This window comes from Xyrauchen texanus, chromosome 7, assembly GCF_025860055.1.
Source record: "Xyrauchen texanus isolate HMW12.3.18 chromosome 7, RBS_HiC_50CHRs, whole genome shotgun sequence".
NCBI lineage: Eukaryota > Metazoa > Chordata > Actinopteri > Cypriniformes > Catostomidae > Xyrauchen > Xyrauchen texanus.
The window spans coordinates 31,810,449-31,916,811 of NC_068282.1; the positions used below are offsets into that span (position 1 = coordinate 31,810,449).

Here is a 106,363-nt window from a genome sequence, read left to right on the forward strand (position 1 = left end):
AGCCCTGCAGAGGATAGTGAGGACAGCTGAGAAGATCACTGGGGTCTCTCTTCCCTCCATCAAAGACATTTACAAAAACACTGTATCCATAAAGCAACCAGCATTGTGGACGACCCCACACACCCCTCACACAAACTCTTTACCCTCCTCCCGTCTGGCAAGAGGTACCGAAGCATTCGGGCCCTCACGGCCAGACTGTGTAACAGCTTCTTCCCCAAGCCATCAGACTCCTCAATACTCAGAGACTGGTTTGACACACGTGTCCTGAGTTGCACTTTAATTACTGTCACTTTATAACTGTCTGCTACCTCAATAACTGCTATGTGCATAGAACATTATCTCATAGTATGTTATGTTTACATTTTTAGAAACTGTCATCTTTTTGCACTACTGAGTACTGGTCGGCACTGCACTGTCTATTGTCCTGTTCATTGTCAGTAATTTGTTGTACTGTCCTGTACTTTTTGCACATGTTTGCACGTGCACTTTATATAGGTATATATAGGTAGTTTATATAGGTATTTTATTTCGTTGTGTAGTGTCATGTGGTCCTATGTTGGTCCTTTGTTGTTTTTATGTAGCACCATGGTCCTGGAGGAACGTTGTCTCGTTTTGCTGTGTACTGTACTAACTGTATATGGTTGAAACGACAATAAAAACCACTTAACTTGACTTGACATGAATGATTGTTGGTGCCTGATAGGCTGCTTTGAGTATTTCTGTAACTGCTGATCTCCTGGGATTTTCACGCACAACGGCACTTTAGAATTTACTCCGAATGGTGCCAAAAACAAAAAAATATCCAGTGAGGGGAAGTTCTGTGAACGGAAATGCCTTGTTGATGAGAGAGGTCAACAGAGAATGGGCAGACTGGTTTGAACTGACTAAGTCTACGGTAAATAATATAACTGCTCTGTACAATTGTGTTGAGAAGAATATAATCTCAGAATGCTATTCTGAGATGCGGGTTGGTGCTGTTTTGGTGTCATGATGGGGACCTACACAATATTAGGCAGGTGGTTTTAATGTTGTGGCTGATCGGTGTATATTCCATCTTTTCACGGTGCTTGAAATAATCAGCACTTGTACTGAAAAGACAAAGAATGAAGGATTCTTACCTTGCTTTTTCATTTGTATTTTGATGTTTTATATGCAACTTTTATATAAAACTGTTTTTTTTATTTTTGTGTGTTCCTGTGTGTGTGTGTGTGTGTATATATATATATATATATATATATATATATATATATATATATATATATATATACACACACACACACACACACATATATATATATGTGTGTGTGTGTGTGTGTGTGTATATATATATATAATGTATGTATGTGTGTGTGTGTATATATATATATATATATATATATATACATACAGTACAAAAACAAAATCCATTAATAATCTATCTAGTAACAGTGTATGTAGGGATAGTTATATGTACAGTTCAAATTATCTTTGAATTATTGAATTAATAAGGGTACATGTTCTGCTGTTAAGATGACTACACAGGTTTGTGTGACTATGTCTACAATTATAATAAACTGATTTTTATATAATTTCTGAAATTAAAAAGACCTTGGTATTCGCTTAAATTTTGTTTTAGACTTTTTCAAAAGTTCCATCCTTAGTTTGAAGTGCATCTGTTCACTAACATTAATCTACCACTGTTTATTGTGTTTTCTGTCTGTTGTTTGTTTATTTGATGCAATTTATAGGATTATGAATTATTCATACAAATTTAAAATGTATCTTGGTTGCCAATTTAAAGGTGAGAGTATTTATTTGTGGGCTGAATGACAGACAGGCTTCAGTCACTGCCTGCTCTTTTACACTTTGAAATGACTTTGAAAGTTTTGATTTCCCAAAGGACACTTCACAGTGCATGCAAAGAGCAGCTAGACCTCTCCCTTATCACTATGCACTACAGAATAACATTAGTGCTTCTAATATCAGTCTGAAATTTTTCAGATTTGTATCATTGTTTAAGTATCTATAGCTGTGACAATTCTGGTGAAGTATTTATTCACAACAGCTTGATTTACATCATTTTAATGCAAATCAGAATCTCATTATGCACTTTAGCACATTATAATTCCTTCATAAAAATGATAATACGAAGCAGAAATACAATCTCACTATACTTGCAGTAAAAGCACTGTACAGTTTGTCTACCCACCGGAGAGCACAGATGTTCTGTAATTATCTCAGAGACTTTGGGAGCTCGAAAAACAGTTTGGTGAAAGACACAAAGTCGCACAGCGATGCAAACATGTAAACACAAATTTTGCTAAAAAAAATACTGATTTCCTGTTGTCTGTGCTTAAAACTGTTGATGTGAATTATGCATTTTTTTAACAGATGAAAAGTGCATTTCCTTTGGCATTATACATTTGGATGTCAGAAATTTTAAAGGCTACATTTGTCAGGGATTTTGAAAAACAGACTCAAGCACAGGACAGCCAGAAAAACAAAATAAGTTTATTAAGAAACAAACTAACAGACACTGCAACAGAAATCTAACAATATGGTTAGAAAAGCAGTGAATGTCAACAAACCAATTGGGAACAGAATAATGATGAACAAATGAACGATTTAAAAAAACACACAATTTACATAGGGAATATTAGGAGGAAGAAATCAAGAAGCTAACGAGGGAGAAGATGCTAGGAATAAGGAGCAGAAGACAGGGCAAATGAGGGGGCGGGGCAAATGCTCCAGACAGAGGAGCACATGGTGATGAGACACAAACAGAAGCCATGTTTTCAAAAAAAACAAACCAAAGACCAGTGGCGTAGCCAAGGGTGGGCCTGGGCCGACCCAATTTATACCCAGGCCCACCCAGAATATTAGAGAATTTTTTTTTTTACTTCAAATAAATATTTATAAAACAGTTAAAAAATGCATACATTTAGCCCATTCGTTTTTATTGAGGCCCAACCAAAAGTAATTTACTGGCTACACCTTTGCCAAAGACAAGCAAAACAAATCCAAAAGCAAACTGAGATGACAGGATCCTGACACTAAAATGTAAACCAGAAACCAAACTGAGGTGGCAGGATCCTGACACATATTTGCAAAATTTGTATATAGTATATGGTGTCTGATTACAGCTTCCATATCACATAACATTCTGCTTACCATGTATTTGTCATGAATATCAAATTATAAATGAAATCACTGGCAGAAATTTGAGTAACCATCGGAGTATTAGGTGGGCATCACCTAAGTGTGCTAAGAATGGTGGCGGTGTGCATACCTTCATTGAAAGCAATTGTTCCCTTTACAAAAAGCTTCACTACGATGCTGCGCTATATATTTCTAAAAAAGAAAGAAAAAAAAAAATGACTAAAAGCCGCAAACGGTGCATGTTCCCCTCTTCTCGCTCTATAGCTGAAGACGACACACATCAGTTTTTGCTCTGTTTGTTTGGGGGTAAGAGCACGCTGCTCTCGCATTGCAGCAGGGTGGGTGCGAGCACTGCGATTTGCTTTAACAGGCAGAGTGCGTCGTGCTTGCCTCGCTTGCTTCCGGGAGTCAGCACTCACGGAAAAAAAAAAAAAGATCGTTCGTGGGGCTCTTGCATGGATTTGGCTGAGGAGCAAGAGACGGGTTGATCCCTTTCTCTCACTCTCTCCCCAAACCCAGCTGGTCCTTCACATGATCTCGAAGCGCATTCCGACGCTTCTTCGGATCATGAGGTGGATCGTGATTCTCTTCCCGCCTCCGAGCTTTCCGTCCACGATAAAAAATCTACGGAGGAATTGCTCGATGTTATTACTCGTGCGGTTGCCAGATTGGACTGGCCACGTGAAAAAGAGACCCCTAAATGCTCCAAATTAGGGGATAGATTTTATCTTCCAGTCTAAGAAAGGGAACGCCTCATGGGTCCCTTCCCTTCTTTGATAACCTCCATGAAGAGCTTTTTCGCTCATGGAGAACCCCTAAAAAAAAAAAAATAAATAATAATAAAATTAAAAAAAAAAAATATATATATATATATATATATATATATATATATATATATATATATATATATATTTTTTTTTTTTTTTTTTTCTTCCCGTGTTCACATACCCTCGGCGTCATTATATTCGACTATACGTGGGTGCTGAGGCACAGGGGTATTCAGTGATGCCGCCCGGTCGAAGAGACGCTTGCAGGCTATCTTTCGCCGGGCTCGGCATCGTCACTTAAAGCCCTCTCTCCCTCAAAGCCTTGTAGGACAACCTCCACTTTAGTGGGAAGGGCTTATCAAGCAGCAGGTCAGGCTGGTGCTGCTCTGCACACTATGCTGTTGTACAGGCATACCAGGCTGACCTCCTGGACGACCTGAGTGTGGGTTCTGCGCTTGGCGAGCAAGCCTCAGACCCGCCTCGGTCCTGACTGAAGGGAGGCTCAAAAGCAAAGCGTGGCGAGTCGTGCTCCTCCTCCCAGGGATTGGGGACCGTCTGCCGCCCTCGCCAACTCCGAGCAAGACCTCAGGACTATAAATTCTAGTAAGAGAAAACCCTGGCGGTCTTGCGCCTAGATTAGGGGTAGCTCCCTCGGGACGGGCGCGTGCTTCACTTCACCCCTCCCGGTACCCCCTCGAAGCCCCTCCATTCCCGCCACCTCTTGGTGTTTCGTGTTGCAGAGGCTTCCGTCAAAATTGGGTGTTTTCGCTGTTCCTGCATTTTATTAAGGACCCGAAACACTCGACAACCTCTCAACAGGAAGTGTTAAAATATAATACCCATCTCAGAGATCCTGGCAGCGTGGAAACTTCTGCCAGATATATTCCTTTCTGTGGGTCTCATAAGGGCGTCAGGATTAAATTCACTCGCCGCTTTTCCGTGTTTCAACGGCGTGTTCTCACTACCGTGAACCGGATTTCTTTTTATGTAAAAACAAAAAAAACTCAATCTCCTGGTTAAAGGGGTCATGGTATGTGTTCCCCTTCCAGAGAGCGAGTTAGGTTATTACACTAAATACTTCCCGTTTCCCATGGAGAGTGAGGGGTGGCGTCTGGCTTAGATCTTAAAGCTTGAACTACCCGTGGGTGTTCAAGTCCAAGATGATGCCTGTCAAGACGGTCGTGTCTCAAGCCCTACAGCTCGTTTGGCTGGTCACCATCGATCTTATGACGCACTTCTATACTTCATTTAGAAGTTCTGCCACAACATGGAAAGTTCCTGAGGTTCACTTCCGGGGGCGAAGTCTTCCAGGGTCAGGTTCTTTCACTCAGCCTAGCCCTTTTTACCCGCACATTCACAATGCATGATGTAGCGCTGGCTCCTTGCGACTCCTGAGCATTCTGAATTATGTAGACGACTGGATGATCCTAGCGCAGTTCCAGGAACTGGCAGTTCAGCACAGGGACATCGTCTTAGCTCATCTGTTTCTCTGGGGTTGAGGCTCAACGCCAAGAAAAGCGTCCTCTCTCCCACTCAGAACACTGTCTATCGGGGCATCGTATGGAGTTCAATCACAATGCGGGCACAACTGTCTCCCGCTAGGATTGAGTCCATTCAGATCACCCTGAGCAAAGTCAGGCTAGGTCAAGGTTGCACTGTTATCAGTATCAATGATTTCCAGGTTTCAGGGTGACCGCATCCACGGTGATCCCTCTGGACCTTCTGCTCATGAGACCGTTTTTGTTGTGGCCAAAAGCCAGGGGATTTCTTCCAAGGGCCAAAACCCCTAGGCTAAAAAGGGTTCACGCGCCTCAGGCTTCGTTCCCTTTCTATGTGGTTCAGACCCGGTTTTCTGCCTTGGGTCCCACTCTAGGTGCGTCTTGTTGTCGCAGACTGCTAACGACAGACGCCTCCCTGGCGGGCGGGGTAGCGGCCTTAAGTGGTCGTCCAGCTTAAGGGGATAGGAGGGTCGTCAGCTCGGTTGTCACAGTCACTGTCTCGGGTTGATGGCTGTATTTCTGGCCCTGCAATACCTCCTCCTGAGGCTGCCATGTCTTGGTGCGGGTGGACAATACAGCGGTAGCCTCTTACATAAATCATCAAGGAGACCCACGTTCTTGTCAGCTGTATTTCTGACACGTCGGATTCTCCTTAGGGCCCAGGGTAAGCTCCTGTCACTCAGGTCAGTTATATCCCTGGATGCCCGTATACAGGGGCAGATTTCGGTCCACACAGAAAATACCAACGGGGGAGTTAATAACTCCACCCTAAGGTAGTAGTTGCCCAGAGTTCGCCAGCAAGGGTTTTTGCCTCTTACTGATAGCACCGCGCTGGCTGAACAGGGCTTGGTTCTCGGAGCTAATCTCTTCCCTCGACAGCTCGCCTTGGGCGATTCTGAACAGGAAGGATCTTCTATCTCAGGCACAAGGCAATATTTCATCCCTGCCCCGAATTGTGGAATCTTTCATGTTTGGCCCCTAAGGGTACCAACTGAGGGACACAGGGCTTTCTCCTGAGGTTATCGAGACCTTTCTAAATGCCGGGCTTTTTCCACTTGGAACAAGTTTGGGTGAGATCTTAGGGCAGAATAGGACCTCTTTGCCTCTATGAATAGCGCAATGTCTCCTCTACTTCTCCCTGAAATCACCCAGCCCCCTTGGGTCTGGACGTTAAGACACATACATGACCCAGAATGCGTCTGTATGCATTTCTTTCCCCGGTTTCTCTGCTCCCGGGAGTCTTGGTGATGTTCACCAGCAAGGGTCTTGCCTCCTATTAATGGCGCTGCGCTGGCCGAACAGGATATGTTTCTCGGAGCTAAATCCTCTCCTCGACGGCTCACCTTGGGCGATTCCGAACAGGGAGGACCTTCTCATCCTTGGCCCGAATTGTGAAACCTTTCATGTCTGGCCCCTAAGGGTACCAAATGAGGTTCACAGGGTTTTCTCTTGAGATTATCAAGACCATTTCAAGTGCTAGGGCTCCCTCCACTTGGAACTGATCTGGGTAGATTTTAAAAAGAAAAAAAAACAGGGCAGAAGAGGACCTCTTCGCCTCTGTTGATAGCGCAATCTCTCCTGTACTTCTCCCCGAGTCGCCCAGTTCCCCCCCCCCCCCCTGATCGTAGTAACGCATACATAGCACAAATGCACCGGCATGCGTTTCCCTCATTATTGCCCGGGCCTACGAGGCACGCGGTCAAGCTTCGCCAGTAGGTTTTAGGGCGCACTCTACCAGAGGGCTCTCCTCCTCTAAAACCTTGGCTAGAGGTCTCCCTCTGCAGCAAGTTTGTGATGCGGCAGGTTGTCCTCTCCGCACACATTCATTAGATTTTTATAGTTTGGATGTTTTGCCACTCCGGGCTGTTATGCCCTTGAGTCATAAGGCTCATGTCTGGACAAGTTTGTGATGCGGCAGGCTGGTTCTCTCTGCTCACATTCATCAGTTTTTATGACAAGTTTGTGTTGCGATAGGGTTCTCTTCGCACACATTCATCGAACTTTCTGGGTTAGATGCTTTGCTACTTTTACCCATGCTTTTACCCATGCCTAAACAAGTTTGTGATGTGGCAGGCTGGTCCTCTCCGCACACATTCATCAAAATTGAATGGTTTAGATGTTTATGCTACTCAGGGCTCTTATGCCCTTGAGTCGACATCTCAAGCTCATGTCTGAGACCTCTCGCGTTTTTGTGAGTACACTGCACAACCGTAGGGGTCCGGACAGCCCCAAGTGCGGTGCCGTGGGTATTGCGTTCCCCGTAGTGCTTAGCAGTGCAGCATCGTAGTGAAGCTTTTTGTAAAGGGAACGTCTGGGGTTACATGTGTAACCCTTGTTCCCTGAAAAAAGCGGAACGAAATGCTGCGCTGCTTTGCCGCACTGGGACGTCCCAGGACTGCTCTTCAAAAATGCTCTTCAAAGTATCTGACGACACATGGTTACGTATCCATTTATAGCCTGGTCGCAGGTGCATCTAATGATTACATCAGCCGAGGCTATAAATTCCAGTCAATGTTCATTGACGTGTTGCACAAATTATTCAGCTCGGTTCACAGCTAGGGTTGTTCCCCGTAGCGCTTAGCAGCGCAGCATCTCGTTCCGCTTTTTTCAGGGAACAAGGGTTACACATGTAACCCCAGACGTTTTGAATATTAGAATGTGTCATACCATTCACCAGATGCGCACTGTGTGCGACCCCCTTAAGACTTGATATAAAAAGGTTGGTTAAAAAAACACTACTGAGATTGCGTTTTAATTATGCGTCTTAAGTGTTAGACAGAATTGAAAGGTCATCTAACACTTCATTTTTTTTTAATTGCTTTGACATGGCAAAAGAAGTTAGACTGTGCTTATTTTTTGTCCTGTGAGCTCTGATATAATTTCCAGCCTGAAAGCATGTTAAAGGAATAGTCGTCTCTTCTGCGGAACACTAAATGAAATAATTTGATGAATGGTTGGAGGAATTCAATATAATAGCTCAAAGCATACATTCGCCATGTATCAGAGGTGGGGACAAGTCACACATGTCAAGTCCAAGCAAGTCTCAAGTCTTAACCATCAAGTCTCAAGTCAAGTCTCAAGTCGCAGTTCAGATAAATCAAGCAAGTCAAGTCAAGTCAAGGGTTCACCCTAAGCAAGTCAAGTCCTGATAAGTTTCAAGTAAAGTCAAGTCACACTACTAAAATAAATAGAGGTATATTTTTTCGATACATATTTATTTTTGCACAGAATAGATGAACTTGTATACATATATTATGTATCTTATTTATTATACATTTGCTACATATTAATCATATGCATATCTGTGCTACATTAATATCTGAAAATAAAATAAAATTGTGTTGTTTACAGAAAACGTTCAGACATTAACATTACCTGTAAACATTAAAACAAATTTATTTTCGTATGCACAAACATTCTTTACATTTTTAAAAATAATGTAATTTAAGGAAAATCAATTTGCAAAACCACATTTATCAATCAAATCAAATCAAATCACTTTAATGTCACACTACCATGTACACAAGTGCAACAGTAGGTGAAATTCTTGTGTGCAGTTCCGAGAAACATAGCAGTCATGACAGTGACGAGACATATACCAATTACAATAAACAACATACTTACACAAAACAATTTACAAATCAAATGTACACATACTTACACAACACAATAATTATATACAATGTACAGTAAACAATACACACAATATACAATACACAATATACAATAAGTGGGAGTATATGAAATATATATATATATATATATATATATATATATATATATATATATATATATATATATATATGAAGTAGTATATTGAGGAGAATATGTTGACAGTCCAGTGTGAAATTATAGATGAATAAAGTGCAGTGCTAATTATTGATCGTGATAGATCAAGTGTTCAACAGTCTGACTGCTTGGGGAAAGAAGCTGTCATGTAGTCGGCTGGTGCGGGTCCTTTATGTGACCAAGTGTAAATGGAATCATTTTGATAAATCAGAATCAGCTATCCGATCTGAGAAAAAGCATGAAGTGGCCAGGTGTAACGTTAAACATAGGGTTGCCAACCACAACAGTTTTCTGTAGCCTTGTGCGAACTTATTCAATAGAATTAGACTTCTAGAATGTTCTTTCAAGTGCAAAAAATATATTTTTTTTTAATTTAGTAGTTTTTCTTATCATAGCCAACAAATGTCTTCGGAAACTCCTTTTCCTCGATTTACTGAAGCCTATATGTAAAACGCATTTGCAGCTGCACAGCCGTGTATATATCTATGCTGCATATATCTATGCCGTAATTGGGAAAAGATTTGGTCCTTACCACAAAAATATTTTTTAACGAATAAAGTAAAAGAAGTATCCTTCAAAATAATAAATAAATTTTACCCTGCTAAATATTTTATGATTAAATATAAAAGTAATATTGACACAAGATGCTCATTTTGCCAAGTTCACACTGAAACTGTTTATCATTTATTTTGGTCCTGTTTCTATACTAAACGACTATGGGAGAATATTGAAACTTTTATTAAAGACAATACTCAGCAAGATATATCAGTAACTTTTAAATACATTATTTTTGGATACTTTGATTCTGATCCCATTAAAAAAAACCTGCTTTGTAACTAATTTAATTTTTTTTATTGTCAAATTTTATATCCATAAATGTAAATTCACCAACAACAAACCAATCTTTATTGTTTTTTTGAAAGAGTTTGAAATGTACCTTAACACCATCTCGTCCTCAGTAAATAAGAAGGCGTTAAAAACATTTTTAATTTGTAATGACCTTAATTTATTTAGGCCTGCTATAAGTGATGTATAACATATCTCACCCTCTTGACTTTTTTTTTTTTTTTTTTTTTTTTGTTTGTTGTTTTTGTATCTTCTGTTTTTCATTTATTGTTATTTTCTTCTTTGTTTTAGATGACACTGTACATATTGTTGTTATATTTGTACAGTTTTAATTACAATTTTGTTACAGAAGTGTATATTATGATTGTTATCTTTGTATTGTTTGTATGCATAAATAAAAAAAAATATATATATATATAAAATTCAGGCTACGCCACTGTTATAATCAAATTCCCCAATAAGTTACATCTATTTAGACGTAACAGTATAATGATAATGCCATGGTCACATTTCCAATAAGAAAAAAACATAATATGCCATCAAGGCCAAATTATGACAAACAGAAAAGATTAATTCATAGTAATCGTTATAACGTAGATCTTAGTGAAACTGACTATAAAGAGATTACTTTCTTACCTTTCGTTGTGGTTCTTCTTGATATGTCGAACGAAATTTGACGTTGTGGTTGTCGTGTCGGATATTCGTGCCTTGCATATTTTGCAACTGGCAAATCTTTTTTTATAGGCACGGTCCAGTTCAAAGTCTGTATAGCCAAACGAGACAATTTGTGGAGCTCGACTGTCTGCCATGTTTGGCGCGGTTTGAATTGAGCAGCGTTAAAGGCACAGATGCCGATAGTGATGCTGACATCACAATATATATTTTTTTTAATTAATTGTATTGCTGTTTGTTTATTATAAGTTCAAGTCATTGTCGAGTCTTCCACTTCAAGTCAAGTCAAGTCTCAAGTAAATTGTTCTCAAGTCAAAGTCAAGTCAAGTCATTTTCGTACTTTAATCAAGCAAGTCACAAGTCCTGAAAATTATGACTCGAGTCAGACTCGAGTCAAGTCATGTGACTCGAGTCCCCCACCTCTGCTATGTATGATGAACAGACCATAATTTAGTTGTTATTCACACTCAAATCATAACTTGATAACTTAAAATAATTGGTTTATGCGTGTCACGACCAAACATCATGGCTTTATGATGCAACATCATTGGTTCTTGCAACATGATGTATACGATGAGATGCATGGACTACTTTTATCACACATTTGGGTGCATTATTAAGCATTAAAGTGAGACAAGTTACTGCCATATTATTTAATTCAGTCAAAGGGACATTCAATAAATTATTTATTTTGTTATACCACAGAAGTCATTCTGTAAATGATTACAGAATTATCCTTTTTGGGTAAACTTGTCATTTAAATTGAGAATAGATGGTGCCCCTTAAACACTTTTAAGTAGAAAGCCAGTTATGAAGAAAAGCTTCAGCTTTGAAGACATGTCCATGCATGTACTGTAGATCACAGATCTTTAAAAAGAGACTAAATGTGATGATGTATCTGCTTCTTAACAACATCAGGCAACAATATGTGACCTCTAATTTCAGATAAATGTCTCAATGATTCATGCCACTTTTTTTTTTAACCTCAAGATTGTATTAAATGGACAATGTCTACCTCTGATATTTTCCATAGACCTTAAGGTTTATGTCCAAGTCATATGTAGTGAACGACACACAGAGGCTTCTGAGGAAAAAGCAAAACTCCTGGTGGGACATATACATTACTGAGCATGAGCAAATTTAAATACAAAACACCAGTAGGATGAAACATAACTTGGTTAAAGGTATGTTTATGATGCAAATGTGGAACAGCAGATAAAGGGTTGAAGTATTTTTGTGTTTTCAATGCTCTATATTAGCTGAATCTAATAACTGTGTTAGTGTTATTATTGACTAAAACACATTTGCTGTTTGTAGATGCTTTTTGGTGCATTCCCAGAGCTCATGCTTTACCTTAAAATGCACCACATTATGTGTTACATGATACAATGTGAGCAGAAGTGGCTTCACTTGTGGATACCACAGGAAGTGAAAAGGCCACACATAATAGTAAACAAGGTGAATTAAGGTGACCACAGCAACTGGAGACTAAAAACTTGTTATCTTGAGTCTGCATGGTCTCCTTGAGAATTCTCAGTTTACGGAATGAAGATTACATGGGTGTGTCATGTATCTTAGCCCTCTTTAACCCTTAAATGCATGGGTGTTTCACCAAATATTATTACATACACAGGTCTTTAGAGAACAGGCATGTAAAGTATATCCATCACAAATAGATCTACAAAATGCCCAGATAGAGTCAAATTGTTAAAACATTTTCAAGACAATTAGAAATGAATAGATGTTTATAGGTTGGCATTATATTTTCCATATATCAAAGAGCTGATGCAACAAATATAGAACAGGATTCATTACTTCCACACTGAAATTTCATGAAAAAAAACACATATTGAGCTAACAAATAATGTACACATAAACTACACATATGTATTTTCTCAGGCACTTTTTGAGTCTTAAATAGACGCACAACTTACACAATTTCAGTAGTACACCCAAATGACAATGGTCAAATCAAACTGTTCATGTGTTACACTTGCTATAGTTTATTTCCACATTGCTTCTTAGTCACATATCAATGTCAAATGTAAATCAAGTCAATCACAAAAACAACAGCACCACATTGAGTAAGAAATAGCATGTATAAAATATACGTGTACTCGCATGTGGAATACCTTGTAATTCACCACTGTCACACAGAAAACCAACATGATATAGTTGTCAGTTGTATGAAAATAGTACTCATTTGTCTTGTAATAAACAAAGAAATCTATATCATGTGATAGTAAACATATATATATATATTGTAGATATGAAATAATCAGAAAAAGATATGTAATAATCAGAAATATTTTATTTATGGTTGCGCAAAACAAACAAAAAATGACATTATTACATATCTAGGGTCTTTAAAGGCCCTATATACACTTTTGGTCATATAACATTTTACACTATTCAGAAGATAAAGGTTGAGAAATACTAAAGAGGTGTGGGCATAACTCCAAAAAATGGATGAGGTACAACAGGGGGTGGACTGAAGTCCCGGGTCACTACAGACCCAAAGTATGCATTAAAGGGTTAAATCTACTTTAGCCATCCAACAAAACACACAAGTAAATAGATCAATAGGAGTGAAGGATGGTTTTCTAAAAGGTTCTTGATAAATGGTGTTTCTGTGTCTGGATGTGTGTGCATATAATCTACAGTGAATTTACCATATTTGTGTGCAAATATAATCTACAGTGAATATACCAAATTGGTGGGGTGGATTGAATGTGATTATAAAAAAGAATGCATTTGCTTTCAAGAAAGTCAAGCCACTCGAAAGACACATGAATGTCTGAGGAACGGGTTTGCGGAGCAATTGAGATTTCAGAGTTGTTGGAGTGCCTACAGCCATTTAGTGGCATCTAGAAGTGAATAGCTGGTAATAAAAAACTATCCTATCACATACACATTGCAAACAAAGACAATGTTGACAATGCATGTACATTGTCATCTTACAAACCTTCAAACCTTTTCAATATATCACTGAAGTTAAATAACACATACACATTTTTGTGAATATTCTGTTGATTTACCAGTATGGTTAACCAAACATAGTACGATTGATTAAATAAAGGATTTTTGGAGTTAAGATTAAGTTTATGGACATCTTAAATATAAGAGGATAATATGATTGATAAAATAAAGGATTTTAGGAGTTATGACTAAGTTTATGGACATGGAGTAGGGACTAATATGAACCTCTGTGACCATATGGCAAAATGTTACTTAATAAGCAATCATACAGTATTTCACATATGGAGAAAGCTCTACACCATATTTTGCCTTTTTTATGACTCAAGGACCCCTAGTACTTTACTAGATGAGCAACATAGTCAACACATTTTTAGCAGCTATACAAAATTTATTGTATTGAGGTTAAAGTTGAAGTATTTCATTCTTGCCCTAGTAGTGGCACCAAACAAAAGAAAAGAGCGCAATGATGTCTACTTTTTAATCAGCCTTCACTTCGGACATATTTTTCCCATAAATGTTTTCCATTTTGTAAAACGTTCTTCAAAACAGCGTTCTAAGCACTGAACCAAACCAATCATCTTGGAGATGAATCAAGTCATTTGACTTGAAGCAAAAAATATAAAAAATTAAAAGGGAAAAAACTACAGTATGTACTAAAGGCAAGACATGTACTAATGTCTTTATGAGCCAATTAACTCAACCATTAAAGCACTGCAAATTAAGTAACTGAATCAGAAACAAAGAAACAGTAAAAAGTATCAAATTATAATCAATGATTATTAAGAATAAAATGCCATACATTTGCATAAGTTTATTGAAAATTATTTAAACACTTTTATAAACAAACATACAAGAGACCAACCAAACAACTCAGTTTCAAATCGATATAAATACCCGGAAAATCCCGTCCCCCCCCCCCCCCCACGGCTACTTCATTGGTTCCGCGGGCATGTGCGCCGCTCACAGCCGCCCCCCCCTCGGTTCCTTTCTTCCCGGACATGCATGACGAGTTGTGTAAGCCGTAAAAGGGCACTTTTTACTGCCCGGAACCGGCTTCCTCGCTCCTCCGCTCTCACTACCCTCGACGGTGGAGCGGTCCAAGACCGTTCCACCCTGCATGCCACGGCCCCTTCTGCAACCAACACCAGGCCAAGGGACTTCAAAATTGCACTTGGGTAGTCCTGTTCTTGATGTGCTGCAGGAACTACGCTCACTGACCGATCACGCCCCCGGTGCGCCGGCACTCGAATGGGGGATGGTCACCCCTGTGGTCCAGAAACGCAATCTATGGACTGGACCTGGTCGAAATACGAGAGGTAGACAAAGCACGCTTTCTCGAACGCCTCCCCATCTCCCAGCTCCGTCCATTCGGCGGCACCGTTGACGACTCCGCCCAGCAGTCCTCAGCGGTGAAGAAGCAGACCGAGGCCATTTCACACATCCTGGCCCCCTGTAAACCTGCCGCCATGGGCCATGCCCCGTCTGCTCGCCGAGGGCGTCCTCCTGCGGCTTAAAAAAAAAAATTAAATGTGCTGCTCTGCCTCAACCAAGAGTGGGCCAGCTCTCAGCCCCAGCATCGAGCACCCCGCAGGAAGTGCACACCCCCCATCTCACGGACCACTTCGAGGACCCGGAAGGCTCCCAAGCGCTCCAGAGACGGACGACCCAGAGATCGAGATGTTTGCTCCGGAGTTGGTAAACAGACCACTCCATCCCCCGGTGAAGGGATGGGAAGAGAACCTTCAGTTAAAGGTATTTTTTGAAAGTTTTTCACTAATAGAGCAATTTCCTCTTCCTGGGTCACATGGCCCGCAAATGCCGTTCTCACGGCACTCTGCCGCCACACCTCAACAGTCCCAGCACGCTGAACACAGACCCTCCGCCCTCGGCCCGCCGGTTCTGACGAGTCCAGAGGACGCCGCTACAGGACCTCCTCCTCAGTCACTAACCCGGCCCCTCAATTCTGCCTCAACACCGACCCTTCCTACGGTTCGCGTTCGATGGCCAGGCGTATCAGTACGAAGTCCTCCCCTTTGGCATGTCTCTGTCCCCTCGCATCTTCACGAAAGTCGCAGATGCAGCCCTTGCCCCGCTCCGAGAAGCCGGCATTCGCATACTCAATTGGCTCATTCTGGCCCACTCCTGAGAGTTACTATGCGCTCACAGAGACCAGGTGCTCAGACACCTCAGCCGTTTGGGGCTTCAGGTCAACTGGGAAAAGAGCAAGCTTGCCCCGGTTCAGAGCATTTCTTTTTTCGGCAAGGAGTTAGACTCAGTCTCAATGTCAGCCTGCCTCACCAACGAGCGAACGCAATCAGTGCTAAAATGCCTCGCCGCTTTCAGGCCGGGCACGACGGTCCCTTTAAAACCTTTCCAGAAGCGCCTGTGGCATATGACATCCTCCGCACCGTGTGATCACCACCCCCGCCTGCCGCCAAACTTCAAAACTCTGGACAGACCTCTGCTTTCTGCGGACAGGAGTCCCCTTGCAGCAGGTAACCCAACGCGTCCTGGTCACGACCGACGCCTCCAAATTGGGTCCGGGCGCCGTGTGCAATGGGCACGCAGCCGCGGGTCATTGGAAAGGGGCCCCGCTGCACTGGCACATCAATTGCCTAGAGTTGTTGACGGTTTTCTTTTCCCTGCGGAAGTTTCTCCTGTTAGTTTGAAACAAACATGTCCTAATCAGGTCAGACAGCACCACCGCTGTAGCGTACATAAATCGTCACGGCAGCGTACGCTCCCGCCACATGTCGCGACTCGCCCGTCGTCTCCTCCTTTGGAGCCTCAGGTCGCTGCGTGCCACTCACATCCCCGGCAACCTCAATGTGATAGCGGACGCGCTGTCACAACAATGCTTGCCCAGCAGAAAGTGGAGGCTTCACCCCCAGTCGGTCCAGCTGATTTGGGAATGGTTCGGCAAGGTCCAGGTAGACCCGTTTGCCTCCCGAGAGACCTCCCACTGCCCGCTCTGGTATGCCCGAACAGAGGCTCGGGGCAGACGCACTGACACACAGCTGGTCTGCGGGACTGCGCAAGTACGCAAGTACAGGTGCTGTGCAAGGTCAGGGAGGATGAGGAACAAGTCACACTAGTGGCTCCCTATTGGCCCACTCGGGCTTGGTTCTCGGACCTTTGTACTCCTCGCGACAGCCCCTCCCTGGTGAATTCCCCTGAGGAAAGACCTTCTTTCTCAGGGACAGGGCACGCTCTGGCATCCGCACCCAGACCTTTGGAACCTCCACATCTGGCCCCTGGACGAGACATGGAAGATCTAACTGGTCTACCACCTACCGTCGTAGACACGATCAACCAAGCCAGAGCCCCTTCTACCAGGCATCTTTAGGCCCTGAAGTGGCGCTTGTTCGCAAATTGGTGTTCTTCCCGGGCCGAAGACCCACAGAGGTGCACAGTTAGGTCAAGGCTCTTATTTCTGCAAGAGAGGCTGGAGGGGAGGCTGTTCCCTTCCACCCTAAAGGTGTATGTCGCTGCCAACGCGGCCCACCATGACGCAGTAGACGGCAAGTCTTTGGTTAAGCACGACTTAATCATCAGGTTCCTAAGAGGCGCCCGAAGGTTAATTCCCTCCAGGCCAAGCATGTTCACATCCTGGGATCTCTCAGTGGTCCTCTCAGGCCTTCAGAGACCCCACTTCGAGCCGCTAGAATCAGTTTGACTCAGGGCCCTCTCTCTAAAAGACTGCCCTGCTGATCGCGCTCGCCTCCATCAAGAGGGTTGGGGACCTGCAAGCGTTCTCTGTTAGCGACACTTGCCTGGAGTTCGGTCCGGCAGACACACGTGATCCTAAGACCACGACCGGGCTACATGCCCAAGGATCCTACCATATCCGTCAGAGACCAGGTAGTGAACCTGTAAGCGCTGCCCCGGGAGGAGGCAGACCCAGCCCCTTCGTTGCTGTGTCCGGTACGTGCTTTGCATACCTACTTGGACTGCACGCAGAGCTTTAGATGTTCTGAGCAGCTCTTTGTCTGCTTTGGCGGAGAGCAGAAAGTGAACGCTGTCTCCAAACAAAGGCTTTCCCACTGGGTCATGGATGCCATTTCATTGGCCTATAACACCAGGACACGTCCGCTAACGATCTCTCTCTCCCGCACGATCCTCTGCAGTCGACCTTTAAACTTCACACAATACGGGACCGGGTGTGTATGATCACGACCCGGCCCTCTGCCCTGCCACAGGGTTAAACTTCATTGTTCGTTGGTTCATTTACTTTCTCTATGGGAGTAAAAGTCATACATTTTTTGTACGTTACAACTGTGCAGTTAACTTGTTAATTACTTGACGAGATACCGGGTTGGGCAGTAACTGCTGAGCTCTTGTGTTTCAATCGCCATTTCCATGTCAACAATGACTTCTCTGATTGGTGGCCCACTCTTAAGTATTATGGGTTGTCAACACACTCTCATGACAAAATCGTCAGGGATTTTTTAGTATGGTATCGTGCGACTGCATTCACTACAGCTAATGATATTCACTACAGCCAATGATGTCGCTGGGCATCATTTCCATCTAATTCATGACAATTACTTGCTTCTGTCACACACAACAGCTTCCTATCATGTTTACACATTCTACTGATTGGTTAAGTTTAAATAAGGGGTAAGGGCATAATATTAATAAGCATGTCCTAAACATCTTGTGCGTGAAACACACACACAATTAGACATACAGGAAGTAGCACGTGATTAAGTCGTACGAGTTTATGCGAACAACATTGTACAAGACCATACGAAATAGCCAACATGTAAATTATGACTTTTCATGACATCGGACATGTTGTGTAGTTCTTCACTGGAATTCAACAATTAAATCATTGCAATAATAATAATAATTGCAAAAATAATTACTCGACGTTGTGTCGATTGAAGTGACACAAGGGGTCTTCCTTGGGAGCCTCGCGTACCTCTGAACTTGAGAAAAGGCCAATGAGAAATGCATGTCCCGCCCCCGGACATATGGGAATAAAGGGAAGCGGACGTGCGTCTGTCATTCAGATTTTTTTCTTCGGAGCCGAGCGGTTTTGCAACAGCAAGCTGAAGTTCACCACTGTTACACTCATCTCTGTTGGCAAAAAGCACTGCTGTTGGATCTTTCGGCGTGTTTCCAGCTGGCGTTCTCTCTCTCTGCACGCTGAAAGAGCAATACACTGACGCATTTCAGGATGCATCTTTTTGAAGATGCCCTTCTGCCTCTGTTTAGTTCTTGGATGCGGTCGATATCTCTCCAAGACCGACGGCCACAGACGCTGCCTCATGTGCCTGGGCAGCGACCACACTGAGGCAGCATTTGTGGATGGTTCATGCACTCACTGCGAGAACATGACCATGGCAGCGGTGTGATCGCAGCTCTCCTTCCAGAAGGTGAATGCCACTTTAGCCGCCCCCAGCGTCACTCCTTCCCACGGGATTTAGGACGACCCAGCTGAAGATGAGGGCGATTTCTGAATGACGACGGGCTCGGTTTTGCTGGGTAAATCCCCACGAACCACCCGCCCCCCGGCACGCTCGCTTGTTTCCGTCCGAGCTCGGGATGAGTGCGATTCGCCTTGCGGCCAGCCGGCATTCTCCCTTGAGCCCACGGAATTGGATGATGACATCGCCACTGCATCGGAGAGCGTCCAGGTGTCTGATGCAGAGGACTCGAATGGGCTGCCGCCTTCGGGCCAGCCCGGCCAGTCTGAGACTGATGTGCAGATGGCCAACATGCTTGCCCGGGCTGCCGTGAGCGTGGGCTTGGACTGGAACCCTCTGTCCTCCCCACAGCCTTCACGGCTCGAAGACTGGTACCTCGGCTCAGGGCACCGCTCCCAGACAGAGTGGTTGCGATCCACCTGTGTCCAGAGAACGGGACCACCCGGTACTCCCCACCAGAGCCTGTAGGATGATGTAATCACTGGCCTTGAAAGCCTACAGTGGCACCAGACAGGCCGCCTACACCCTGCATGCCATGGCTGTCCTGCAGTTCCACCAAGCCAAGGCACTTAAAGATCTGCATCTGGGTAGTCACGACTCAGATGTGCTGCAGAAACTGGGCTCTGCCACCGACCTCGCTCTCAGAGCCACGAAGGTCACAGCGCAGGCACTCGGGCGGGCGATGGCCACCCTCGTGGTCTTGGAGCGCCACCTCTGGCTGAACATGGTCGAGATGCGCAACATTGACAAGGCACGCTTTCTCAACGCCCCATCTCCCAGCTTGTCCTCTTTGGCGGCACCGTTGACGATTTCGCCCAGCAGTTTTTGGTAGTGAAAAGGCAGACGGGGACGATTTCTCACATCATGCCGTCTCGTCGCCAAACCTGCGCACCCTGCACCCCACCTGCCCGCCAAGGGTGTCCCCCTGAGGTCAAACAAAAGGCAGCTCTGCCTCAACCCGGGCCCAGCTCTCAGCCCCAGCGTTGAGCACATCACATGTCTCGCATGCCCCCTATCTCCAGAACCCCTTCCAGGACCAGGAAAGCTCCTAAGCGCTCCTGAGACGGACGACCCAGGCAGTCAGACGTTCGCTCCGGAGATGGTACCAAGACCACTCCGTCCCCCGGTGGAGGGTCGGGAAGAGAATCCTTGTTGCCTTATTTTCCTTTTGCCGCACCGCCTTCAGGCTGCGGTACCCACATTCTCAATAAAAGAGCAATTTTCCCGGATGCAGTCACCTCGTCTCCAGACCCACGACTGCTCATCCCCGGCAGGCCAGCGCTGATGAGTTCCAAAGACGCCTTTCCAGGACCTCTTCCTCAGTCTCTAACGCACCCCCTGCCGGGTAAGTGCTTTGAGTCTTTTCTCAGCACCCAAGCCTCAGGACACTCTTCTGCCTCCTGAGGCACTATTACTTGCTCCCCCCCCCGCCGCAAAGCCCCACCCGGTATGTCAAAAGCGATTGTCCCTCTAGTGCCACTCTCGGCCAGTCACACAATGTAATTGACATCGTTCACAGTAATCCGTGGAAGATCTTGCAAACAGCGAGTGTAAAAAGTCATGTTGACAGCAATCATTGAAACGGTAGACAAAGATCGCTTCTGGTGCTGCACCGGAAGTTGCAGTGGCCACTGAGGCTAAAAGCGGTAGACTGTCCATAGAGTCTATTGACCTTGTTGTACCTTTGACAACACATCCCATATACATTTGTAAAGAAGAAATTGAAAAAAAGCTTTGGTCCAAGTTTTGGTCTCAGTACTGTTATTGTTAGGGTTAGTTTTAGGGTTCGGTTATGAGTATATAAATATATTAAGTACTAAAATGTTTCCAAAAATCAGATGCACTGTGCATTTCTCATCACATCCATTTAAAGAAGTGAAGGAAAATATGACGTGCTATGCCTTTAATATAACATCCGTTCAAAGTGCAGCACTCGAAGTGAGCTGATAAGCACTGGTATCCTGTCCTGCCAATAATGTGAAAAACTTCACAGTATGTAGTTTTGCATACCGGCAATGTCCTTTTTTGGAAAGGTTTAAATTTGGGGAAATTAACTTACAAGTGGCTTACTTATATTTGTCTCTGCAAATTAAACTGGGATATGAAAAATTATTTTAACATCGAAAAAAATCACTTAAATCCAAATCATAATTGTGTGAAAAATAAAAATTTCTAACAATGTAAAGCAGAAGTTCCATAATAACTGACACAATAAAAAAAAATTGGGCACAGTGACAATACTCAATGCTTACTGTTCAAAAGACACAATATATATACACTGCTTCAAATTTCAGTGGACCACATAAATTAAATGAGGTTACAACTAAACATAATTACATCTGTTATATGTCAAGTAGAATACTCATTATTTAGAGAAGATAAATACATAATGTAAACACACACACACACACACACACACACACACAGACAATATGTTAATCTGATGTTTTGTCACTGTTTTTTAATTCATCTCTCTACTCACTATTGTCTCTTTAATCTCTTTAAAATCATAGGTACAGTAATAAAGTACAACATTGTGTTAATGACAGTTAGCTGATGTGTTTGGGCATTGTTATCAGTAAGCATGCACAATATTTACTGAGCTGCTTAAAAAATCTTGACTTGCCTCTGAACTGTTCAGCCGGACTGTCAGTCACTCTTTTGTGCTCTGTATTCCTTCTTAGTATCTTCTTAGTATCTTCCAACTTGCCCAAGAAAAAAAATAATCCTGGCACTCGAGCCTTCACTGATTTAGACATGCACTACTATGAGCCATCACTATGACAATGTCTTTGGCACTCTGCAGTGAGTCGGAGGGACACACTTGCCTCTGTGGTGCTTGGGTGGACCCGAAAATGGTTTTGCATAGGCTGGATAGCTATGATAAATTGATGCTGAAAGGTCTTGCTCAGAATAATATAGAGGAAAGGGTTGATGCAGCTGTTAGCATAGCCCATGCTAATGGCAATGTGATAGACATAATAAAACGAGGCAGTGGGTTTCTGTATTCCCAGATGGACAAGCTGGAGGATGTAGTATGGAGCCCAACAGATGAAGAAGGCCAAACAGATGGCCACAGCCATGCGGGTCACGCTCTTATTGCGTACCTGTTGGTTCCTCGGGGGTAGAGGAGCCACCGTGGTGGACATGTGCTTTAAGATTTTGAAAAACACTACACAGATAACCATGAGTGGAAGTGCAAACGCTAACACAAACTGATAGATTGTGAACCAGCATATACTGGTGGATGGATTTGGTAGCAGGAGAGCACATCCTACCCTACCGTTGTGAAGAGGCATGAGGCCAGTGTACATTAGGACAGGGGTGATGGAGAGAAGAGAGAGAATCCACACCATCCCCACCATAGTGCCAGCAACACATGGTGTGCGGACATGGTTGAAGCGGAAGGGATGGACGGTGGCCACATAACGGTCCAGTGTCATAGCTGTAAGGATGTAGGTGCTCACTGTCTGGCTGTTTGAATCTAAAGCAGAGATGACTTTGCACACGGTAGCCCCAAAACACCATGATCCATTGCCCAGGAGCTGATGGATGAGAAAAGGCATGCCCAGGAGGAAGAGCAAATCCACAATAGAGAGATTAAATATAAAAATGTCAGGTACTGTCTTTTTAGCCTGGCATTTGGTCTTTTTAATGATAGTGTAGATGACAACAGAGTTTCCAGTGATGCCCAAGACGCATATGGTCCCAAAAACACTGAGCAAGATGGCATTTCCATACTGATCCCTCATGGTCACTAAGCACACAATGAAAGCTCATAAAAATAAGATCTGATATATGTATATTTACATCAAGGTATATTTATTAAGGTCAATATATACATAGAAAAATTATTATCTAATATGTTTCACAACTAATAAAAATACTAACAATTATTACAAACATTATAATAATATTAATATGATATTTATGTATAGTAATAATACTAATAATAATAATTAGTATGATCATTGTTGTTGTTGTTGTTACAAAAATAAAACAATTATAAAAAAAATGGTCTTGTTTTGTTGTTATTATTATTAGTAGCAGTAGTAGTAGTAGTAGTAGTATTAGTAATAGTAGTAGTAGTAGTAGTAGTAGAAAAAAAGCATAAAATATCAGTCCTGTTTCGTAGCTGTAACGCTGAGAAACACAGTGAATTTGCTATCCATCGAATTGTATTTGATTCTTGGCTATATCTGCCTACCTTGTATATGTTCCGACGAGTTAAACAAAGGCACAGATGAGTATTTGGAGTCTTCCGAAATATCCATGAAGAAAATTGTGACAGAAACAGCTCTGTAGATTACAGTAGATCGAACAAAACAGTTATAAACTGTTAGTCTGGCACTGAAATTCACACATAAATCAGCGTCTCACACTTCTTATCTAGTGCTACTCATCCAGTAAACATGACATAGCTATGCGTAATGAGCAAATGCAAAACGGAAAAGGGCTTTACAAATGTACTTCAAGACGAAAACACGGAAAACTTGTTTGAATCGCTTGAGACTACTTGAGGCGAAGAGCAGGCAGCATCCACAGCAAAGTGTCTGGAGTATCTACAGAGATGAACACAAACTAACTGTCCTTGGACAACAGATGACACCTCCTGTTATAAATGGATTCTGCGCCTCTTTCCACCAGTGCATCACTATGGCGTGTGCCATTTGCAGTGTTCATATTTAGTTAAATGTTTGCAGTTGTTCAAAAAGTGCTGCAAGGTTTGTACGTCTTTGTGTGTCCTAACCACTGCAGCAAACTAACAATTGAAACTGTACTGCATTTAAGCTTTGTTGTTTGTGATCATTTGTCTGTTTCCGCAGTAGCTATAGCTCACTTTGAGAACTGCCACGAGACAGACTAGCAATAGTGCAAACTCTAATTTTAATAGAAATAACTTATTTACATATAGGCCGAGATTAAATATATTGCTTTATATTTAAAATGTAGGTTTACATTTAGATTTAATTGGTTGCTTATTAAAAAAATATATAATATTATCCCTAAACGTATTGAAAAATTCTGACCAAGACAATATTCATAATATTTTTTTAGCAGGTCTTTGTATTTTAATGTTTTATTATTTAAATATAACTACCTTTTAATTATTTTAAGTACTCTTGAGGCTCCAAACGTATGCTAAGGGTCCCGGTGTCTTGGTAGAGAACCACTACATTATTCCAATGTTCCTGCGATAGCTCTGAAAATGTATAATCAATCAGCATTACTCTTGTATACATTTGTATTCTCCTTCTTTTTTAACGTTGTTTATTTTTATTTATATATTTTACTTCTGTAAATGTTAATAATTGTCCTAAAAATGTTTGTGCATAAATAAAAAAGGCTGAGAGTGCAGCCAGTCAAGTATTATGCAGTATTTTCTGCCTTTAGCCACTAGATGTCGCTCCGCTCATGTGTGCGTACTGCTGAATTGTACTGACGGAGAGTGGAACGACCACATCTCTCCTGTTTCATTCCAATCTCTATTACAGTTTTCAACGTGAGATGAGAAGGTTTAGATGACAAGAAACGCATCGTAGAATAGCATCTCTGAGTCCTCTGTCGATTTGTGTAGTTGCACTTTATCTGTTCTCTGTACGAAGTTTTCGTTTGGACCTTTCCCATTTTTGCGGAGGAAGCGGAAATTAACAGTCCTCCCAGAGCTGCTTCGAAGTCGGAAAAATGAATTGAAACAGGGCAAAAGAGAGACAGGCGTGTAACATTTTACAGTTGTAAAAATGCCAAATTTGGAAATCATTTAATAATAAGCATTTATTTTATTTTTTGCTGTGTAAAGAGGATTGGAGACAGGTTATCTGTGGGTAAGTGTTTGCATTATCTAATCAGCAGATGGAAAGATACATGTAAGAAGAAGAAAAATAACTGCTTGACTCGTTTTAGTTGGACTATCGAGCGGGTTGTTGGATATAAAATAATTTAGCTGTCGAGAAAAAGGAGATAAATCTGTGGCGAAAGGAGAACATTTCTGTTCTGGGTTTGTTGGTGAGTGATCCTTTAGGCTTAAAAGTTTAGAAAACAAAGGATCCGACCATCACAACATATTCTTCATCAAATGAATCCGTTCCTTTAACGCTAAATATTTAGGCTATAGTTAGTATTACATCAATACCCCATCTACACTGCAAACGAGTGAAGTATCAAACTACAACGGTCCTTTTCTACTACAATAGAGATTGCTAAGACATGTGACCAAATGGGCGGCAACGTCATCAGAACGCAAAGGATTATGGGTATGTTTGGCCCGTTTACATGGGCTGGCATCGCATAGCAGGCTGTTCTGGCATGAAAATAATAAAAAATTAGCATGAAAAACAGAATATAATCCTACAAAATGCAGCGGTCTAAAGAAAACATTGTCGGACCATACCGCCTAAAACTAAATCCTAATGCAAAGACGAGGTATGACGAGAAAATAAAGGGAATCAAAGGACTGGATCCTTACGAGCATAGTGACTGGTCAGGGGACATCAACCTGTTGCCCAACTTCCAGCACCCATATATATATACCCACAGACATGTGCATGTATGCACTAACACTTAATATCATGTAGTCGTGTATATATACACACGACTACATGATATAAAGTGTTAGTGCATACATGCACATGTCTGTGACTTATCACCCACAACCTACCTGATACAATTCCAGTTATCTTTTCTATGGTCTGTTTATAATGTAAATGTATTCATCTAAATTTATTTACATGTTACGTAAAGAAACTGAAATTAAGTTGGTTGTTACTACTATTTAAGTTATGTAATTGTGTTTGCAACCAAATAACACTGATTTTGCACAATTTTTCCTTAATACAGACAAAGGAGGCAGAATTTCATTCAGTCTTTGTGTATTTTATTTACAGAGATGAATAAAAATCATTACATGTGAGAAGTGACATTACAAAATCTTTTGAAAAAAAAAAACATATTTACATATTAGATGTGAGCATGGTGTATAATTCTAACACGACGGCTTCACAACAATACTTGGACACATATTGGTCAAAGCACAGCACTCCCAAACCAAAATTATATCCAGCTAAGTCTTATCCTCCACCTCTCAAGGCACCCCAAATCCCAGACGTATTGTGTCATTTAATATGTTAAACTTAGAGCGCGTACACCCGATCACTCGCTCCACGTGGATCCTGACATGAGCTAACTTCCTGGTCTGTGGCCCCTGGTGAAGGCAGGTATTTTCAGTGTAGCACCCACAAGGGCAACACTTTCATTAATATCAGTGCCCGGCGATGGGGGTGGATTCACGGGACCTTCCATCTCAGTTGCAGGTGTAGTGTTGTCTGACAGTAACAATAAAAATAAATTGTGTCATATCACAACCTTTAATCCAAAGTAATCCAGATTAGATATACACAGGGGGCAACATATATTGTATTATTTTACTATTTACCTGGGTATAAAGGTGCTGCATTATCCAACTCAGCCTCAGGACCAGTGTGGTCAGTGCCTGGCGATGGGGGTTGATTCATGTGAGCTTCCAACTCAGCCTCAGGACCAGTGTGGTCAGTGCCTGGCGATGGGGGTTGATTCATGTGAGCTTCCAACTCAGCCTCAGGACCAGTGTGGTCAGTGCCTGGCGATGGGGGTTGATTCATGTGAGCTTCCAACTCAGCCTCAGGACCAGTGTAGTCAGTGCCTGGCGATGCTGTTGTTGTGACCTCGTCGCTCTTCTCCTAAACCGCTTGAACCGGTCTGTGTTCGTAGCTTTGACCTCAGTATGGCCGAGGTACAGAGAAGGGGCCCAGTCAGGATCACACTCCAACATTTCATAGGCAGGTTTGCCTGCAAACAGTCACCAAATAAATTGCTATGTAGCCTAGATGTACAACATTTTCTAGCGATTTCATGCTAGTTAACAGTTAACATTGGCCTAACGTCAAATCTAATGGTCTGGTTAAATCAAACAAAACACGCTGGTTATTTGCCCACAACATAACATTTACAGAGAGTAATTGTAACTTACCTTTGTGAAAATGCTTTGAACACGTGTGTGTTCATGTGTGGTGGAGTGTTATCGAAGGTAATCTTGGGCCTCCTTACTGCTATCCATGCCATTTGTCGCCTTTTTGTCACCTCTGAAACATGGCTTGTACTATTATTTTTCCACGCTGGAAAACGATAAAAGGATTTTCCGTTCTTAAGCTTTATGCCACTTCTATCGTGAGAACGAATATTGCAGTTTATAACACAGCAGGTAGACGGCATCTTGAACACTGCGTTCTTCCCTCCATGCAATCAAGTCTGGCACCTACTGTTTGTGCCGCGGATTCCCAAAATGCTTTGCGTTCACCACTGCTAAAACGTCACGATGGCGTCACATTAGCAATCTCTATACGCTACAAGCAAGCTACATGACCAACCACCCACTGCACATTTGAGTCCGCAGTTCACTTTGAGTTGTATTGCAGACTTCTGAACTACCATGCCTGCAGTGTTGACAGCATACTTGAGTATAATATCCTACTAGCGTTCTAGTGTATCGTGTCGCCTAGCGGTTTTGTGCCGTTCTCACTGATAGTGCAGTAGAGCGGTCTTACGCATACTCCGTTTGACCACCTATTTTTCTAAGGATTTTCCATATGCTTAACTAAAATGAATGAATATACGGATCAAATGCCGCCAGAACAACGAGCTGGCATTTAACCCGTAACTTTTCAAAATACTGAGTGTATAAGGCCATTTAGTGTATTTTTTTGTAGATTCTCCCTTCAAGCATTGGTGGACTTGGGAACCCGCTGACGTTAAAGGTGCTATATGTAAAATGTTTAATGTACTAAATCATAAAATTACCATAATATATCATTTGAAAATTCAGAAACATGCTAAGTTGAAACATGGCTTCTCCGAAAAACAATGCTATAGCCAGTATATTTTACTTTGAAAATTTCCATTCCGGGGTCGGAATTTATGTTTATGTTTTGGCCTGTGTGATCCCGCCCACTGCCCAATCACCAATAGTATTTCGACACCGCGGGGTTGCCAGATTTGAACAAGTTTTCAGGCAAACAACACTGCATGCAGCAGCCGTGGAAGCCAGCAAACGAACTGGATCAGAGATAACAGATTCCACCCCACCTAAAAAGTCTCACCATCCATCTAAATACCTCCATGACCAGAGGCATAGTAAAACAAGTTTATTGGAGATGACTTTGGAATATGGAGACAGCTTAAAGCCAAGAAATCCTTTAAAACGGATGCTGAGTTGGCTAATTTGTGTGTCACCATTCTGGCAACACACATGAGCTTTGAGTCTGTGGAGGGGCAGACAACTCTCTAATATTTTGAATTTGGATTGCAGTACTTATTTCAAGCGCTTGTTGTCTTATATATAGTACCACAGAACTGCTGCTCACTGGATGCTTTTTATTTTTGGCACATTTCTGAGTAAATTCTAGAGACTGTTGTGTATGAAAACCCCAGGAAATCAGGAGTTACAGAAATACTCAGGCACCAACAATCATCCATGTGATTATCTAATCAGCCAATCGTGTGGCAGTAGTGCAGTGCATAAAATCACGCAGATACGGGTCAGGAGCTTCAGTTAAGGCATGGGCACACTACTGACTCTGCTGATAATCAAATCAGAACATTTGTTTCAGCTGCCGGGATGGGATATTTTCCAACCAATCATGTTTTCTGTTTCAGAAAGGAGTCAAACATATATTGCTCTTAAACTCTCTAACATGTTTAATTTATAAATGTAAACCGTAATTAAACTGGTAAAAAATATTGACTGCCCCAGTGCTAGATTTTGATGCTCTTCGCTGATGGTGAAGTTAACCGAGTTGTCCTGTAATTTTTACAGTGCCGTTTCTCTTATCAGAAAAATTCAATGTACTTTTATAATTCTTAGTGGGGGAAAAAAATTCACAATGAAACAGAGAACAAATCACATTGTGGTACACAAATAAAACTTGTAAATGTACATTGGCGACCAAAAGTTTGAAATAATGTACATATTGTTTCTAGAGGACATTGGTACTTTAATTCACCAAAGTGGCATTAAACTGATCACAAATTATAGTCAGGACATTACTGATGTAAAAAAAAACGGCACCATCACAATTTGAAAAATGTTATTTTTGATCAAATCTAGACAGGCCCCATTTCCAGCAGCCATCACTCCCAAAACCTTATCCTTGAGTAATCATGCTAAATTGCTAATTTGGAACTAGAAAATCACTTGCCATTATATAACACTGCCGAAAGCTATTTGGTTAAATTAAGCTTAATATTGTCTTCTTGTTTGTTTTTGAGTTGCCACAGTATGCAATAGACTGTCATGTCTTAAAATATTAGGTCAAAAATGGCAAAAAAAGATTTCATACAAAGGTGTAAACTGCAGTCTTCAAAGACAAAGGACAACTTGCTCTAACTGGATGTGGAAGGCCCAGATGTACAACTAAACAAGAGGATAAGTACATCAGAGTATCTAGTTTGCGAAATAGATGCCTCACATATCCTCCGCTGTACACCAGTTTCATGTACAACAGTAAAGTGCATGCCTCATGGGAAGAATCTAAGAAAAAGACACTTTTGAAACAGAAAAACAAAAAGAAAAGGACCTTGGACAACAGATAATTGTAAAAGAGTGTAATGGATCTTAACCCCATTGAGCTTTTGTGGGATCAGCTAGTCTGAAAGGTGCAAAAGAAGTTACCCGACAGCCACATCTATGGCAAGTGTTTACAGGAAGCATGGGGTGAAATGTCACCTGAGTATCTGGACAAACTGACAGTTAGAATGCCAAGGATCTGCAAAGCTGCCATTGCTGCACGTGGAGGATTTTTGATGAGATCTCTTTGAAGTAGTTTAAGAAGTTTTGAATATTTGTTTCAAATTGTAATACAATTTTTTTATGTTAGTAATGTCCTGACTATACATTGAAAAGAACATACCATAACATCAACTTAAATTTACATTAGTTTTAACATTGCAATCGAGTTGCGATTTTGTGAAAAGTTCAAATCCACCGACAGCAATCAAAAATAAATTAGGTCTGTAAGTGTTGTTGCATTAATACTTGTGTTTTTATGATGCACAGTTCATAATTGCCTTTATAATTTCATGTAAACAAATAGAAATTCATTTAATGTAAAGATAAATATATTACATGCTTAAGAACTAAAGGGTAAAATAAGCTGCTAAATAAGACGTGGTTAACAGTGTATTTATATCATTCTGTGTATTTACGTTTGTCCCAGAACTAATGTTTTCTGTCTGTGTTACCGCTACAACGGTTTAAGTCGACACACTGCTTTGGATTCTAGCGGAGCAGATGGCTTCGAGGTTTTGTTAAACTGCATCAAAGTTGCAAATGTGTTGTTTGAAGTTAATGCAGACGGTCAAATGGACTTTCAAGAGACTGCAAAGAATTTAGTAACCTCTTTTCACGACAAGCGGCCAACGAGGTACTATTATATTGTCCTTATTAATCTGGATGCTGTTTGTATTTTCTCTGCTAAGCTATAATGTATAATGTATTGATTTATTTGTATTGTTCATTTACAATGTAGTTCTCACGGCGTACAGAACTGTTGAACAAAGTTTGGATGTACCAAAGAGACCAGATGTGCCCACAGCAATAAACGCCCGTTGCAAAGAACGACCTGTGTCAGTGTTGTCGCGAAGAGAGCTATAGTGAGAACTCGCCTGCTCGGCACGTGTAGGAGAGACGACAAGGCCACGGCGGGTAACGACGTGACGAAGATCCAGCATATATCAGATAAGCAAGGCCCAGGACACACTGTCGACATGGCTACCGCGAGCAGCGGTTATTAGACTCTGTTAAAGGTGCAATTTCCGTGTAAAAGCCAGAAAGAGCTCTACCAAAACCCCCCTCAAGTTAAAGTGGTGTGAGAAGTGGTTTAACTTGGAAATTGCAATTAAGGACTCAAGTCTATTAACCCCTTGCATACTGTTTTAGCCTGTGTTTAAGGATATATCTAATGTGCTGGTATTCATGATTGTTACATGCAACAAATCTAAAAGGAAGAAAGTTCAAACCCCCCCTTAAGTAAATTAACACGTTTCAGTAAAGTTAAGGAAAGTACATTTTAATTTATTTTCTTTATTTATACTTTGAAAGGTCTTAGAAGTTAAAGTACAACTTAAGATAAGTTTAAAGGGTAATTTTCATTGATGTGAAATGTTTCATGTGTAAAGTACAAATTATTTAATACATTTTTGAGCATATTTAATTCACAACTAAGGTTTATATTTTATGTTTGTGCCAAACTAATTCCTAGTTTAAGCTAACTTGAAGTTTAAAGAAGTTTAAATACTGACAGTTTTATGGTACAACATTTAAGTGTTTAGAGTTAGACTTAGCTCACAGTCCTCACACATCTGTTAAGATTCACATAATTACTAACAAACTTCTTAGTTACTCACACTTAGCCTACTGTAGCTTACACATACACATAGCCCAAAATGTCAAACTCGAGCACTGAGACCTGTCATGAGAATGCTAAATCACCTGCTCAAGCCAAAGCTATAGACGATGGAGCTACAGAAGATGTAGAAAGGCTACAAAGAAGCGAAAGAACTCGAACCCTAACAGAAAAAGGAAAAGAATTTGAAGAAGAAAAGCTAAAGAGCATACAACGTCGGTATAGAATACTCTATGAGAAGTGGGGGTATCACGCAAGAACAAGCAAAGAAATACTGAATGATGAGGCCTCCGAAGACGAATTGTACGAGCTAATTGAGAACATGAAAGCTACGTGTTCTGACGTAAAGACAGTTTACGAAGAGTTACGTCGAGTCCAAGCTCCTGAAGCAGAACTGCGACGTAGAGTAGACACGTGCATATCGCTGTCAGGATTTATCATTCAAAGGGCAGAAAGGCATCTTGAAGGCATCACAACAGAAGAAGATCCCTGGCCTGATGTTGGATCGATCCTAAACTCTACATGTTCTCCATCAAGATCACTGTCACATCGATCGAAATGTGGTTCTGTCAACTCTAGCTTTCACTCACTTAAAAAACATGAGGCTGCTGCCGAAGCTGCTGCATCACAAGAGGTTTTAGCGGTGTTGGATGAACAAGAGAAGGAAATGACAGAACTTCAAAGGTTAGAGGTTGAAGATAAGCAACGACTGGCACAGTTTGAGTCTGAGAACCTAGCTAGACAGCAAGCAATGCAAGAGCAGCGTAGAAAACTTCGAACGTCTTGAAGAAGTGAAGAAATTGAACGCTGCAAGAGCTCGAGTAAAGGTTTACAACCAAATCGAAGAAAATGTTGAAGCGATTGACTTGCTACATACTGTTGGATCAGCTGGAGAACCTCAAACTCTTCGTGCCTCAAGCACCCCATTCATTCCTCCATCTCTACCAGTCGCATCACAAACTCTTCGGTGCCTCAAGCACCCCATTCATTCCTCAATCTTTTCCAGCTACAATGCAAGCCCTTCATAGTCCACAAAGCCTGCAACTGGTATCTCAAGCCCCATCAACTTTAGTGCCTCAAGTGCAGAACAGCTCTGATTTGGTCAACGTGCTAGCAGAAGCTATAAGTGCTAATCGTCTTCCAACTCCAGAGCCCTCGTTATTCACTGGAGATCCTTTGAAATTCAAAGACTGGCAACACTCTTTTGAAGCATTAATTAACAGGAAAAACATCCCAAAGAATGAAAAATTGTACTACCTTAGAAAGTACCTAGGTGGCGCCGCAAAGAAAGCTGTCGAAGGATTTGTCCTGCTAGGAACTGAAGCAGCATATGACTCAGCCTGGCAGCTGCTGGAAAAACGTTTCGGAGACCCTTTCATTATTGGGAAGTCCTTCAGAGACAAGCTGCACGCATGGCCAAAAATAAGTTCTAAGGATGGTTGTGAACTAAGAGAATTTGCAGACTTTCTTAAGAGCTGTGAGGCAGCAATGCCCTACATTAAAACATTGGAAATTCTCAACGACTGCAATGAGAGTCAAAAAATCCTGCTGAAATTGCCAGACTGGTTGGTGTCCAGTTGGAATCGTAAAGCAATGGAAGTCAGACAAACAAGAGCTGAGTACCCACCGTTCAAAGAGTTTGTAGACTTTCTGTCGAAGGAAGCAGATCTCGCTTGTGATCCCATATCCTCAGTACAGGCGCTCAAGAATGTGGAAAGTGAGAAACCAAGGTATCCACGAAGCCAACCCATACAAGCCAAAACACTATCTACAAACACAACAGAGAGCAGCATTCCATCATGTGGTTTCTGCAAAGGAACAGGACATGTCCTCGCCAAGTGTAGAAGGTTCCTTGAAAAGACAGTTCAAGAGCGCGTCAAGTTCGTGCAGGTGGAGAAGCTTTGCTTTGGATGTCTGAAAGCTGGTCATCATTCGAGAAGATGTGATAACAAGAACACATGTGAAAGGTGCCAGAGGAGACATCCAACATGTTTGCATGATGACAAGTTTAATGAACGTCAAAGGTCATCACCTCTAAAGGGAGAAGAACACTTAAAGTACAAGGCAAACATCAAAGAGATAACTGCAACTGCAACCACAAACAGAGTCGTACAAGACGGCGTAAGCACACAAACATCTCCAATTGTTCCGGTCTGGATCTCATCCACAAAACGACCAGATCAAGAAGTTCTTGTCTACGCGCTCCTAGACACACAGAGCGACACAACCTTTATTCTAGATGAAGTGGCCCAGGATCTGAACATAAACAAGGAAAATGTCAGTTTGCGACTATCCACAATGTCTACAAGGTCTACAGTCATACCTTGTCAAAGGCTAACAAATCTGCAAGTGAGAGGATACAACTTAGAGAAAAGGATTCCATTACCATCACTTTTCACACGAGAGTTTATCCCAGCCGACAGGTCGCACATTCCAACTTCTGAAACAGCCCTAAAATGGCCTCATCTGGAACAATTAGCAGACAAGATTCCACCACCATTGGACTGCGAAGTAGGCCTACTGATTGGTTATAACTGTCAGCAAGCTCTTCTACCAAGGGAGATCCTGGCTGGCAAAGAGAACCATCCATACGCACAGAGAACTGATCTTGGCTGGAGCATAGTCGGCTGCTCAAATCCAGAAAGTGATTGCAGTGATGCAATAGGAACCAGTCATAGAATCATAGTGCGACAGGTGACGCCTGCAGTGCACCAATCAGTTGAGTTAAAGAGGGAAGTACACTTTGCTTGCAGAACTCAGGTCAAAGAGATTAGTCCAACAGACATCATCAAGGTTCTCGAATTCGATTTCGCAGATCACACTACAGATGACAACCTAGTTTCTCAGGAAGACCTTCTCTTCTTGTCAAAGGTAAAGAAGGGTATAAAGCACAAGGAAGATGGCCACTACGAACTACCACTTCCTTTCAAGACCGACAAACCTAATCTCCCAGATAATAGGCAATGTGCTGTTCGAAGGCTCACCTCTTTAGAGCGAAGGTTGAGAAAAAATGAGCAGTATAACAAGGATTATGTCTGTTTCATGAATGGCATCATAACCCTAGGAGATGCTGAGAAGGTCCCGTGGAATGAACTCGATAGTCAATCAGTGTGGTACATTCCGCACCATGGAGTCTATCACCCCCACAAACCTGGGAAGATCCGTGTAGTTTTCGACTGTTCAGCACGTTTCCAAGAAACCTCTCTAAATGATCATCTTCTGACCGGGCCAGATCTGACCAACACATTAGTCGGAGTACTATGTAGATTTAGAAAGGGTCCAATAGCCATTATGTGCGACATTGAAAGAATGTTTCATCAATTTCATGTCGCAAAGGAACACCAAGACTACTTAAGGTTCCTCTGGTGGGACAAAGGCGATCTGGACTCAAAACCCTCAGTGTACAGAATGAAGGTGCACTTGTTTGGGGCAGCCTCGTCCCCTGGCTGCTCCAACTTTGGACTCAAACATCTGGCATCTCAGGGTCATGGAAAGTTCAGCGAGGAATCCATCAAGTTCATCCAAAGAAACTTCTATGTTGACGATGGCTTAATAAGCGTAAAAACAATCGATGAAGCCGTTCATCTCGTGGAAGAGTCTAGAGCCTTGTGCAGAACAGGAAATCTTCGGCTACACAAGTTTGTGTCCAACGTAAAGGAAGTGACCGCCGCAATACCACCAGAAGAATGTGCTCAGACCAAAGATCAAGATATGGCCCTAGGAGACTTTCACATCGAGCGAGCACTTGGAGTTCAGTGGTGCGTCGAGACTGATGAATTCAAATTCAGAGTCGTGGTTAAAGAGAGCCCACTGACAAGAAGAGGAGTTCTCTCCACAGTCGCCTCCGTCTACGATCCATTAGGGTTTGTAGCCCCCTTCATATTAGTCGGCAAACAGATCCTCCAAGAGCTATGTAGAGAAAAGGTAGGCTGGGATGAAGATCTCCCCGAACACATTCTGCCAAGATGGGAGTTATGGCTTAAGGATTTGCCACACCTGGCAGCACTGAACATTCCAAGAAGTTACCTTCCATCACATTTTGACTCAGTCATGCGTTATGAGCTACACAACTTTTCAGATGCAAGTCTCAATGGATACGGTGCATGTTCTTATCTCCGAGCAATAAGTGAAACAGGACAGATCAGTTGTGCACTCGTCATGGGGAAAGCAAGAGTAGCCCCTACGAAGCTAACGACCATCCCAAGACTTGAATTGTCGTCAGCTGTGACTTCAGTCCGCAACGGCGATGTTGTCAATAGGGAGCTCGAGATTGAGAATTTAGAACAGTATTATTGGACTGATTCGAAGGTGGTTCTTGGCTATGTGAACAATGATGCCAAGAGGTTCCACACATTCGTAGCCAATCGGATCCAACGTATAAGATCTAGCACGAATCCTGAACAATTGCGACATGTCAGCTCTGGAAATAATCCAGCCGACCACGCCTCAAGAGGACTGACCTCTGTTCAGTTGAAGGAGTCTAACTGGCTGAAAGGACCGGACTTTCTCTGGCAGCAGAATCTTCCATGTAAAGAGGAAATGGTGGGAGAAGCTGAAATGACGGATCCTGAGCTTCGCAAAGCCCATGTTCATGCAGTCAAGATGAAAGTGGTGAATTCAATGGTGAACCGCTTCACAAAGTAGTTACCTTACTTGAATCTAACTAAGTCACATACACAAGATTACATTCATTCAGTCTTACAACACTTAATTGCCTTTTCGTGTATATAAATCCTACATTTCAAGTTAATTAGGGATTTGGTGGGAGTGTAAGTGTTGTTGCATTAATACTTGTGTTTTTATGATGCACAGTTCATAATTGCCTTTATAATTTCATGTAAACAAATAGAAATTCATTTAATGTAAAGATAAATATATTACATGCTTAAGAACTAAAGGGTAAAATAAGCTGCTAAATAAGACGTGGTTAACAGTGTATTTATATCATTCTGTGTATTTACGTTTGTCCCGGAACTAATGTTTTCTGTCTGTGTTACCGCTACAACGGTTTAAGTCGACACACTGCTTTGGATTCTAGCGGAGCAGATGGCTTCGAGGTTTTGTTAAACTGCATCAAAGTTGCAAATGTGTTGTTTGAAGTTAATGCAGACGGTCAAATGGACTTTCAAGAGACTGCAAAGAATTTAGTAACCTCTTTTCACGACAAGCGGCCAACGAGGTACTATTATATTGTCCTTATTAATCTGGATGCTGTTTGTATTTTCTCTGCTAAGCTATAATGTATAATGTATTGATTTATTTGTATTGTTCATTTACAATGTAGGTCTCACGGCGTACAGAACTGTTGAACAAAGTTTGGATGTACCAAAGAGACCAGATGTGCCCACAGCAATAAACGCCCGTTGCAAAGAACGACCTGTGTCAGTGTTGTCGCAAAGAGAGCTATAAGGTCTAATCTAGCAGACACGAAAACAATGATGCTGATCCCTGATATATCATGATTTATGTCAAATCTTAAGTTTTTCCTGATCGAGTGATCCTCATGGAAGGTCAAATCTCCATAATCTTCAGGAATGGGGTGTTTAAACCCCACTAAAAATTTTTGGGGAATTTTAAGCTTAATTTGTGCAAAGCGCTCATTGAACGCAGCACTTTTTGGGGCTGCAAAAGACTGTATATCCTGTGTCAATAATGACTCAACGCATTCAGGAATAAATAATTGGTGCTTGTAATTTTTTTATGTTTAAAGGCCCTTTGTATGTAATTGTTAAAAATGTATCAGATCTACTTGACTGGAGATCCCACCAGCATCACCAACACATCACTCATTACATCTCATTGCGTTTATTGGCTTATGGTCGGTTGCTGGAAAAAGTCAGCTTGATCCAGTTATTTTGGTCCCTTTGTATTTACGGATAGCATTTAATGTAGGCTATCTATTGCAAAACTGCTTCACACCAGATCTGAAAAGCCATAAATGTTCTTTTGCATTGTTCATAGATAACTACATGTGGCTCAAATCTTTATGTCCATCTGCAGGTTGACAGCACCTAGTTAAGGAAGATCTCTCTTAAAAGAAGTACATGGCCAGCAGGAACAAGGACAAAAATTAGCAGATTGATCTGATTGGTCAGATCTGATAGAAAGAAATCCTGTTTTTGAGAGACACTATCTTCTGGATCTGGATATCTGTTTCATATTCACACAGTTTGTGTCATGGAGGCAATAGCCAAGTACGACTTTAAGGCAACTGCAGATGATGAATTAAGTTTCAAACGAGGAGAGTTTCTAAAGGTAAGTCAGTGTAATAAATTACTTCTATCTTTCATTTTGTCCTTCTGTATGATTAATCTATGAGGACTATGATATTTACACAAGCCTCTAATCCAGCTGATCTGTTTATTTTGTTTTACCACTGGTAATACAGAAACATTAACTTTAATCAGTGTCAGTATTTCATGTGACCAAGACAATAAATACCAGAGTTTGTCACCTTAATCTCAATGACATTGTGATCAGTTCTTGACCTTCACACACTGGCTGCTTATTAAGTACTGCAGGGCATTCCAGTGTCAGTGAATTCCTAGTGATTTCCAACCATTCTAAATGGAACATAAATATTTGTCTAAATATTAGATCAAATATGTGGTCTGTATCATAATGAAACAGCACATATAGGCTTGTTCAAGCTGTTGCCCGCTTCTAAACCAAGTTCCGTCACCCTGACAACCCACACCCAACCCCCCGCCCCTCCAAGAATTCAGCTCCATTCATAAGGCTTTGGACTGGATTCAGGAGTGCTTGCCATCCTGCTATAATTTAATTTAGGCCATGGATCTGCTATTCCAGCCCCTGAACCTTTCATCTAGCACAACACAAGGCTTCAAAGCTCCACATCATTCTCTCTCAAAGTTCCTGACATCTTTTAATCAGCAGTGTAGGTAAATGCTCCCTTCTTTTGACTGCTGCCAACTTGAGGATGATCACACGTTGCCTTTTTGACCTTCATTTTACATTTCTGCAATATAAGGTCTGGTCTATTTTGGCACACACATGAAGGGATAAAGATGTTGTGCCAAGTTTAACAGTAGCAGAGGGTCAGTATCGGTCCATCTATCAAGGGCTTTGGTCCATACAGGTTTGAAAATAATATTTTTATCTTCTAAAGAAGTGATTCCAGAACTGGGGATACGCATACCCGAGGGGGTAACAAGCAGGTTCTAGGGAGTACGTGAAAAGAATTGGATTTTGCTATGTCTCTAGAGTTTCTCAGAATAGTGCCAGAAACAAAAACATCCAGTGAGCAGCAGTTCCACGGACAGAAATGCCTTGTTGATGAGAGAGGTCAACAGATAAAGCCAGACTAGTTCGAGCTGACAGAAAGGCTACAATAACTCAGATATCTACTCTGTACATGTACAATTGTAGTTAGCAGAATAGCATCTTTGAATGTACAACACATCGAACCTTGAAGCGGATGGGCTACAACAGCAGAAGACCATGTTGGGCACTTTATTAGGACCATAGTGTTCCTAATGTGCTCAGTGAGTGTGTATATACAGAGTATGTATATGTATATGTGTGTGTGTGTGTGTGTGTGTGTGTGTGTATATATATATATATATATATATATATATATATATATATATATAATCAACAGTTAGCTCTGGTCTTCGAATCTGATTGGACAAGAGACGTTCCATGAGTGCTGATGGTCTCACGCCATCATCACTCGAACACTACACTGTGTGTATCTCTTTACATTTAATTTTGTGACATTACATATTTTAACCAACAGGTGGAGGCAAAAGACCATTTTTGTGTGTAATATGAGCCTGTTGGTGATGTGAAGTGAGTCATCGTCACTCAGTGTTTATATTCAACAGCACTTCTGTGTTTGCTCGTATTACTACTACACTACTAAAGCTAGGAAATAGCTAACAACTAACAACTTCAGTATTAAGGCTCATCACAGCTGAGAGACACAACAGACTGATTAATTACACAAACTCAAGGCACTTACCTCATACCGGACTTTCCACATTGGAGAGGAAAAAAGGGCGGAGGAGATTGCGGTTTCTATAGTGAAAGACTCTTGCGCACCAGTTAACGTGAAATGGAGAGGAACACTAACTATTTTTCGACTGAGAACATAGTATGCATTTCACCAAAATGACATTGTCTTCAGAAAGCTGACTAACTACAGCATCATCAACAGGTGATTGCGCATGCTCCATCTCTCTCTCTCTCTCTCTCTCTCTCTCTCTCTCTCTCACATACACACACGCATCTTTGTTTCTCCAATAACATGCTAGAAACAGCCCAAGCTGTGATACTAGTAGTTCTGAAGTTATGTTTTTAAGAGGCTTGTGTGCATTAGTTGGTTTTAACCAGCAATGGCAGATTATGATCCGGCATGTAAAAAAGTAGTTCCATGAACAACTGTTTTTTGTGACCGTGCTCAGTTTTTTCAAAATTTTTAAAGTGTGCTTGTTCATTGTACTTATGTGATATTGCTTATATATATAAATTATATTTATCCTTTGGCTTTGCCTTTGGCTTTGTGTCAATGAAGGGGTACTTGCCTCAAAAAAGGTTGGGAAGCAAGGATCTCAAAGTAGAGCTTTGTTAGTAGAACATTAAACACATTAAAATAGTGATACTGTACATCCATTCTTGTGTCCTGCTAAAAATTACCCTTTGACAATATACATTAAATGTGATATAAATGTTTTTGCATGACTGTTGGTTGTCTTTTTGACAAAGGTAGAGAAATCATGTTAAAATAATTTTGGGATGTTTCAGTATGGTTTTTCAAAGCAAACACTTTTTTATTTTGGTTGATTGTTGTGTTTAATTTTGAGGTGCAATATAAGAATGCATACTTTTTTCAATCTTAAAGTTTTTTTTATCATCCTTGTTTACTGTGAATAGAAAACCTTTAGTAAGCCATGTGTGGTAGAAAGCAATTATGAGTCTCAAGATTTTAGCCAATGCTTTCAGAGCAATCAGTTGCCCCAGCAGTATAACAGTGGTAAAACAGTACTTGATTGAGTGTTTGAGGTGAAGACTTAAGTGGATTATATTAAAAGGGATGTTTCTGATTTTGCTATTCTGGCTGATCGCAGACTCTGTATGTGTTGCATGAAAGAGAGCATCTCTCTAATTTAAAAGGAAAAAATAGCTTGTATCCCGTGGGAAATACAATTTGCTTGTAATGTGTAGTGGATATCCCCAAGCCCCACGAGTCTGGTACAATGGAATGGTTGGCCTAGAAATCTAAGCTAATTACTGTATCTGCATCATGACTGTGGGATAGGATTTGATCTTCCTCACTTGGCTTCTGTTTGGGACATTTAACTCCCAAGGCACTTAGATTAATCTTAAATCTTTTTAGATGTTGGGGCTTTTTTTTCTCCCAAAGGCAGCATATAAATTTGTTTTTGTTTGATGTTTTTCTCAATGTTTGCCCTACTTTCCCAATTTCATGAGAGTTGATGTTGGGAGTTGTATCAAAGGATATAAGAACCTGGTAAATGAGTGGAATCCTCTCTCACACAACTCTTCTGTTTATTCAAAAATCTCTGTTTGAGCTAGGTATTGGTCAGGATCATACCTGTAAACAACTGTCTTTCCCGGGAGTTTCCCGTATTTCACACCCATCTCCCGCCCCCCTCCCGTTTTGTTATTTTTCCCAGGAAACTCCCTTAATTTGTATGGCCTAAACCTTGTTATATGAATAACCACATAAATATATTATTCCAAGGTTGTCCAGTTGCCAGATCTTGTATAAAATGCATCCTACTCAATCGACACTTCATACAAATTTAAACCCATTTGTGACCTCAATCTGGCAACCTACAACCCAGTTGTGCTGTTGATATCAGCACGGGTAGTAGACGTGGGAAGTTGAATCAAGCATCACTGGTAGATGTGAGGAGAATACAAAAAAAAGAATATATATATATATATATATATATATATATATATATATATATATATATATATATATTCACTAATATAACAACAACTGGACAGAAGAATTTAATTTCATATCTCTCGAACCTATATCGACAATGGCCACGCCGTTTGCAAAGTGTGTCGCACTGATTTTAATATCGAACATGGTGGGAAAAATTACGTTACTCAGCACATAAAATTACAATGGCACAATTTGTATGTATTTAGCCTGCCTCTGCCATCCAGCAGCTCAGAGGTCTCCCGGATTTTGTTAACCCAAATATTGACAGGTATGGTCAGGATGGTCAACTAGTTGTTCATCAACTGACTAGTCCAGAGGTCTACAAAAGGGGGTCTGCCAAATTATTATTATTAATTATGTATTAAAATATATGGTAAACAAATATACAATATTAAGTTAAGTTTAACATATGTTTCAGAATCAAAATTCAACAAAATGTTTCATTGTCCCTGCCACATTAAAATTAAATCAAATTTAAATGTAATCTACAAGTATGTGACTGTGTACACCAATACTGTAATGATTATGGCCTTTCAATGTAACAGGGTTCCCACGTGTCCTGGAAAACCTGGAATTTTGCAATGCAGTTTTCCTGTCGTGGAAATGTCATGGAAGATTAGAAATAATGCCCTGGAAAATATTTATTTTTCCTGGAAAATATTTGAGTATAATGTAACCGTGTCACTAACAAGGTTTGTGCTACATGTATGAAAACATATCTGTTGGGACTCGGGATAGGTGTCAATTACACATTCGGATAGTCTTGTCACAGCTGGCGGCTGTGCAGTCAAACAACATCAACAGTTAACTGTCATGAGAAGCCCTGTCACGTAGATTCAATGATGACAGTCACACCCAGAGGTAGTAGCATGGTAATGTGACTTTTACACCGTGGGATGTGAATTTATTTATAATAATTTAATGATCGGAGTCCGCTCATATTGCAACATTTAGGGCCCTATGATTTCTGCAATGCGGATTACTAATTACTAAATTAGTAAATTAGATTACTAAACCTAGTCATGAAAATGACTATACAATTTAATGTCAAGGAATTTTAAGTATTTGGGATGAAAATTAATGTTTGAATGCACAATTAATCCAATTTAAATCAAGAAATGACCTAGTGTGATTATTAAACTGCAATATGCTGCGATTTAATAAATATATAATCTGCATGTGCTGCGCTCTTAAAAAGGAATGTATGATATACATCACGATCTCTCTTGTGATTTTGTGACCAATTGTGAAAATTGTGGCTTGAAATGAGTAGGAACCACATGTAAGCATCATTACAAATTGCACTAGCATTGTGAAGGGCTGAAATTAACACCTGCCAAGTGCCAACTGCGTGTACATTTTCAATTTGGTTGGTGAATTTTGCAGTGTGCATTTTCCGTTCTATTAATGTCTGTGTAAGCTTCTAAAGTAATGTTCCAGTTTTGTCCTCAAGGGGGCTCTGTTGCCCTACATTTAGCAAGTTTGCAGGTGGTTGAACAAAATGGTCCTTAGCTAGTTCCCCGCTGCTCATCGTTAGCCTCAGATAAGCCCCGTTCACACCGCCAGCTACACCAAGCGATAAAGTGACATGATCTCATTTATTTTCAATGAGAGTAGAGCGACCTTCGGTGGCTCCTGATGCCACAAAACATAAACACATAGTTCAATAGGGAGCCAGGGGGTGGTGGCCTTGGAACGTAGAGTGCCTGGATATTGGAATGGAGGTGGGCCTGGACCATGGAGAAAAGGCTTGCTTGTGACATGGCATGAAGCAGTCTGGGGCTTGGCTGAGACATGGCATGGAGCAGACTAAGGTTCGGCTGTGTCATGGCGTGAAGCAGACTGAGGCGTTATTTTGGCAGGCTTAGGCATTTCTGTGACATAGCATGGAGCCAGGCTGAAGCATTGCTGTGAAATGACCTGGAGCAGACTCAGGCATGGCTGTGACATGACAGGGAGGAGACTCAGGCATGGCTGTAACATGACATGGAGCAGACTCTGGTGTGGCTGTGACATGGCATGGAGCTTACTCTGGCATGGCTGTGACATGGTATGGAGCAGGCCGTGGCGTGGCTGTGACATGAACTGAAGCAGACACAGGCGTGGCTGTGACATGGCATGGAGCAGACTGAGGCATGGCCGTGACATGTCATGGAATAGATACTGATGCGATGGTTACATGGTATGGATCAGGCCGAGGCGGGGTTGTGACCTGGCATGGATCAGGTCGAGGCATGGCTGTGAAATGACATGGTGCAGACTCAGGCCGAAGACGGGTATAAAGGCGAGGAAATACTATGATTTCAATTAAGGATTTTTCTGAGGAGCCGGAAATGGTCTGGCTACTACGTGGCCGGGAGGACACAATGTCTCGTTCCCTCCATCAGGGAACGGAGGTTACATCCGTAACCTAGACGTTCCCCGTCTGTCGCACTCTTCGACGTTTTTTCGGAGAAGCGACACTAGGGGTTCAATTTAAATCACGCCATGCGTTGAGCTGTGTACGTGTTCTGCTGACACAGGAGCGGGCAGGTGTTTTACTTGCCAAGACCACCAGCTGTGTCAGACTGCACGTACCCTTCCCCAATGCCCCAAAACAAACAAAAAACAATTGGCCTGCAAGAAATCTGACTGGCTGGTCATTTTTTCATCTACCGGCCTCCTTGGATAAAAAGCACTGATCTGAAGCATCCTAATTATACAGAGCTTCTTTAACTCCATTGAATAGTCATTCAGACATCTAGTCAGTTATAACAAATATATAGTTTTGCAGTGCTCTGTAGTGCCTTGACATAGGCTTAGCAATTATGTATTTTCAGTATTTTTAGCATATCTTTCACTGGATTAGAACACTTATTCCTATGTGCCCCTGGCACTAGGTAGAATGCCACTAAAAAGGATTTGCTGCCACCAAGGTTGAAGATTTGATGATTTGTTAAATACGTGTCTAGAAATATTATATTCTGTAAAAACATAATCCTTTTATCTTATAGTTGCAGACAAACACCTGGCTGTTAGGATAAAATGGGAGACTAATATTAAGATGTTAAAAGCAAGATGTTCTATAGATTTGTTTTGATTGCAAATACCTCATCAGTACTAGAAAAAATACTAGAAAATTGCAGAGCATGCACAGACAGACAGTTGAAGTCAGAAGTTTACATATACATCAGCCAAATACATTTAAACTCTGTTGTTCACATTCCTGACATTTAATCTTAGGAAATATTCCCTGTCTTAGGTCAGTTAGGATCAATACTTTATTTTAATAATAGTATACTATAGAATAGAGATCATTATTTATTTCAGCTTTTTTATTTCTTTTATCACATTCGCAGTGGGTCAGAATTTTACATACACTTTTTTAGTATTTGGTAGCATTGTCTTTACATTGCTTAACTTGGGTCAAACGTTTTGGGTAGCCTTTCGCAAGCTTCTCACAATAAGTTGCTGGAATTTTGGCCCATTCCTCCAGACAGAACTGGTGTAACTTGAGTCAGGTTTGCTTCAGATCAACTAAGTGTATGTACATTTCTGACTTCAAATGTATGCATACTCAATGCAGATTGCCGCAGCAGTGACACATATCTCCATTACAGTCTTTGAACTGTAGAGTAATGCAGATGCATGTTAACTTAAATCAGTGTCGAAAATGTCCAGCATTGGTTATCATGAGGTCTGGATGTGACCCGAGACAATTAGTAGTAGGCCACTCTATGTCACTCTTTTGATCTTCTATGAAGAGTTCAATAACATTTGTGATCATCTCTTGGCTCTCATGTAATCTTGATTATCTGCTTTGAGCTGCTACAAGGCAAGCTACATTTTCGAAATTGCTTTTCCAACACTGCATCAAATAATACATCAAATATGTGTGAAAGAAAGTGTTCCGATTCTCAAATAATAATAAGTCTCAGCTGCTGAAGGCCGATTAAGTTCTTTCCAAACACCAGCAGCTTTCAGTTGCCTGTGGAAACAACAGACAGCCAATTGGTAGTCACAGAGGGCCATCCTACGGACATCAACTTATTGTAGATATAGGGCTTAAACTATTGGACTGAAAATGGTACAAGCCAGTAGACCTGAGGTAAGAATTATTGAATTTAGAGAATATTATCCCAAAGTGATTTGCCTGTATTGTTTAGTTCAACTGAATAATTGAAGATCTTGCTTAATTTCACCCATTGTCAGAGTGCTTTATTGCCCATTTTTGTCTCATGAGCAATTATGTTTCCTGTCTCTTTCATAAATTATTTAGGCAGGGGGGCCTGGGTAGCTCAGCGAGTAAAGACGCTAAGCTACCATGGTCGCAAGTTCAAATCTAGGGTGTGCTGAGTGACCAGCCAGGTCTCCTAAGCAACCAAATTGGCCTGGTTGCTAGGGAGGGTAGAGTCACGTGGGGTAACCTCCTCATGGTCGATATAATGTGGTTCTCGCTCTTGGAAAAAATAATTAAATAAATAAATGTTTTAGGCACACTGGTCCAGATTTCCTACATTAGCCAAATTTTCAACATATGAAGAGCTGTTTTTCAACAATGATCAAAATCTTTTGTGATTTTATATCACCGTAATGGTATAGATAACAATATAGTAATTATTTCCTGGAAATTTAATAAAAATGTAATATATGCATGCTTGACTAACTTCAAAGGCAGATTTATACTTATGTGTCGAAGCTACGATGTAGGCTACACATAGTTACGGCATAGCCTACCCCGTAAACCCTGTAACAACGTGTCACGTTAACATAGATTACAACAGTAGTGTTTAGTCCGCTTTGCAACCAGAGACCGCCCACAGGATGACAAAATGATATCTAAAGTAGCAGCACATTTTCTCCCATATATATTAAGATCTATGCATCATAACAACTGATCAGTGATCGTGTCACTTTGTATTTGGAATTTTTCGGGAGGATATGCTCTTTTTATATTCTGTTTATGTTTCATGAAATTACAAGTTAAAAATAGACAAAAAGTCATTTGTTTACAACTTATGAACAGAACATTTCTAATTTGTAAGCAAATTCATTATTACAAATTAATTATTCAAATTACAAAGCACATGATAAATGAAAAAAAAAATAAATGGTTAAAATCAATTTTAGGTTCTATGTTTTGTCACTGTATAAAAAGGCCCTTCCATTAGTGTTCCATTCTTCTCCTTGGTTCAGTTTGTCTTGAGTCATACGCACAGGCTTTGTTTTGTTGTGTGTTAAGTGTCACAAATTGTACTGGGTTTCTAGAGACCAAGCTTGTTAGTGTTCAGAGCTGACAAGTTGACAGATGTGGTTAGAGGCTTTGTAACCCTGCACACTTCCTGCTTGTGTTTGAAGTCCTGTCAACTCCTACAGGCTTACACACAAATACTTATGGCGCTTTTCCATTACCAGTTCCAGCTCGCCTCGGCTTGCCTCGCCTCGGCTTGCTTCGACTCGGCTCGCTTTTCGCTCCGTTTTCCATTGCAGACAGTACCGCCACAAATAGTACCCGGTCGTCATAGCGACGCCGCAGGAAACTGCCGTGACGTAATCTTATACGCGAGACACATCCGCTACCCACACACACAGGACAATGGAGGAAATGAGTGTATGCTGTTTTTGATCCTCGGGATGTGGCTGTTTCTCACAGCAAGAAGACAAACGTTGTTTCATGAGAGGCTGAGGGCAGCAAAACGAAACACTGCTGAAAAAAACAGGAGAGTTTGGGAATTACTACAGAGTTCAGAATACGAGGCGAATCCGGTTGTTCAAAGCCGGCGCAAGAGGGTAAGTTATGCTAACATAGCTAACGTTTGCATATGTGTAAATACTATACTATATGCAAAGTATTTAATCAACTTTATAGCTACCAGTATTACGTACTAAAATGTGCATGGTTTATGTGTTTTAGATCTGTTTAGCTTTGCAAAGTCGCTGCGGCAGACCGTCTGTTTGGGCTTTCAACCGAGCTACCGAGTGGTGGGATGTTATTGTTCCTGGTTTCACAAATGCGCAGTGGGTTCAGAACTTCAGAATGTAGGAAGAAACATTCATATATTTGTACAACAAACTGCGTCCAGTGATGGAGAGACAAGACACAAGCTTCCGCAAGTGTGTTCCTCTAAAGAAGAGAGTGGCCATCGCACTATGGAAGCTTGCGACCGGTTCAGAGTACAGAACTATCGGCCATCTTTTCGGAGTAAGCATAACAACTGTTTGCCGGTGTGTTCAAGAGTTCACTGCTGCTGCAGAAGCGTTGTTGGTTCCCGAACAAATCCGTTACCCAGACCAGGAGAAGTTTGAAGAAATGGCTGCCTACATTGAGAACAGATGGGGGCTCCGCGGTGTGTTGGTGCTATTGATGGATCACACATACCCATTTTGGCACCACAGGAGTACCACTGTGACTATTTCAACCGTAAAGGCTGGCACTCCATCGTCCTTCAAGGTGTTGTAGATGGAAAAGGACTGTTCTGGAACATGTTTGCAGGACTGCCTGGCAGCTTGCATGATGCTCGTGTTTTAAGACTGTCCACATTGTGGGAGTTGGCCAGCCGTGGCAACCACTTTCCAACTTACACCAGGAATATTGGTGGGGTGAATGTTGCCTGCTACATCCTGGGAGATTCTGCCCATCCCCTGCAGCACTGGCTCCTAAAGCCATTCACTGACACTGGATGGCTGACAGTAGAACAGCAGATCTACAACAAGAAAATATGTCGAGCACGGGTAGTGGTTGAAAACGCTTTTGGTAGACTGAAGGGAAGGTGGCGTTGCCTCATGAAAAGAAATGACTGTGATGTTACAGTTGTGAAATCTATGATTCTTACTTGCTGTGCTTTGCATAACCTTTGTGAGAGTCACGGAGAGGACTATGACAATGACTGGGATGCACCTGCAGCAGCAGAGCCTGTGGTGGCAGTGGCACAGGGTGTTGAGGAGGAGGGCAGAGATGTACGAGAGGGTCTGATGCGTTATTTTAATTGCTAAATAAATACATTATCATTAAATATGTTGTCTCTGCAGTTTTTCATTAAAGGTTATCACAGTATACAATCTGAAAATACTTGTTCAAACCCTTGTAAAAAAGCAAACCATCAAAAAAAGACACTGTTTGTAATAAGTTTCAAAAAGGTTTTATTTAAACACGCATACAAATAGAAAAAAATATAATATTAATATAAATTCACACATCCAACTATATACATATGTTACATGTAGTGCAAACATTAAATGAAAATAAACAAAGGGGTTTCAGTCCAGGGGCGGTGGAACAGCATCCCGCCGGTTCAGTGCCTGGACAAGCTGGCTCAGGGTTCCCAGAAAGGCCTGGTTGAAGGACGACATTGCAGCAATCTCCTCTCTCCTTAAAGCCGCTTTAGTTCTCGGGCATGTGCTGCATCATCAAGTGCCATCTGTAAATGGCGCTCCCGCTGTGCCCGGTTCAACTCCAGCTGCTCGACATCCGATGTCTGCATCTCCCTCAGGACAGTCAGATGCTCCTGTTCCCTCTTTCGTTTCCTCCGTCCTGGCCAAAAAATAATTACAATGAATGAGTTATAAAGAAAAACGGACAAGTTCAAAGGTTGTGTGTGTTTTAAATTGTTCACATGTATTATCATTACAGCTGCTACGCAAAAAAAGACAAGCCCACAACTTACTATTACTTATATAGTATATGTAACGACTTAACATCTGAGCCCAACTATTTTAGTAAATGTCAACTTTAAAATACTGTGTGTACAGTATAGGTGTACACTGTGTACGTCTGGAAAGTTATAAAAATACTGAACAGGTATATTAATGAATCCTGTATTCCCATAACTGGGAATGCTTCCTGTTGTTATGCAAGTAAATTTACGTTATTAATGAGTTATTGATACGATTAATGATATATTAATAAGTGTGTATAGATTCACAGCAACAGGCTAGAAGGGTTTACTTTTTCTCAATTATACTAACCGGTTGCCGGTGTCGACGCTGCTGCGGGTCTCGGTGTCGACGCAGCTGATCTTGTTGGTGTCGATGGTGCCACTGGTTCTGGTGCCGCTGGTTCTGGTGTCGCTGGTTCTGGTGCCGACGTGGCATCAGTGGGTGTCACTGAACCATTCTCGCTCGTCTAAAATGAATCTTAGATAGAAAGATCATACAAAAGTCAACACAATACGAAAATAGCAATGGCAGATAGTTAGCAGCTAGCTAGAGGTAGCAGCAATTGTTATCTGCGACACAAGTTTACAGTCTTCGTTGTTATAAGTGAGCTTCAGCTTTTCAAAAGCCAGCCTACAGAAAACATAACTCTCGAGCTGAGTGCGCCTACAGAATTAATGTAATGTAAACTTAAAACACTTACCATCCTCCATCAGCGACTCCAACAAACTGGTGGCCGAGTCAAGTCCACCCTCCCTCCCGTTGCTCGCCGGTCTATGACCGTAGATACCGTCCATCTGTTCGTACCACTTCCAGCTTTTTCGGTTTGAACCACTGCGGCCGTTGTGGTCCTTTACAGCTCTGTAGTCACTTTTCAGTTTTTTTAACTTTTCCCTACATTGCTGGAAAGTCCTGTTGTAGCCATGTGTGGACAGCAGTTCGGAGATTTCTTGATAAACTTTTTCGTTCCTCTTTGCCCCATCAAGCTCTCGCTGGATCCTTTCTTCGGCAACCAAACAAAGAAAAGTCTGCACCTCCTCGTTTGACCACGGCGTATTCTTCCGAGTTGCCATAATAATAGTTTAGTAGGCTATATCTGTGCAAACTATTTAAAAATGGCGGGGTTATTCTGGATACTCCGTCTGGCGCGAGCAATGATGACGCAGTGAATAGTGACGATTCTCTCTGACCAATCAGCAGTCGGCATTGTTTTTATGTCACATTTTGGTATCGCCTCAGCTCGCCTCAGCCCGCTCAGAACCTCGCCGGAGGTGGTACGAAAAAAAGTACCCGAAAGCAGGTACAGGTACAACTTTTACACAGTGGAAAACCAAACAAAGTCAAGTCGAGTTGAGCCGAGGCGAACTGGTACTGTGTAGTGGAAAAGCGCCATTAGTCTCCTCCATAACGGCATTGAGAAATACACCATCCATATCTGAAGTCTTGGACTGCTCTGTAGTCTCTTGCAAGACTAACCTCTTTTCTAGTCTTATTTAGTTGCTGTGCTCTTTCTGCCTAGCAACAGTGCTTTGCTGTGGGCAAGCAGGCTGCTAGTTGTAGAATTTTTTTCTGAGTGGCTGGTTGACGTCTCAGAACCACATGCCTGTGGTCTTGGCATCACATTCAGATATTTGTCTGCTGTATTTGCAGAAATAGCATTTTGTTTTCCTATAACATTGCCCTGATTCGGTGTCTAATCCAAGTTGTCATTCAATCACTGCAAGGGGTTTTACTGAAAAGACATAAAACTGGGGCAGATTTTGCATATGCAAATGTTGCACTGCTCCCACATAAAGATTTACTAAAACTCTGATTGATTTTCAGTATTTCCTAGGATTCTTTTCATCAGCAGTGCTGCTGTGGGTACGTCCACAATCCTGCAAGGCACCCATATTTACTCACGTAAGTGTAGTAAAAGCTTAAAATGACCTTAGAATAATTATAGATGGGTTATTCATGTTCGCCTTGTCATGTGTGTGTTTATTATTAACTAGAAGCTTTTGACACTTGAAGTGCTCAGAAAATCACTTTCACTATTTTTATTAAACATAAACACTAATAGAACATACATGTCACATACATGTTAGGGCAGCCAGGGACTGCCTAAGGAAAACGCAGGTCCACTTCTGTAAGGGAAATACACACAGGGGGACTCCGTGTAGGAGGCATCACTCTGTGGAGCACCTATTCCAGTACAGGGTAGATTGAGTACCCGCAGTGGATTGGGTCGGCAAGTTCCTCCGCTGAACTGCGGACCCACGAGGGCTTGGGAGGAATCGTCCAGGGATCCGAGGAGTGGAATCTCCTGGGAGAAAAAAACGCACAATTTTACCCCAACCAAGGGAAAGGGCGCTATATGCAAGCGATTCACCCTCCCAGCCCATCAGCATATTACCGAGTTCTACTGGCTCGGACCTGAGAAAACATGGGATGATACTGACTAAACCCTGAGATTGTAATATCTCGTAAAGGTCGCCCAACCCACTGCTCTACATATGTCTGCCAGGGAGGTTCCCCTGGCCAGTGCCCACGAGGACACAACACTCCTTGTTGAGTGAGCTCGGACCTGCAAGGGGGGGCACAGCCTGGGTGTGATAGGCCAATGCAATCGCGTCCACTACCCAGTGGGAAAGCTTCTGTTTGGAGACAGCGCTTCCTTTCCGCTGTACAAAGAGCTGCTCAGAACGTCTAAAGCTCTGTGTGCGGTCCAAGTAGGTACGCAAAGCACGTACCAGACACAGCAACGGAGGGGCTGGGTCTGCCTCCTCCCGGGGCAATGCTTGCAGGTTCACTACCTGGTCTCTAAAGGGCATGGTAGGAACCTTGGGCACGTAGCCCGGTCACGGTCTTAGGATCACATGTGTGTCTGCCGGACCGAACTCCAGGCAAGTGTCGCTGACAGAGAACTCTTGCAGGTCCCCGACCCTCTTGATGGAAGCGAGCGCGATCAGCAGGGCAGTCTTAAGAGAGAGGGCCCTGAGTCCCAACTGATTCTAGCGGCTCAAAGGAAGGTCTCTGGAGGCCCGCGAGGACTACCGAGAGGTCCCAGGAGGGGAAAAGGCTTGGCCGGGAGGGATTTAACCTCTGGGCGCCTCTTAGGAACCTGATGATTAAGTTGTGCTTACCCAGGGACTTGCCATCTACTGCGTCGTGGTGGGCCGTGATAGCAGCGACATACACCTTTAGGGTGGAAGGGGACAGCCTGCCCTCCAGCCTCTCTTGCAGGAATAAGGTCCTTCCTCAGGGGAATTTGCCAGGGAGGGGCTGTCACAAGGAGTATGAGGTCCGAGAACCAGACCCGGGTGGGCCAATAGGGATCCACTAGTGTGACTTGTTCCTTGTCCTCCCTGACCTTGCACAGCTCCTGTGCAAGAAGGCTCACTGGGGGAAATGCGTATTTGCACAGCCCCACGGGCCAGCTGTGTGCCAGTGCATCTGCCCCGAGGGTAGCCTCTGTTTGGGCATACCAGACCGGGCAGTGGGAGGTCTCTTGGGAGGCAAACAGATCTACCTGGGCCTCGCTGAATCGTTCCCAAATCAGCTGGACAGACTGGGGTGAAGCCTCCACTCTCCGCTGGGCAAGCGTTGTCGTGACAGCGCGTCCGCTATCACATTGAGTTTTCCGGGGATGTGAGTGTGTGACCTGAGTCGCTGCTGGCTCCAAAGAAGGAGACGACGGGCGAGTAGTGACATGTGGCGAGAGCGTACGCCGCCTTCACGATTCATGTAATCTACCGCAGTGGTGCTGTCTGACCTGACTAGGACATGTTTGTCCCGAACTAGCAAACAGTCAGCAACTCTAGGCAATTGATGTGCCAGCGCAGTGGGGCCCCTCTCCAACGTCCCGCAGCTGCGTGACCATTGCACACGGCGCCCCAACCCAGTCTGGAGGCATCGGTCGTGACCAGGACACGTCGGGACACCTGCTGCTTTGGCACACCTGCCCGTAGAAAGCAGAGGTCTGTCCAGGGTTTGAGTGTCTGGCGGCAGGCAGGGGTGATTGTCACACCATGCCTGCTGTGCCACCATGCTCGTCTCGGGACTCCAGTCTGAAGCCAGTGCTAAAGCGGTCTCATATGCATCAACCCCAGTGGCGTGACCGCCGTGGAGGATGCTATATGCTCCGGGAGCCTCTGGAAGTGTTTTAGAGGGACCGTTGTGCCTGGCCTGAACTTGGTGAGGCATTTCAGCACCGACTGCGCACGCTCGTTGGTGAGGCGTGCTGACATTGAGACTGAGTCTAACTCCATACCGAGGAAAGAGATGCTCTGAACCGGAGTGAGCTTGCTCTTTTCTCGGTTGACCTGAAGCCCCAAGCGGCTGAGGTGCCTGAGCACCTGGTCTCTGTGAGCGCATAGTAACTCTCGGGAGTGGGCCAGTCGTCGAGGTAATTGAGTATGCGGTGCCAGCTTCTCATAGCGGGGCAAGAGCTGCCTCTGCAACTTTTGTGAAGACGCGAGGGGACAGAGACATGCCAAAGGGGAGGACTTTGTACTGGAATGCCTGGCCTTTGAACATGAACCGTACAAAGGGTCGGTGTCGCGGCAGAATTGAGACGTGGTCTACCGCTGCGAACCAATTTAGATGCCAGACGCATGTTAAGATGTACTTCTGCGTGAGCATTTTGAACGGGAGTTTGAGCAAAGCCCGATTGAAAACTCGCAAGTCCAAGATCGGTCGTAAGCCGCCGCCTTTCTCTGGTACAATGAAGTAAGGGCTATAGAAACCTGTAAAGGGATCAATGGAAAGGAAGAGGCAAGAACCGGCTTTTCAATATAAATAATAGTTTTAATGATAAACTTAAAAGACAACATAAACATACACATGACGGACATGTCCGTAAACGATCTCTCTCTCCCGCACGAACCCCTGCAGTCAGCCTTTAACCCTCACGGAGGCATAATTAGCCTAATACGGGACCGGGTGCATAGGATCACAACCCGGCCCGCCCTCTGCCCTGCCACATTCCTCCCTCGTTCTCTCAGGCTGGGGAGCCCCCGGCCTGACCTACACCCCCCCCCCCCTCTTTCCCTGGGGGAGGGCGCGCCTTCTGCGCTGTCTGCCGGCAGGTCATCCCCATCTACCTGGACGAGGGAGGGGACAAGGGGAGGGAAACAGAAATAATTAAAATGGGGGGTACTTCCTGTAACAATGTAGTACCCCCCAAAACACTGTAAAATTTAAAAGAGGGTAAAGGCCAACGCAGAGCGACAGTGAGAGAGAGAGAGAGGAGAGAGAGATGAAAAAAAAACCTCTTACTCGCCAGTTCTCCAATACGCCGCAGCTTGTTCCTCGGCCACTCCTCCACCCTCCATCGGATGACAGCCGCGCTTCTCCGGGAGGATCAGAGGTAGTCCTCCAGCCCCTGGCGGACGGAACGCCCCGCTGTGTTCTTGGGGAACAGAAGGGGTCTCCCTCGCCCCTGGCAGCAGTTCTCCAGCTCCAGGCAGTCGCCAGTGAGCCCCTCCCCGCTTTTGGCGGTCTTAAACCCTGCTGCGTTTCAGCGGCCGGTAGGCGACTCCTGCGCCCCTGGCAGCGGCCCTGACTGCTACAGGCGGTCAGCTAGGAGCCCCTTCTCCCCTCGCGGTCACCGGCCATCGTCTTCTTTCAGGGAGCTGGGCACCTCGTCCCCCGGCAGATGGCCGCAGCTGCTCCGTTGGGGTGGACGGTAGTGGCGAGAACTCTTCTACGGCTTATCCCTTCTCCTTCCCGGGCTTCGGCACTAGTGTAAAGGTATTCAATGGAAAGGAGGAGGCGAGAACTGGCTTTTCAATATAAATAATAGTTTAATGAGAAACTTAAAAGAAGACACAAACACACACATGACGGACATGTCCATAAACAATCTCTCTCTCCCGCACGAACCCCTGCAGTCAGCCTTTAACCAGCATGATTCCCTCCTTTTATACCCGTATGTCCGGGGGAGGGACATGGAAATTCTGTCTGCCAATTTCTCATTGGCCTTTTCTCAAGTTCAGAGGTAACTGAGGCCTTCAAGAAAAAACCCTAGTGTCGCTTCATTCGACACACTGTCTCATTCCCTCCATCAGGGAACAGAGGTTACAATAGTAACCTAGATGTTCACAACCCTGATTCTGGAGGCTCCCCAACACTGCATATTTTGAATATCTCCCATTTCTATCGGGAAGACACACAGGCTTAAGTGAAGTTTGAGATGCCATTTATTTGATAGATGTAAAACGGGAGGTGATGTCTCTCTCTTTGGCAGTCCGAGGGAGTTGTACCCGGAACCGTGATGTCCTGCCGGAGATAGGAGGCAGGGGCGAGGAGCCTACCCCCAAAAAGAGAGAAAGTAGTATACTACCTCCAAAAGAGATGATCCAGTTTGGTACGAACCAGGTCTTGTGTTGGGCGTTCATTCTGGAGGAGGAATTAAGAGATGCGAGCGTCAGAATTTGACGTGAAATTTGCAATACCTCTGGCGTGGTTGTGTGAAGCCTTTGCGATGGGAAAGCAGTTTTTTTATTTTTTTTTCGAGTTTGATTTCATCCCTGTGCATTTCCTCTTTCAGAATCAGAATCAGAATCAGCTTTATTGCCAAGTATGCTTACACATACAAGGAATTTGTCTTGGTGACAGGAGCTTCCAGTCTACAACAATACCAAAAACAGCAGCAAGACATAGGTAATTAAAAACAAAAAAGAACACAATATAAATAATTATACATATACGTACATACACTCACCTTCATACATACCCACATACACACATGTAGTGCAAATCTAATACAATCTGTATATAAAGAACAAAAAACAGTATATTATGTATAGAGCAATGTAAGTAATGGCAGAAGTGGATATGTTGGATAATATAAATTAAAATTTAAATTAAACTGTGTATTGCACATCATTATTGCTCAATGGGGCAATTTAATTGTTCATTAGATGGATGGCCTGAGGGAAAAAACTGTTCCTGTGTCTGACGGTGCTGGTGTTCAGAGCTCTAAAGCGCCGGCCAGAAGGCAACAGTTCAAAAAGGTAGTGGGCAGGGTGAGTGGTGTCCAGAGTGATTTTACCAGCCTTTTTCCTCACTCATAGAAGTGTATAGTTCTTGAAGGGGGGGCAGGGGACAACCAATAATCCTCTCAGCAGACCGAACTGTCCTTTGTAGTCTTCTGATGTCTGATTTCGTAGCTGCACCAAACCAGACAGATATTGAAGTGCAGAGGACAGACTCAATGACTGCTGAGTAGAACTGTTTCAGCAGCACTGGTGGCAGGTTGAACTTCCTCAGCTGGCGAAGGAAGTACAACCTCTGCTGGGCCTTTTTCACAATGGAGTCGATGTGTATCTCCCACTTCAGGTCCTGTGAGATGGTAGTGCCCAGGAACCTGAATGACTCCACTGCTGCCACAGTGCTGTTTAGAATGGTGAGAGGGGACAATGATGGGGTGTTCCTCCTAAAGTCCACAATCATCTCCACTGTTTTGAGCGTGTTCAGCTCCAGGTTGTTTTGACTGCACCAGAAAGCCAGCCGTTCAACCTCCTTTCTATATGCAGACTCATCATCATCTCGGAAAAGGCCAATGACAGTGGTGTCGTCTGCAAACTTCAGGAGCTTGACAGAGGGGTCCTTGGTGGTGCAGTCATTGGTGTACAGGGAGAAGAGTAGTGGGGAGAGCACACATCCCTGGGGGGCACCAGTGCTTTGTCCTCGAGTGTGATTTTGGGCACTCCCTCGAGAGCCCCTGGTTGAGCAGAATCTTTGCTTTAGGCCGGCATTGCTGTGAAGTGTAGTTTGTTGAAAGATAAATTACATTTGATATGAAAACCCTCCGGCGAGGGAAAAGTTGTTTGAGGTATATTTGCCGAATGGGACAACGTGTGTAGAGCCATACGATAATGGCGACGTTGCGTGCGGTCCCTTCGTTGAAAGAAAACAACATTGATATGAAAATCCTTTGAGGTATCTTTGCCGAAAGGTCAGCAACATGCGTAAAGCCATACGATTATGGCGACGTTGCGTGCAATCCCTTTGTTGAAAGAAAACATTTTATATGAAAACCCTCCGGTGAGGGAAAGTAAGTTTGAGGTATCTTTGCCGAAGGGGACAACGTGTGTAGAGCCATACGATAATGGCGACATTGCGTGCAGTCCCTTCGTTGAAAGACATTTGGTATGAAAACCCTCCGGCGAGGGAAAAGTTGTTTGAAGTATCTTTGCCGAAGGGGACAACGTGTGTAGAGTCATACGATAATGGCGACATTGCGTGCGGTCCCTTTGTTGAAAGAAAACAACACTGATATGAAAACCCTCCGACGAGGGAAAAGTTGTTTGATGGTTATCTTTGCCAGAGTGAACAGCATACATAACGCCATACGATAATGGCGATGTTGTTGTGCCATACCTTGTTGAAAGCCATCTCGTTATGGTGCGAGCTTCCGGCGAGGGCGGCTGGTTTGAGCAATACCTATGCGAAGGAACTGTGCTTGAGATTATGGAAGTCTGGCGAGGGGGAGTGGGGGACATAGTTATGTGCTGTCCTTGCGAACGGTGAGCTTGCTTGAATTGAATCATTGTGTAGGTAAGGATGAGCTGGGGAAGAGCCACCAACCACCACCAGATATGCATGAGAACTTATGGCTGATGGGGAGTTGAGCTTGTTTGATGATTTGGGTCAAGTTGACCATTTCAGGTACGATTGGGGAGAGCAGCGGCCGAGCATCTTCATTGTAGATTCCAGTATACCTCGAAGGGTGCCCGTCGAGCTGGTCTGTGGAACTCCTGCATGGCTGAGGGAGGGGTCAGAGACTACGTTGAAAAACCCAGGAATGTGTCTGGCTGGGATGATGAAGTTACAGGAAATGCTCTGCCATGTCAGACTTCTCATAGGGGACATGATGGTTCAAGGAGGGCCAGACTTTATTGATTGTAGAAACGACTGCGGAATTGTCGCATGACTACGATGCATTTGAGTTTCTGGAGGGAACCCATATGACGCTGGCCGTGATGATGGGTGTGGAATAAGAAAGGCCTATTTTAAACTTCTTTTGTAGATGTAGCTTGCTGTGTCATCGCGGAATGAGGCTGCAGTGGTTCTGGGAATGTATTTCCTATTTCTGAACTCAAACATATATTTTACGCCATATAGGGTAAAGAACCATTTCATTGGAGGGTAGAGGGGAAGGTTGTTTGCTGGACTGTATGATGAAGTGCTGTACGAATGGCGAGGAAGGATTTGAAGCTTTGGTCTCGGTGTCATTTCTTTCTTCCCTCCGCTGAGCTGCATCGAGACTGGGATTGTAGATCGAGAACATTTGTTAAATACATTCAATTATGAAATATCTAGCAATGGGATTACTTACGAAGAGAGCGTCTGGAGCGTAGGAAGCTATATTGAAGAAAGTATAATTCTGGCCATTCCCCTGTGAACCATGGTCCTATGCGGCAACCCTGAATCCTATGGAGGGAGCCATGTCCGAGAAATAGGGGTGTGTCATCCAGAGATTCTCGCCAGCCATCATCGATTGGTGGGTAGGAGAGGCTGTCTATGGAATGAGCTAGTGTGGGGAGGCGGAAAACTGGCAGAGTGGCCTTGAGGAATGATAAGCATGGCAAAATTGAGGAGGCCTGTTGGGGCTGGAGATTACGTTAGGAGACCCAAACTGACCAGGGAACGATGTAAAAATAGACCTGATCCGGTCTTGTTTCTTTAGGGGGGAAGCTTGCATGGTTAGAGAATGTGTGTGATGTCTAGAATTCTAGAGACATGGCTCATTGTGTGTTTTTTTTCTTCTCTCTCGCTCGCTCTCTCTCTCTCTCCTCCCTCATATTCCTGGAGCTGGAGCAAACACGGTGAGAAGAATAATGTCTCAGCTTCATGAGAGTTTTGTTGTTGGCTGCAAAAGGAACATGAGAGTCTTATGTACTCCCGGCATAGAGCCCTGAAGATGCAGTGGACAGTTTAGTTTTTGAAGGAGGTGTGCCACAAAACATACGAAAATATGTGCATGTTTGTGCAAATCATCTTGCACGAGACTGCTTTGTGAATGTGTGTTGATATGAATCGGGATCTTCAAGGATGTGATTCTCGAACATGGATCAGTTCCGGCTGTTCATGTCCCACCTTTATGACCTGAAGATGCAGTATCGCACTTTATCTTTTGTGAATATTTGTAAATTTCCTTCCGAATGTGTTTGATAGCTGATTCGAAGGCTGATGTGCCAAGTTACCATTGTCTAAACATGTATGGCTGAATTCCGGCATTTACGCTGTCGATCATATTGGTTCTGATTAGTTGTTGCTGTAGTGGTCTGACCACGATGAGTGAATGATTTGTGAAGACATGCCAACGAATTTCTGCTCTTTGATGACGCCTGAATGATAATAAAATGGAAGTATGCCATGAGATGGGAATTACTCGCTGTATGACCTGATCATAGCGAAATGCCTTACGCTGGTGGTAGATAATCTGATGAATAGGGGAAGTGGTGTGGAGCCTACTGCTAGGGGTCAGAGGCGCGCTGCAACGGTGGTGCTAGCGATGAGGACATGGAAGTACGTCTAGAGTAAGAAAATGCTGCGTTTTATGGATCGCATAAATGCGCCCTTGGAGGCGCTCTGGGAACCTCATAGAATGTTGTACTGAACGAAGTAATTTCTTTCACAAGGCTTGGTGAAGGCTATATTAACCCGTTGATACGTATTTGTTTGCACTCGGGAGTGACATCACTCTGCTTGCGTTTAATATATTTGCATTCTGATATATGCATGCATAGATATGCGAGATTATACGTCTTTTCGAAGGTCTAAGTGTTCGACGTTGATATCCGATCTCTGTTGCATGATAGCAGTCCTCCAGAAACAGCAATTTGTTTATTTGTGCCGGAAGTGCGGATGACAACATGCAATATCAAAAACGGGACTTCATACCTTAATATGAAATAGCGATCGCCAGATGAATCCAGTTCAGCCTGCTTGGGTCAGTTGTTCGTGACAGAGTTCATTCTATAACGTCCAGTAGCACTTTTGTACGTAATTATAAATCTTGATATGTTCTCTATGTTTACATGAGATCTCGCCTGGAAGAATTACACTTTATCGTCGTTCTTCAACAGACTATGCAATCTGAGCAGCATTCCCGTTGTAAAACTGTATATTATCTTGTATATGAAGTCTTCTAACAGAATAAGCCCATCTCAAAGTCCAAAACTTTTTTTTTGGATTGTAGTTTTTTGCTTTAAAATAACAACATAGATTAATTCTGAAACTTGAGAAGTGAAGCCCAAAGTGTCTTCTTTCAAAATATACTACAACTGTGTCCATACTCTAGGGGAGCCAGTAGATATAGCCATTTAAGTTGGGTATGTAATTTGCATGGTTTGTGCTCGGGAAGGGGGGGGTGCACATCACCAGGTGAAACTGAGATGTCATGCTCCCTCGGAATGCTCACATCATGGGCTCGGTCTTCCTAGTGAGTACATAGGGATGATGAATTGGATTGGAACGCACCCGTTACGTGATTTGGGCGAAGGCGGCCGCAAAATGGGGGAATCTTACTGAATGAAGTAATGAGAGCCCGTATGATAAGCGTTGACTGTATATGAAGATATGCATGAATAATTATCTTAATTCCCCGATGGGGAACGCTCGGGCATGCAGAATGACAAGTGAATGAACCTTGATCGATTTGCCCTCATGAGATTACGCGATTGCCTGCCATACTATGAGAGTGAATGCGCTGTTGACATGAAATACTGGCTTTTGATGTTGATGCGAATGCGTTATGATGAACAGGTAGCATGGCAACGGAAGGTCTAGACCCATGACTAGATCTGAATGCATTTGATGGATATGAAAATGACTTTATCTCGACTTCTGATGGAAGCCGGCTGCTGCCTGGGCCGATGATTTTGCAGGATTCGCGGGGTGCGCGCTCCTTCCGCGCCGGGTCGTGCAATGCGATTGAGAGAGATCTCCTGAGTGAATGAGATATGGGTGAAGATCCGGGTTTGCTGGTTGTTTACTCCCCATGGGTTTGATGTTGGTAGAAATTGAGATGAAGTGACGACGTCGTTGGAAAGGGAAGGCGGGCTTCCAGAGATGTGCTGTGCACTGGTTGTGGCCTGGAGAAGTTAAAGCGCGTCTAGTTGCAGTGTTAGCACACCGAAACAGCAATGTGATAGATTGTGAGCGGACTTATAAAGCATTGGCTTACATGCGATTGGCTAGGAGTTACCCAGCTAATGATGTGATGATGTACACTTGCTGGTCTTCCGCTAGAACTATGCTCCACTTCCATTTCTGACATACCCAATTCCGATCTTGGAGTCTACACTAATGAGCTTATGAGTTGAATCAGATGTGTTTGATTAGGGAACAGGGTTGGTAACCACTGCCTTATAAAATAGTAACACAGGAAACTACGACCTTAGCAACACAAAGAGCTTTTGGCACAAAAACTCTTTTGTTTTCAAAAATCTGAAAGCCCTCTTACTCTGAGATTGTACACAGGTCAGTAATAGATTTCATATTGGATGACCATGGTCATTATCACACATAATATTTATGTGGGTACGGCATTTTACATTCATGGATTCTAAGCATAATATGAAATCCACACCATCAGGACTGATGCTAATGGGACTAGGGCTGCAACGATTCGTCGACGTTGTCGACAAAAATCGATAATAGAAATAGTCGACAATGAATTTCATTGTCGAAGTTGTCGCCAGACATGTTTTTTTCCGACCGAGGCACCTCTCTTCATTACAATCTCTGCCGAGAGTCGCACATGCGCATTAGCTTCTCTGCTGAGTGATAACATACAGAAATGGCGGGTCCAACGCAGCAGCTGCGCTGTACCAAAACATCTAAAGTTTGGGAGCATTTTAGCCTGGATACGGCGAATAAAAAGATTACCTGCATGGTTTGCAAAGCAGTCCTTACGTATCACGGCAGCACCTCGGTGATGCACGAACATTTAAAGAGAAAGCACGCCGGACAGTTGAATGAAACGGAGTTTGACTCGCCTCGGTAAGATTTAAATAACATGGAAGCTAATACGTTTTGTTTTGGATATACATTGTACATTTTATAAGCGTATTTTCGGTAAAAAAAGAAAAAAAAGGATTTAACGTTATGCCCGACTGTGCCTGACAAAAGTATTTTAAATTAAATGCATGCAGTCTGAAGAAGAGAGCCACCATGGACCCCTTTCTGCAAAAGAATCAGACGTGCACCCCACAACAGGCGAATGCCCTCACTGAGTCAGTATTGCAGATGCTGATCTATGATATGAGGCCGCTCGATGGTGCTGGGTTTCACAAATGATAGCCCAGTTCAATCCAGACTACATCCTGCCATCCAGAACCCATTTCACCCACTTGATGGAGCAGAAATACAGTACAACGTTTCTGAAGGTAATTGTTTAGAATGCACACACAGTCAGACATATTTCATAAAATAAAAAAATCACAAATTTAATTTAAAAGCAATTTATATATATATATATATATATATATATATATATATATATATATATATATATATATATATATATATATATATTAAAATAGCTGAAATACATAACTTTGTTTTGGTAAAATCATAGTAGCTGATTTTTGAAAATATTTTCAAAAATCAAATTTTGTGTTTAAAGGTAAAGCAGATCCTAAAAGAGGTAAACAGCTCCATCACACTGACAAGTCATGTTTGGACCAGCCGTGCCACAGAGGCATATCTTGGAGTTTCGTGTCATTTCATCACAAAGACTGGCAAATGAAGACATTGAACCTTGCCACTCTACCCCTGGAGGAGAGGCATACTGCTGCGAACATCATGATATGGATGGAAGAGGTGATAGAGAAATTTGACATCTTGCCTAGCAAAATTAAAGCAATAGTACATGATAACGGGTCTAACATGGTGGCGGCATCTCGACTCCTGGTAGAAAAACACGGTTGGTCTTCAGTCCGCTGTGCTGGCCACACCCTCCAACTTATCATCAACAGTGCCCTCAAAGAGCCCAGCATCAGCAAAGCTACTGGTGCTGCAAGAAACCTAGTTGAGCACTTTAGGAGAAGTGAGCTGGCAAATTCAAAACTGAAGAAGAAGCAGCAGCAAATGAACACCACAGAGCACAAGCTGATCCAGGACATCAGTACGCGATGGAATAGTACCTATTACATGGTATCAAGACTCCTGGAGCAGCGCTGGCCAGTCACTGCAACTCTCTCAGACCCTGAGGTAACACCAAGAGGCAAGCACTACTTTGACCTGAAACCAGAGCAGTGGGTACTACTTGAAGAGCTGGTGCAAGGGTTAGGGCCTTTTGAATGTGCTACCGTTTTCCTCAGTGGGCAGGAGTATGCTACTGCTTCATGTCTTCCACAGCTGGTCAAAGGGCTGCAACGGTCCATACAGCAAACCCAGTTTGAGACAAGCTCAGGAAAAGCCTTTCAAACCATTGCAGGAAAAGGAATAAGTGAGAGATGGGAGAATCTTAACACTGTGTCTGCAGAGAGAGACAACCCACTTGTTCTTGCAGCTGCCATCGACCCAAGATTCAGAAAGCTGAAGTTTATCTCACTTGAAGATGGCACAAGGGTGCAAAGTACAGTTGAAGTTCTTGCTATCAAAGAAGCAAAGGCCAAGACTGGGCTACATGATGACCCTGAGGAGCTACAGCAGAAGAAGAGGGGTCATATCCCAGGGGGAAAGTCAGCGCTGGATAACCTGCTTCAGTCTGACACTGACAGTCTGAGTGAGGAAGAGGAGGAAACCCAGGAGGACAAAAAAATCCAAATGGTGAGGAGGGAAGTTCAGATGTTCTTCACAGAGCCACCAATAGCCAAAAAATAAGACCCTCTCAGCTGGTGGAGCGAAAATGAGGGGCGTTTTCCCACACTGTCAAACCTAGCAAGATCTCTTCTGTGCATTCCTGCAACATCCATCCCTGCAGAGCGAATCTTCTCAGCAGCAGGAAGTATCTGCTCCCAGAAGAGTGCAAGTCTCACACGAGACCATGTGGTTATGCTGACTTTCCTTAATATGAATAAACTGAAGGACATAGCCTGAGCCTCATGTTGATTTTAAACTCGGTCTGTCCACCATGACAGGTTTGTGTCCAGGTAGTATCACACAGTCCATGTTTACAACTTAAATTCAGACGACTCTGAAAGCTTATTTTAAAACCGTTAGATTTCATAATGTTGAGACGAGTTGTAAAGTTCTTATGCAACAGATTGACCACTGAATGTATCTCACAAAATGCACTTAATATTTTTGTTTACTGTTTTATTGCTGCCAATGTGCCTGCCCCTGGTTTACAGGAAGAAAATGTTTACTTGATTTTAATTTATTTTTTCTTATAAATCAAATGTGCCTGTCCTTTATAAAAATGATAGAGTTTCTTTATTTATGTATTATTTATGTCTATACTGACCTAGCACTGTGCCTAATTGGTTTTAGACAGGGCATTTTTATTTACTTTTAGTATGAATCTGCCTATCAGCAGCAAAGTTCAATAAAATATGCATTTTTCATTGAAGTACCCCCTTCTTTCTTGTGTTTACTATCATTTTCCACAGAATTAAAGCAATCTCATGCTAAATTTAAAAAAAAATTAATAATTTTTCGATTAGTCGACTAATCGTTTCAATAGTCGGTGACTAGTCGACTATTAAAATAGTCGTTAGTTGCAGCCCTAAATGGGACATGTCTTTTGTGCATCTGGTTCAGTTTTGGAACAGTGTAAACAGAACAGGACGTTTGCAATGTATTTCTTGTCAGTGCCAGGGGAGGCTTATGTATGCAGGATGTTATGTGTGGCTTAAAGCTAAAATTAAGGATATTTCCTATATGCTATTAATAGAGCAAGGCTTTTGGTTTTCAACAACACAGCCAATGATATGATTGGATTTTTAGGGCCTCTGTGTACAGAGGGAAGTGTCTTCTACTGGCTGATATGGAGTTTGTCTCTTCCTCACAATTTTATAAAAACACTACCATTATTCCAAGTCTTGAACACAGAGAGAAGCCAAAGTTTACTGTGTGGATACTGTGCAATGACACCATGCTGGACAAGTTCTAAAGTGTCTGTTGTTTTGCCATCAGGTTTTAAATGATGAATGTGACCAGAACTGGTACAAGGCAGAACTCAATGGAAAAGAGGGATTTATTCCTAAAAATTATATAGAAATGAAGCCACACCCGTAAGTATTTGCTCTTGTTAGCCAATAATACCCTGAAAATGTGAGTCTTCACAAATAGATATTTCATTATTTATACAAAGAAAGCCTCTTTGAACCAGCTTAAATTTCCTCAAGTTAGTTAATGCAGGAAAATTTTAAATACTGTTGAATTACTGTTTTTTTTTTTTTTTCATTCTGCTTGTCACAATGTCAAAGTTTAATCCAGAACATTCAAGGCCTTCATCTCGACCCTTAAAGGTGCACTCAGTGATATTTTGTGTGTTATTTTTTACATCGTTTTTTTGTTTTATAAGTAGGAGTTAAATATGAGATAGGGTTACATTTAGAAAGAGGTTAGTCCGAAAATTAAAAATAAATTAGAGTTAGGATTAAGAAGAGATTGGGGGTCCGATTAGGCTTTGAAAAATTGGGGGTCCGGGTAAGGATTAGGAACAATTTAGAGGTCAGGTTAGGTTTAAATCAGAGGTTAGGATTAAAAATAGAATGAAATTAGAATTAACACCTCAGTGATGATAAATTAAGAAGGAAAGAAAAATCTAGATAAAAAAACAATTGTTGATTGTTAGTTCATGTTAATTCATAGTGCATTAACTGACTTTAACATACAACTTTTAATTAAAAAAGTTTTAGTATATGTTGAAATTAACAACCAAGATTAATAAATGCTGTAAAAGTATTGTTCATTATTAGTTCATGTATGTATTTAACTAGTTAACAAATGGAAATTTTGTCAATATTTCATTCTCATATTCATGAATTTTAGTCTGATTTACTGATGTGAAAAATAATGCATAAAAGAAATGTGCAATTAATCATGCCCTGACCTGTACATAAATGTAGGAATGTTCCTTCTATCAGAGCAATACAACCTTGATGTACCACCTTGATGCAGTAGCGGGTAGTCAGCGCTACGTTTAAATTGGCACATCATCCATCAATTAAAACTAGAGCAGTGAGATGTAGGCGAATAATAGTTTATGGTCAATGATATATAAATACAACTAAAAATATTTTCACTTTTAAGAACACACTTTTTGTATTGCCTAAATTTTATGTGTGTGTATGTATGTATGTGTATATATATATATACAGTATATGATGTAATGTATTTAAAATGGTCTGAACCATAATTTTATATTAAATGTTATATTCATAATTATAATATATTCTAAATTACTTTTTAGGTGGCAAATGTAATTACATTTACGCATTTGGCAGACGCTTTTATCCAAAGCGACTTACAGTGCACTTATTACAGGGACAATCCCCCCAGAGCAACCTGGAGTTAAGTGCCTTGCTCAAGGGCCCAACAGTGGCATCTTGGTGGTGCTGGGGCTTGAACCCCCGACCTTCTGGTCAGTAACCCTGAGCCTCTACCACTGAGCCACCACTGCATGTTTTAGTTGATGGTACTGTGCAAAATGGCAAAAACGTGTTTTAAACTGTAACATACCAAACTTAATCAAATATTCTAACAATTAGAAAAATGTATACTCATTCATTAATTTAAACATTTATCATATATATATAAAAGATGCAACAAAATACAATGTGAAAACTGTCCTTGTGAAAACCTGAGCTCCTTAAATAATGGCATGTAATGAATATACTGAATCATTAGCTACTATTATTACTTACTTTGAGGAAAATAAATAACACTGTTATTTACATATTTTAATATGATTAGTCAAGTGTTTTATCCACTATTGTATTGTACTGCATGTATCCCAATGTTTGTATTGTACTACATAAATCCCATATACTTGTGATATGGCTGATACAAGTTCAGTTGAAGACGCTCTATTTTTATATTGCAATCTACATCCTGAGTGGAAAAACATAAAAAGAGGATTCAATAATGATGGCAATGAAATATACTTTATTAAACATGAAAAATATGCAATGAAACAATTACAATAATCAGTTACCTCAATCGCTTCTTTGGAAGTAAAGTCATAGTAGATAGATGGTTACAACACGCTAAATAAATTAATACGTTCATTACTGTTCAATGAAATTGGTACATAACTTGAGATCAGTATACTAGGGCTCTATGATTTCTGCAATGCAGAAAACACAAAAGGAATTGCGGAATGACATGAGGATAAAATGAATGTATGAATGCAAAATAAATAAAAATTTAAATCATGATATGTCCTAGTGTGATGATTAAACAACAAAAGGCTGTTTTTAATTAAATAAATAAAGTGTCTGCATGTGCTGTGCGCTTCAAAATTTATGTGTGAAGCCAGCTGCTCATACACTGATAACACCATATTGGTTCCTTTCAATCTAAATAGTCTCTGATCATAAGCATTACACAGGCTCTGTGTGTAGAAGATTGCAGAGAGCAGAGCACTCATGAACCTTGAAGTGTGCAGCATAGGCAGACTTATATACACTCACCTAAAGGATTATTAGGAACACCTGTTCAATTTCTCATTAATGCAATTATCTAATCAACCAATCACATGGCAGTTGCTTCAATGCATTTAGGGGTGTGGTCCTGGTCAAGACAATCTCCTGAACTCCAAACTGAATGTCAGAATGGGAAAGAAAGGTGATTTAAGCAATTTTGAGTGTGGCATGGTTGTTGGTGTCAGACGGGCCGGTCTGAGTATTTCACAATCTGCTCAGTTACTGGGATTTTCACGTACAACCGTTTCTAGGGTTTACAAAGAATGGTGTGAAAAGGGAAAAACATCCAGTATGCGGCAGTCCTGTGGGCGAAAATGCCTTGTTGATGCTAGAGGTCAGAGGAGAATGGGCCGACTGATTCAAGCTGATAGAAGAGCAACTTTGCCTGAAATAACCACTCGCTACAACCGAGGTATGCAGCAAAGCATTTGTGAAGCCACAACACGCACAACCTTGAGGCGGATGGGCTACAACAGCAGAAGACCCCACCGGGTACCACTCATCTCCACTACAAATAGGAAAAAGAGGCTACAATTTGCAAGAGCTCACCAAAATTGGACAGTTGAAGACTGGAAAAATGTTGCCTGGTCTGATGAGTCTCGATTTCTGTTGAGACATTCAGATGGTAGAGTTAGAATTTGGCGTAAACAGAATGAGAACATGGATCCATCATGCCTTGTTACCACTGTGCAGGCTGGTGGTGGTGGTGTAATGGTGTAGGGGATGTTTTCTTGGCACACTTTAGGCCCCTTAGTGCCAATGGCCTACCTGAGCATTGTTTCTGACCATGTCCATCCCTTTATGGCCACCATGTACCCATCCTCTGATGGCTACTTCCAGCAGGATAATGCACCATGTCACAAAGCTCGAATCATTTCAAATTGGTTTCTTGAACATGACAATGAGTTCACTGTACTAAAATGGCCCCCACAGTCACCAGATCTCAACCCAATAGAGCATCTTTGGGATGTGGTGGAACGGGAGCTTTGTGCCCTGGATGTGCATCCCACAAATCTCCATCAACTGCAAGATGCTATCCTATCAATATGGGCCAACATTTCTAAAGAGCACCTTGTTGAATCAATGCCACGTAGAATTAAGGCAGTTCTGAAGGCGAAAGGGGGTCAAACACAGTATTAGTATGGTGTTCCTAATAATCCTTTAGGTGAGTATATATATATATATATATATATATAATTAAATCGCAGCCTTTCTCTGTTTAATTAGCACAATAAAAACCATATAGTGAACTGCTTATCCAGAAGTGAAAAACTACTGTCAAACAGAAACTGAATGGGCTTCACTCCAAAAAAAAAGCTTCCACCAAAATAAAAACCTCAATTTAACTAGACACTACCTTCTAGGACCTTCTAACCTACCTATAAAGTCATTTAAAAGACTGTTTAAAACTGCAATTGAAAGTGACAAAAGCTTGTGCATTTCTGCGGCTGAAATAATAGAAATGAGAAAACAGCAGCACACAGTTAGGGTCCCTCGAAACTAAAGCATTGTTATAAAATACTCAGAAGTCATGAGTATTATTTGACATGTTACAGTAACTTCACTGGAAAACGTGCAGGGCCTCGTTTCCCAAAAGCATTGTAAGCCTAAGTAGAATCCAACTTTATGATTCATCTTAGATTTGATGCCTATTTCTCAAAAGCATCGTAACTTAAGTAGTACTTGAAAATGCTTGAAGATTTAAGAGTGCTCTGGAGTAATCGCACAGTTAACACATAGACTTGTGCAGACACGTTCAGGACAAAGAAAAATTACACTTCTTACAATTTAAATATCAATTGCTACACTTTATGTCTAAATTTATATTTACACTTTGTCACTTTAATATCAGGATATATGTATTTTATTTATTTTTCTTTTAACAGACAAGTCTAATAATAATAATAATAATAATGAAATGCATAAAATAGATAGTCTAATTCGATGAATAGCTGAAATAGTAAACAAATAAAGTTATTTGTGTGAACTAGTTGGACATGTTGGTATCAAAAAAGTGGCAGTATGATTGATGCAGACAACTGTATAATTAATATTTCGAGAGAGAGAAAAAAAAGTAATTAACTTCCTCTGCATGAAAATCGTCCATATATATCTAGTCATCCTACATTTACATTTATTCATTTGGCAGACACTTTTATCCTCGACGACTCTTCCTTTCTGACACCAAAATGCTCTCTCACCAGCACTACAAGTTGTACATCTATCTGATTCAACAGACAGCAATTTGCATCAACGCTGATATGGTGACTTTCAGTCTGTGGCAGCACACAATACTCTGGAGATCTTTAGGCATAGACACAGTACACATCTTTTCTTTTAAACAGCTTGACGGAGTGCAGCTGAATGGAACAGAACTTTTTTTAAAGTACTATTTCACTTGACATGCTGTCTTAAAAACATGACCCTCATGCGATGATTATTCAAGTACTTGGTTGGTTTATCTATTGATTACTCAAGTACACAAAATGCTATCTATATTTCTACTAAATCTATAACACATACTCAATACCTCTAATTAAAGGGGTAGTCCACACAAAAACTGAAATTCTCTCATCATTTACTCACTTTCATGCCATCCCAGATGTGTATGAGTTTGCTTTATTCTGCTGAACACAAACAACGGTTTTTAGAAGAATATGTCAGTTCTGTAGGTCCAAACAATGGTGTCCAGACCTTTCAAGCTCCAAAAATCAAATAAAGGCAGCATAAAATTAATCAGACTCCATTGGTTTAATATGTATCTTCTAAAGCAATGCAATCTTTTTTTACAATAAATCAAAATTTACTATACATTTTTGGTGTTCTGAAGAAGAAAGGTCATACACTTCTAGGATGGCATGAGGGTTAGTACATTATGAGAGAATTTTCATTTTTGACTATTCCTTTAACATACAATTCAGCTTTCTGAGAGCACAGTGTAGCTTATCAGTCCAGTATTCTGCAACACATCAGCTCACCATAATATAATGTCTCCAATACATGCAAGTGTCTTAACTGCTGGTTTAAATTTTTTTTCTGGACACAGCTGGTTTTATGGGAAGATTCCCCGTGCAAAGGCAGAAGAAATGTTAAATAAACAGAGACATGATGGAGCTTTTCTCATTAGGGAGAGTGAGAGTGCACCAGGAGACTTCTCGCTCTCTGTCAAGTATGTATTATTCTATTCTTTTTCTTTGTGTCATAGCCAATATTTATGTGACTTTAGTCACATCAAAAAGATCTTAAGAACAAATGCTGCTTCTTTTGAGATTTTGATCCTGTAATTGAATCATATTAAAAATTGGAGGATGTGAATGAATAATTGATGCAATGCAGCAGAAAATCGTGCTGTTTTCAGCACTTTATTTGTGTGTTTTTTGCTAATTCTTTGTGTGTGGTACAAAACTAGGCCAACACATCCTGAATCATTTGCACAGTTTTGAACAAATGGCTGTAGATATCATAGTTCATGATGAAGCCAGATAAAGATAAAGTCAATAGAACAGAATTCATTTTTATATGTGCAATATGTAAGTAAGATAAATGCTGCTGGCTAAGATGCAATCCTCTAAATACAGTGTGTTTTTCCTTTCCTGCAGATTTGGTAATGATGTCCAGCACTTCAAAGTCTTACGAGATGGAGCTGGGAAATACTTCTTGTGGGTGGTCAAATTTAACTCATTAAACTCCTTAGTGGATTATCATCGGTCTACTTCTGTGTCCAGAAATCAACCAATTTTCCTGAGGGACATTGAACAGGTACCACAGGTAGGACTTCTGCTCTACAGTGCTGTATTTGTAAATAATTTATTGTTGTTTCTTATGGGGTTTCTTCTTTCTGTATATAGTAAGTGCTGGGCAATATATCAGATATTCACAAATACCATGATTGTTCTAGCGATATTAACAAGAAGCAATATTGTGAATATCGCTTTAGTAGTTTCCTTATCCCTTCTTTATCCCTCCTTGCATGTACAGTAACAAAAATAAGAGCATTAAGGCCAATATATTAATAATGTCTCTGAACTTTTAACAGTTACATAAATTACATTAGATTTAGTAATACAAATTTCTATCCATTTGAATGAATCGATTCAAAACGTCTCGGTTATGTACGTAACCTCGGTTCCCTGAGACGAAGGGAACGAGACATTGCGTATTAACGCATATGGGGAGTGCCTTCATACAGGACCTTTTTGAAACCTCTCTATAATAACGGCAGTATTTAAATATTGGCTATGGTGTTTGACCATTGTGTGATAGTCATTAGTATAATTAATTCCTTATGAACCCAGTCGGTAAGGGAGTTTATTTATAATGAATGTGCTTGTGACTTAATGGTAATTATAACGGCCTGAATGCAGGCGGTTGTGTAAATTATGGGGAGCCCGTACTTAAAGGGAATATACTTAAAGTATATATTTATGTGGCCAATGAATAGCAAGTGCTCTAAACAGAGAGTTGTAAAACCTTGCGAATGTGTTTTGAGAGGACCATCCTGCTGCTTGTAAGGACACACAATTCATCCATGCCCACGAGGATGCCATGTCTCTAGTTGAGTGTGCTTTAACACCAATTGGACAAGTCTGACCCTGCGACTCATAAGCCAGGGTAATTGCATCGACAAGTCTCTGCTTGGAGACGGACATTCTTTTTGTGCATCCTCCATAGCATATAAAGAGCTGATCAGACAGTCTGAACTGGCGTTTGCGCTCAACGTAGCGTGTAGCGCCCGCACAGGGCATAACTAATGCAATGATTGTTCCTCATCTGAATTAAATGGAGGAGGGAAGAAGGTCAGAAGATGGACCACCTGCGCTTTGAAGGGTGTGGTCAGGACCTTGGGTACATAGCCTTTCCTGGGTTTGACAGTGGCTCTTGAAAGACCGGGGCCAAACTCAACATGAATTGTCGACTGATAATGCATGCATGTCACCTACCCGTTTTACTGAGGCCAGAGCCAGCAGTAGTGCGGTCATAACTGAGAGCATGTACAAATCAATAGAGTCCAAATGCTCGAAGGGGGGCCCTGCGAGAGCTTTTAGGACTAAAGTTAAGTCCCAAGTCGGGACTGTAGCCAGCCGAGGTGGGTTTAATCGTCTTGCTCCTTTAAGGAACTTTATGATTAAATCATGCTTGCCTATAGAGGTGCCGGTTTCATGTGCGTGATACGCAGATATAGTTCCTGCATACACTTTGAGTGTTGATGGGGTGAGTCCTGCTTCTAATCGCTCTTGAAGAAATATTACAATTTCATGTATGGGGCATTGTTTACTGGGTCCTTGCTGTGTGAGAGACACCAATCAGTGAACACCTTCCATTTTAGTACATGGAGGCATCTTGTGGATGGTGCTCTGGCATGTAAAATGGTGTTTATGACTGAACCCGTCAGTTCTGTTGCATGTAGTGCACTCTGTTCAGGGGCCATGCATGGTTCCACAGATGGGGCTGGGGATGCCAGATTGTGCCTTGCGCCTGAGAGAGGAGATCCCTCCTCAGTGGTATTTCCCATGGATAACTGAACAGCATCACCATCACTTCCGAACACCATGGCTGGTTGGCCATTTCGGTGAAAATAATAGAACCATTTCCTTGTCCTCTCGGACTTTGCATATGACAGAGTGGATCAGGGATAGCGGAGGAAATGCGTATTTGTGTTTCGCCGGCCATTTGTGTGCCATTGCGTCCCTTCCCAGCGGGGCTTGGGACTTTGAATAACAGAGGGGACATTGGGCATTCTCCATTGAGGCAAATCGTTTGATTTCTGCTTTGCCAAATATTTCCCAAATCCTCAGTATAGTTTGAGGATGAAGTCTCCATTCGCCCCATAGCATGACAGTAGGCCCGTGCTGTAATTCAGGCGGCCTGAGACATGTCACTCTCAGGGAGACATGATACTCCCTCCATAGGAGGAGGGGATGCGTCAATCTCGGCAGTGGCGGTGAATGAATTCCGAATTGGCTGTTTATATATGCGACAACTGTCATGTTGACTGAGCAAACCAGGACATGACAGCTCACTATTTCTGACTGAAAGCCTTTAATGCTAGAATTACAGCTGATAGCTCTAAGTGGTTGATGTGCCACGCCCTCCTCGCACCTGTCCAGGTGCCAGAAGTTAGGCGTCCATCGCACACCGCCCCCCCAACCTGTGATGGAAGCATCCGTGGTCACCACTTTCTGCCTGACAACTTGGGACTTCGAGTACCAGAGGGGACAGTTGGTATTCTCCATTGAGGCAAATAGATCGTTTTCTGCTTTGCCAGATATTTCCCAAATCCTCAATACAGTTTGAGGTTGAAGTCTCCTGAATTCCTCCATGTCGGTTTATATGTGCCACAACTGTCATATTGTCTGAGCGAACCAGGACATGACAGTTTGTTATTTCTGATTGAAAAGCTTTTAAGGCTAGAAGTACAGCCGATGGCTTTAGGCACTGCATGACAACTTGCCCCAGCGTGACACCTCGCTGGTAAAATACAGGAGCTGTCTGTGGTGCTAAACAGCTATGCAGTGGCGCTAAGCAAGTCGTGGCACACGGTGCTTCAGCCAGCACTGAAGAAGTCTCATGTGTAAGAGACCTAATGGAATCAAATCCCATTGCTTTCTGAAACAAGTTTCAGTGGAAATGTTCTCCCCAGTTTGAACTGAGACGGACACTGTAAAATGGCTGAAGCAGTAAGTCTGTGCTGGCATAACAAAGCCTCTGATTACGACAGCAATTTGGTTTGATCACTGTATTATATGATGCAAGGCTCACTATAGGGAAGTATAATGTGTGTGCTTTGAAGAGGAAAAAGGGGCTTTATTGAGAATGAGTGAGCATCTCATGCATTTGCAACAAATACTGTATTCTTTTTTGCACTTATTGCATTTTTTTATTGCATTTATTTGAGTGCAAGACACAGAAACAAAATTTTTAACCATATTGTGAACAACAATATTCCTTTCCCAACAAACAATATTGAGGAGATGGGAAACAGTGTTTTGTGTCTTTCCAATCAAGCCTTTTTTGGAGCAGACCCGGAGGGAATCGTGGGCTCTGCTTTCCGCTTCAAAGGTTTGTGTCCATCAGAACGCTTTTGCTTCTTTATTAGGAACACTATGGTCCTAATAAAGTGCCCAATGTGGTATTCTGCTGTTGTAGCCCATCCGCCTCAAGGTTCGACATGCTGTGCATTCTGAGATGCTATTCTGCATACTACAATTATACAGAAGGGTTATCTGAGTTACTGTTGTCTTTTATTTCGAACTAGTCTGGCCATTCTCCGTTGACCTCTCTCATCAACAAGACATTTCTGTCTACAGAACTGCTGCTCACTGGATTTTTTTGGTTTGTTTTTGCACAATTCTGAGTAAACTGCGTGAAAATCCCAGGAGATCAACAGTTCATCTAGCACCAACAATCATGCCATGGTTCGAAATCACTGAGAGCAAATTGTTCCCCATCCTGATGGCTGATGTGAACATTAACTGAATCCCCTGACCCTTATCTGCTTGATTTTATGCATAGCACTGCAGCGAAATGATTGGCTAATTAGATAATCGCATGAAAAGTAGGCGTACAGGTCTTCTTAATAAAGTGCTTAGTGAGTGTATATACTGAATATCTCCAAAAGGCTGAAAAATATTGATATACTGTATAATATTTTTAGCAATATTGCCTAGCTCAGAGTTTAAGATTTTCTAATTCAACGATCTAGGAACTGATATAATTGCAGTTACAACCTGGAAAGAGGTTTGGAGAACTGTGTCAATATCAGCCAATGTAGATAAATTCCTAATTCTCAACATTTCTTTTTCTGTTCCACAGCATTCCACATATGTTCAAGCTCTGTTTGACTTCGACCCTCAAGAGGACGGAGAGCTGGGTTTCAGACGTGGAGATTTTATCCAGGTTCTGGACAATTCTGATCCTAATTGGTGGAAGGGTGCCTGTCACGGTCAGACCGGAATGTTCCCTCGCAATTACGTCACACCTGTCAATCAAAATATGTAACTTTGAGAAAAAAGAACCCCCTCAGTTCCACTGCTTAAGGCACACATACACTTCCAGCTGGGTTGCCACAGAAACAGAAACCACAGTGAGATGGAGAGAAAAGGCTCAATTGGTGATGTGAATGCCGATTGGCTGAAAGAAAGAGACTGTGCTGTTTGGAGTGGTTAACATTGTATGAAGCAGTATTGGCTCTATGAGAAGTGTTCCAGACTGATATTTTGTTTGTGTGCTTTATATGTCAATTTCGTGTTATATGACATCAACAGTACTGAAGAAGAAAAAAAAAAAATTATCTATTTTATGTGAAGGAAAATCTTGATATCACTCGCATTACACCACTGAAAGACTTTGCTTTGAATATTTCATTTTAAAACTCTAAAATAAACTCCATGTTATGTTTTAGTTGTTAAAGTGTGTGTGTGTGTGTGTGAGTGTTTTACTTGTCTCTTTTTTCATCTTGATTAGTGACATCATGAAAGTGTTAAATTTTGTGTGGGATGATCAAACACTTTTCTCTTAAATCAGGATAACTTGATAATGTAATTGTACAAAGCTTCTGTAGCAAATAAATGTTTTTTTTATAAAAAAAAATATTCTTATTAATTTTAATTCATTTTACATTTTATGTAGCCCCAAAATATGGCACTTGGAAATGTGAGTATGTTTGACACTCTGTTTGTTATATTATCCCACATACTGGTAAATTACACAGAATAAAGATATTTTTTTCCAATTAAACCTCCCAGAACACTTATATGTGAAAATGGTATATGTTTAAAAGTCAATCTGCTTAGTAGTGAATGCAATAACCATTCATCAACAAAATCGATGATTTGGATATTTTCAGGTATCTTGTAACATCCTAAATGTATATCTTTACTTTTGTTTTATATACACTGCCTGGCCAAAAAAAAAGTCGCACACTCTAATATTTCATTGCCTTTAGCGTTGATTTTGGCACGCATTCGTCGTGGCATTGTTTCGACAACCTTATGCAATGTCACAACATTTATTTCCATACAGAGTTGCATTAATGTTTGGCAAAGATCTTGTATTGATGACAGGAGAGTCGAACTGCTCCGAAAAGTCTTCTCCAACACATCCCAAAGACTTTCAATGGGGTTAAGGTCAGGACTCTGTGGTGGCCAATTCATGTGTGAAAATGATTCTTCATGCTCCCTGAACCACTCTTTCACAATATAAGCAAGATGAATCTTGACATTGTCGTCCTGGAATATGCCCGTGCAGTCAGGGATGAAAAAATCCATTGATGGGATAACCTGGTCATTCTGTACATTCAGGTAGTCAGCTGTGTTTATTGTATTGCCACATAAAGTTGCTGAGCCCAGATCATAACACTGCCTCCAGATGCTTGTACAGTGGGCACTACGCATGATGGAGCATCGCTTCATGCGCTTCGCTTCTTACCCTGATGTGCCCATCGCTTTATAATAGAGTAAATCTGGACTCATCAGACCACATGACTTTTTCCATTGCTCCACAGTCCAATCGTTATGCTCCCTAGCAAATTGAAGTAGTTTTTTCCTATTAGCCCCACTAACAAGTGGCTTTATATGGTCACACAGCTGTTTAGACCCAATCCTGTAAGTTCTTGTCACATTGAGCATGTTGAAACATAGCCGTCAGTTCTACTGTCAATTCTACTATCTATTGTCCGATCTTGCTCATTCAAGATTTTTTTCTGACCACATTTCTTCCACGCAGCTGACAGTTCACCACTATACCTCCAGTTTTTAATAATGGGTTGGACAGTTCTTCACCCAATTCCAGTGAGTTCAGCAATCTCCTTAGTTGTTTTCTTTGCTTGATGCAGGCCAATAATTTGCCCCTTCTTAAACGCAGTAACAATTTTCCATGAACATGGGATACGTCTCCCGACATGGTAGAAATAAGAAGCTACACAGTGCAACAGTTGGGGTTAAAATAATTGTTGCCAGCTGAAACACATCAATCACTACAAAAAGTATCCAATCATAGGCTCTTAAGTATCTGCTTATTTAAAAAAATGGGCCAGGCAGTGGGTCGAACATTCTGAGATTGTTAGCTTATTGATATTGTTATTATGCAGGTTGTCATTATGTCATGAAACATAATTGTCATCTAAGGCAGCCATACAACTATTTTAATAATGTCTGTATTACTCATCACAGTTTGCAAGAGGTGTTGGATGTTTCCTTTTGAAGCTGAGGGCTTGAAATGGGTTCACCTGAGGTAGCTACTAAATGTTTGTTGTTTTCCTTATTTTAATTATTGTTATTTTGTTTCCTTCTATGATCCTATCCCTGTTTGACTAAAAGTAAACCATCAAAGGAATGTGCATCACTTTTTGATTATTATTATCATTAATATTTTTACCTTTGAAGTGGAAAGCTGTAACTGTTAACATCAGTTGTTTTATGCTTGTTTAGGTCATCTGTAATTTGTTCTCTTGGTGGCAGCATCAAATAATTTTTTTAAATGTTCAGCTGTAATGTATTATGCTTCTTGTCTAAGGAAAGGAGGAGTCAGTATTTAATGGAATAATGTTTTATGTTGTTATTCAGCCCTTCCATTATATCAGATGCTGTAAGGCTCAACAATAGAACTCACCAGGTATCTGTTTGCTGTCTGAATAGTGCATTTCCAAAATGCTGGAGTTTATGTACATCTTGTTTACTGTATGTATTGAAATGCATTTAAAAACTTTTATCAATTTAAGTGTTGCATTTTTTTGTTTGTTTTTTACTTTTTTAAATCACTGATTATAATTTTGGTTGGTTTACATGACTTTGTTTTTTTACTTTTAGTTCAGTATAAAAAAAAATTATAAAACTTTAAATCAGTGCTCAAAATTGCTATGTGGAATTTTGAGCTGAACAGCAAGATGCTGGTGGGTCATTCCTGTCCTGCAGTACATTTTAATTTCCCCTTTATACATGTCTTATTATATTGGATAAAATATTAAACTCACAATTTCTAATGATGGAAATCATATTAGTTTTTGTATTATGACAATATCATGATAAAGTGAACATACAAGTGAGTTTTAAATAATTTCCCTTCCAATAAGAAAAACTGGCAATTTACTAATAAAATATTGCAGGTGTTTAAATGTGTAAGTGTTTTCATTTTTAATCACTATAGTTTTTTGCTCTGCCCAAATATCACTCCCCATAATGTTTGTCTTTTGCAATATAATAAAAGCCAGTTCCTTGGGATACATAAATCCACCAGGAAGTTACTATTTTTGGTGGAAAAAACATTAACAAATAACAAAAATGTATAAGGGGCTTATCAATGAAATTATGTGGTGTCTGTGTTGTATTAGTTACTTTGTACATTCCATCCAGTAAGCTAAAATGGCAGAAATAATATAGGTGGGTTTGAGTGGCATACAAGGACCTTTTTTTAGGTTACAAACAGGGTATTATGTTAAAAATTTTGTTTAATTGGTTACACATTTCTAGTGTCCCCATAAATCAAATCGCTTAAAAATCATACTAAACGATGTTTTTTTGAAAATGTAAAAATGCAGAAAGATTTTGTGAGGTTTAGGGGTAAGGAGAGGGTTAGGGGATAGAGTCTATAGTCTGTACAGTATAAAAATCGTTATGTCTATGGAGAGTCCTCATAAGGATAGCCACACACCATGTGTGTGAGTGTATGTGTAAGTCATACATATATATATATATATATATATATATATATATATATATATATATATATATATATATTTACATTTATGCATTTGGCAGACGCTTTTACAGTGCATTAATTACAGGGACAATCCCCGGAGCAACCTGAAGTGAAGTGCCTTGCTCAAGGATACAATGGTGGTGGCTGTGGGGATCAGAAGCAACCTTCTGATTAACAGTTATGTGCGTTAGCCCACTACGCCACCACCACTCCATATATATATATATATATATATATATATATATATATATATATATATATATATATATATATATATAAGGCACCCAGTTACATTTTCTGCCATTGTGTATATAAGTAATAATCAAATAACATTTAAATACCTGAGTTTGACCAGAGCATATTTATGAAATTCTGGTATGCATACACTTTTATACTTACTTACAACACAGGCATACAATTACAGAGCTCAAAAGGTGCTGCAGATTGACCATGGTATTGTGATTTCATAGGCATATATTTCTCTGTTCACACAAGAATAAAATTAAGAACAAATCAAATAAATAATTATTCTGAAGTTTTAAGACGCAAACTGATTAAAGACAACTGCATTAAACAGTATCATTCTTAAAATTTAAGTAATCTAAAGTTACAGAATAGAAGAGTACTAAGATGTAAATTAAGGCAAATGTGAATGCAGGTTCTCTTGTTTGTTTGATCTGCTTCTTTTTTTCTTCTTCTATTTTGATAGACAGCTTAATTACATTTATTTCAACAGACACATTCTTCCTGTAAATCATTTATCTCTGACATTATGTATATAGTTCTTTAATTTTATTTATAATTTTTTATGTACGTGTATATGTTTCTCTTGTGAATATCTGTTTTATATTAGTTATCAGTTATGTCCTCCACACTAAATTAGGTAAGTGAAAATTTGTTAACTTTGTAAGAAAAGCACAATAAAGTATTGTTCAAATATGTATTGATTATATACAATATCTACACACAATATACTTTTTAATTATTCATATTCAGTTATTCATAAGGGAACCAAAATTCAGCATTCTTTTCCTTTGTTACAAAGTGCAAACACATCATAAAAGGGCCTATAAAGTGCAAAATTGAATACAAATGCTTGTTCTGTCACAAGTGACACAAGGGGTCTTCCTAGGACGCCAAACGTACCTCTGAACTTGAGAAAAGGCCAATGTCAAGTTGGCAGACAGAATTTGCATGCCCCGCCCCGGACATACGGGTATAAATGGAAGCGGGGCAGCAAGTGCCAGTCAGAATTTTTCTTCGGAGCCGAACGGTTGTGCAACAGGCAAGCTGAAGTTTCACTATTGTTTCACTCACCTCTGTCAGCGTTCAAGGGCGTTGAACGTCCTTTTCAGGACGTGTCTTTTTCAAGATTTTCAAGTCTTTTTCCACCCCTGTGTTGTTCCTGGATGCGGTCGATTTCTCTCCAAGACCGATGGCCACAGACGCTGCCTCGTGTGCCTGGGCAGTGATCACACTGAGGCAGCATTCGTGGTTGGCTCATGTACTCATTGCGAGAACATGACCATGGCAGCGTTGCGGTCTCGGCTCTCCTTCCTTAAGGTGAATGCCTCTTCAGCCGCCCCCCGCGTCGCTCCTTCTTCACACAAGATTGAGGATGACCCGGCTGGCGATGATGGCGATATGGTGATGACGACGGGCTCGGTTTCGCCGGGTAAATCTCTACGAACCACCCACCCCCCGACACGCTCGCTTGCTTCCGTCTGAGCTCAGGATGAGTGCGGCTCGCCTCACATCTAGCCGGCATTCTCCTTTTTCCCCTGGACTTGGATGATGACATCGCCGCTGCATCGAAGAGCGTCCAGGCGTCTGACGCGGAAGACTCGACTGGGCTGCTGCCTTCGGGCCAGCCCGCCCTGTCTCAGGTGGACACGCAGATGGCTGGCATACTTGTCCGGGCTGCCGTGAGCATGGGCTTGGACTGGAAACCTCCGTCCTCCCCACAGCCTTCGCGGCTTGACAACTGGTACCTCGGTTCCGGGCGCCGCTCACAGCCACACCCCCCCGGTGCCATTCTTCCCAGAAGTGCATGATGAGCTGACGCGGTTGTGGAGGGCACAAGTTTTAAGATGCTAACTGATTAAAGACAACTGCATTAAACAGTATCATTCTTAAAATTTAAGTAATCTAAAGTTATAGGATAGAAGAGTACTAAGATGTAAATTAAGGCAAATGTGAATGCAGGCACGCAGATGGCTGGCATACTTGCCCGGGCTGCTGTGAGCATGGGCTTGGACTGGAAACCTCTGTCCTCCCCACAGCCTTCGCGGCTTGACAACTGGTACCTCGGCTCCGGGCGCCGCTCACAGCCACGCCCCCCCGGTGCCATTCTTCCCAGAAGTGCATGATGAGCTGAAGCGGTTGTGGAGGGCACATTATACTGCCCGTAACCGACCCCTCCGCTCATCCGCTCTCACTGCCCTGGACGTTGGGGCGGCCCACGGGTACACGGAAGTCCCCCAGGTGGATAGGACGGTTGCGATCCACCTGTGTTCCGAGAACGCCGTCACCTGGCGGGACCGCCCGGTACTCCCCTCCAGAGCTTGTAGGATGACGTTGTCATTGATCTCCAAAGCCTACAGCGCCACCGGATAGGCCTCCTCCGCCCTGCATGCCATGGCTCTCCTGCAGGTCCATCAATCCAAGGCACTTAAAGATCTGCACCTGGGTAGTCCCGACCCGACGTGCTGCAGGAACTGCGCTCTGCCACCGACCTCGCTCTCAGAGCCACGAAGTTCACAGCGCAGGCACTCAGGCAGGCGATGGCCACCCTCATGGTCCAAGAGCATCACCTCTGGCTGAACATGGTCGAGATGCGCAATGTTGACAAGGCACGTTTTCTCAACACCCCTGTCTCCCAGCTTGGCCTTTTCAGCGACACCATCGACAACTTCGCCCAGCAGTTCTTGGCAGTAAAGATGCAGATGGAGGCGATTTCTCACATCATGACGCGGCAGCGCCCAACCAGCGCGCCCCGCCTGTTCGCCGAGCGCGTCCCCATGCGACCAAACAACAGGTAGCTCTGCCTCAACCTGGGCCCAGCTCTCAGCCCCAGCGTCGAGCACCTCGCAGGTGGCATATGCCCCCCGTCTGCAGGACCCCTTCCAGGACCAGGAAAGCTCCGAAGCGCTCCTGAGACGGGCGACCCAGGCAGTCGGATGTTCGCTCCGGAGCTGGTATCAAGACCACTCTGTCCCACGGTGGAGGACCAGGAGAAGAATCCTTGTTTGCTTTACTTTCATTTGCCGCACCGCCTTCGGGCTGCAGTACCCACATTCTCAATAAAAGAGCGATTTCCTCACTCCCTGGGTCATCCGGCTGGTGCGCGCCATTCTCACGGCATCCCGGCCCCAAAACACTACAGTCCCAGCTCCCCGGACGCAGTTTCCTCACCTCCGGCAGGCCCGAAGACGCCTCCCTAGGATCTCTTCCTCAGTCTCTAACCTGCCCCCTGCCGGGTGTGCGGAGGGAGGTAAGTGCTTTGAGTCTTTTCTCAGCACCCAAGCCTCGGGACGCTCTTCTGCCTCCTGACGCGCTATTACCTGCTCCCCCCCGCCGCAAAGCACCGCCCAGTATGTCAAAAGTGATCGTCCCGTTAGTGCCCCTCGTGCGGAGCTTGGATGTGTGGCTTTCACTTCCCAGTTCGCCCGGCTCCCGCCTCATTTCAGGGGTGTTCGCTCCACTTCCGTGCACGGCGAGAAAGCCAGCGCCCTACGAGCAGAGATCACGACCCTGCTCCTCAAGGATGCGATAGAGCCCGTCCCTCCAACCGAGATAGAAAACGGTTTCTACAGCCCTTACTTCATCGTACCCAAGAAAGGCGGTGGGTTGCGACCAATCTTGGACCTACGAGTTCTCAACCGGGCTTTACACAGACTCCCATTCAAAATGCTCACGCAGAATCAGATTCTTACCTGCGTTCGACAGCTAGATTAGTTCGCGGGGGTAGACCTGAAGGACGCGTACTTCCACATCTCCATTCTGCCTTGACACTGACCCTTCTTACAGTTCGCGTTTGACGGCCAGGCGTATCAGTTCAAGGTCCTCACTTTCAGCCTGTCTCTGTCCCCTCGCGTCTTCATGAAGATCGTAGAGGCAGCTCTTGCCTAAGGGAAGTGGGCATCCGCATACTCAACTATCTCGATGACTGGTTCATCCTGGCTCACTCTCGAGAGTTACTGAGCACTCACAGGAACCAGGTGCTCAGGCACCTCAGCCGTCTAGGGCTTCAGCTCAACTGGGAAAAGAGCTAGCTCGTCCCGATTCAGAGCATCTCTTTTCTCGGCGTGGAGTTAGACTCAGTCTTAATGACAGCACGTCTCAGCAAGGAGTGCACTCAGTCAGTGCTCAGGTGCCTCGCTCTCTTCGAGCCCGGCACAGCGGTTCCTCTAAAACAATTCCAGAGGCTCCTGGGGCATATGGCATCCTCAGCCGCAGCCGCGCCAATTGGGTTGATGCATATGAGACCGCTTCAGCACTGGCTACAGGACTAGAGTCCCGAGATGGGCATGGTGCCACAGCACATACCGTGTGACAATCACCCAGTGGGCCGACGCAGTTTGGGGCCGATCAGGGCCGGACTGGCCATCGGGAGAACCGAGGCATGGGTCGGCCGCGAAATGTGCCGAATGGGCAGCAATAAGCTAAAATGAGCCACCGTTTTATGCATAACGGACAACAAAGCGGCACAGCAATATGCAGAAAACGACAACTGTGACCTCTTACTGTCCTTGCCGGTGTTCTGACAATCTGACCTACCTCTAAGAATGTGCTACCCACATGCACTGTGCATGCGCAAGACGTTTTCTAGATTGTAAATTGCATATCTGAAGACATGCCCATAATTTTGAGCTACCTTGCCTTTAAAATCATGAGTTTGGGTGAAAAATGTAAGTAAAATCTTGCTGAATAATAATACAATTATATATAATATTGCATGGTAAAAACAAATATCTCAATAATTATAATAATGTCTGCATTGTCTGTGATACAAATATACGTGCCTTTACATAACTGAAGCGTACGTGTATTCGAAAAGGTATCTAAAATATATATTTTTTAATACTCTAGAACAATATCTGAAATCTACACAAATACATTTTGTAACTGTCAAGACATCATAAATGAAAAAGCAACCACGTTTTTATGCTGGCGTAATATATGAAATTGACTAGTAGTCTATGTGGTGATGTTAAATGCATTTTTATGGACCTATTATAAGGTCATTGTGAATTATTATTATTTGTCGGGTGGTTCTACGGGGTGAGACTTTTACTGTAATTCAAACTTTTCAGAACACTTTCAGTGACATACAAAGTGCTTGGAGGCTTGCATTTTCAGGTCCATTATAAGCATAATTATGTTATGGTGATTCATGTCACTTTTACTTTGGCCAAGTCTTACTGTTTTTTTTTGTGTTTTTTTTTACAGTTGGCTAAGTGCTTTAATGAGTGTCTTTTTTGCAAACACTTCACATAGTTGTTGTCTTTTGCCACATGCGTCTTGACACATTCTCTTCCAAAATTGACTAACACCACCAAAACTCTTCATAGTTCATACATGTCTCAAAATCGGCTCATTCTACCATAAAATGGCAAACATTTTCACCCAGAAAACAGTTTGTCATTCATAAAACAATGACCTTAAAAACGTAATATGGGTAACATATGAAGTGTAATTAATTTTTTGCCAAGCATCTAGGATTTTAACAAACATTTACAAACAGGAGGTGCAGGATGCACTGCAGTGCAAGTTACATCCCCAATTCTGAAAAAGTTGGAAAATGCTAATAAAACTAATTATAATTGTGATTTGGAAATTATAATTACCCTTTTCTATAATGAAAGCTCTACAACTACAAATTATATGATGTTTTACCCTGTGAATTTTATTTGTATTTTTTTTTTTTTTAAATTGTAAATGTACAGTAATTTCAAATCTGATGATTGCAACATGCTCCAAAAAAGCCCTAGAAACATCACCATTTCTTCTAATAACACTTATTAAGCATTTGGGCACTGAAGACACAAGTTTGTTAAGCAAGTGGAATTATCCCCCATTCATTCATTATGTAGATCTTTAGCTGCACAATTATCCAGGGTCTTCATTGCCGAATGATGTGCTTCATAATGAACAGTCTTATCTGGAGACAGGTCAGGACTACAGGCAGAATCTAGCACCCGCACTCTCTGCTCTCTGCTACTAGGTGTGTAACGGTTTGAATTTCTCACGGTTTGGTTTGTATCACAGTTTTTGGGTCATGTTTCAAAGGCGGTGCGGCAAATGAAAGAGACGTGCTGTCATAGAGACTGAGTCTAACTCCAAACCGAGAAAAGAGATGCTCTGGACCGGGGTGAGCTTGCTCTTCTCCCAGTTGACCTGAAACCCTAAACGGCCGAGGTGCTCGAGCACCTGGTCTCTGTGTGCGCATAGTAATTCCTGCGAGGAGGCCAGAATGAGCCAATCGTCGAGGTAGTTGAGTATGCGTATGGGGCAAGAGCCGCCTCTGCGACCTTCGTGAAGACGCGAGGGGACAGAGACAGGCTGAAGGGGAGGACTTTGTGCTGATACGCCTGGCCGTCGCTGTGAACCAATCTAGATGCCGGACGCCAGATAGAATTTGTTTCTGGGTGAGCATTTTGAACGGGAGTTTGGACAAGGTCCGATTGAAAACTCGCAAGTCCAAGATCGGTTGTACGCCACTGCCTTTCTTGGGTACAACGATGTAAGGGCTGTAGAAACCCTTCTTCATTTCGGTTGGAGGGACAGGCTCTATCATGTCCTTGGCTAGAAGGGAGGCGATTTCTTCGCGCAGGGACTGAACATGTCTGTCGTGCACTGCAGAGAAATGAACGCCCACGAAGGGGGGTGGAGACCTGGCAAACTGAAATTGCGTAACCGAGTCGAATGTTCCAGTGCAGCCATCGCGACGGGTTGGGCAGTGAAAGCAATGCCTCTAAGCACTGTGCAAGGGGCACCAAGGGGACTAGTTTTTTGGACGTACCCGGCGGGGCTTCGCAGTGGTGCGGAACAGGTAACGCGGCGTCGGGGGGCAGCGCGGCCTCCCGAGGCTCTGGTGCTGAGAACAAACTCAAAGCACTTACCTTGCTCCGCGCACCCGGCAGGGGGCGGGTTCGTGACTGAGGAGGAGGTCCGACGCTGGCGTCCTCTGGACTCGTCTGAACCGGCCAGCCGGGGAAGAGTCATAGGGCTGAGGGCGGGAGCACCGCATCCAGGGAGCCGGGACTGTTGAGGCCTGAAAGCAGAGTGCCGTGAAAACGGCATTTGCGGGCCATGTGACCCAGAGGTAAAGGAAATAGCTCTTTTATTGAGAATTTGGGTACCGCAGCCCCTGTTGAGGGGTGCGGCAAATGAAAAAACAAAGGATTCTCCTCCCGGCCCTCCACCGAGGGACGGAGCAGTCTTACCACCTCCGGAGATAACTTCTTGCACTCTGGGTCCGCTGTCTCAGGAACGCCTGGGAGCCTTCCGGGTCCTTGAAGGGGTCCGTGAGACAGGGGGCGTACGCTTCCTGCGGTTTGCTCGACGCCGGGGCTGAGCGCTGGGCCCGGGTTGAGGCGGAGCAGGAGGTCTTCTGGCCGCGGGAGGACGCCCTCGGCGAACAGATGGGGCCTGGACCATGGCGGCAGGTTTGCGGCGAGGCATGATGTGAGAGATGGCCTCCGTCTGCTTCTTCACCAGGGAGAACTGCTGGGTCAAGTCCTCAACGGTGTCGCCGAAGAGGCCGAACTGGCAGACAGGGGCGTTGAGAAAGCGAGTCTTGTCAGCTTCACGCATCTCAACCAAGTCCAGCCATTGCTGATGTTCCTGGACCACCAGTGTGGCCATCGCCTGCCCGAGCACCTGCGCTGTGACCTTGTTTGCTCTTAGGGTGAGGTCGGTCGCTGAGCGCAGTTCCTGCAGCGTGTCGGGATCAGGGCCACCCCCGTGTATGTTTCGCAGTGTCTTGGCTTGGTGGACCTGCAGGAGAGCCATGGCATGCAGGGCAGAAGCGGCGCGTCCGGTAGCGCTGTAGGCCTTCGCGGTGAACGAGGATGCTGCTCTACAGGACCGGGAAGGGAGTACAGGGCAACCCCGCCAGGTGGTAGTGCTTCCGGGGCATAGGTGGAGCGCAACAGCTCTATCCACCTGTGGAATCCGCGTGTATCCGTGGCGCGTTCCGCTGGCGAGGGCGGATGAGCAGGTGGCGGTGCGACGAGTGGAGAGGGGTGCTCTCCACGAAGACGTCAGCTCATCATGCACCTCCGGGAAGAAAGGAACCGGGGCGAGGCTGTGAGCGGTGCCCAGCACCCAAGAACCAGTCGTCCAGCCGTGATGGCTGTGGGGAGGACGGAGGGTTCCAGTCCAAGCCCACGCTGTTGGCTGCCCGGGAAAGCATATCGGACATCTGTGCGTCGGCCTCTTCCTGGGTGTGCAAGCCCGAAGGCGGCAGCCCAGAGGAGTCCTCGGCATCAGAGCCCACGCCCTCCGATGTCGTGGCAAACTCGTCAGCTTCCATCGCAAGAGGGTAGGCAGACTGGCCGTGAGGCGAGCCGCCGTCACCTCGAGCGGGGACGGGAGTCAACGAGCGTGTCGGGGCGTGGGTGGTCCGAGGGGGCGTACCCGGCGGAGCTGCACCCGCTGCCATCCCCGAATCGCCTCCATCGCCAGCCGCATCGTACTCAATCCCGTGGGAAGAAGGAGCGACGCGGGGGGGCGGCTGGAGTGGCTTGCTTACGGTTGTAAGCAAGCCGCGACCGCGAACGTTTGTCATGGTCATGTTCTCACAGTGAGAACATGAACCATCCACAAACGCAGCCTCGGTGTGATCGCTGCCCAGACACACGAGACAACGCCTGTGGCCGTCGGAAGCGGAGAGTACTCTACCGCATCCAGGAACAAAACAGGGGCGGAAAGGCATCTTGAAAAAGATGCGTCCTTAAAAGGACGTTCAACGCCGCTGTGTTTTGCTCTTTTTGAGGAAATTACTCTTTTAAATAAAATCACTCTTTTATGAAAGAAAGAACTTGTGAGAGATCTTTATTATCTGCGCTGTCGAAGCGCTCAGGGGCAGGAAGTGCACAGCCATTCAACCAGGAGAAAGCCACTGTTGTGCACTGTAGAATCCAACAGCATGCAGCAGAGGGATAGCAGGAACTCGGTGTGTACACGCAGCAGTTTGCAGACACGACCATTTCCGGCTCCTCAGAAAAATCCTGAATGAACTCCCGTATTTGCGCCGCTTAAATACCCGTATGTCCGGGGGCGGGATATGCAAATACTGATTGCCAACACTCATTGGCCTTTTTTCATAGTTCAGAGGTGAATATCGGCGCTCAAGAGAGACCCCTAGTGTCGCTTCTCTGACACAACGTGGAGAGAGCGACAGAAGGGGAACCATGATTACTACAATATCATCAACAAAAATATACAAAAATCAACATTTTACCTTAATACCTGCACTAATACGGTACATGCATCAACATAAAGTGCACTTCAAATTCATATATTCAATATTTGGAAGCTGTACATTACTATCAAAGGAACAACCTTGCTATTAAAATGCATACGAGATGGGATGTTGTGATAATGCTGATCGAGTATTTTAATAATACATGGAAATTCCACATGAACACCCCAAGCGCTTTAGTTATTGTTTCATGTCTGTCTGAATTAGCACTGAGTGCCTGCTTAAAAATGGAAGGGAGTGTGTGCAGTTTCGGCTCACCTGTGGCTCTTTCCCTGGGTGATATCGGCGTAAATGATTAATCATGTACAGAGGTGGACAGTAACAAAATACATTTACTTGAGTACTGTACTTAAGTACACTTTTTGAGTATCTGTACTTTACTAGAGTATTATTTTTTCTGGAAACTTGTGACTTTAACTTCACTGCATTTGAAAGACAAATATCGTACTTTTCACTCCATTACATTTCTTTCAAGGTCCTCGAGTAGGAAGTCATTACTATGTAGCAGCTTTGAAAATCAGTGGATTCTTTTTTTTCTTCTCTAAAACATGACCGTTTTTTTTGCAGGTGACAGACAGCTTATCAATAATCACCCTTGTGGTGTCACGTGTCATGAAATTCAATGATTTCCCAGCATTTTTTTAACACTGATCCGTTGGCAAATTTGAAGATGGTGGTTACTCGGCGCAGTGCGCTCTCCCATGGCCATACTTAGAAAATATGTTCCAGTTTTCTGAAAATGTTAAAGATTAGTTTTGTTAAATGTTTGCATTGTTTGCCTAAAATGAACCATATCACAGCCTTCAAAAACTTGCTGGCCAAACTGTGGAAGCATATTGAGGTATGTAAACTTTTCATTTCTTGTGAAAGCTTGAAATGATCTGTGCTTTAGAGCTAAAGTTTCAGTATGAAGTATGGTCAGTCAAAAAAAAAAATTATTTGCCCACCAAGTTTCCATAGCTTTGTGGATACACAATGCATACTGTAGGTAAGGTTCGTCAATGATGTTAGTTAGCATATAAAAGCATGAATTCAAATGTAAATGAGCTTAAGAGTTAAATAAGTTAATATCTTTGAACTTTTAGAGTTTTTTTTTTCTTTGTTTTTTGTACCATAGACAGTTTTTGTAAATTTTGGAATGTGGACTCTTCAGACCAAAAAACACAGTTCCACTGTACTTTCTATCTAAGATGAGACCGAACACAGAGAAGTCAGCAGCGCTTCTGAACAGTGTTGATGAAGGGCTTCTGCTTTGCATAGTAAAGTCTTAACTTGCATCTGTGGATGCAACGGCGAGTGGTGTTGACTAACAAAGGTTTACTAAAGTTATCCTGTCATGAGTATTTTGTTGATTCGTGTTTTTCATGTCTTTTATTTTGAAAAGTTTAGTTCCTGTTTCATGTCATGTGTTCCTGGTCATGTGATGTACTGTTTTCCCTCCATGTTCATGTGTCTTGATTTCATTGGTTCATTGTTTGATTATCTTGTTTAGACTTATGTTTTATCATTGGTTCTCTCATGTGATGTATTTAACCCTCATGTTTTCCATGGTCCATGGTCAGGTATTGTGTTTGGTAATGTGTTAATGTTAAGTCAAGTTTAAGTCAAGTTTAAGTCAAGTCAAGTTTATGTTTATGTTTCATTCATGTTTATAGTTAGGGTTTATTGGTTCTCACTTTAGTTAATAAAATTGCACTTGGGTTCTTTACTCCATCACCTTCATCATCGTCAGTGCCAGCAGCAACATATGTTACAGAATACCTGACCTAACATTGAACCCAGCAATTCAACTTATATGCCTACGTCAGGGGAATTGTCCCCTGGAGGATTATGTGGAGGACTTTTGCGATCTGGCCTGCCGGTTGGACTTAAATGAGGTCGCCCTCAAACACTGTTTCCGTTATGGACTGAATGAGCCAATCTCTTCTCTGATGCCAGGCAGTCAGAGTACCCACAGCCTGGCTCAATATATCGACCTTGCCCTGCAGATTGTTGGTTCTATGTTCACTGTGGGGGGAGATGGATGCCGAGCCAGAGTTCCACGTGATGGCCACCAAGCCAGAGTTCCACGTCATGGCCGCCAAGCCGGAGTCCCACGTCATAGTCGATGAGCCAGTGTCCCACATCATGGTCGATGAGCCAGTGTCCCACATCATGGTCGATGAGCCAGCGCCCCACGTCATGGTCGATTAGTCAGCATCCCACGTCATGGTCGCTGAGCTAGTGCCATCTTTTGCTCTAGATCCTGAGCCTGCTCCATGCCATGACACAGCAACGCCTGAGCCTGCTCCATGCCATGTCACAGCAACGCCTCAGCCTGCTCCATGCCATATCACAGCAACGCCTCAGCCTGCTCCATGCCATATCACAGCTTCGCCTCAGCCTGCTCCATGCCATATCACAGCAACGCATGAGCCTGCTCCACGCCATGTCATGGCCACATCTGAGCAATTGGACCTGGAGATGGTTCCCACCCCTGTACCCACCCTATGGACGATTCCTCATGATCAGGCAAGGGGAACTTTCAAAACTCCGACCCCGCCTGGACCTTCTAAGCCCTGGATTCTGCCTTGGCCTGTTGATGCCTCAACATCGCCTTGGCTCTACTTTCCCTCGGCTCCACTGCAGTCCTTCAGCCTGTTGGCTTTACCGGGGTCCCTCGTCCCTCCAGCTCCTCCTTGTCTGTCAGTCACCTGGCTCTGCCTTGGCTCTCCAATCCTCTGGCTACGCCTCATCCCTCCGATCCGTCAGCTCCACCAGGGACCTCCATCCCTACGGCTCCACCTTTGTCCTCACCCCCACCAGCTTTGCCTCAGTCTTCCAATCCCGTTTAATATCTTTTTCACATCACCTTTTATTTCAACTCATCAAATTGTTATTTTTCTTAAATTGCCCATGTCTCAACTTTTTTTTAAGCGTGTTGCAATCATCTGATTTTAAATTACTGAACATTTTCAAAGAAATAATGAAATTCACAAGGTAAAACATCATAGAATGTGTAGTTGTAGTGCTTTCAATATAGCAAAGGGTGAATATAATTTACAAACCACTCTTTTTTGTTTTTATTAGCATTTTTCATACAGTCCCAACGTTTTTGGAATTGGGGTTGTACTGTAAAAATGATGATGACATATAATGGTTTTATGAGGTCTTTTCTGAACAGAGTAGGCCAGTAATGTCAACATAAAAGCTAAAATGCTAAATAATCAATTTAAAAGGGTAAAAGTAGTGCTAGTCAATGCAGTCCTCATCTACATCGCATCAAATATGTTTTCTGGTGATACACTTTGGGAAGACCTATACTGTAACTTTGGGTCTTCCACTGAATTGTCATGCACTTTGTATACACACTCCTCTTTCTCTTCCCCATTGTACCAGTGAACCTGGTCTTTCAACCATTAAGACATTGCATAATTCAATCATTGCAAAGTTAGCCCCTTTTACAGTATAGATGGTCACAACATTGATACTGTAAAGCAAAACAGATGAGTAGGTCTTGAGCTAAAAGAGAAATCAGTTGGGTTTTTTTTCCAAATCTGGGTGGCGGAGGATGAATCTCAGTTGCCTCCGCACCTGAGACCGTCAACCCACACATCTTATCACATGGCTTGTTGAGCGCATTACCACAGAGACAAAGCACGTGTGGAGGCTTCATGACATCCACGCACAACTCACCATGTGCCCCACCAAGAGCGAAGCACATTATAGTGACCACATTATAGTTACCCCATGTGATTCTACCCTCCCATGCAACCGGGCCAATTTGTTGCTTAGCAGACCTGGCTGGAGTCACTCAGCACGCCCTGGGATTCTAACTTGCGAACTCCAGGGGAGGTAGGTAGCGTCTTTACTCACTTAGGTACCCAGGCCTCCCAGGCCCTTCTTAATTCACTTGTTTCCCAACCAGACTTAATTAACTCATGCGCTGTACTGACTTATATTTACATTGTTGTTCTTGGCAGATACCTTTAACAAAATCTTAAAGGGCACCTATTATGACATTTAAAATGTTCCTAATATTGTTTTGGGAGTCCCCAACAACAGTTTTACATGCATGCAATGACAAAAAACACTTTTGTTGTCTTATAATATGCATTTACGTGATTTGCTCACCGACTCCCAAATGATTCGTTCAACGACTAATTTTTCCAAACCCCTCCTTTGCGTGACGCTAATCTGCGGTGATTGGTCAGATGACCCAGTCAGTTGTGATTGGTATACTCTGTACAGAGATTGTCGGAAACGGAACGCCCATCCCCGCTTTGTAGTAAAACAATAAAAATCAGAGAAGTAATTTGAGTTGATTTATGTTAGCGATCATAGCCCAAAGTTCGGTGGTAAACACCCAATCAGTTATTGTTTGCATTAGCCCAACGCATAAACATATTGGTAAAGCACTGCATTACTACAAGTTATTGCTCCATTCTTTATGACAACTCCAATAACATCGACAAACATTTCACATATTTCAAAAAAATTGACATTGGAGACCTAGAAGCTGCGCTGAGTGTAACTTACACAACATACACAAATACTTATTAAGCATGCTAAAAAACACATAAAAGCAACAATTATTAATAATACTTACAGGTTGTGATTCGGAGGAGGAAGCTGATCCAAATAAACTTGGTACTGAACCTTCCTTCAGTATCAACCGGCTCACGAATCCACACTTGAAAGCATTCATGTTCGTAAAGCAATCATCATTAAAATGACGTGAACACAGCACAAGGTTTGGGCTATACATGTGTGGTATAGTTGTAAATATAAACTCTAGCCACTGATTCTTCACATGCTCGTCCCTGGACAGTGAGAAAAAGGTCCCTTTTGATATGCACTTCAGAACACAGCGTCTTGTTGTCGACATGATGTTTTCAAGTTTTCCCTGGTGTCTGCGCGCGCAATGAGTGGGCGCGGCCAATTTGATCATTTTTCGTCTTGATGTCACAACGAAAAGGAAAATGACTCATTGGAAAACGATTCATTAAATTGACTCAGAGTCGACTCCTACTTTTGAGAGACAATACCTTTTTTTACGGTGAACTTTCATATATAAAACTTTGCAGGGTGTTTTTGTTCACTTAAATTTATGTTACACACTACATGAAAGGTAATTTTCAAAATTCCATAATAGGTGCCCTTTAAACAGGTAATTAAAAAGACAACCTTCAACAGTCATTGCTAACACGTTTAAAGTAGACCAAATGCACTGAACATGTTAAGAGAGGAAATCCTAAAAGTGGGGCTAAGTTTTTGCTAAATCCATTATGATGTTTACAGAAAGACAATAACATGTAGGGCCTTAAAGTATCTTAAAGATGGACAATAAAATTATATTTGGAATATTATGCATATTGCAAGTATTAATATTATAGTATTTCTATTATTATTATGTATACTAACACAAGTACATATGGCCTAATTATATTATTAAACTTGACTAATTAACAAGGCAGAGACACTTCCTTTATGGCCTACATCAGATGATGGAGATGATGGATGTAACAGGTGTTTAGCAGTGTAATGAATTCTGTTTTAAGTGTTTCTCTTCACTCTGAGTAGTTCTGGAACATAAATAATTGTTGGCTGTTTCTGCCTTTCGTCGAAGGTGCTGTTTTACAAGGGTGTGCCATTATGTGACGGGACAAAACTAGATCACTTCAATCTTGCGAGAGAGAGAGAGAGAGAGAGAGAGAGAGAGAGAGAGAGATGTGGTAGGCACTGCCTTACTGTGAGTGGAGACCATAGACTGTCTATGGTCAGGACAAAATAGATCTTTTTCCACACACTGTGATGACGTGTTTCCGCCCTATTTATCATCATAAATCTATCAAACTTCTTTATATTATACATTTTTTAATACTGGGTGTAAATTTATAACATTTTTTATTAGTTATAGATTACCACAACTGCAAGGGGTGTTCTATTACAGCTGCCGAGAAAGTGAGAGTAAAAGTGGCATCTTCTCCCATTTTACAATCTTAATCCACCGCTCTCTATTTTTTTCCTATTCTGGAAAGTTATTCATACATAAATATTAAAAACTTAAAACCAAAAACAAATTATTATCAGTAAAGCACAATGGATTTCCAGTCAGATGTTTAATGGGTTTAACAATAGGTCATGAGACAATCACAGTGACAGTTTGGCTCGTGGCCAGTTCTGTATATTTTGTAATGGACCTTTTTCACAGACTGAGATGCATTTCCACAATTAACATAAATCTGGCAAAGTTTTATACTTTTATTGTTAAAGAAAATTTACATTTATAATTGTACTTATATTACCCTGGTATCAAATCACAAAAAAACACTGCTGTTGCTGAGGGAGTGACTGTAAATTTGACATCTTTGTCTCTTCTGACTGCCTAAATCATCTGTTGAGATTATTATTTCTGTTTTATTCTGAAATCAGTAGCTTAATCACAAACAAATATTATTTTATTGTATCGTTTGGACATCCATAGTAAGAAATAAAAACAGAAAAATAAATAAATTGCCATATAATTTTGTATATTTTTCTCTTAGCTTTTGGAATAAATTGCAGTGCAAAATTAATATTTGCTGTGGTCTTCCATGTACCTCTGTGGAATACTGTACTGTTGTTATGAATGCAGACGAGGGCAGACAAGGAGTGTGATCTAAATGCAGGTTCTTTATTAACTGAAATGAGTAAACACAAAACAAGCAGGAACAAAAGAAAACATCCACGGGGGACAAAACTGAAACTAAAACACGAACACAATGGAGGAACACGGAACTAGGGAAACACGGCAGGAAGAAAACACGGCAAGACAGGCAATGGAGCAAACATAGGAACATCAACATTCAACGATCGACAAGGAGTGGAGAACAAACAGGGTTTATATACACAGACACAGGATGATCACAAACGACAATCAGGTGCGAACAATGACAGAGTGCTGGCAGTGATGAGATCCGGGAATTGTGGGAAGTGTAGTTTTAGACAAAGACAAGTGAAACACAGGGCAGACAACAAGGGAATCGTGATAGAATCCCCCCTCAAAGGAGCAGCTTCCAGACGCTCCTAACATAAACATAACATTATGTTTCATAACATAGGCAGAGCAGAGGGAGGCTCAGGAGGCGGAGCCGAGGAAGGCTCGGGTGGCGGAGCCGTGGAAGGCAAAGCCACAGAAGGCTCTGGAGGCAGAGCAGAGGAAGGCTTGGGAGGCAGAGCCTAGGGAGGTGGCGCCGTAGGAGGCTCTATAGGCGGAGCCGTGGAAGGCTCGGGAGGCGGAGCTGAGGGAGGTGGCGCCGTAGGAGGTTCTAGAGGCGGAGGCCTGGAGGGCTCTGGAGGTGGAGCCGAGGGAGGTGGCGCCGTAGGATGCTCTAGAGGCGGAGCCCTAGAAGGCTCTGGAGGCTCTGGAGGCGGAGCCCTGGGAGGCTCGGGAAGCGGAGCCCTGGAAGGCTCGAGAGGCAGAGCCCTGGAAGGCTCGAGAGGCGGAGCCCTGGGAGGCTCGGGAGGTTTGAGAGGCGGAGCCCTGGGAGGCTCGAGATGCGCTGGCTCGAGATGCGCTGGCTCTTGGACGGTCGAGGCTACTGGCGCTGGCTCTGGGACGGTCGAGGCTACTGGCGCTGGCTCTGGGACGGTCGAGGCTACTGGCGTTGGCTCTGGGACGGTCGAGGCTGCAGGCGCTGGCTCTGGGATGGTCGAGGCTGCAGGCGCTGGCTCGCTGACCGTGGCAGGCGTAGGCGCTGGCTCGCTGACCGTGGCTGGCGTAGGCGCTGGCTCGCTGACCGTGGCTGTCGTAGGCGCTGGCTCGCTGACCGTGGCTGTCGTAGGCGCTGGCTCGCTGACCGTGGCAGTTGTGAGCTGGTGAGCGGAAGCCTTTCTTCTCCTCCTCCTCCTCCTCCTCCTCCTCCGGGCGGACGAGGTTGGCAGCGCTGGCAGGCGTGGGGGTTGGCTTGCTGGCAGGTGGGGCAAGCGAAACAGGACGAGCCATGGACGACTGGAGGGTCACCACTGTGAGAGGAGAGGCAGGATCCTCCTCAACAACACCCACAGTGAACGGCGAGCCGCATGCCAGAAGCGTCTCCTCCACAAAATCGCGGAGGTTCGAGAGGCTTGAGAGGTGGAGCCCTGGGAGGCTCGAGAAGTTCGAGAGGCGGAGCCCTGGGAGGCTCGAGATGCGCTGGTTCTTGGACGGTCGAGGCTACTGGCCCTGGCTCTGGGACAGGCGAGGCTACTGGCGCTGGCTCTGGGACAGGCGAGGCTACTGGCGCTGGCTCTGGGACGGTCGAGGCTACTGGCGCTGGCTCTGGGACAGTCGAGGCTACTGGCGCTGGCTCTGGGACGGTCGAGGCTACTGGCGCTGGCTCTGGGACGGTCGAGGCTACTGGCGCTGGCTCTGGGACGGTCGAGGCTACTGGCGCTGGCTCTGGGACGGTCGAGGCTACTGGCGCTGGCTCTGGGACGGTCGAGGCTACTGGCGCTGGCTCGCTGACGGTAGGGGCTGCAGGCGCTGGCTCACTGACCGTGGCAGGTGTAGGCGCTGACTCGCTGACCGCGCAGGTGTAGGCGCTGGCACACTGACCGTGGCAGGCGTAGGCGCTGGCTCGCTGACCGTGGCAGGCGTAGGCGCTGGCTCGCTGACCGTGGCTGGCGTAGGCGCTGGCTCGCTGACCGTGGCAGTTGTGAGCTGGTGAGCGGAAGCCTTTCTTCTCCTCCTCCGGGCGGACGAAGTTGGCAGCGCTGGCTCGTTGATCAAGGCAGGCGTGGGGGTTGGCTTGCTGGCAGGTGGGGCAGGCGAAACAGGACGAGCCATGGACGACTGGAGGGTCACCACTGTGAGAGGAGAGGCAGGATCCTCCTCAACAACACCCACAGTGAACGGCGAGCCGCATGCCAGAAGCGTCTCCTCCACAAAATCGCGGAGGTTCGAGAGGCTCGAGAGGTGGAGCCCTGGGAGGCTCGGGAGGCGGAGCCCTGGGAGGCTCGGGAGGTTCGAGAGGCGGAGCCCTGGGAGGCTCGAGATGCGCTGGCTCTTGGACAGTCGAGGCTACTGGCCCTGGCTCTGGGACAGGCGAGGCTACTGGCGCTGGCTCTGGGACAGGCGAGGCTACTGGCGCTGGCTCTGGGACGGTCGAGGCTACTGGCGCTGGCTCTGGGACGGTCGAGGCTACTGGCGCTGGCTCTGGGACGGTCGAGGCTACTGGCGCTGGCTCTGGGACGGTCGAGGCTACTGGCACTGGCTCTGGGACGGTCGAGGCTACTGGCGCTGGCTCTGGGACGGTCGAGGCTACTGGCGCTGGCTCTGGGACGGTCGAGGCTACTGGCGCTGGCTCTGGGACGGTCGAGGCTGCAGGCGCTGGCTCTGGGACGGTCGGGGCTGCAGGCGCTGGCTCTGGGACGGTCGGGGCTGCAGGCGCTGGCTCGCTGACGGTAGGGGCTGCAGGCGCTGGCTCGCTGACGGTAGGGGCTGCAGGCGCTGGCTCGCTGACGGTAGGGGCTGCAGGCGCTGGCTCGCTGACCGTGGCAGGCGTAGGCGCTGGCTCGCTGACCGTGGCAGGCGTAGGCGCTGGCTCGCTGACCGTGCAGGCGTAGGCGCTGGCTCTCTGACCGTGGCTGGCGTAGTCGCTGGCTCGCTGACCGTGGCTGGCGTAGGCGCTGGCTCGCTGACCGTGGCTGGCGTAGGCGCTGGCTCGCTGACCGTGGCTGGCGTAGGTGCTGGCTCGCTGACCGTGGCAGGCGTGAGCTGGGGAGCGGAAGCCTTTCTTCTCCTCCTCCTCCTCCTCCTCCTCCTCCGGGCGGACGAAGTTGGCAGCGCTGGCTCGTTGATCAAGGCAGGCGTGGGGGTTGGCTTGCTGGCAGGTGGGGCAGGCGAAACAGGACGAGCCATGGACGACTGGAGGGTTACCACTGTGAGAGGAGAGGCAGGATCTTCCTCAACAACACCCACAGTGAACGGCGAGCCGCATTCCAGAAGCGTCTCCTCCACAAAATTGCGGAGCGTTCAGCCGCGCGTCACCGGTGGCAACCGCTCCTTGAGCGAACTGGTCAGGTTATCCCGGAAGAAGACCACCAGGGAGGAGTCAGGGAAGTCGGTGGCACTCGCTAGGTCCAGAAAGTCTCTGAATTTTTGGAGCTTCCTTGCCTCAAATTCAATAGTCGACAGTTCGCCTGAAGAACCGCTAGATCCATTGTGGTTCGATCGTTCTGTTATGAATGCAGACGAGGGCAGACAAGGAGTGGGATCCTTGGGATCTAAATGCGGGTTCTTTATTAACTGAAATGAGTAAACACAAAACAAGCAGGAACAAAAGAAAACATCCACGGGGGGACAAAACTGAAACTAAAACACGAACACAACGGAGGAACACGGAACTAGGGGAACACGGAACTAGGGAAACACGGAACTAGGGAAACACGGAACTAGGGAAACACGGAACTAGGGAAACACGGAACTAGGGAAACACGGAACTAGGGAAACACGGAACTAGGGAAACACGGAACTAGGGAAACACGGCAAGACAGGCAACGGAGCAAACATAGGAACATCAACATTCAACGATCGACAAGGAGTGGAGAACAAACAGGGTTTATATACACAGACACAGGATGATCACAAACGACAATCAGGTGCGAACAATGACAGAGTGCTGGCAGTGATGAGATCCGTGAATTGTGGGAAGTGTAGTTTTAGACAAAGACAAATGAAACACAGGGCAGACAACAAGGGAATCGTGACAACTATACTTCTGTTTTCCAAACCCGGACATTTGAAAAGTGTCTGTGGTCTCCAACAGCAAAAAAAAAACAAAAACAAATCCACTATTGTGTTTACATGACTTTCCAAAAGAGGAAAACAATATAGCAATGTAGATGGATTACATCATTCAGAAGAGAGAAAGATGTCAAATTTACAATCACTCCCTCAGCAGATGTATTAGAAACCTGTTTGCAGCAGTGTTGACTTAATATGCATATATATTATTGTTTTGACTTTACATTAATTAAAACAGAAGTATAAATAAGTATCACATATAAAATCAAATGAAAAATAAAAAATAAAAATATATACACTTAATATAAATTAAATATAAATAAAACTTCACTTTACTATATTTGATCATTGTTTACAATTCCATACATTAAAATGTCTTACCTCTTTCCTGATCTTTTTTAGTGGCAAATTGGAGAGGCACTTCAGCTTAGCAAGATGGTTGCTGATGGGTGGTCCTTAGCAAGTAAATGGTTGAGAGGTCGGCATTTAATATCTAAATAGCTACAAAGTGAAATCAGCATTTTTGGATGGTGTTGGAGTTGCTCACCAAGGCTCTCTTAATTTAAAATGGACACACTCATCACTGACATTCCTAACTCCATCCCATGTTTTAAGTAGTTTGGGTGTTTTCAGCAATATTGAATTGATGAATGTTTTTTTTATTCTACCCTGGAGATCAATGACATTCTTAATGAGGTGTTTTGTTGCCCACTCTTGTAGAAACCCTGAGCATTAAGCTGGAGCTCAGGCTCCCAACTGCAGTCCTCCACTCTTGACTAATTGTACTCCAAATGTTCAAGTCTTATTGTTCTTCCTTTTATTGTTCCAATGTAATAAAACTTGTTGCCCAGTTATTTCTCTCATTATTCCTGTTGTAATATAACTGTTTGTTAATTTATTCCATATGTTCCTGTCAATCAGTAGAGCAAGGCCGAAGCAACGCTGGAATCATGGGTTTGATTCCCAGGGAATGCATGTACAGGACTGTTTCACTACTATTATGTTCTCCAGATTTTAATGGTGATTTGTGTTTGGTACTAAACATACAGTCTTTCATGCTATCAGATGACAAAATTCAGGATTGTGCACTGAAACATTTTGTCAAATGTAAAATAATGCTTAACACAGCATGATTGAGAACATGTGGGTACAGACATTTGTCCTGTACAGACAGATGATATCTTAGTGTAATATTGATAATGCACTTAAACGCAATGCTGTTTTGTGGTTCCACCACTATTCCTTAATTTAACAGACCAGTTTCAACTCATCAGTTGACTAGTAAATTGCTTCAAGACCTGAACTGGGTGTTTAATTTAAGGTAGACCATGCAGTGTTTGTGGGGCCTTCCAGGAAAATTGTAAGGAATAGGAATGGCATGTTACTAAAGTATCGATTCTTCCTATACTGACATGGTATCAAGAATATCGATCCTCACATTAAAATATCGATTTTTTTTTTTAACTAGTGATCTTATTATTTAGATAAAATGAGTATTAATGCATCTCATAAGCTTCTAAGTGGAAAATAATAATTATATGAGCAAATTGTTGCATGGAACCGGAACTATCTTTTTTCCCGCTCATCATGACGCGCAGAAATACTGAAATACACTATCAGTCAGACAGCGCTCACCATTTCAGTCTCAGCGCTCGTTAAAAGAGCTAGCAATGCTTTCCTGAGGTAATGACAGAAAAACAGCATCTAGAGTTATTCACACCAAGTAATGACAAACCTAGACACAATGTATTATAATGGGCTTGTTTGACAATTTTTAGTCCTAAGGAAACACTGTCTGTGTCTCGTTTGGAAGGATGCGTCCTCCGGAGGTCGCATTTGTCTCCTTTCATTTTTGTTTCTTTATTTTTCTTATTTGTTTTATCTATTGTCAATGCCTTTTATGTATATGTTTACATTCATACAATTGTTAACCTTTTTTGCATTTCCAATAAAATAAAAAATGAAACGAAACAACCTTGATGACATATGTATGGGATCAATTCCATGCCACATTTATTTGCAAAAATATAAAGTATTGCAAAATAAAATAATGTTTTGCAAAAGAAAAAAAGTATTGAGCAAAAAAATATATATATATTTTTTAAACAAAAATGAAGTATCACAAACGTAAAATAAAATATCGAGAGAAAAAAATTACGTTTTGCAAACAAAAACAAAGAATTGCAAAATATAAATAAAATATAGCAAAAACCAATATATAATTAATTGTAAAAATCAATGACCGTTGTAAAAGAAACTAAAGAACTTTGATCCTTTTTTATCTCTGCAACAGATTTTTAGGCAGCAATGATTTTGCCACACATCATTTTCTTTGCAATGCCTACAAATTATTTTGCAATGCTCCTTTTAATCTGCATTTCCATCACGTGTGAGCTCGTGATACCGTTTTGCCTTTGCGCTTCACTTTTCTCTGCGTTTCACTTTATGGCACTGTTTTGACGTGGGGGTGGAGTCAGGGGATTGGGGCGTGTACAACGGGCTCGGTGATGCCTCCCTGGAAGTTACGTCATTAGCTTGAGACACAGCTCAAACATCATGGCTGAGCGCATGCAGGTGGATCTCAGGTATGTAAAGTTGATTGTTTCCTTTTATTAGCATTAAATGTGCTTTAACAGCGTTTGCTTCAGATAAAGAAGTTAGAGATCAGTTAAAGCGGTGGATTTATTAGCCATACTCGCTAATATAGCCAGCATCTGCAGTTTTTTCTTTCTCAATTGATTGATTCTTATGTTTACTTTATAGATTGTAATTGTCTATACCATAGTATGTTGTCTTCTAAAAAAATAATGTAAACTCCATATTTAGATGTAACATTATCACTGTTAAAGGAGACAATAAATAGATGACAAATAAAAAGTTAAACGATCGTAACAAACGTGCATGTGCTCCGTCTTTAAAAATAAAGTTTTGAAATATAAAATGTTGACATCCCCTATATTCTTAACCCTGCGTTATACAGCTATGTGGCATGGGGGCATGGTCGTGTGTCGGTCTGCGGGAGAGAGAGAGAGAGAGAGAGAGAGAGAGAGAGAGAGAGAGAGCGGTAAGGCTTGTCACCTGGTTTGTAATTATCTCTAACACCTGTGTCTTGTTGTAGTGATACGGAGAAAGACATTTAAAGGGACGCCAAGTGTCGAGAGAGAGAGTGGATCCAGAAAGCATCACTGAGTGTGATGTTGTTCTGTTTATGTTTACATTTCTACGGTGGTGACCGTCGTATGTTCGTGAAAGAAATTAAAGTGCTGGTTTCAAACCTGCTTCGCTGTCTTCTGACTCCTCCATTGTTCAACGAACCTGTTCACAAGCTACTTAAGTTCTTACAATGCATTGTAGACAAAATGTACGTGTATCTAGGTCATCTCATGTAATGATTTGCTATGTCACATTTAGCAGAGAGAATATCCAGATGTCGTGACGAATCTTATTAGTGTTCTGACTCAAAGCTTCGGTCATATTCAGGCAGCTCAGGGTCAGCAGCAACAACAGCAGCTTTCTCCTGCTGTTTCTCTGCCTCGAGTATACTCAGCAGGATATAACCAGGTTATCAGCACCTACTCTTAAGAATCAATCTGTTAAATTTGTTTTGCTTTTGCACAATTAACATAAGTGATGTTCTTTTATTGTTTGTAGATCGTTTCCTGGGATGCTTATGTTACGATCGTTTAACTTTTTTTATTTGTAATCTATTTATTGTCTCCTTTAACAGTGATAATGTAACATCTATTTATATATTTTTAAATATGGAGTTTACATTTTTTTTTAGAAGACAACATACTATGGTATAGACAATTATAATCTATAAAGTAAACATAAGAATCAATCAATTGAGAGAGAAAAAACTGCAGATGCTGGCTATGTTAGCGAGTATGGCTAATAAATCCACCGCTTTAACTGATCTCTAACTTCTTTATCTGAAGCAAACGCTGTTAAAGCACATTTAATGCTAATAAAAGGAAACAATCAACTTTTTTAAAAAAAAATTTATTGAACACCAAGAACAGAACAAAAAACAGAATGTACATCTACAATGGCATTGGTAAGTACAGGTAAATGAGTATTAAGCAAGGCACATATCAGTTAAAATAAAATAAATACATTCAATGTAGGCCTATAAAATACAAATACAGAGGGGTGTCTTTATTCCTCTTTTAAGAGCTCAAGGTCTCTTATTATTCCAGCCAATTTCTGGGCCTTTTTACTTTTCATACATTCCAACGCTGGAAAGAAATTACAAATCAATTCTCTTTTAAATACAGAAAAATAAGGTTTCGTCTTCATACATTTGGACTTATCAATGAAAAATGTGCCCAGTATCAACATTACATTAAAAAGAAATTCATTTATTTTGTCGTCCAACAGCACTCCAAACATAACATGTTTCCTAGCAAAAGTGGGCAGTGAGTGAATCTTAGATTCAACCAATAAGACATATTTTCCCAAAAAGTATTTGAAGAAAAAAAAGATGATCAGTTGTCTCTGTCAATTTGACAAAAAGTACAGGCATTTTCTTCAAAATTAAACCGTTGTCTTAAAAATTCACTTGACGGGTATACCCCATTGAATATTTTAAAATGAGTTTCCTTAAACAATCAACTTTATATACCTGAGATCCACCTGCATGCGCTCAGCCATGATGTTTGATCCGTGTCTCAAGCTAATGACGTAACTTCCAGGGAGGCATCACCGAGCCCGTTGTACACGCCCCAATCCCCTGACTCCACCCCCACGTCAAAACAGTGCCATAAAGTGAAACGAAGAGAAAAGTGAAGCGCAAAGGCAAAACGGTATCACGAGCTCACACGTGATGGAAATGCAGATTAAAAGGAGCATTGCAAAATAATTAGTAGGCATTGCAAAGAAAATGATGTGTGGCAAAATCATTGCTGCCTAAAAATCAGATGCAGAGATAAAAAAGTATAAAAGTTATTTAGTTTCTTTTACAACAGTCATTGATTTTTGCAATTAATTATATATTGGTTTTTGCTATATTTTATTTATATTTTGCAATTCTTTATTTTTGTTTGCAAAACGTTATTTTCTCTCGATATTTTCTCTCGATACTTTATTTTACGTTTGTGATACTTCATTTTTGTTTTACTTTTTTTTTTTTTTTGTTTGCTCAATACTTTTTTCTTTTGCAAAACTTTATTTTATTTTGCAATACTTTATATTTTTGCAAATATATGTGGCATGGAATTGATTCTATACTTATGGGGCCGACAAAATGCAACTTCCGGAGGACGCATCCTTCCAAACGAGACACTAAAAGCATTGCATGAGTGTCCTCTACTGCCTGATTATGGAAATATTTTTTTCAGGCTTGTGGAACTAACTGATCACAATTTGAATGAATTAAATTGAACACAATTTGAATAATTAAATTGTGCATAATGGATAATTGTAAAATATTTTTTTTAACTGTTATTAAAAATCATATGTTTGCAAATATTCTGCAAAATCACAACAGAAAAAAATGGCAGAGAAACTTAAAAGCAGTAATTCTTCTTTGTTTCTTAAAGGAAAAAAGGTTGGAATCAACTAAAAACAAAGTTTTAACTGTCCGGGGTTGTTGACACAGGGGGTTGCCCAGAAGGGGCCCAAAGTGCAAAACTGCTGTGGGATTAGTATGGGTTTGCCCTGCCCACACTGTAGTAAACCCACACTTGCCCATGGTGGGGCTGCAAGGGCATGTTTGCTTGGATGTTGAAGGCTGATGTCAATTTGCAGAATTATTTAGAATGTATTTATAATTTTTGCACCTGAGAAAAAATGGTTTCGGAGATTGATTTCAGAGGCTTATGAACATCTCATATGTTTTATAACGTTTACCCACGTTTGGGCAAAAGTCGTATTCTTGATAATAATTTTTGTATTGTTTTCCTGTAAAAATATCTAAAATTCCTTAAAACAATATAAATTAGATTGTTCTTGTTTTAGAAACAACACTGCATAAGATATTTAGGTTTTTCAGAATTTTTTTTTTAACATGTGTATTTTGTCTTACTGTTCTGGCAGAGTTTTTAAAGTCAAAAGAAGTGGAAAAATCTACCAGTGCTTAAGAAGTAATACAAGTAATACAAAGTATTTAGAATAAGTTACTGACCTTGAGTAATCTACGTTCAAATTTACATTCTGTAAACTGTAGTGGCCCTCAAAAGTAGCCCTCCTAACCCTGATTGTGCTATATGGAGCTGCCTGAAGCCTATCAGAGTTGGCTTGCTCCCTTTGTCAAAATCTAGGGATGAGTGTCAACAGAAACCTCTCTTGCTCACTGAAAGAAGTGGAACGTACTTCCAAAATGGCGGCGGGATTCCCCCGAGGGGAAGTGCTTAGTGGAATTTGCGAGTGGATTTTAAAAGAATGCAACCCTAGACCAATGACCCTTTAATAATTCCGCATCGCTGTTCCACACTCCAGTTCAGTTGGTGGCGGTAATGCACCAAAAGCTGGTTTGCCAACCGCCAATATTCAGAAGAATAAATGAATGAACGTTACATTTATTATAAAGCGTTTTTCTGACACTACTCTCAAAGCGCTTTACACAGTGAACAGGGAAGAAGCAGAAGTCTGTGCGCCGTTTGAAGTAAGATAAAGGCATGTAGTCACGTAACTTTTGCTTTTCTCAACATGTACAATTGCGTGTTTAATAATATATTTACCATGTCTTAACGAATCTATAGTTTATGT

The 106,363-nt window shown here is 42.7% G+C and overlaps 2 protein-coding genes across 3 annotated transcripts; one reads left to right on the plus strand and one right to left on the minus strand.

The window, feature by feature from the left end:
* Nucleotides 1–21,887: 21,887 nt before the first annotated feature.
* On the minus strand, nt 21,888–23,396 carry mchr1a (melanin-concentrating hormone receptor 1a). Its single transcript, XM_052129558.1, has 2 exons — nt 23,330–23,396; nt 21,888–22,879 (listed from the first exon to the last, which is right to left on the minus strand). Exons 1-2 carry the CDS (start codon nt 23,394–23,396, stop codon nt 21,888–21,890), a joined length of 1,059 nt encoding a protein of 352 aa, XP_051985518.1.
* A 1,248-nt stretch (nt 23,397–24,644) lies between these two features.
* Nucleotides 24,645–78,797, plus strand: LOC127646996 (growth factor receptor-bound protein 2-like). 2 transcript variants are annotated; one of them, XM_052131034.1, is made up of 8 exons: nt 24,645–24,947; nt 36,841–36,966; nt 37,557–37,811; nt 65,209–65,306; nt 66,551–66,661; nt 70,771–70,893; nt 71,324–71,492; nt 75,537–78,797. In XM_052131034.1, the coding sequence occupies exons 3-8, from the start codon at nt 37,734–37,736 to the stop codon at nt 75,720–75,722; spliced, it is 765 nt and encodes a 254-aa protein (XP_051986994.1). In that variant the 5' UTR covers nt 24,645–24,947; nt 36,841–36,966; nt 37,557–37,733; the 3' UTR covers nt 75,723–78,797. The 2 variants fall into 2 exon arrangements, with proteins under 2 accessions (XP_051986994.1, XP_051986995.1); XM_052131035.1 differs by lacking the exons at nt 24,645–24,947; nt 66,551–66,661 and having other exon boundaries at nt 36,215–36,966.
* The last annotated feature ends 27,566 nt before the right edge of the window (nt 78,798–106,363 follow it).

What these genes read in the sequence shown, in the direction of transcription:
- mchr1a (XM_052129558.1), bottom strand. Translation starts at nt 23,396, where the DNA reads ATGGATATTTCGGAAGACTCCAAATACTCATCTGTGCCTTTGTTTAAC. An exon ending in CTCGTCGGAACATATACAAG is followed by an intron (nt 22,880 to 23,329) that starts GTAGGCAGATAT and finishes TTGTGTGCTTAG; the next exon opens with TGACCATGAGGGATCAGTAT.
- LOC127646996 (XM_052131034.1), top strand. Translation starts at nt 37,734, where the DNA reads ATGGAGGCAATAGCCAAGTACGACTTTAAGGCAACTGCAGATGATGAA. An exon ending in GACTTCTCGCTCTCTGTCAA is followed by an intron (nt 70,894 to 71,323) that starts GTATGTATTATT and finishes CCTTTCCTGCAG; the next exon opens with ATTTGGTAATGATGTCCAGC. An exon ending in ACATTGAACAGGTACCACAG is followed by an intron (nt 71,493 to 75,536) that starts GTAGGACTTCTG and finishes TCTGTTCCACAG; the next exon opens with CATTCCACATATGTTCAAGC.